At 41.2% G+C, this 123015-nt stretch overlaps 1 protein-coding gene and 1 long non-coding RNA gene across 3 annotated transcripts; one reads left to right on the top strand and one right to left on the bottom strand.

Moving 5' to 3' along the window:
* Window positions 1-8191: 8191 nt before the first annotated feature.
* Window positions 8192-18095, top strand: LOC306798141. The gene is made up of 3 exons (XR_013773285.1): window positions 8192-8614; window positions 16773-17021; window positions 17695-18095. It is a non-coding gene; the product is annotated as an uncharacterized lncRNA (long non-coding RNA).
* Window positions 18096-33329: 15234 nt separating this feature from the next.
* PLB1 (phospholipase B1) lies at window positions 33330-120786 on the bottom strand. Of its 2 annotated transcripts, XM_079297995.1 has the most exons (59): window positions 108781-108877; window positions 108591-108674; window positions 104777-104814; window positions 103613-103676; window positions 103083-103141; window positions 101633-101664; window positions 100730-100773; window positions 99695-99779; window positions 99148-99199; window positions 97920-98006; window positions 97356-97418; window positions 95979-96061; window positions 93555-93630; window positions 92817-92921; window positions 91273-91338; window positions 87495-87557; window positions 87012-87092; window positions 85537-85603; window positions 84779-84837; window positions 83665-83738; window positions 82141-82184; window positions 81194-81302; window positions 80250-80301; window positions 78251-78331; window positions 76685-76750; window positions 75909-76009; window positions 74478-74559; window positions 73758-73862; window positions 73028-73123; window positions 72497-72568; window positions 71844-71903; window positions 71375-71435; window positions 70592-70650; window positions 68787-68854; window positions 67769-67812; window positions 66454-66562; window positions 62690-62741; window positions 62470-62550; window positions 61308-61373; window positions 60793-60893; window positions 60022-60103; window positions 59502-59606; window positions 57756-57851; window positions 56580-56651; window positions 54945-55007; window positions 52692-52752; window positions 51940-51998; window positions 49407-49465; window positions 48160-48203; window positions 46840-46939; window positions 45392-45443; window positions 43547-43627; window positions 42461-42526; window positions 41809-41903; window positions 40574-40655; window positions 39143-39247; window positions 37959-38054; window positions 34445-34519; window positions 33330-33959 (listed from the first exon to the last, which is right to left on the bottom strand). In XM_079297995.1, the coding sequence occupies exons 1-59, from the start codon at window positions 108815-108817 to the stop codon at window positions 33738-33740; spliced, it is 4443 nt and encodes a 1480-aa protein (XP_079154121.1). In that variant the 5' UTR covers window positions 108818-108877; the 3' UTR covers window positions 33330-33737. The 2 variants fall into 2 exon arrangements, with proteins under 2 accessions (XP_079154121.1, XP_079154122.1); XM_079297996.1 differs by lacking the exons at window positions 103613-103676; window positions 108591-108674; window positions 108781-108877 and adding an exon at window positions 120561-120786.
* Window positions 120787-123015: the final 2229 nt, after the last annotated feature.

Below are 123015 nucleotides of genomic sequence, written 5' to 3'. Positions count from 1 at the left end.
TTCAGAAGAACGCAGCAAGGCTTAATGGAGGTTTGTAATATGTTTTGAACTCCTTACATGCAGTAGTGCAGAATTTAAGGTATTGCTGTTACAAGCGTGTTGCTAGTAGTGCTGTCTTCCTTTAATATCCCTGCAAACTCCCTGTCTTCCTACTTTTCTTTATCAGTGCTAGGCTTTGGTCTCATTGTGTTGCTTGGACACCTTCTAATTTAAATTTCATGTTTTGATTTCTGGGTGATAACTTCAAACACCAATTTTCTTCTGCTACGCTATGCAGCCTTTTGCTCATTTTAATGAAACCTAGCAACCATAATGTAAATTGGAACAGCCCATTAGACTATTGAAATCCCTGAAGATTTGAATTATTCACTATTAACAGAACTTGTATAATTATAGGTTAAGATATCACTTAGGCATTTAGCATACATCAGCTCCACTGTTAATTTTTAGCTCTTGATCTGTATTAGTAACCTCAGCTTGCTAAATTAAAGGATATGCCTCCAATTAGCCTAAATTTAACATTCAAGAACACATCTCTGGTGGGATGATGCTTATAAGTTTAGAACATCAGGCAATTTCAGCTGATCTACTAAGTCTCTATCACAAGTGGAAAACATTTTCTTACAAACACTTCCGTGACTTTCACAGAGGTAAAAGACAAAAGGACAAAGCTGCATTTCGTGTAAGTTCCAAAGCCAAAAGTGTGATAAGCATTGCAGTCCTCTACCCCTGCAGGCATCCCTAAAAACATTTGTACCTGGGACAGAGACAGTTGGGTCATTGAATGCACACCTTCAAAAACCAAAACACTTAGTCTGAGGCAACAAGAAAGCACTGAGATACATAGAAAAAAGGGAGAGTGCTGACATTGTTAGCAAAATAACCCCAAACCAACACAGTAAACAACAAACCAGGAAAAAGATGTTACTTTCCCCCAAGAATTTTGGCTGTGCTTAACACATCAGGGCTGGGTAGGACACTTGTGTTTGTGCCCTGGGCATGTTAGGTCTGTACTACGCTGCAGGCACTTGTGGCACCTGTGGAATCTGTGGTCCTCACAGAGTTTGGTGCTCTAAAAACAACACGCTGCACAAGCTGAGTGTCAGAGTTAAGCAGTGTAAATCCCTCATTCAAAGCTGAGCTCCTTTTTTGGCATTGTCCCCAGGAAGCTTGAGCATCTTCTTTACAATTAAATTACCAGAAAAGTTAGTGTGACAGAGTTAAAATCTCATGTACTCATCCATTAAAATAAGAGTGCTTTCTGATCAGAGTACACTGCAGTTGGTGGTTAGGTATCTTAGCTACCACTGATAGTTTTAACTCCTTCTTGAGGGTCAGAAACACAGCTGCAATATCTTCAGTAACACTCAACATTTTTTCTTTTTTCTCCAAGAGCAATGAGATGACTTTCTGTTTGCTAATGTATAAATTGGCTCTTCTGTTCCAACAGGAAGGAAAGATTCCTGGCAACCATCTGTGTATTTTTCATACCATTTGATACCTGCTTTAGATGATTTGCTTGCACTACATAGTCCTAGGTAATCACACTTCCACTTCTGGAAAGCCCTTTTGAAATATGCAGCTAGAAAATGGTTTAGGCTTCAAAGCAGATAATGAGTCTGTTCACATGTGCTGGTCAGAAGTTGGAATAGAATCTTATAGCTTTTTGCCAACACTGAGAAAAAATACAGCTTTTGACAGTGTCTTCTTATACCCATAAATTCAATAAAATAAATTTCAGTAAACATGAGTGATCCTGTTAATGAGGAGAAATGCAGTACACTTGGTAGCTGTATAATTGTGTCATAAGTATAATTCAAAAAATGGTTGCTAATATTGATGAGTGTCTCCATAGGAAAGCTCTAGGTGATAAATCCTCTTGCTAGGAAATCTGCTTATAAACTTATAATGGCAACCATTACAGAGAAGGGAGAAAGCACTAAACTGGAAAATGCTATTAAAGATGTAATAGGACTCAAATTATTCAAAGCTTAGTCATGACATTCATTCAGCAAAACTTGTTGCAAAGTGTGGATTTTATTGGAAACAATTGGAGTCTAAAGATTATACTACTAATACCTAACTTTGGTGTATCCAGAACAAATGAAAAAGAAAAGAGAACATTTTCAGCTCACAGCACACTGAGGATTTTTCCAAGGTTTTTTCTTTTCACTCAGGAAATTGGACCGTGTCATATAAAACCTTTTGTCATGTTAAGCAGTCACTGCAGTATGTGCATCTTTTTAGTTAGACCTCCTAAATTATGGGGGTGCCTCACTCCTTAGGCAGTTGCTTCTGGCCATGCTAAATTCCAAAATCATAATGCCCACAGTTGTCCTACCAGCCTCCAAATGAGGACTTTGGTTGGTGACTCTCATTTTTGTGACATGCTCCATGTGCTTGCAGTCCTGTTCCTGAGCAACCAGTGTGCTCCAAGCCCAGGCAGCCCTGGTACTCCAACACCCCCTGTTTCATGAGGCTCCTTGAACTCATCATTCTTTTGGCGGTATTGCTTGCCCCTGATTCCAGGATTATTTGTGTCCTGTGTAAAGTAGATGCCATCTAGTATAAAATCCATTAACAGCCCTGAGTTAGGACCAAAGCTGAGGTGCCTGACTGATTCAAGGCTGCTCACTGAGGAGCATGTGGGATTTTTCATCATCCTTTGGAGGCTGCTTATTCTACTCTGTGGTTGCTGGGAATGTCTGTATGCCTGACTTGAGTGCTTTGAATCACCCTACATGGAAAGGGACTGACTTCTCAGTCCTTGTAATGTCTCAGTAGAGCTGCCTAAGCAGTCTGGCCTCCTCCTCTGCCCCTCCTCGTGTGGGTTTATGCCTGAGCCCTTCCAGATTTCTCTTTAAAACTGTCAAATGTTTAAGGAGTTTGGATTTCTCTCATCTGCTCTGGAATTTTGGGTTTAATTACTTAGAACAAAGACTTTTCCCATTGCAATTAAACACCTTTTGCCTCAAGTGCAGACTATCTGTGCTTTTGCATGATCATTTAAGACTTTAAGGGTTTTTCACTTGCTTGCTCCAGATGGCTTGCCAGTGACAACATTCATGCATTTAGTTCTTCTCTCTCATTAAGCCTGTGGATTTTCAAAATATTTCTGGAAAGTGATCTTACAGTTTTCTATCTATTTCTCTCTTATTTTTTTCCTTTGTCCTTTTCAACCCAAATGCAAGAAAAAGTACAAAACAGGTGTTTCCATGTCTGACTTGATGTTGGGGTTTTTTGGATGGAGGGAAGAATGGAAAGGGTACAGCCAGAATTTACTAAATTAGTGATGTCAACAATCAGAAATACAACAGGCAGATACAGTTTGGCCCAGTTTCTGTAATACTTTAAATCTGACCTCCTGCCCAGCCTTCCTGGATACATGTGCTCTGTGGATTGGAAGAATGAGCCAAACTATCAACAACCTGAGCTAGTAAGGGTTCCTCACACAGCATCACAGCCACACCAGCCCATCACAGACAAGAAAAGAGTCTCCTGCAGCTGGTTATGGCAGCAGCTGTAAGGGGTGAGGGAGAACCTGTTCCATGCAGGACAGCCTGCCTAGTGTCCCAGAACATCTCTTAAGTCCCTTTTGTCCCAGCTGCACCTGTGCACTGATTAGTAAGGAAGTTAGAGCTGGCATGAGTTACACAGGTGGGTGAAAAGTCACATAAATGTGTAAGTAAGTAGGAGTAGGACGAGCAGGGCTAATTCTTTACATGCTTTTGTACTTCCCAGGGTTGCTTTTCTCATTATGCCACCCTCTGCTAGTGGGAGAATCCTATTAAAGCAGCCTTTCTCTGAAGGATCAAGCCTGATCCTCCATCTCAGGTGGGCTGGTGTCCTTCTGTTGACTTCTGAAGCAGGTAAGAGTCAGACCCACTGTGTGGCTGGGCAAGGGGAGGTTTTGGAAAACAAATTATACTTTGTTAAGTGATTAGAAGACACGCTGACTTAAATAAGCACTTAGCTCCAGTTTACACTTGAAAGTTTTGTCATGCTGGTAGAGTTCTGCCTGTAAACTCCTCCTACATAATTAGAGACTTTTTTCTATAAGATGCATTCCAGTCTGGCAAGCGATATAAGCTATAATATCAAAACCACCACTTCTATTTTCTTTTTGCATTTTTTCCCCCCCTGCTGTTATTGTGTCTATGCAAGGGTTTTTGTTGAAGTAGTTATGTCATAAAAATCACCCTAAAAAACACAAAGCCTTCAAGTGCAAACTAAAACCTTGTCTACCCAGATGTTACCTTGCTTTAAATACAGTTATGGAAAATCAAGGGAAATTTGTTAGAATGTCCTGACCACTGAACAGTCACCAGAGATGAATTAAGTCCCATTCAGCACTATATGAGCTAACCATATATCCAGAGTGGTATAATCTAATTTGACTTTTTCATGGCTGTGGTTGGACAGGGACTGTTCAACTTGCCTTAAACTGTATCAAATTTTAATAGGGTCAGAATGAAATCTGCTTTATTTCAGTTTATTTTTCACTAGCGTTATAACATATTTATTCTGACATCTGTTACTTTGGTTGTCATCTCAATTAAGTGTGTTAAGCATTCTTCCTTTTAGGCTTTCATATTCATTTGCCTTTTTTTTTTTCATATCACAAACTCTAGGCATATCTGTGATCCTAATGGGAAAGAAATGTCCATCACTTTGATACTCCACTAGATCTTTAAATGCAGACCCCCAAAATTGTTAATTGCCTAAGTTTAACTACTTCCAAGCATTAATATAGCAGATTATCAATACAAATGACAATATATCTTCTTAGCTGAATATCCATTTCTAAGGGATTTAATTAGGCACACTCAGCAGAGAGTAATTTGGTCATGCATTTCTAGTATCTACCATTTTAATTCTTTTTCTTTCACATGAATGTTGCTAGCTTTCCCCAACAATGCAAATGCTGCCCTTCAGAAAACAATTGCAAGGTTTTATAATTGGCAAGGAGAGGACCTGAAGAAACTTATTTATTAGGCCCCATAGAAAATCAATACTGTCTTACACATACAGTCCAAGTTTCACTCACTGATATCCAAGGTCCATCTGCTAATGAAGGACTGGAGCCAAATTTGCCCTGGAATCAGTCACAGTTTGTTACTGAATTCAGAGGAGGTAGATTTTAGGCCTATAGCAAATAAAAGAGAAACCTAATTTTTCTCTGAGGTGCAATTAATTCTGCAGTGTGGTGTGGACCAGTTCAATCAGCTCTGCTTACTTCCCAGACATGAGAATGCCCACGACCATGGTGTAAGTACCAGCTAACAGTGTGACAGATGAACACTTGGTTAAGCAGCAGTCAAAGCAGGAAATGCACAGTGCTATATCCCAGTGATACACCACTGCCAAATGTGACTGGACAGCATAAATAGCCAAGCTGGAATGAAACCAGGCACTGCATCTTTATTACAGAAAGCACTGGGGGTTTCCTACTTGCCACAGATAGGGTTTGAGCCTCACTCCAGGCAGGTATTGTGGCTCATGATGCAATTTACCACACCTGGCAGAGTCTGTTGGTCACTGTGACCTCTGCAAGACTTCACGTGACAATAATCCTTGAAGAGATCCCTGCCACCAGCACTTAAAGCTACAGAAAGGATAAACTGAAAGGCTGAGCCAGGACCCAGGAGTGCAGCACTGGCACGTGCTTTCTATCATGGGATACTAAATACACACAGTGACTGAGGTTTTCAGAGGACCATGGGAAAGTCAAACACTTGGATATATTTTTGTATTGTTTTTTGCCTGCAAAAACAGTGAAGGACTAGTTGCTGATATTCTACTTCAGGCCAGAGCCTAACGTTGAAATAATGAAATTCTTGCTTCACTACTCAAGCAAACAGACCCAAGAGCATTTTTTCTAAACACAAACAAAAGTGATGCAAATGCAATTTTGTTACTGGCACACAGCCTCCGTATTGCAACCATTACTTTTGCTTTGGTTGCAGGCTGAAAACAAAATATATATAAGCTTACACAGCTGTATAAGGTCAATCCTGCCAGGCTAACAGTAGGGTTTTCTCTGACCACCTATTTACCATCTATCATTTTCATCTCTATCACCACAGGAGAGTATCTGCTCTAAGTGTTTGCTGTTATCCTCTGCAGCACCAATTGATTTCCCAGTACAGATAATAATAAACACCCATAACAGTTACATAATCCACCCACAATTTTCCAAGAGAGGACATACAAAATTATGCCTGTGAAAAGCAGAAACTTTTGTCTTCAAAGAATACTGTAATTTTGCTAAATAGTCTTAAATGTATAATTCAAGTGTAGAAGGGGGAAATACACAATTCCAAAGATTCGTTAGTTGTTATGGATCTTTTAGCTCCAGGCCACTGAGTGAATCTGGACCAGGTGAGCAGTGACAGAAAGTTGTTATTGCCTGGCAGCCAAGGGGAGAAGAGGTGTGTTCCATCCCACTGAGGTTTTTCATGGGCTGCTGACCACAATACAAAGACCTTGGACTGAACAACGTGCACAGATTAATCACTTGACTCTGATCTGGGAATTATCCCTTTTGATCAGGGCAGATAAGCAGTTGCCCTGCATGTCAAGTAATCTTACCATTGCCCTTTCTGCATTTATTGTATGAAAAATGAGTACAGGCAGACCTGTAGCCATGCCAAATTGTCAGAGTTTGGGTCATTGATTCCAGAGTGATTACCATTGCTTATGATGCTGAGGAGCTGGCCCAACAGGGTTTACATACCTTGATGGAAGCCAGATTTTTTGTGAGCATTACAAATACATTTTATGTATGTCTACAGTGGATTAATTCTCCCATCTTTTAAAGTTATAAAATATATTTCTCAAATTACTTGCAATCAATAAATATCCAATGCAATGGATTCTTTTCCACCCTCTTGCTATACCAGATTTCATTAATTTTAGAGCACATTGGAGTAAAAAACATGGGTTTAGATTTTTGAGAGTGCCTTGTAATATTTTTGCTGGGAAACTACTTTCAAAGTTGGGTAAGGGTTTGTTTTTTTTCCTATTCTTCTGTGTATTCATTAATCCAGTCTCAATTTCTGATATTTCTGTCCTTTTCAAGCTTTGATAGATAAGACCAGGACATACCACAGTACATTCAGAATTCCTATTTCACTGCAAACTTTTAACTTGCCTCTATAAATCACATAACTCATTCTCTTGCTAGTAGAAGGTATGTGTCCCCAACAAATTATATACCAGGTATTAGTGCTGCTAAACTCTAAGAACTCTAAACTCTAACTTATAAAGAGTACACCTGTTATTACATATTTCAAGACATGGGCAGAGCACCTTTTTAAACATTCTTGAAGGAAGCAGCACAGGTGCAGCCTCATGCTTTAGAACTGCCATTTCTGCTTCTTCACATCACATGAACAGCAATAAACAGCTGGTGTGATTAATGAAATGAACTAAAACCTTCTCCAACCTGATCTGAGTATTTAGTTAGTCAAAGCAGTTGTTTACTTCCCATGTGACAAAGCAACGGCACTTCCTATAATTAATAAAAAGTAATAATAAATAAATTTGAGAATATGAGCTTTATGAATGTTTGCTGAATGTCTGAACAACAGATTATAAAAACCCCAAACTCCTCCAAACATGAATATATAACCCCATGTTTCCCTGCCCTGAGTTTCTGGATGCGAGCCCCAGTGGCTCAGCTCTGCTCTGGTGTGGACGAGAGGAGGGGACACAAAACCCACCTGAATGAGGCTGCTGGCCAAATTCCCTGTTTGTGGCACCCACAGAGGTGTGGCTGTGCTTTCAGTGCTGTAGGGCACCCAAAGACAAGCTGGGGAAAGAGCCTGGGCAAGTGGAAGGTTTGCATCTCCTCATGGAGAGTGTGGGGTGACCACAAACCCGACGTGGGGGTTGTGCCTCGTGGCTGGCTCGTGGTCTGCACTGCTATCAACCTGGGCTCCACAGGTCAGCCTGGCAAAACAGCACTATATTTACCCTTTGGTATTCCTAAATGAGATGTTCCCATGCCCCTTTTCCATCTCTGCAGCTGCCATTTCATATTTATGTGGTGCCACATGACTCCTCACCTGCCTTAATTCACAAAACATAAAATAAAACCCCAAAGCATCTCACCCCAGACACAGCAATACGCAGTTTTTCATCATTTACTTGGTTCTTTTTTCAGCAGAGAAATATTTCTTTCAGGGAGAGACACAGGGACCTACTGATCTACTGACTTCAACATCAAATTGCAGATCACACACAGCCTCCCCAAACTTCTGTTGCTGATTACCCCATTTTTCCAATGGCTCAGCAGCCTGACTTCCTGAAGGGGGATTTACTCATCTTGTCAATGAGCAATTCTATGACCATTAATGACTCTGGCTTCACAGTGGACCAAATAAATGTTTTGTGTACTTTAAGAAGATCTGGTGCATTTGACTGTAGCTGTAAATAAACTGGACTGAAACACAAAACCAACTTTGGCTTCAAGGAAGAAAGTTCAGTGAAGTAAAAGTTTGGTGATTGTACCAGAGGTTAAAATTATTTTACCTAGAGTGAATTTCAACTTGAAAGAAAGGCAAATTGAGAACATGCAAAGACTTGAAGAGTAATTCCATAAAGAAAAAAGGTACTTTATCAGATAAGCCTTCACATTAATTTTTATTCAATCTCCTTCAAGGAAGTTATTTTTTTCATTAATGATGATGTTTAGTTCTGAACTCCTAGAGAAAGTGGTTGGTTTCTGTTTCTGATCCATGTCTGAATCATCAATGTGAAGAGAACAAAAGAGAGGTTTTGTGGCAGAACAGCAGACAAATGCAGAGCCTACAATCCTGGGAGGGGAGAGATGGGGGCAGGCCTGAAGAGAGAAGAGGCAGAGGCATTACCATTTGCCTGTCAAGGAAAGTCTGAGGTGGGGGCAAGGCAAATCTTTCTTTTAGTGCAGACAGGAGAACCTTACACCCAGCTGGTCAAGTGCAGGGAGCTTCTCTTCCAGAAACAGGTAAGCTCCTAGCTATGGCCTTGCCATAGAGAATACATAAAAAATAATATAAGCAGTGTCCACCATACATAGGGATTAAAGGGGGACAGCTGTGACATAGTGCTGGTTAGCCCATTACTTTATTCTGTTTTTTGGCTTTGCTCTTCTTTTCCTGAAGTTCTCCACTGTTTTTATTTCTCCCTCTCTCATTCAAACTATATTTGAGAAATCATTCCTCTCCATGGATTACAGTGAGGTTTGGATCAAATCCTACAATACATTTGCAGCTTGTCAAATTACTAAATATACTCACTTCACAATCTTTGTGCTATATATTGCTTCATCAGATGAGACAATGATAAAATTTGATCATATGGTCCAATTCCAAGGAAGGCCAATACTCTACCCTAGTCAGAACTAGCATGCCAGCTCAGCTTTTTAGTCCTTTGGAAATCTGGGCTCCTCTAAGCACAGACTTTCACTGCTGGTAGGTGGCCAGATTTACAATACAATAAATTACTTGCTCCTGGAGAGAATTGTAATCAGACAAATACAGTGAATTCTTTATACTGGAGGCAGTTTCTGAAAAAAACCCCATTTCATACAGCCTGATGTGACTGAGTTATTTCATAGGGATACATACATTTTGCATGATGACTTAATGTTTATTTTTTCAGTAGTGTTCTCTACGTTACTGTCACTATTAATGCAGGTAAAGGAAACGTGACTCAGTCTCTAGCCCATATCAGTCCTCACTCCCAGTACATTGAAATCATGACTTGAGTCTAAATTTATGGCTCATCCAAGCCCACTAAGTATGGGAAAGGTTTTTTCTCTTCTGATTTAACCTAGTAAGTAACCATAAAGAAGCCAAGAAGGAAAAAAATGGTTGAGAACAGGTTTCTCTGCAATAAACACTCAAAGACTCTGGAAGAACTATGCCAGTATCACCACCAGAAGATAATGCTGGCATAAAGAAATAATAGATATTTCAATGTTGCCAACAGTGAGGTTAAAAAATTAATTAAAGAACCGTGTTCATATATAAAATATGGTGAGCTAGTCTAGTCTCAAACCCATAAGTGTGAAAAACATTTGGAGTTTAAAATGAGTGCCTCAACTGGTGCTTTGGCCAAAGACTTTTAACCAATAATTAAATTAGTAAAATCATAAATTCAGTTGTTTGGGGCTTTTGGGGGGTTTCTTCGAGTGTTTTGTTTTGGGGGTTTTTTTGGTTTTGTTTTGGTTTGGGTTTTTCTTTTTTTTTTTTTTTTTGTGGTGATTTTGGTTGGTTAGGTTTTTGTTAGTTTGCTTTAGGTTGTGGTGGGGTTTTTTGATTGACTGATTAGGGTTTATTTTTTTTTGTTTGTTTGTTTTGTTAAAGTGCTGGATTACTATCCCTGCCTTAAGACACCAAAACTGCCTCCATGTCTGAGAAACTAAGTGCCCAGAACCATAACATAACATAAAACATAAAATAACATAAGCTGCTTCTGTAGCTTTGTCAAGGAGACTTCACTGGCAGAGATAGGGAAGGCTCCAGCTCAGTGGTTCTCAAACTAGGATTGTAATAAATGCATGGAGACTTTGATACCTCTTTCTTGCTTTCCTTCCCCCTTCCTTTTCTTGTTAGCTGTGGTATCAAAGACCTTCACCCTGTAACACTTGTTACTTGGACTTCAGAATAAATGCATTCAGTCCCTATGAAATGAAAGGGAAGCACACTCAGTGACAAACAACTCTCCTGCCTGTAACAATTCCTCCTAACAGCATCTGCACATCTGTCATTCACCCCTCTCTCTTTGTATTTGCTAGCAGCTTTATGAATATCTAGGCCACTAAGCAGATTTTCTCTTCAAAACCTGTGGCCCAAATTCTTAAGAACACACACTATATCCCCTTAAAAGGACAGAGAGGAGTGCGTCTGTTTATTTACATTTGATTAGAAAGCATAATGAGCTAAATTATGATGCATTTGCTTAAGAAACCTGGAAATCTGCTTGATTAAGTGTTCCAATAGATTTCTGTTTACTGATCAGTACCTGCCCTGCATTCAGCTGGCCTTATGATGGTTAATGCTTTCAGAAATATAAATAGTACAAGCTAGGGGGTCAAGCCTAGAAGCCAGCAGCTGTGTCCCCTGCCTCTTCACATCCAAAATGCCTCGTGTTACAGACAACTGCAGCACAGCTACTTAGTTGTTCAGCCACCTAAAGGACAACAAAACCAGTAAAGCATTTCTGAGCCCTAGTCTTACATTGGCTGTCAGTCCTCTAAAGAGCATCTTTTCACCTTAGAACACAGTCCAGAACAGTGAGAGACCCCACAGTGAAGCCTCACATACAGGAGCACTTAATGGAACCAACACCCAATGGTTTAAGAAAATGTGTATTTAAATTTGATTTGAAATTATTGGAGTGGAAGAAGTTTTTTAATAGCACAGGCTGGGAGTGTGCTCACCTGGTTCTGTTCCCTGGACTTAGCTAAGAACTTGTAGCATCACCCTGGGCACACTAATTATGACCTGGTTACATTTAGTAAAATCCCATTCATAGCTTTCCAAAGCTGTTTGTTTTGTTTGTTTTTTTGGTTTTTTTTTTTTTTTTTTTTTGGTGGTTTGTTTGGCTATGGTTTTTTTTTCAGAATTCTTGATGAAATGAAGTGATTATATCAGGATTAATGGTGTTTCTAAAAATACATACTTGTGCAGTCACAGGTTGTTTGGTCCAATGCAGGAAAAAAGGTTAAATTATACAACATAAGCAGAAGTTCAGTATAGATGATCATAACAGTCCCTGCTGTACTTAATATCCATGAATTAATGTATGACAAGGGATAAATGCAGCAGGACATAATGTGATTACTTTCTCCAGCTCCTGCTCCTCTTCTATGGAGCAGCTCCCAAGCCCAGCAGTTTACAGCCCCCATTGCATCCCTGATGAAATACACCATCAATACCTGGCTGCTGGGGTACAGGGCACTGAAAAGCAACAGAAGAGCCTACAGAATCTTATTATGCAAGAATGCATGCATTTTGGTCACAAATGCAGGGAAAAGCAAATCTTCAAATTGGAAGCAGAAAATCAAAGGTCAGAACAGATTTTTTCTGTCCCTATTACACAAGTAACAAACGTTTGGGATCTCTTGTGTTATCTTTTTTTTTTTGCTTTTTAAAAACCTTTTTCCTTTCTTTTCTTTGAAGCCTCAGACACTGACTGTTATTCAAGTCTGAATCACAGAATGGTTTGGTTTTGGAGGGACCTTAAAGATCATTAAGTTCCAGACCCCCTGCCATGGGCAGGGACACTTTCACTGAGCCAAGTTGCTCAGAGCCTCATCCAACCTTACTTTGAACACTTCAGGGGTTGGGCATCCATAGCTTCTCTGGGCAACTTGTTCCAGTGCCTCCTCACCCTCACAGTAAATAGTTTCTTCCTAAAATCTAATCTAAATCTGCCCTCTTTCAGTTCAAAGCCATTCCCCCTGGTCCTCTCACTAAAACAATGAAAATCTTAACAGGTTAATGGCTTTATTATGCGAGGTAAACTTTTTTAGATATGGTAGATTGGAAGAGTTCTTTGTGAAAACCACACAGAGTAGCTGCCTTTGACAAAAGAATTTTTTTTCACTGTGAGCTTTTAGTTTTAACTGTTCTTCAAAAGTAGATCACCCAGTGCTGACTTAAGGCAGTGGTAAAGTTTCCACATGACTTCACTGACCTAACCCTTCGCCACAGCTCTTATTCCATCCACCCAGCACCATGAGTCAGCTGATTGCATTTAGGAATTTTCTGTACACCTGCAATTTATTGTGCTGTCATCTCAGAAAGCAGTTTTGTTGAGCAATGGCATAGTCTTTCCTTTGGAATTTATTGTCCCAATAAAATATTCACCCAACCTCCAGTTCCTAGAAAACTCCAAAGAGGAAATGAAATTCTAAAGAGGGTCCTTTCTTATTCAGTAACAACCAAGTAAAAAGTGAATAATTGCATGGGCCTTGACATGCAATGGCCTTGGAGTGGCAATCAGACTTTTGCAGTTCATGTTTCACAGAAAGCATTAAGCTGGGTAGCTGGAAAAGGTTGCCCTCACACTTTGAAACAGCTTTTGTTTTAATGTAGTTACCAGTTGTTTCAGGATGTAAGAAGGAGCCCACAGGGCAGCTGTGATTTGGGAAAGGAGATGTGCAGTCAGTGCCAGTGGCTGAGTCAGATGAGTGACAACACAGAAAATCCAACCCAGCCTTTGCTTTGAGTCTGGCACCTACTAAAGCCACCTCCCAAGCACATGTACATCACAACTCTGGCATGAATGGTGAGGGCTGTGAATGAACACAAAGCTGGTTTGCCCTAAGCCCTCCCACCCACGAGGCTCAGTGTAGAGGGGTTGGTTTGCCAGGACTGAGGAGGTCCATACTCCCCTTCCCATGCTGTTAGCACCTCTCAGCACAGCACACACACTGTGTGTGACTGCCCCCACTGCTCCATCTGGAATGGTGTGCTTTACAAACACTGATGTGCAAAGACACAGAACTCCTTCTGGTGTGCATCTACTACTGCATTCAAGAGTTAGCAAAGTTAGACATGAAAACTCAACAGCCTTAACATTCTTCCAGTGCCTCACAGTTAGTGTCAAAGAGTTATAATGAAAAAAAAAAAACAGTTCTAGAAACCTGAAATCTCACTGCCTATGAGATCCAAGTCCACACCAGTCCTCTTTTTTTTTTTTTTTTTAAGAGGGAAAACTCAAGATTATTCAGCTATTCAGCTGAATGAATAAGGAATGTAATTTTCCTAAGCCTTTAGAGGATATACAGAAATCAAGAGCACCGTCTAGATTTTGCCACTAATTTGCCATGGTTAGGTCACTTAAACTCTCCATTCTCCCTTATTCTTGCCCATAAAGTAAAGCCAATTCTAATGACTGCTCTTACTGCAGAAATATTGGAAGATTTAATGAGCTGATATTTTTCCAACAGGGGAAATATGTAAAGTACTCAACAAATGCTGAATGTTATCACTAGTGCTAGAATAGTGGTGGGTAGTAAGAGTGCCAACCCTTTTAGCTAAGGGAGAGATAGAAAAAATCTGTTTATTGAGATGGAACCAAAATTTAAATGGTTCAATTTTTACAAATTTTCATTGCATTTTCATAATTGCACATTCCAGAACTTGCTTAAAACCTCAGACATTATGAAATCACACAACTTATTTGCTGCTTTTTGAAATCAAGAGAGTGACCCTCATCTCTACAAACACATTTCAATCTTGCTTCTACTGCTTCTTCACATACAGCTTGCCATTACATATTTTAAAATCTCTATGCCAGGCAAAATGAATTAGTTCAAAAGTCTTATGAAAACAGATCTATAAACTTGTTTGATAAATGCTGTGTTTCAGCCTAGGATAGCTTTTCTTTGCAATTAGCAGATGAAAATTACCAGAAATTATGATAAAACACAGGGTAAGAAACTCAGGTAGTATAAAAGTACCCTTCAATTGGCTTAGGATGACTTATACTGTGAGGATCTGGACAGAAGCCAAGAGGAAGTTTGCCAACAGAGCTATTCCTCAGCAACTGTCTCTTAGAGAGGCCGTTGCAAACCCAAATAATTTCCTCTATAAAACCCCTGTTCCAGCTCAGGAGCTCCTTCCTTTTGCAGTGGCAATGGGAAAATGCAACCAACAGCATCAGACCCATCTGTACAAGTGGTTTAACTACACAGATTCATGATTACTATTTCAATTTGTGCACTGTGCTTACCAAGGAAGCTCGAGAGCCAGCTTCAATTCATAAGGAAACATATTTTTCAAAGCAATCTGAGCCGACATGTTCACAGAAGAACACTATCTGACTCACTGAAACCAAGATCCTCCTCAGCAATAAAAACCTGGGGAGAGAGGATTTGCATCTTGCCCAGGATGTCAACAGGATTTGCTCAATGACAAAAGACACACTGATCACTGGCAGCCTAAACCCAGCACAGCAGCCATCAGCAGTTAGTCCTGTCCTTGTAGATATCTTAGATGTGATCATAAATTCCCTCATTTCATCAATTTCATTAAGATGAGAATGTTCACATCAGTAAACATACACATTTGGTCAAATAAGCTTGTGTGATAAGATTACCCTCTGTGCTGGAGTGTCACTGCTCCCAGAACATGCAGCTCTGTGCCATCACCTGCCATTACTTTTGTTGTCAGTGCCCTTGTGTTAACACACAGGCCCCCAGTACATGGCAAGTGATGGCAACTAACTTGGGGAGGTGCCTGAGGCACAGATAGAAATGAGTGTTAGTGCTCCTCTGCTGCCAGAATACAGTCCAGGTCTGTGGTTTGGGTCACGGTCACTAAGGAGCTCAGCAGATTAATATTTTTCTTTACTTCTCCTTTCACTGTAGCATTTAATTTCTCTAGGTTTATAGCCTGCACAGAAAAATATACTGCTAAACATAGATGAGAAAAATATATATTACATACAGAAAACATATCCTGTAGGGACCTTTCAACATCATTTCCAGGTATCATATTTTTCTGGTTATAAAACAACTCCTCAATATCTTCAGCTGTGCATGGTGACATGATTTAAACCCAACACAGTCATATCAAGGAATTTATCTGTTTCCATCTTCTTTCCTGCCACCAGCTGTGCGAGATTCATTTACTTAAAAGCAACTTTGGAATACAAGTATTTTGACCTCAAGTATATCAAAACACCTCCAGGTAACCTCTATGCAGGATCAGCTGAGTACAGACACATTTCCACCATGACATGAGGAATAATGTCATTTGATCTCAGTCTTTTTATCTTTTCTAATGCTTTTGTCTCTTTTGCCTACTCCTCCTGTTACCTGGTGTGCAATATGCACCTTAAGAGATCCAGAGTACATTGTCTCAGAGAAATAGCAATTAATTATTAAACCTGTCTCTATAACAGCCTTCCAGGTGTTGAGACAATCTGTAAGCTAAGCACTGATGTTTATCTCTGTAACACAGCACTACTGCATGAAACCTGTCAGCCAAACTGCTGCACAAGCCTTTTCATTTTTATTCCTTTTCATTTTTTATGGAATTACCCAACAATGGAAAAATGCTTTTTTACAGGGAAAAAAAAAAAAAAAAAAAAAAAAAAAAAAAAAAAAAAAAAAAAAAAAGAGACAATCTGTTGTTAAATCCTCCCTTTTGCCCATTTCTGGACAGGCATGTGTCACCATACAAAACATCACACTGATTTCAGTACTGTCCTTACCACCTCTGCTGTGTAAGCAGTAAGGAGCTGGAAACCTGGAGCCAGGTTTAGATGCTGCACTTGCCATTTCCAAGCCAGCTCATTTCTTGTGGGATTACACATGTCTACATATCATCTGACTAATTTTAAGGTTGTCCATGGAAGGGGAATGGAGTGGGTGAGTGCTGAGAATCCCCTGCCAGCAAAAAACCCCCAAAATTATGGGGTGAGATTATGTGCCCTGCAGTTGCCAGATGAACCTTTGGGGATTAAATTGCCTTTGTCTGCCTTTATCAGTATGATTACAGTTAGTTTTTTTGTGATCTATAATAACACATTAAAAATCCCTTTCAGGGATCTAAAACTGTTGTCCCTATCACAGTACAAACAACCTAAAAGGAACTTAATAAACACCAGAAGAGTCCAGGTTTCTTCTGGGTTTGTCTCTCATGATTATTTGGAGGTACAAACTGAGGCACTTTTTTTGGTGCCTAACTACTATATCTCCCTTATGAACTTTTTGGTATCTACTATAATGAAATATATCTGCTACTTTTCTTTCTGGCTTGTGACTCCAGGGTTCCTCTCTGCTCCAGCTGGCTGCCTGCTTGCACAAAACCTGCAGGAATTCAATTAGCTTTGAGCCCACTCTCCAGCAGCCAAATTAAATCAATTGGTGTGTTCAACAGTTACCTGAGGATGTACAGAACATGATCTCCCTATTTCCTAAGGAAACCAGACTAGCAATTCCTGCTTCTGAGAGCTAATCACTTGCAATGGATGTATGAAAGGAATGGGAAAATGAGAAGATGGCAGAAAGGCCAAAGGTAGGTAATAAGAAGCTGAGCATTCTATTGTGCAAGAAAATGAACATTAGTCACAGTACAATGCTGACAGCTGGCACCAGCTTTGCAACCAGGCAAGGCATTTAAAGGAGGGATGGGCAGCCAGGAGGGAGGTGTTTTGTCCCAAATCATCTCATATATGCAAGGCAGCAAGGGGGAAACTCCACTTGAAGGGAGCTAGTGGGAGATGTATAAGCAAAAGTGGTTATACCAAATGAGCAGGGATGAGCTTTTTCACCCTGGATCCAAGTGAGATCCAGGGAGACTGATGTGCCTCCAGCTTTGCCCCATGACTTGCCATTCACCCAGCCTTGGCCTGGGGCTCATCTTCCAGCTGAGCATCTCATGGAAACACTCCTGCTGCCTCAAACCAAATGGAGCAAGAGGATGCTTATTTTGTAAATTCAGACACAAGCAGGTGGAGAGCTGCTGCTGTGGGAAGTCAGGAGACAGTAACTTTTTGCATTGTTTGCAAACAAAGGGGTGTCTGCCCACATTCTCCACAGGGCAGCTGGTCCTGGTGAGGGACTCTGTGTTTTCAGGCACCTTCTGTACAAAAGTGAAATGCTTGCACTTTTCAGTATGGGGAAGGGAAAGTGAATTAAAGTGTGTTGAGAGACATCTCAATGTGTTTCTGGCATTTTCTGTGTTACAGGAGAAGTCTGGGCTGTCACCTTTCTGCATGGGTGGGTACTGGAGGTTTGGATGGAAAGAAAACCCAAATTTAAAGAACTTCTGTAGCATGTTTTGGCTGAGTGAAGAGTAGCTGCAAACAGATGCTGGTGGCAGAATGGTAGGAAGTGTAGGCCACAATGACAGAGACAGGACAGAGTACAAGGTTTTGTGGAGCTAGGACTACTCACAGGTTTGATTGTTTCACACATCCATAAGGCAATGTCATGCTTTCCATTTGTCAAGTGAAGATGAGCCTGGAATAAATAAATATGAGAACTATTAGCTGAAACAGTAACAGATCAGACATGTATGCTTTGCTTCAAGAAAACCTGCTGCTCTTCCTCTACCTGCATCAAGAGCAGGAGCTGGCTCTTACCAGCTCTTTCCTGTCAGAGCTACCTTGTTCCAGGAGAGTTTTTTCCCAACTGGCTAAGCCTGATGCTTTAAGGCCTGTGAAGGCTTTAAAGCTGCTTACAGATTGCAAAGTGACCTTTTTTAGACTTCAGACTGAGATTGACTCATGTGAACTCATGAGTGCCTGAACACGGGGAGCAAATTGCCTTTCATATTTCTTAACTGTCAGATAATCATTAGTTATAAATAATAAATGTCACGTGGCTTGCAAAATACATATCCAGTCTATTTAAGAATTCTTAATGCTTGTGGTAAGTTTTTGATCTCCAGGTATTTTTATCTTAACTAGTGGTTTCTGCCACTGGCCTCAGAACCGCCTATAGGAAGGAAGGAGAAAGGTAAACATACATTATACTCTTAAAAGGTGAAGAAAAGAAAAGAAAAGGTGTAAGCCAAAGACAGAGCTTGGATGAGACCAGTAGGAGTGAGGATGGACTTGTGCACACATGAGCCATCATGGTTGCAGTGCCTTGAGGAAAGGCTGTGCTTTATGCCTGCTTGTTCCCAGCCATCAGGCAGGAAGGTTTTCTGCAGCCCCATCCTCAGCACGTGGTGCTGGGAAAGGCAGGGCAGGAGGAAGAGCAGGTCCCCACTCCTCCCAGCTGCACCCCAGGGCTGACTGCTGTGCCAGTCTGCAAGGCAGGTAGGGGATGCACATCTTGGCTGCACGTGAGCACAGCCTGATTCCTCTTTCCTCTCTCCAGCTCACTAAGCTCTCATTTCCTATGCCTCTGCTAGCACAGCTCAGGCTGAAAAATAGTCCTCGTAATGGCTAAGCTTGTTTGCTTTCTTGGGGGATGTTTATTTAATATCTCCTCACTAATGAGCCAGGTTTCTCCTATGATCCACAAGGCATCAATATTGCATGTGCTCAGAGACCTGAAGGCTAAGAAATACACGGATGCTAAGCACTGTGTATTTCAAATGGCAAGTGTTTTGTTAACAGCAGCAGCTAAACAAGCCAGGGAACAGCCTGAACTTCTGGAGTCAAAGCGAGACCAAAGCACATAAAGGTTAATGGGCAAAATGCCACAGGAGCCATTCTGCAGTGGGAATTTATGATTTACAAGCGTACTAGGAAAAGACTGCTTTAATCACTAGATTACTCTAAGCACTTGCCAATTTTAATACAGTAAACCGCTATTTTTTTCCCTCTTCAGCATCAAAAAAACTTCCCTTCTTAAATATAGAAACATGCAATCAGATTTTTATCAAATGCTTTCTCCCTCCTTCCCCAAGAAAAGCATTAATATTATTAATAGCACCATCAAGATTTGACCTCTTCCTCACTGTCCCTATCCTGTTTTGTGCCTCCCATGACTATCTGCTTGAAGGCACTTGTCCCATTTGCTTGTGCTACCCTCTGGGTTATTTTCTCCATGACTTGGAGTTGTCCTCTGAGCACAGAAATACCCTGATGGCCTCTCCAGTAGCCCTCAGTGAGCCTCAGTTGCCCAGCATGTTCCTTGGATAACAAGTTTGCCAAAACAAGGGGGGAGGGGATGCTGAGGAGCCCTCCAACCATATGACCCTGGTGCTGAGGACATGCCACCCCAGAGGGTCACCCCATAGCCAAGAGAAGCTGCTGCAGGAGCAAGGCAGCAACCCTGGCTCACCCCCTCCTGAAAATGGCATGTTAAAAATTCTATTGTGCACTTAAATGGTATTTATAGACACCATGAATCACAGAGGTCCTAAATGCATTAAATCAAAATTTGTTTAAAAACCAGTGTTCTTCAAGACTCCTAAAAACAGCTCAAAAAGATGGTATCATTATAGCCCTTTTCTAAATTTCATGGTTTCAAGTAGGTCTCTGATGCTCAGCAGGGCTTGGTTTACACTGAGGCTCAGTGTCTGACGCTGGTATCCATCAAAAAGGGAAACAGAGACAGCAGGAAGCAAACTCAGACTGACCCTTTCTGTTACAGGGAACAGAGCTCACAGTTCCCTTACCTTAATGAAACAAGGGCCAGTGGTGTACCATCAGTACAGAATTAGTGTAGAATAAGCTAGAAACAGTCTCAGAACCTCCAGGACTGGTAAAAGAAAAAAAAAAATAAAAATCAAAGGAGAGCACAAAACCAGAGCCCTATCTCCAAGCCAAAGCAAACAGCTGCCCTCTTGCTCTGTTTTTAAACTCCAACCTGCCCCTCCCTGTCTCTGAGCATAACTGGGCACAGCTGGGTGCCCACTGCTCACCTCCAGCCGGGGGGAAGGTTGAGGCAACAAACAGAAAACGTATGTGAACTACAGACCTTGCTAAATGAGCTGTATGCAGTATTTTTCGTTCTTGATGTGGTGGCATTTTAGGCAGTGTTGGAGTGCTCACAGGGGTGCAGTTTCTTTGGCTAAAGCTTACTTTTTGGTCATCTGAACCTAATTTAGGCAGCTGTAGCAGATGTCCCATAGCCAAGGACACAGGGACAGCAGCAGGCAGCACCTGTGTACCAGCAGTATGATAGGCACAGTCCCTCAGTTGTCGGTGGATATGTATATTGCTATCCTGAGTTTAACTCTTGGGTCTAAAATGAGTTACCCTCTTGAGTCTGGGTTTCCCTGGTGACTTATGTTTTTATTTATGTTTACCAAGTCATCAGTGCTGCTTGCAAAAATAATATAGCACTTACAAGCTGTTCTCAAGAGAAGAAGCATTCTACATTCTGAGTTTTACTGGAGCAATGGTACTAGAAGCAGAAGTCAGGCATAAGTTAGTGTGTCTCATTGCAGCAATGCTACTTATTCTCTGCATAACTAACCTACAAGGGCAGAGGAATATTAGGCATCATGTAGGCCATTGATTTTCTTATTCATGCAAAACCTACAGTGCAAGTTTAAGCAATGCCTGTACCTATCGTGCAACAGGGCAAGCTGTGATGCAGTTTGCTTTTTCTTCATTTATGTAATTTGTTCCTATGCCTTCCTCAACCCCTACTCTTTTTTTTTGTTTGTTGTTTTGTTTTGTTTTGGTGGTTGTTTTACTTTTTGTTTTGTTTTGTTTCTTTGTTAACTCTTCTGCAGAAAGTCAAACCACAGGCAGCTTTCTTCTACAAACAAATCAAATTAGTTATGATTGTGGATGGATTAAGATCTAAGACTCCACAGAGATGCCCGGATGGAAACCCTAGACATTAGCCAGTTTGTTATAAAAACAAACAAGGATGGAGGGCAGCACCACATTTATCTTGGGGACTGGTGGGTGGAAACCACCAGATAATTAAAGATCTCTCTTTATCACCCTTGGAAAGGGAGGGTCAGATAAACCAGGATACGGCTCATTCCCAGCAAGGACAGGTATGTAGGTCACTGTGTCACATGGAAAGAGCAGACAAGAACCCAAGCAGCAGCCTGCACACAGTGGCCCAGATCAAAGAAAAAACTGGGGACACCTTCAGAAAGAGCTCTGGATCAGGGAACAGCAGAACAAAAAAAACCCACAATACCCAGCTCTCTTTTCCCTCTGGAAAGACAAATTGTCATCTTGGCTGCTGTCAGGAGATAGCTGATGAATGAAAAAAACCTTTAATGAAGAATTCCTAGGATTTTTTCACGCTAGAAATAGGGAGAGCAAACAGGTGCAGGGAGTATGCAGACAGCTGCATGTACAGCACGAGTGACTTTTGCTTGATCCCACTCTTCCTGGAGCTCTTTCATCCAGAAAAACTGTCAAAGCGAGGAGAAGGGAACAAAGGTTTCTCTCCTAAGGCATGGAACACAAATGAGGCAGATGGCAGGGATGACACAAAGGTTTCAGACTTTCATGTTTTGGGGACAGGTTAGGAGAGATCTGAATCCAGTTCAGCAGAGTGAGCCATCAGCTAGTCTGCAGTTCTGGCTGAATAGCTGCTATAGCTCTTGGAAATAAATTTCCAGCATAAAGATGCCACTAAAGACCCCAGGATCAGCTAAAACCGATTGCATGAGAGAATCCTGGAGGACCAGCTGCCCAGCAGGAGTCACTGAGGGCAGAAGTGCTGGCAGTCCCTTCTCCACTGCTTTCTAGTGATGCCTATATGGATCCATGTGACTCAAGGAGGCACCGTGCTTGTCACCTGCTGGGCAGTTCCCTTGATTATACGGTGTTGCAGAGCAAGAGTATCTGACTGTTTCCCTGAATCAAGACCTGGGTATTTCAGGACACAGTATTCTAAATAACTGTTTATACAGTAACAGCTGGCTGCAATGAAGTCATCAAGTGTTTCTGAGGTTACTTAGTACTGCAGAAAAGGTGAACAAGAATCTGCCTGAGCTCCTTCACCATGGCCTGTGTCCCAAAGGGTGCCACAAACCCCATGAAAGTGGCAAGGGCTCAGCAGTGCAGCAGAAGCTGCTTTGGGTGCTAGCAACCCAAATTTTGGCAGCCTTTGATCTAAACAGCTTGAGTACTGGGGGAGAATCCTAACACTGCAAAAGCCTATTTTGTGATGAGGGTGATTAAACACTGGAGCAGGTTGCCTAGAGAAATGGCAGATGCCACACCCCTGGACACACCCGAGGCTGGCTTGGACAGGGCTCTGAACAGCCTGATCTGGATGAAGATGTTTCTGATCATTGCAAGGTGGTTGGACTAGATGACCTCTAAAGGTCCCATCCAGCCCAAATATTCTGAGATCTCAATTGCATCAGCTATTCTGCCCTCATCAGAAAGGTGCTGTTGCTGCTACTTCTGCTGCTACCACCTCTGAGCAGAATGCTGCCAGTTTATCAAGAATATCTGCCACCAACAGAGCTTATTAGAGGATAAAACTTGTCTTGTGTGAATGTTGAGATGGAAATGCATTTTCTTTTCACTTTGTAATTAATCTGAATGTTGCAACCCCCTGTAGCAACCCCCCTGGAAAATAATTGTTTAGGATCAATCATAATGGAGAAACAATTTTTTTAGAGTCTGCCCCTGGAGTTTTTGTGTCATTATGAAAACAAACATTTTATATGGATGAAGGAAATTTATTCTAAAAAGTCCCCAAAAGTGAAAGCAAGACACTTCACTACCATCCAAACTTTGCAAAACATGAATTTCTGTAGAACTGTGGTTTTTTGCTGCCCTGCAATAGCTGTAATTGGATATCGTTTTTCTGTCCAATTCTAATCAGTATAAAAATATCCAACAAGGTGTGCTGGAAAATTATATCACATTATATGGGCAAAAATGTACTTATAATGTATTTGTAATGACAAAAGAATGAGGTTGAGAAATGCAGTTTATTTCACTCCTGGGGTGTTGGTATGAGAGATCTGCAAAAGGCTGGTGGGACCCAGGTGAGCCTATGCTAAAAGAACTGCAGGAAGAGCTTTACCATCAAATCTCTTCTAGGGAGCACTAGGCATTATGAATATATTAGATTAGGGGCAGAGTGGTCATTTTGAGAAATTTTGCATTTTTAATTGGCCAGCAAGCAGAAGGTTGAGAGAGAGACCAGGAACACAAAACCTGGGCTCCAGTATTAGCAAAATTGTGAACTGACATCTGGAACATGGTGATGATTATGTCATGAATTTCACAATATTTGGTGCAGTTTCCTACAGTTCTTGCTCCTGCAACTCTGTCATTGCATGAAAATTCCTATTCCCATTTAAAAGTAAAAAATGTTTCCAGCCTTGAAAGTTTGGAAAGCACTAACCAAGCACTCTGAACAAAAAAATAAAGTAAATAAAAAGTCACATCAAACTAATTATTAAACTGCTCCAAACTCTCAGGGTTTTCCAGCAGACAGCTCATGCTGTGTGATGGTCTGAGTTGAGCTGATAGTGCTGGCTGCTCAACTGGAGAAAATTTGATTTTCTTGAGGGGAAGGTGGCTAAGAGGGAATATCTGTTTTTAAAGATAAGAGGCTAAAATACAGTGGCAGTGTGGTTGGTAGGAAACTGTAGTTTTCAAGTGGCTTTTTTTGTCTGTGTGAGAGATGGAGCTAGGAGAAAGACTAAAAGTGGATCCTAGCATTCATGACAATCTTTACTTGCTCCCTATCTCTTTAATACATTTCTTACATAGCACTACAAAAGTTTTTGGACACCTGGGAAATGCATCACTAACTGAGATGTATACACATATATATGTGTGTATATATTAATATATATCTGTATATGTGTATTTTAAATATCTGCAACCCTTTAGTCACCTTGGGCCTTAGAAGAAGCAAGAGCCACAACATGCAAGAGGTACCAAAATAAGAATGTAGCTGCCACAAATCCATCTTTAATCCTCCTTTAATTACAGGGGCCAGTGATGCCTTGACGCTGAGACAGCACCATGCTGCAGAGAGCTCCAGCAAGTGTAAAGGGAGCAGCAGCACCTGATGATGCAGGACCATACAGGACAGTGTGAAGGCTGTAATCAGGAAACCACTTAATTGTGAAGCAGGCAGCCCAATGAAAGCAGCTGATGAGACCAGCTGAACTGCATCTGTATTGACAATAGCCTGCTGGCATCATTAATGTCTGTCATTGTTTCCCTCCACCCCAGCACATATCTGAGTGCAAGGCACTTCCACACAGCTCTTCTTCAGCAGGCTTGAAATGCTCCTCACACACTTTAGTCAGTTCATCACTCCTGGCCCTACTGAGACCAGGTCAAAGTCTAATGACCCGTTGTCCTCTCAGGAAGACTGGGGCAAAGGGAGAGAGCAAGATGCTTCTGTGAGGCCTGACACATGAACAGAAAATGAGTCTGCTAACTTTCAGTGCTTAATTCTGAAAAATTCAGCTTATATACCTCAAAAAGACCTTTGGGGATCCCTGGCTGGTCTGTCCCTTGCATCTGGTACCCCATACCTTTTTCCCCCCTGAGGGTATTTTATGCAGTTTGGCTTGGAGAAGCTGACAGCTTCTCTGTGTATGTGATGGACTTGCCCCCTGCTTTTCAGCTTAGCTGTTAATGCAAGTGGAAATACACCCAGGAAGAAGCTTGCCCTTTTGCTGCCCTTGATGCACCTAGGCTGAGCCTACAGTATTTTGGCTCTCCAGAGCTCTGTCTAGCAGCTTGTGAAAACATTCTAAATTCACTACCCTTTTAACCAGCAAAGAAAATAAATCTTCCTTGCCATAAATGCTAATGTTGCTGCACTGAGAAATCCAAAGGGAGGCTGCAGAGGGAGAGAGAAACATTCCCCATGCGATGATTAAAGTGCCAGTTCATGAAAGCTGACGTCAGCGCGTGCTTTCAGGGTGGCAGAGCGCTGTGCATTTATCCTTTCCTTGTTTGTGCTCCATCTGGATGGGCTCCAGTGGAAAAAAAAAAAAAAAAAGAGGGAAAAGGAGAAGCTAATGCCTTTCTAATACACTTCTGAATTCCTTTGGTTTCACACAGGGAGCAGGCTCTGAAACATCCAGCTCCTTCTTGCCCAGTTCAGTGAGATAAAAGAAACCGAAGGCAGCTGGTGCTCAGGCCAAACTAAGTCATAATTAGATTGTCAGAGCAAACAGTCAGCTGGGGCAGCTCAAAGGAAGACCAAAGGAGAGCACATGGATAAATAACATCTTCTTGGGATTTGATAACTTGCAGGGACAACCCTGTTTCCCTTCAAGAAGATTCATCCCAACTTATGACTGCTTTCATATAAAGTTAGGAAATTTCAAAACTCAAGTAAGTTACAGATTTCTGCTAAATATGGTCTGGTGGGAAGACACCCAGAAGCAGATCCCCAACTTCATGGTTGGGGGAGAGGATAAGCACAGCCAGTACTAGGCTTCCTAATGAAGCAGATTTCCCTTCCCTGGGATAGAGCAGCAGGGAGTACCACATACTCCCTCTTTCAATAACTTTTTTTTTTTTATTTCTGAGCTGCTAGTGGAGTCAGTGGGAAAGGCTTACCCAGTCACTGTGGTCACACACATGCTGCAACTGCTCCAATAATTACACTGCAGGGTTTCTTGCTGAAGATGGCTACTGATAATTTGGTTTTAGAGCTACACACTGGTACTGTCAGGCAGCAGGGAAGATGCTTGTGCATGACAGTAGTTTGTGGTCACACTCATAGCTTGGAAAATTACTTGGTACAGGCAGCTCATGTTGATATATACAGGAGTTAGCTTGGCAGTGAAGCTGCCTCTTAAACTGAAATAACAGCTTTGCATTTACTGGAACAATTCAAAAGAAACAACTTTCCTTTCTCCTCAGACATGCTGATGATTCAATATTAGTTCCCATTCAAAAGTCAGGATGGCAATATAAAAAAATCAAAAGGTTCCAAAAGGGTAATATTTTTCAAGTATATGCTTTCATCTGAAAAGTCAAAAGGCAGACATCCTGCATTGCTAAATATTCTGAAGCTAAATAGCCTTTGAAATAACATTCTGAAATGTAAACTTTCACTTCAGGTCCACTTTCACCATTATTTTTCTTTCATCGAGTGATGAAAGCACAAAAAAATCTCCATTTCATCAACCTAATTTCTTCTCAATAAGATCCACTTCCATTACCAGGTAAACAGATCTGAGCTCAGATCCCTAAAAATCCCAACTCTTCCTACTCTATTCAATGTGCAAGGATCCCTTCAGAGCTCTGTGCAACCTGCAGCCTTGCAGGCTGGAGGTGGAACCTGGGGCTAATGACTGGGTGTGGGAATGCAAGTGGGAGCACAATGGGAAGGCAATGAATTTCCCTGTTGCCTACATTCCCCACCCCTGGGTATCCATCCATCCATCCATCCATCCATCCATCCATCCATCCATCCATCCATCCATCCATCCATCCATCCAAGTGCCTGCTGTCTGTGTGTGTAGATGGAGCATTGGGGCAGACCTGATCCTCTACTGCTCCCTACCCCTTTCTCCCCCAGTTTATAGGAACAAACTGCCAATATTTTGCCGTATTTGCATTCAATCTAAGATGAAAAATAGGCATTAATCTGGCACAGCCAGCAGTCTCTCTGTGTTAGTGATCGAGCTGATAAGTTGAACAGTGGTTACACAACTGGGCTGTGTCTGTGGAGCCAGGACTGCTGGGTTTAAATCTCCTGCTCAGCCACTGACTCATCACGTAGCCTGGAGAATATCATTTCACCCCTCTGCACATAAATTTCATCATCTTTAGTTCGGGTGGTAATCAGGCTGTCTCACAGGAATGTTAGGACACACAAATTGCCCTCATAAATATTTGTAAAATTCTCTGGCTGATGCTTCAACAAAGGCAATAAGTTTTTTGTTGTTGAATAAGTAGCAGCGAGGGAAATGTCCTAATTGTCAGGCTGGCTTATTTACTTACTTTGTACCAGAGATTCCTGGCAGCTGTGACAAAAGGATGTCTCAGGTTGAAGAGATTGTTTGACTGCTGCAGTAAGAGCAGCAGCAGGAAAAGGTCAGCTCAAGCCACAAAAACAAGTACGTGATAGATAAATGCTGTGTCAAAGGCTAAGTGGCATTTGTGGCATTTTCAGCTCAGATGCACAAGGAGCTTATGTAGATGACACAGTGATGCAATACGTATGTCTAATCCTGTTATCAATGTTCCACAAAGTGCCATGCTGTTTCTTCAGAGTACATGCTGAACTCTGGTTTTGGACTTTAAAGGCATTTAGGTACCTGAAGTTCTGCTGTTGTGCCTTCCCACAGGTGTTATTTTTCTTGCCTACAGTGAGGCTCTCGCTGCCTGTGCTCCACCTGAGGCTGTCTGGGAAGCTCAGCCCTGGTATGTCAGCGCCTCTGACCCCAGAGGGTCTGGGATGAATGCTCAGGGACACAATATGGTTCAGGCAGTCACTCAGGTTGTGGGATGTTTAGTTGTTGATGCAACTCAGGCCCTAGAGGCTGTACTTGCAGACAGGTGAGGTTTCTGAGGGTTCCAAAGTCTATGCTGAAGTAATATAAGATGGTTGCTGAGAGAGCTAAGGAGAGACACAACCTGGAAACTTTCAAAAGATTCACCCTTGATTTTTGTTGTCTAATCTAACCCAGCTGTGTCCTCCCAACTCACTCTTAACTCCTGTGTTTCACTTTAATCTGAAATCTGATTCAGAGGATACCTGTGGGCAACCTGGCAAGTGCAGGTAAATCCCTCGTGGGTGCAGAGCTGCTGAACCAGGCAATTCCTGTGTCTTTAACCAGTGCAAGAACACAGAAAGTATCTTTTGCCTCATCCACCCACTGTAAAGCCCTTACACAAGGCACAACTTCCCTGCTGTGGTTGAATTGAACCACTGCTTAGCAACCCTGGCTGCTGGTTCACTTTGGGGATTCTCTCCTATCACTACCTAAGCCCATTGGGGCTCTCAGGTGGTGCTTTCCATCACCTAAGCAACACAAAGGGTAGCTAAAGGGCTTCCCTCCATGGCCAGTTTTTAACACCAAAAGGAATTTTTATCAAATCTTTGATGGTTAGGATAGAGATTCTTTGAAGGTATCATGCCCCTTTTCTTCACAGCCATGATAATTTTATGCCAATAAGAAAGCACTCTGAGATGTCTGGGAGCAGCTGGTTTCTCCAGCTGAAATAACTCACTCCAGCGTCAGCCCTTGGATCAGTGGCAGGAATTCCTGACTGCCTCTCATGGAACCATGTCCCTGCAGCACCCCTAGTCCAAAGGGACTATTAAATCCTTCTTGTAGTGAAGCAGAAGGCCTGGAAAATACAAGTACCCTACCACAGAAACACATTAATGGATCCTATGCTTCATCCAACAGAGAACATTAGCACATTTTCATGCCCAATTTCTACAAATCCTGCTGAAGGCCTGCAATTAGGGAAAACCCATACAGTTCAGCAAATGATGTTTTCTCAGTAAACTTAGTGCAGTTATGACTTCATTATGAATGATAATTTCATGGATCACAGAAATGGAAAGACATAAGGAAACTTTCTATAGCCAGTGAGTAGTTCCAACCACCTTTTAAATAAGCTCACCTGTGTTTAATAGGATTTATTTTCTAAAACTGCTCAAGTAGTGTGCTTTTTCTGTCTTTCCCCTTGGGTACTATTCTCTCCAATGGTCAAAACCAGAAGAGTTTTTCATTTGTGTTAGAATGGTCATCAAAGTGAACAATTTTCAAAATGACTATGAGAAATCTACCATTCTCAGAAAGATGGTGAAACATCTAATATCCATCAAAGTTAAGTAAAAGCAAGGACACTTAAATGGAAGATACTCAGCATATGCTAAGTTAAAATGTGACAGTCTTTCTCTCTCCTTCTTCCTCCACCCCTTTTTCAATACAGACTCCTGGACTCCTGCTAGAGATGCTTCTCAGATCCCTCGTTGAGCAAACTGGCTATTTGGAACAGAATTAGTTTTAACTCAATAATTCAAAGGAGCATCCCTCCCTGTTGTGGTCAAAATCTATGGTAACCAGAACATTTAAGTAATATATGAACTATTTTATGGATAGATTCTTTTGTCCTGCTGGTCCCAAAATCCCAGATGCCTTCCTTCTAAAAACAAAAAGTGGGGGCGGCGGGGGGGGGGGGGGGGGGGAACAAGCATTGCAAACCTATGATCCTCCAAAAGCAAATTCTTTAAATATTCTGGGGAGTGTAAATCACAAAAATGAAGGACTGTAAAAATCCAGAGTTTTTCCTTTCTTTAGGTTGGGTTGTTTCACCTCAACCTTGTAGCAAAATATTCCTCAAAGTAGCAAATGTCCCAGATGTCCCAGGCTATCACATACTGCCTAGCTGTTAAAATAACATCACTTGTCCTTAGCACATCTCACCACCTAGAAGGTGGTGGGAGGAAACATTTAGCAATCTCCAAGGCTATGCAAAATTCTCTGCAGATGTTTTTTTGAACTTTCCCTCTCTTCCTTAAGTTCACTGAGCACCTAAACTGGATTTTGGGGCAAACTGACCCTAGACCTCACAAAGCAGAATACAGACACTGTACTGTGATGAGAGGAAGGTCCAACAGCAGTAAGAAAGAATTTAAACTCCAGAACTGCTGAAGCTGCAGGCAAATGTTTCCCAACACTTGTCAGGCTTCATCTCTTCCCTGTTTGAAGAACAGATTATTTCTCAGGACCAGGGAACAGTGTAATATTTACTCCCAATGTCCTTCTTGACAACCTGAGCTTTGGCCAGTACCCACAAAGGTCCTTTGGATAGTGACTACTCATGTGGGCTGAGCTGTGGCTTTTCTCCAGAGAAAGCATTCATAAAGCCCATTTCTCAGGGTGTTAGAAAATCACACAGAAGAGGTGCTTTTCAGTGGTGGGCAAAACCACCATTGGCCAAAGCAAAATCCTTGGCTAAAATGGCATCCAACTAAGCCATTTTTCCACATGGATTTGAAGTTCCTTCTAAGCCTCTCCTTCAGTAGACAATCTGTATATTCCACATCCACTGAGGCAAAACTCCATAAGGGCATTTGAAACCAAGGCCATATTATTATAGAAAATAAAGGACAAATGGACAACTGACAGGTAAGGTTATTTCCTGATTTAATGTGACACTGAATGTCAAGTATATAGACCTAATCAGTTGTCATTCATTCCAGATTCATGTTACCTTAATAAGCATGGGCAGAACATTCAGCAGTAACAACTTCATGAAAATTATTTTGCTTGTGGAACAGCTGCAAACTGCATGATTCTTGATTTACTTTTTTTAATGACAGTGCATTCCACCATGTACTTTAGTCTACAGAAGAAAGATGCCAGAAGATACTTCCATAGACTAAATAAAAACCCTCCAGTTCCTGCTACAGCTCCTACTGTATTTGTGCATTAAAGCTACACCAAAGCTACAGAAAGTAGGGGAAGACTGTTGCATTACCAGAACAGGGCCAATATAATTTAAGATTGAAGATTTCCTGGTTCCCAAAAGCATCAGTAAAGGCAGCATTCCTTACAGGGCTAAGTGCCACAGGGAACTGCAGTTCACCATTCAAAAGCAGAATCACCCAGGCTCCTGCACAAGAATTACTTCCACTCCAGAATCCTCCAAGATACTAAATGAGATAAGAGCCATCTTTCCTCTCACTTCCCAACTGGCTACACTTCTTATAATTTCAGTTTTAGAAGTTCAGAAATTTAGCTTCCTAAGTGAGAAAAGGAGATGTTTATTTATTCTAGCAGGAGGCACAAGCATGAAACCCAAGAGCACTTTTACCCAAGAGCAAGCCTGATGTGACACTGAAGCATTTTAAACTCTAACTCATGTTCCAGGTCTCCCACCCCACTTCCTGCACACACACTTGATTTGGAAAGGTAAATCACTACTGAACTACTGATCTTGAGTTTCCTTTGAAGTACTCAGTACTGATGAAAGGTTCTGTAGAGAACTACTATCTTTTTACATCTTCCCAAACCAAGAGTTGTATGAGCAGTGGTTATCAAAGTTCCCAGTAGGGAAGACAACTCACAAGAACAACCTTTAGGGATGAGAGGAGATAGCAACCTCTGGATACTTGCTCAGCTTCCTCACATATGAGGCTTATATTTTTCCAATGTGTCTGTGGCAAGGTGCTATGGAATACTCCGAAATCTTGTCTCTTGGTTGGAGGTTGTGTTCACTTCCATTTCCCAAAAATAAATATCAGGTAGATACTTAATGACCCACAGAGAGGACAGGGACAGGAACAGCAGCCTGTGCTGCCCTGGAACAAGACACAACTACTTCTGGTTTACATTCTAAATATATCCCCATGTTGTGCAGCATGTAGAGCTCACAGATACGCATCTGTGGATAAGATGCAGGTAAATTAAAGTCCTACTATTAACAGCCCTACTTTTGAGAGCTGATGAAAGAAGAGGTGAGTGCAACTACAGCCCCTGAAACCTGACTGTGTAAATGCTACTCTGCCCATCTCTTTTTACCTTAGCAAGGACACTGACAGAAATGAAATGTTAGAAGGAGGAGTCTGAATACCTTCTGTGTGCATAATAATAAATTTAGGAAACCCAGAATACTTTCTTCTGAGAAGCATTATAATCTTCTACTCATTTGCATTTCTGGAGTAGAAATGTAGTATACATCATTAAAAATTGCACCAGTGCAAATCCCACTTTGTCTTCAATAAAATTAAAAAATAAAGTAGATAACATAGGAAATAGGAAGGATATTGGGAGACAAGATCATGTGATCTTCTGAAGAACCTTTTGTACTGATAGATCATATGAATTGGCTTGCAGGTTTAAAACAAGGAAAGTCTAATTTCCAAAAAGGATGATCTCTGAACTCCTGATCAGAATTTACAAAACAAAGCAAAACAAAAAGTGAAGAACAACTTTTCAAGCTCTTCTATGGATAATGGCCATGGAGTCTCCATCCTGGGAGGCCTGAACACAACAGAGGTCCTATGAGAAGGGTTAAACCAAGCTAGCTTGCAGGTACAGTGTTTTTGTTTTGTTGGTACCTTACTACATGCTAGTGAACAAATAGAAGACTCATTCTGGAACCAGCTCCCATACAGGGGAGGGCAAGAGGATACAGGATTGTCCCTGGGTTATTTAGCCCTGGAGGAAAAGTCATGGATATGGCCCAGCTTCACAGATGGAGCTATCCCAGATGGAAGGAGCCTGGAGTCCAAGGCAGTGCAGAGTTATTCCATCTGTGCTGCCCAGCACTACACCAGGGATACCATGTTTATCCAAACTGCTCAGAAACCAGCTTAAAGCTGGCATTGTACTTGTCCATGTAGGATCACCTTAGCACCTTCAATGCAATGGTCTTGCTGGAATATAACATGTAAAATTGCAGCTGCTGTTTATCTCTCTCACACTTTACTATTGAGGAATAGCAGGTTGCAATCACTGACTTGTTTCTAACATTTTAAATAGAGGTTTATAAGAGAAAAGGACAGATGCACAATTAAGAAGCCAAGATGCACGGACAGGTGTTCCTTCTTTGTGCAATTGAGATCCCAAGTAATATTCATGAAACAGAGAATTGGTCCCCAGAATGAAAAAGCTTTTAACACTTTGTCCTGGTTTCAGCTGGGATAGAGTTAATATTTTTCATAATAGCTTGTTCAGTGCTGTGTTTAGGAATCAGTATGAGCATAATGTTGATAACGAATCACTATTTTAGTTGTTGCTAAGTAGTGCTTACTGTAAACCAAGGACTTTCCAGTTTCCCATGCTCTGCCAGCACAAAAAGCTGGGAGTGAACATGTTCAGGACAGTTGACCTGAGCTGGCCAAATAGATATTCCATGCCATAGTAACCATTCCATGCTTACTATATAGACTGGGGAAGAGGTCCAGGACGGGCTGATTGCTGTTCAAGGACAGGCTGGGTGTCAGTCAGAAGGCGACGAGCAATTTTAGTGTGCAGCACTTGTTCTTCTTGAGTTTTATTCCTCTCTCTTTTTTGTCACTTCCCATTTCATTACAATTATTATTATTACATATTACTTTATTTCAGTTATTAAAATCATTCCTCTCAGTCCATAGGTTTTACCTTTTCCAGTTCTCTTTCTCATCCCACTGAGGGGGACGGAGTGAGCAGGTGTGTGTTATTTAGCTGCCAGCTGCCATGAAACCACAACATACTTTGAACCTCATCCTCCACTTGACTGGTCCACAGAAGATAACTCTAAATACATTATTGATCAATGTTAACTGGCCCAAAAATCCCTGGGCAACCAAGAAGCTTCATTCATATCAAACAGTCTTTTTATTCTGCTACTTTCTTTGTCACAGCAGAGAGCAGTCTCATCAGAGAAAGATGTTTGTTCCACTAGTGCTACATAGAGGTAATTTTAATGTTGTTTTCTGTGTCAGCCTTACGTTGGTGCTTCTTGGTTCCTCTTCGAGACACAACCCAGCCAAGTAAGGAACCCACCAGGACTCCAGCTACTGCAGTCACAATGGCAGCCCAGTAGGGGACTGAAGATTCTGTGTTCTCCAAGCTGAGATCTGAATTTCCAAATCCACTATTTCTTCGCGTGGAAAGAAAAGGTTTCTCCTACAAAGGGAGAGCAAAGAATTTATTTACCAGTGAGCACTCAAGGGGCAGTATTCCTACAATGTGCCACTGCCCCTTCTCTGAGAGAAATGGTAGATCTTTAGACAATCACCTGGTTTTGCCTTCTCCCTATCTCAGCCCAAACACTCTCCTGTTATATTGCCTGAAAATTCTGAGAATACAAAACAGAAGCCACCTCAGAATCAGGAGTGGTGGCATCACTTCCTAATTTGCTTGCTGCAAACAAGCAAATGGGAATACATAGACCCATTAGAAGAAGCTTTAATGAGAGGCTTCCTACTGCAGTGAGTATAAAGCTTTTTGTCTTAAATCCTAAGTAGATTTCCCTGTCTATGACAAAACTGAAGTATATTCTAGCTATTTGAAACTTTCACAAATATATTCTTTTAAAGGGCTCTACCAGTGTGAAGAAAGGAGAAAAAACAGAGGTGATTAATGGAGAGAGCACCTTGACCTTTACTTACAGGGTTTGGACACTTGAGTTTTGATCTGTCTTGGGTAAAGTTGTTGTAAGACTGCTTTTCACCAACTGGCTCCAGCTAAAGAAGAGAAAAGTAATGTTAAACATAATGATGATTTTTTTCTTCTCAGACTCTCTTGATTCAGACAGCTACAACTTCTTATCCAATCTTTTGCTGCTTGCAGTAATGAAGAAGTGTGGTAGAAGGAGCAGAGGAAAGTTTGCAAACATTTTAACACTTGTGAACCGAAGACATTGAGAATCCAGTGTACTGGCTGCAGAATAACTCCCTCAGAAGCAAGGAATAGGATAAGTGTTTCTTCCTTTTGCATTGCTCTGAACACAATGTATTTTAAATGTTCAGCTAAAGCAAAGTGGTTCACTATTACACCCAGTTCTACCATGTACTCATCTCAAATGGCAGTGTAAACCACAAAGGAAAAAAAACACATGACAGATGTTACATATATTACTTAGCATATTACTTAAAGGAAGGTGTCTAGGTGGTATGGTGATAGGGGTTACTTCAGAAATGACAGAGTTACAGAGAGGGGATGGCAGACTTTTGCAGTCTTCACTCAGACAAGAAATTCCCTGGGAATTTCAGCTGAGGTTGCATTCACAATTTTGCACAAAGTGAGTTAAACAGAGCCTTTTATGTTATCAGTTGTCAGCTAAGTTGCAATAGCTGACCATAGGCTCACCCTGAGCCCATTTCCAACCCAACATAAAACATGCCCAGGCTAGCAGCAGGCAGTTGTGCTTGGCTAGGAGTGCACATACCACTGGTTGCCATAGCTAAACTAACAAGTAGAGGCTTGCTCAGTCATGTTAACTGAAGTGTTTACAACTGTTGTATGGACATGCCTGAAGTAATGACTTCAAGATTGGTCCATAGAGAACTGCAAAGTTGTCATCCAGCACTTCTGGGAATACAGCACAGAGGGCTGTTGCTTCTGCTATTGTCCATACAGGCATTTACTGTCCTCAAGGGATTAAAGTGTCAGCTACATGCTGAAGAGAAACAATACAGCATCAAGACCAACACAACATGGAAAAAAAAATTATCCATAAGATTCTCATATGGAAACACTGAGAATACTTTCTCTCTCTAGTTCATTTTTAATAAAAAATTTTAAAAACCAGAAGCTAGCAGAGACTGAAAAATAAAAATATACAAACCACAGAAAATATAGCAAGGGAATGGAAGAAAGCTAACAAGTGAAAAGAAGATGAGAAGCAAAACAGGATGCCAAGTTTTGCTGATTGTTGTGGAGTCCTGATGGACTCTTTTACGACTCCTAAGCACTTGGCCACCCACTAGCTAATGCAGTGAAGACTGAATTTGGTCATTTTGCAGCATCTTAAAGGGAACAGCTGTTATTTGCATGATGTGTGGCTCGTATCTCGCAGCTCCTTGCCTGCAGTGCAACTGGTTATTTGTAGATAATTGTAATTCTTCCCATGCCAGGGCACTTGGTAAGGATTCTGGCACAGAGCCCAGACAAAGTATGATAAAATGCAAAATTCTGTAACCACCCATGCTTACTTCATCTCTATGCAATCTGTCCTTCAGAAGCACTGGCTTCTGAGTTTGAAGATGACAGTATGTTCCCATCCCTGAACATATAGGACAAGTTCTGAAAGTACCCACAGCTCCTCTAGAGCATGTGGCCAGCATGGAGGAAGAGCACAAACCCAACACTGTCCATGTGCCTTCATCTCAGCCAAAGCACTGACAAGGTGGGTTTCTGACCAGTGGAAACCCCTTAAGACTACAGAGTCCTCTGACTTCAGAGAGCAGGAGCACACTTTGTTTTGCACAAAGCCAAAAGGGTGAAGAACATTATGCGAGGGAGAGACTCCATAAACCACCCCAGTCCCTGCATACCCACACAGTGGCCAGGCACAGTCTGGCCCTTTATGTGCACTGACAAGAATCTGTGTCATTTGGCCATAAGCCTGCAGCCTGCTGAGCTTTTCAGGGAACAGGGAAACAATTCAGCCTTACAGTAAGCTTGCACAGCTTTGCCGTACAAGGACTGCAAGGGAAAAGCAGGGATGTGTTACAAGAACTTGATTTAAATAGTAAACAGCAATATCTGCAGTTGGCATAGACCCACAGATCTCTATGGGAGGGAATAGTTGTGTTTGCATCAGTAAGAACCTGATCTCTGCCACCCCAGTAGAAAGCTTTGTGTCAATATCCTTATATGTGTAGGAAATGAGTGACAGTCTGGAAAAAAAAAAAAACTCTGGTGGCATAGAGAAAAAGACTGATAGTGATTCAGGAATGAGTAATGGCCAATAGGAATACCACATGGCAACAGAAACCCAATTTATGACTGCCATATGCCCAGGTACTGTCCATTCTTTTTTTCTTGAATCTCTCAACCATGCTCAATTTGAATTTTTCTACATTTGCCTGGGGTTCCTGGCCCACCATCAGCCCTGTTAAAGCTATGAAGCAGAGTGAAACCTACCAGCCTGCTGTCATCTGGAGTCCCAGACAGGGAAGCCTGATGGAAAACAGGCAGATTTGCTGTGCATGCACAAATCAATTACTCTGAGCATGTGCTTGCATTGTACATTCTATAATCCTGGACCTACAGCTCGTATGCTATACTGGGCAACTGCACAGATTCCTGCCCTGCATTTTCCAGTCCTTACTTTCAAGGTCATTCTGGGATATTCTGTAAGTTTCTCATCTTGCTCAAACTTTTACTTGGACAGAAAAGAAACTCTCCTCCATTTATGCTTGTTTCTTGTACAAACCAGGATGGAGGATTTCTGCTAGCACAATGTATTTTGCTACTGATGTTTACAAGACAAGGGGAGTAAATGTTGCTGTGGCATAAAAATACCATAGTCTTCCTGCCAATGTGGGGAAACGTTTCTGAAAGCAACCTTGGAGTTATCAAGTCTAGCATGTGCCTCTGACACCTTCTTCCAACACTATATGAAAGCTATCATTTCCCCCAAAATGACAGATGGAATGTGATTACAAGCATCATAAGTTTGATTTCAGCCCCCCAGTAGTTTTAGAGACATTACTAAAACTGCCTCAAATACAGGAGTGGGTGATACAACATGTCCACACTATTAATGGCAGCAAAAATTCAGTCACATATATGTTTTCCTAATAAGAAAATTCACTGAAGAAGGGAAAGCTCATTGAAGAGACATTTTCAGCAAACTTACAGAACTGAATGTTTAACAAGGCTCACTTTTTGTTTTTAATGCAAGTTATTTACCAAATCAGAAAGGAATTTTTCTTTACATTAAGACTCTTGGGAACTATCACTTTGAATGAGCAAAGACTTACACTGCAATATAATCACTTTAGATTACATTCCTAAGCAATGCAGAGTGAGAAGAACCTCAGAGCTGAGCAACCCCCTCTTGTTAGGATATTAGTTTCATGTCTTGCTTACTCTTCTGTTTCAGACACCTTTCTCATGATCTTTTGTAGCTACTGCCACCACAAACACACAGGCATCTAAGTTGTAGCCCCTTACCATATTATTCCAGAGAGCCATGGCCATCTCAGCATAGCCTCTTACACTGAAATGAAAGCAGTCTGCAGCAAAGAAACTCATATCTGGCTTGCCAGTCTGCAATAAAAGCAAAAAAATATTTCACAGCAAACTTCAGTCTTTGAGATCTGACATATTATATCTAATAGTGCACTGTACTTGATAGACCACAATTTTGGTATCTTCCTAAAGGCAATATGCTCATGTTTTCACACTGGAAATAAAATTAGGTGCTCCTAACTATGATCTGCAGTAGTTAACTGCACCTTGAGACCATCTGTGCAATGCAGCCTGCTGAACTTCACACAAAAATTTTCATGACAAAACTAAACTTATCATTAAGCCAACAGTCACAGCTGTTGCACAGACCCTGCCTTTGACCCCCATTCCATTTTGTACAGAACTGATAGAAAAGTGCTTATTTTTGCTTTTTAAACTTCTGTGACTCAGACTTACAGCCTTTCAAGTGTTGAAATTTCTGATGAATTTCAGATAACAATAAAAATGGTGGGATTATCCAGCTGTGGCAAATGTCTCTCTTAGGGGGAATTTGCCTCATCACTACCTGTATGGTGACCACTGGTCTATCTTGTTGGCTGACAGGAAAAAAAATGAGGATGGTATGAAAAAAGTATCAGTACTATGCAAAACTGGGTTGTTTTGACGAGGATTTGTGCTGGATATTTGTATCCTTAACTACACAGAATACATAGTGCTAAGGCTGGAGAAAAGAAGGAGAATCAGTGTTTGGTTTCAAAGGCTGCTTCCTGGTTTTATGCTTGGATGAGTCAGAGACTCAAGTGCTGGTCTCCATTTGAAGAAAACCTGAACACATTCCATAACCTAAATCGGGAAACTGTGGTGAATGCTAACCAACCTCCCCAACAAGGGAAGCAACATGCAGTTTAGGGGAAGTCAGAGGATGCCTAGTTTATGGGTGCATAACCTATTCCTAAAGCCATTTTGATTCACAGGCAGCACTGTGAATCTTCTTGCCTTCTTGTGAGACTTCCTGTCTTCTCCTCTCTGATTTCTTACCACAGATTCCACTCTGTGCCCCTAGGCTGTGCAAAGAGAAGACACAGTCCTTGTGGCAGGGATCTTACTGGCTTAAGAAAAATCAAGACACTGGCCCTTGCATAATGGGAAAGCAAAACAGCACTCACAATATCCAGGGGCACCAAGGTGTTCCGGAAAAAGGGCTGGATGACAACAGCAAAGTCCTCCCTCTGCTCATACCAGCCACTGTTGATCAGCTGCAAGGTTTCAGCCTGCACACAGTGTAATCAGTGAAAACAGAAGAGTTACTTGCAAGGCTCGTCTAACATTTGTCAGCTATCAGAAACATGCAGATTACACATCTTGCAGTGTAGGAAGCTGTAAATCGTTAGTGTAAATCCAGCTAAATGTTATAAAGCAAATCAAGAAAGTGGCTAAGAAAATAATTTGGTTTGTGAAGAGATTTTCATGAGGAAAACACACAGAAGCTGGATTATTTCAAACAAACAAAACAAGTAAAAAATATAAAGTTGCTTAATAAAAAAATTAATACAGAAAAATTAGTAGTTCAGACCTTACTTATAGAAACCAAAATTGTGCAATTACAATGAGATTAAAATTTGAAGAAAATTATAAAGAAAATGAACCAGGCCAACATTTTTAGAAGTGACAAATGAGTCCAGAATGCCAACTTGAGGCTGAAGCTCACTTGATTTTTCAGAAAGTGTGCTTGAATTAAAATTATATTTAAACATTGAAAAATTACCTGCCACTTTCAAAAATTATGGTCACAGACATTCATACAAATAAAAAAACCTACCTCATTGTAACTTGCCATCTTATGGGTATAAATGCTAATGCTCCTATCACATCTCAAAACATTCCCAATCCCTCTTCCTTAGTTAAGGAAAATGACCCCTTTGGTAGGCTTATAGAAGCATTACCCAGGGTGAATTTCTTGAGCTTTGTCAGATTCATTGGACAACAGCCACTGCCAGAGCCAGAATGGAGAACATAATGTGATCTGATACAGTGATTCCTGTATTCATAAGAACATTGATGGAAAAAGCTTCTGCTCCAATAGCTATTTATAGCCTCTGTTAATTTTGAGTGAATCTTATGCCTGAGGCTATGAAAAGTTACTCTCAGATAGCAAGCTGGACCATGGTTGGTTTAGTTAATTTCTTCTGCTAAGAGTAACCACAAAATAGCTGATCCAAGGTCATTTGTCACTCTTGCAGTGACATGTTAATTCATGTGAGCTGCTCATTGGACTCATAACAGACAAACACATATCAACAAAGCAGCCATCATTACTAAATTTTTTCCGGCTGTTGAAACAGCAGCTGGAAACAGAACTGGTCTGGTCTCCATCTGCATCCAACCCAGAACTGAGGTCAAGTCATAAGGCAATGTGGGAAACTTGCACTGCTGCTAACTGGTTAGCTGGGGAGGGTTTTGATTAGGCTGTAGCCAAATTGTTTTCTAGGTATCCCTCTCTGTATTGTATGCTGAGGATATGCATGAAAGGAAGGGCAGTGAGAGAAGCAATATAAAAAGACAAGTGAAGATGACCAGTTACAGAATCAGTGCATTACCTGAAAATCTCTGTTAACTCTCTTAATTTCTTGTAATTCAGAAGAATCTTCCTCTGGGTTTACGAAACATGGGCAAACTTTCCTTCAATGAAAGAAATATCAGAATTAAAAGCCAGTCTACAATATTCTATTCACAGTTCTTCAGCACTGTGTGTCTGCTTCAAAAAGCTCAGGATAGGCACTCAAAGCTCACATGCAGAAGGGAGAACCAACTCTGTGGCTTAGGAATGGACAGATACTTCAGAAAAGAAAAATCTCTACTGACTTACTTTTCAAAATGAAGACCTACCACAGGCAGAAAGAGCTGCAGATCTGCAACTCTTGACTTGAACACAAAAAAGTGTTTAGTATGCCACATATTGGCAGGAAATCACATGTGTTATAACAGCAAGAAAACTCACCCCATAAATGAGCTTACTGCTGAGTTTCAGACATCTGGGGGTTTAAAGTTATAAAAGACAAATTTTTCATATAGTCTGAGTCCTTGCACCACTCTGTTTTATTATGTTAACTTCATAACAAGAGGTAATAACTTGTGCTTCACTGAAATTCATCTTCTTAGATTGTGCTTGGAATGAATATGAAGACATTGAGTAACATCATAATTTCATTATTTTCCCTTCCAGTGTGTTCCTGTAGTTAATCACTTGTATTTTTAAAAATCTGTGCCTAACTTAATTTGAATTCATTTGGCATCACCTTCCAACTACCGGTCTTTGTTATACCTTTCTCTGCAAGGCTAAAGAGCCTTTTCATGTCCATTCTGATGCCTTTAAAGACACTGCTGCTTTCTAAAACAAGTCTCCCAATCTTCTTTGAGTTAAGATTTTTGTCTCCTTCATTAGGTGCGAGGAGCAATTCCTGGTTGTGCTCTGCTGCGTGCAGCCCAGCCTGCACCAGAGATAATGCAACACTGGATACAAAGAGAGGAATCAGGGTTGTCAGCCTGTGCTGCTGACCAGCAGATGGCTGGGCAAATAAGCCTTCAAAGTTCAGCAATTATACATTGACTTGTGCTGTGTTGTGCTGCCTTACAGCTGGGGAGTGAGAACTCTGCTATGTACAGTTGCACACTTTTTAGCTGAAGTATCACAAGAAGTAATAGAAATAGTGCACCAGGTAAAGGCAGCAATGCAAGTAGCTTGGAAAGCTCAGTGTGGATGTCTTCCTGTACAAATAGAGACTGAGCCAAAAAAATATCACTTCACAGGCAAAGAGCTGTTTTGCTCACTTACTTTGCTGCCAAAGCACACTCTGAAGAGCTTGCTGTGATTTGACGCAGTCCAGAGAACTCTAGTATCTCCACCACGTTGATAAAGACTCTTGGGAGCTGTGAGGATTATAATAACCAGACATAGAGACATGTTACAAATAACAGAATATGATACCACTACAAAGAGCAAGAAGTGCCATCCATAGGTCAGGGAGTCAGTGCAAACTGCACTGGCTGCAGCCAATGGCATGTGCAAGGATGATGCATAAAAGGAGGGGGAGGGAAACATACTGTGGATGTCAGCCAAAAAAATTCCAGCAGCTAGTACAAACTAGCTGAAATGATGCTTCCCTCTCAGGGACATTTCCATTTGCTCTAGGGTATATGAAACTGTTCATGGTTGGTTTAGACAAGAAAACTGGCTGTGGGGTCATAGTATGTTTGGTCCACAGCATAAATATTGTCAAACACATATTTTTTCTGAAACTGCAGCCCTCTTTCTCAGGGCATTAGCTAGTACAGTCATTGAAATGCAGCACTGAAGAACAGTCTGACTCCAGCTATTTGAAAGATGACCTTGTATGAAACATAATCACAAGCAGTCTATCAGAGGTGAGAAAAACATCAGTGTACTTGCCAGGAACATAGCTTGCTAGGGTATCTTAAAAGCTTACCTCCTTATAGAAAATATCCAGAGTGTCCTGAAGGTGCTTTACATACTTTTGCACTGAATAGGCTTCCTTTAAAAAAAAAAAAAAAGAAAAAAAAATTGAGTCAGTCTTTTTCAGGAACCAACAAGATCATATGTGAGAAGACATACCAACATGATCCTCCTTTTTTCTTTTGTTGGCAGATATATTTCCAGATCAAGAAGTTTACTGGCACATGTACAGAGGTTATATAGTGCTTGTGTTTTTATGCTATTAATATATTCCTCTAATCTGTGTAGAAAATACTGAGGTATCTTGGCAGAGCCTTTCCCTGATAATGACTACATTGATCACATTTTTGGATTTTGGGGTTGTCTTTTAGAAGACCCAGAGCAGACTGGTTTCCCTTATGAACAGAACAATATATTCTTTTTCTTTCAAACTGCCCATCTAGAGAAACTGATACAAAGGCAGTCAGATCCCACAAAGCCCATAAGCAAAATAACATAGTGACTGTAGTTACAGAGGTGTAACTGTGGGGACAAAGGCTCCAGGCAGCAGCCTGTAAAAGAAAGAGCAAAACAGAGAACAGTGCCTGGTCATTTCAACAAGCTGGGGCACAGACCCCCAGTCTGTGCCACATGAACAGCTTCAGAAGGGATGACCACTGACAGCTAGAGAGGAGACATGTTTTTCACTATGAACTGAATTTATTATTTTGGGTGTCATTCTGAAGCAAGAACTGGGCATCCTCAGTAATTATTGTGTGGAGATGTTTTCCAGAAGACTTCACTTGTGTCCCCTAACATGCCTGAGACAGCACACTGATTACTTTGTCCAGTTAAGCAGGGAGAGCTCTTCAGCTTAATCTTTGTGTTTTGTACAATATGAGCAGGATCCTAGTACTTAAATAAATCATTTCTCCAGAGCTGCAGTGCCCCTGTATCGAAAACTGTGCACTTGTTTCTGACACAATACAGATGAAAGGAGCAGGACTTCTCAGTGCTTTTTAAACAAAGAGGAACTTTGGTTCCCTGAGAAAGGCTATATTTCCAGGGCTGGTCACCTGCCAAATGCCTGGATGAGCATTCCTAATTCAGAGATACAAACCTTGTCCAAGCAGTACTGGCATAGGTCGCTGCCTCCAATAAGGATGGTAATCAGCTTCCAGTCTTCCTTGAAGTTAATATTCTAATGGCACATAAAATAAACATATTTCAGCATCCATTGCTTAGGCATGAGAGGCAACATTCACAAACGGGGCTAAATGGGGCACAGACAGTAGGGCAGAACAAAGCAGGTATGCGGAGTTAAGCTGGCAAAAGAAGAGCATCTCTCCAGGGGGTAAATCTGAGCTGTTTACTAGTCTACTGCAATTCACCTTGGCTTCTGTAAGGAAATTCCCTTTAGCAGACAAGCTCTGTCAGGGTAACCAAGCACGGAAATGTGTCTGTGGCAGCAAGCACCCCTAAGTGAGTGTCAGCTTCAGGACAGGGATGGACAGGAGAGATTTGCCAGCCATGGCTGCACACTGCAGGCAGCGTGGGGATAAAGCCCTGTGGGAGTGGAGGCTGGAGTGACTCATGGAGCTGTGGAACTGGAGCTGCTGGGGATCCCTGCCAGCTGGGCAAGAATTACCCCGTGGCCAGGAGGGGCAAGGGGTGCCCCAGGGAACAGACAGCTGGATTAAAATAGAAGAGTCCAGGAGGCTGGTGACTTCACTGAGCTCATATAAGGGCAGCTGCAGCATCCACGTCACCACAAGCTAACAATAGGCGCTGCTGAGAGCTGGATCTCATCAAAACATTTTGTAACATTCAGTACAAAGAAAGGAATCAAAGGCAACTATTTTTAGCGTTGTGAATTTACATAACAAACATCTGCAAAAGGATCCCACAAATAGAGGGAGGGCCTGGGAATCACCCACAGGTCTGAATTCTCCTCTTTAACCAGAGATTTGCTCAGAAAGACTTTCATGAGGAGACAATGTTATGGCAGGGACACACCCCTCTCTCCCTTTTTTAAAAAAATGCATAAAAAGCTGTGAATAAAACAAAGCATGACAGCCTCTCCTCTTCTATTCTATTGAAAAGCCATGCCAGCTCCCTTCACTGCCAAACAATTGGCAATGCAGGGTAACTGACAGTGGCGTGAGCATGCAGCATCCATCAAGAGTTCTGGCATGGAGAGCCACATGCTTTGACAAATCCTGCTTATTCAGTGCCTTCCTTTCCCATTCAGTCTGAGCCAAGGAGCACCAGGCACTCCCATTCCCTTAGAGGGAATGCTCTCCCTGAACCAACAGCTCACACCCAGACAGCCATCCACTCAAATTCAGCCAATATTCAAAACAGGGTAGCCTTGGATTTCTCAGATTTCTTCCCCTCCCTGCTCATGATGCTCTTTGTAGCCCTCAGTGGAGTTAGCACAGCAGACTGGTCCACAATACTAGATCCCATAAAATTCTCTAAAAGATTATGGTGTGGCAGAGATCCATCCATTCCTGAGGTTTCTGGTCACTGATTAATTATTTGCCTGCTCCAAACCAGACTTTGAGAGGCCTTTTTCTCCTACAAAGATTTCAGTAGTCCTTCTTCCCAGTATTGTGCATATTGTGACTCATGCTGGTCTGCAGGCACCTGCTTCAGCAATTTTACACTCAGCTTTTACGACCTTCACTTTGAAGGTTGCTGCTCAGTAAAGCAATCCTGTGATCTCACCAGAGCCTTCAGACTTCTCCTCTTCCTCACTACCTTCCTTACATCTCCTGGCTGCACTGCATCCTACATTAGGGGTAATTAATCTAAAACGTTCATCTTGGAAAGCACAGCAGAGACAAGGACTTTTCTTTCATCTTGAACAGTTAAGCACTGCTCATGACTCATTATCCCATTAATAACAGTTATCCCAGAGACCAGGGCAGCACCACCGAGGTGTGGCCCAAACCCCACTCACCGAGCTGCTTCTCATCAGCTCCACCAATGCACGTGCTTGGGCTGGCATATCACTAGGAGAGAGAACAGAAGATTTTAGATGTGTGCTCTAATAGCACATCACCTTCTCGATCCCCACCCCTCATTGCAGGGGATCTCAGGACCAGCAGAAATCAGTACAAGGAAAGTGATGCCTCAAAAGGCTGAGCAAACACTGAAGGACCAAGTTGCACAAGTGAATAATCTGATCTGAAAAGGCTTCACCTGGGATGGCTGCCAAGTGGCAGGCAACTGGTATGAGTTCTTCCTATCTCAGAGTTGGCCTCGGTGCATTTTGTTTGGGAAAAAGCACTAATGCCCAGATGCACAGAGACATTGAGTTGCATAACTCCCTTCAAAAATCCAGCGGGGGAGTTTGGTGCTTACACAGAAGCTGGGCACCTAACCAGCCTTCCTGATCCGGCCTTAAATTCCTATGGCTTGTCTTATGGCTGGAAAAGAGTGCTTACATTGTGGGGCTGCCAGGCTTGAGAGCCCCAGTCCAGCTCTGGACAGGATGTAACATCCACGGGCCAAAGTAGAAACCGTGCTGAGACACCAGCTGGAAATGAGCTCCTGATATACTAGAAAAAGACTGTGCTTGAGCTAATGAGCCCTGCCTCTCTCCAGCAGCTACACAAATGCAGTGACATTATTTGGATTCCTAGAACCATACTGATCACGCTGAGTCAGCTTTGCTCAGGGAACCTATGAAATATTTAGTAGCTACACAGGCTTTGATAGTTATCCTAAATCTCTCTTGCAGCAGATTTAACGGTTGTTAAAGGTTGTCACAAAAAGTTTTGCAAACAAATTCTGTGAGTATTCATGGAGCAAGCACAGTGTAAGCCATACAAATTCTCAGGTGTTTTGGTTGTTAACAAACTAGTAGATTTTTTTTCAGGAGGAGAAAGGAATTATTTCCCAGCTGCATTTTTTTATTTTTTTTTTCCCCTTGCGCTGCAAACAGGGATAATTTTTTACGCCATTAGAGCAGCAGTGGGCTTCTATTTGTTATTTTCAAGCACATGCTCTAGAAATCAAGAAATAAAAGAGATGGTCATGAATTTTTTCCTTATTATAGATATTGCCTGACAGTGAATATGGGACCTGTACACTGAAGACTGGGCAGAAAAAGGTACTGGTTTTATTAGAAGCATAACTATGGCATTGGCTCAAAAATTATGGGCAGAAATCAAATAAAGAAAGGAAGCTTGTGTCTAATTTTAAGAAGATAACAAATAAATCCCCCCCCCCCCCCAATACTGAATTGAATCAAACGAAATAAACCCCTGAAACTCACAATTAAAAACATTGTATCACAGAAACATGCTGAGTACCAGCAGGTCATCAGCATTACCTCAGTCCTGACATGCATCCCAAAGATAACCTGCCAATCCATCACTTTCTCTCAGTTGGGATAGTCCTTACCGTGCTGTGGCATTTCTCTCTGCAACGTTGAATCCAGCTGTTTCCTTAGAACTGCCAGTGGAAAAGCCGAAGAGGCTCGGATTGAATTTCCTCAAGATGTCTTAAAAAGAAAAAACACAGTGTTTAACCATTCACAGTACAACCAGCAGCGCTGCCTCCCTGCAGAAACAGGAGCCAATTGAGTGGTGAGAATACAGACCTGTTTTCACCTCATTCACTGTGACTTTACAGGAGCTAGAGATACATCTGCTTTGAAGACTTTAGTTACTGCCCAAATTTCATCACTGCAGTTACTTCTCTCCACGGGCCTGAGGAGACAGGGCCTGGTGGCCCAGGTGGATCTTGGGCAAATCAGTAGTCTTGAATTTAAGTGTCAGAATGTTTGTGGTTACTTTCTTTTGTGTTCCAGAAGCAGTTGCCCTGAATATGGCCCTCTGCCTCTCACTCCTCCAGCTAGATAATAATACTTGTGGCAGAGAAGTCAATCTTTTTAATTTTTCCAGATTTCACTGAAACTTTCAGTGGGGATGTATGAAGTCTGAAAACTGTTATTGTTACTGTGTCTGTAGTGCTGTCTGAAATCTCTTTAGAGAATCTCATTTATAATACATAACTGAATTGTGCCTTCTATTTTTCTTCAAATACAGTGATATGTCTGGTACAAGGCAAAGCACATCAGATTTTATTCCTAAGAATGCCAGGTATTGTCAAATTGCTCCACAGCATGGATCACATACAAATAGAGCAGCCATTGTAAACCAAGTGCCTTCCAATTTATTGTCACATTGACCACTTCATGGTTTCTATGGCAACTACAGGCCCCAATTACACAGAACACTAGGGCAAAAATTTATAGTACTTTCAGAGGTTTTTTTCCACTGCTATGTAGCAATTTAAAATAATCAGGAAGAACCATAGCTTTGCCAACAATCCTGGCTAGATGGACTGCTAATTGCATCATAACCCTTCATTTGTCCACAGACATTACAGCCAGCCACTAGAAACCACAAAACAAAACGAGGGAGGAGCAGATCTGCCATGAACTTCTGTCACTTTCAGCACATTTACTCCTAATTCTTTTGGTCAAAAGGACGATACAATCACATGCAGGTCCTGTGATGTGGAGGGGCTGAATCAACTTTACAGATAATCAGGTCAGCCTGGATTTCAGCTCTCACTCACATGAACTGCCCAGACCCACAACAGATGGACATTCCTGTCGTTTTGAAGGAAAGAATGACCATTTCCAGATGTTTCCTAGCGTCCACTTAGACGACTTTCAGTGTTAATACCCAACTTTTGCTTTCCTAGGATACTCACTGGGTAAAGTAGCCTGGATCTCCAGGGTCTCATCACCTCCAATACTACAAAGGGAAAGAACAAAATCACCCGGTAGGGTTAATCCAGCAGCCCATCTGTTTTATTGTCACCATATGTTGTTGTAGCAGCCCCAGAAGGAAAAAACACCACCACTCCACCCCCCCCAAAATACTTGCTTCAAACAGGACTAAGGAGATAAACCACAGGAATTCAGGGAAAGTAGGGAAAGGACAACTCACATTAAATAAAGCAGGGCAGCACTAAGACAGAAGCTATTGCCTTCAGGCTGGGAACAGACCATATTGGGAGAACCGAGTTTTCATATGGACATGCTGGGATACCAATCACAGAAAGGTGATATTTCCTCACTAAAGTTGCTCCACGTTACCTAGATGAAACTACACTTGCATGCAGTTATGCATAGGAGAGAGTGCATTAAATATTCATTAACTACCTATTTGCAATTCTGCAATGCTGATTACATAGAGCCTCTGCCTCTACCATTCAAAACTTATCTGTGTGCAGAGCCAATACACTGTTACACCACTTGTGACAGCCCCTCCTGAAAATATTCATGCCTGCAGACACATGCAAAGGGATGCAGGAAGAGCAAAGAGTAGACATGCACACAGTTATCAACCATACGTGTGCCCATAGGGACCAAGCAGTTTCCTTCCACTTTAGCATGGATATCATTGAGCTTCAAACCCTTGGATGTGCATTGCTTGCCCACTTTGCAGTAGCAAAGGTGTTTGGAACACCTTCACTGAGTTTATATGCAATGGTCTTCCCATGTTCATGCCAATCTGCACTCTAGACCTTCAAGCATTAGACACTGCAGTAGATAATCACAGAAACATTTTGAATAAGCTCCAGAGAGACTAGTGAAAGGCTAAGAGGTGCTGTGACACAGGATCATGCTCATAGCAGTCAGATCAGCTTAACATGCACAAACACACACACACCCACACCAAAAATAAAAAAAAAAAAAAAAAAAGAAGAAAGAAGCAAAAAAGAAGCAAGAAAAATCTCACTAAACAAACAGAACCCACCCACCCCACACCCTCACAGGAACCAGTCCTTTTCTCTTCAAGTCCTGATTCCTCCAATCCTTACCAAACAATACTTGCTGTCAGCATTTTTCACTTGAATTTACATATACAAGGATGTACCTGTACAAGCAGATGACCCACACTTTTAACTGTGTGGACAAAAGAAGAGGGAAAAAAATAAGCATTTTCACTCACCTCCAGGAAAGTCCCTTCCAGTCTGTTTCTAGGTCTGGTACTTTGCTTCCTACTCCAGTCTGGAAAAGATGGAAATAATAATTGATAAAATACTAAAAGAAAAACAAAAAATAAAGCTCTAAGAATTTAGGTAAGATATACATCATGTTTTGAAACATTACTTTGGTAACATCATTCTGCATCAGCCAATATCCCAATTGCAATTGCAATATCCCAATTCTAGCATAAGTGGTCCATGTCCTTATTCACCACTGGCCTGTGGGCAGCCCTGCATCTCCCATACTTAAATTTTCAATGCTTCTCCTCATATGCAAGAGGAACTCATCTAGATAGTGGACCACAGAGGATCAGAGGAGATATAGTGCAGACAGAGAACACCAGATTGTAAGGTCAAGGACATAAGACTTTAAAGCTGCTACTCATACTGTTTAAGCAGCCCAATGGGACCCAGATTAACATCAACAGCTTTGCATTTGTTTGGATTTTTTTCTGATGGAAAATGCTTCATCCTGGCATTTCCTGAAGAAAGATGATTTTGAGAGACTTAATAACCCAGGAAAAAAGCCCCAAACACTGATGAAAAATCCCCATCCAGTTTTAGCTGCACATAAATCAGAGAAGCTGCTTTTTAATCTGCCAAGAAAACAAATCTTTGGTGTACAATCCATTTTTCCTCTTCTGGATCCAGTCTGCTACTTACCACACGGACTTGATGAGGTGTAGACAGGATTTTTTTTTTTTGCCAGTATAGATAAGCATGTTGGTGTGTCTATTGATTTCACTGTGCATTGGTGCTAGAGAAGTCAGACAGATGAATTCTAACCAGTGACATGTTTCATTAATCTCCAACTGTACAGAGATCAAGACAGCCTTTCTTACTGCCCTGTGAACTTTCATATCCTTCAAAATTAAATAAATACATAAAGCCATCAGAACAAAGACATCTGTGCTGAATTTGAGTAGCTCACAGGATGGGAACAGACTCATAGCAAGGTCAGCACTCTGACTTGCATTCAGGGCAGCAAACATGAATTCTGCAACTTTACAGTTTTTTACCAGTCTCATTTAATTTTGTATTCTTCAAAGGCCATGGCACCAATTCAGCCATAAACACTGATCCAGGGGTCTTGTGAGGAGTACCAGGAGGACAATCCATGCTTTGGTGATTTTTGCTGCTGCAGTGCCCCTATGACAAGGATGGTTGCACCATACGAAGCACACGTGGCTGCTGTGGGAGGTGTGAGTATGCGTGTACATGTGGGAAATACTCAGCCAGATTTCTGGCCCCCCAAAATAAATCACTTAATGAAACCCCCAAACACACCTTGCTATAGCACTGACAACTGATAGAAACTGCATGAATAATAGCAGAGAACCTGCCTTGCTCAGCTTTTGAGACACAGACCTCAAGTAATATAATCTGGTCCCTATGACTAGGGCTTTCTGAGATATTTCATATATTAAAAGAACTTTACTTTTTTTAAAGTAAGAGATATGTGCTAGTGCACATAACTAGCATTTGATGTTGGGGAAAGAAAGAAATAAAGCAATTAATTTTAAGATACATAGCAAAGATAGGAGGGACATTTGTAGGGCTTTACTGATTTCTTCCCCGTTTGCAGCAGGGGCAAAGCCAGGATTACATCAGGTCAAGCAATATCAGTTTCAGAGCTAATGAGAAGGAGCATAATGAAGACATGCACACCTGCCTGTAAGATAAGCCTGATCATATAAGGCCTTCAGACCCTTCAAGTCCCTCTGAACTCAACAGGAACAGAAGCTGCTGGAATGAGCACTGGTTTAGTACAGGAGTTAGAATTCATGGGAACTGTTGACACAAATGTTTGCTTTCATCCCATGCCAGAACAATTCTGTAGGGCTGTGTAATTCCAGAACTTTTTCTCAGAAAACTTCAGTGCAGATCTGCAGCATTACCTGCTATTCTTCTCTGGGGCCTTTTTCCTTTTTTTTTTTTTTTTCCTTTGTGCCTACTTTTTGTTTTAAACCTCCATTTCTTAGTACTTGAAATACATCAGAGCTTTAACTGGAAGATATCTAACCCAGGAAGCAAAATCTGAAAGCAAAACTCTGAAATACAGAAGTATCAGAATTATCTTAAGTGGGAAGTATTTCATTTTGCAATCAATTACTTCCATGGGAGTTTTCAGAAAAGTGTTTTCTTGCATCAAAAATATCAACTGCTTTTACTTTTTTTTTTTTTCATGTCAGAAGAGACTACTCCTATAAGACAGACACTTCCCTTTTCAAAAACACTTGAATAAACTGTATGCAAGGGAGAATGGGATCCTATTTCTGTCCTGGTCTTAACTATTTATTACTGGATTATACAATTGCCAGTGTCACTCATATCCCTGCAGGCTATTTCTTTGCAAAGGGAACCAGGTAGATGAGTTTTGCTCTGCCAAGCCAAAGCAATTTGCTTTCTATCTGATGATGCCTGATGTGACAACATCTGGGTAGAAATCAACAACTGTTCTTCTCATTTCAAGTGTGGGAATACAACAGTACTCACAGTCATGGAATCTCCAAGAGCTCCTATGGCTTTGATGTCACCAGGCCGTAGCTCATGTACTGAAAAGCAGTAGGACAATAAAAGCAGGATTACTGACAACTGACAAAATACTGTCTAATAGAATAAACATGCAAGTGTTAGGTTCCAATCTAATGGCATTTTTGCAGACTTTTAAGGTAGAAGAAGCTTCAGGTTCTGTGTGTCAACTAGGCAAAATGTGAAACTTCTTGCCTTTGCTTACAACAGTGTATTACACTAACATGGAAAGGAGTGGAACTTAAAACAGCTTAGGTAAAAAAACAAAAACAGTCTAGGTATGTTTACAGATGCATACATTCAATCTTTTTTAATTGGCTCACAGGTTTGGGTCATAGATCATCATTTGCTATTAAAATGTCCCAGTAAAATCTTTACACTACTCACAGCACTTGCACTGCACTGCTTATCAGTGACTTGCTAAGTCACTAACCCTCCTGGGCAATTCTAATCTGCCACATTGCTGTATGATGAATGATGTATATGATACACACATATAATGAATGTGATCACACTTATCCACACAGACATACCTGCAGTCATGCAGAGCTTACTGTGAATGGCAACACAGACTTCTTCCCTTTGCTGCTAAATATATCAGCTTTTATTGTTTATTTTCCATCTAGGATGTGCAATTTCAACATCTTATTGTTTCTAGAAACAAAAGATGAATTTTTTTTCCTATGTGTGATTTCAGGTTAGGAGTTCTTTCTCACCTGATGTTGGGACACGACTAGATGGACTATGACCAGGACATGACAGTTCACTGCCCCAATTCTGAAATGAGAAGTTAAAAAATTCATTTCATCTTGTAGCTAAAAGACAATGTGGAATTCATACATGGTCTAGCTGTACAGTAAAGGGCAAAACCAAGTTAAAACATAGATCCCAGTCTGGTGCCTGTGTAGCTCAACAGTCTTACATCTCTCTGTGGAAAACTATCCAAACAATAATTACTTATGGTGACATTTTCTAGCCAAAGCATAAAACTTTTCCAAAGGCAAAACATTTCATCTTGAAATACTGCTTATGACTAAGTTCCATAAGGATGGTTATTTTTTTCCCTCTCCACTGCCTAGAAATTTTGTCCATGACCTACAATGTGAATTTTCTAGGTTTGAAGTCTTGCTCTGTCTCAAAAGATATCAGAGGTAAAAGCAAAGAAAAATCAACAATAAGATCCTCTGAAAAGTTATCATGCTATATTAATGTAGTATATTATTAATATATTATTATATTAGCTGGTGAAGGGTTTGAACATAAGCCCTATGAGGAGCAGCTGAGGTTGTTTAGTCTGGAGAAAGGAGGCTCAGGGGTGACCTTATCACTCTATCACTGCATGACAGGAGGTGTGACAGGACAAGAGTCTGTCTCTTCTCCCAGGCAACCAGTGAAGGAACATGGGGAAATGGACTCAAGTTGCACCAGGGAAGGTACAGGTTGGATATTAGAAAAAGCTTCACTGAAAGAGTGGTCAAGCATTGGAACAACCTTATATATCCTATTATTATATTGTTGTTTCCCATGTACCTTGCCAGGAACCTATTCTTTCCTAAAAAGTCTCAAAAATTGCTTACTTTTACTGAATATAAAATTTGAAAAAAATTCAAAGCTTTAAAAGTTCAGTAAAGAAAACTGTCAAGCTCTAAATAATTGTATTTTACCATACATTTTTAGGTGACATAATAGTTATTATGTATATTCCACCAATTCAGATATTGAATCAAACACACATTGCAGAACACCTTAGTTGGCCAGCAGAAAGAGCTGATGAATGTCTCCCACTGCTTTTTAGTAACCAGCAACCATATTGGCCAAGAAGGCAGCAAGGGAAAAACTAAAATTATTACAGTGGGCAGCCCTTGCAAGAGCAATGTGTCCACTGATCCAAGGGTCAGCCCTGCTAGAAGCAGGAGATCAGGCTAGGGATGTCCTGAGGTCTCTTCCAACCTCAGTTATTCTGTGACTGCAACATCCTACCAGAGTAAGACTACATGGAGCACTGGTCTTCAGAAAGCATGGTTGCTGATAAAAAACATCACGACAAATTCACCTGTTCTTGTAAAAAATGTTGCAATAGGCTCCACTGTTAACCACTAAAATCTGGTTACAGAGGCTAGAAAGGACAGACAGGCTTATTTTTAGATCAGAAAGTGTTGCTTTACCCTCTCTCCACTTCTTTGCCTTTATCACTTCAAAAGCTGATGCTGCTGAGATTCAGTGGAAGCCTAAGAGTTACCTAATAAAATATAAACCTAGCTCTACTGATAAAAATCCCATTTCAGTCTTGCAAAGTATGACTTGCTAAGACAACAACTGCTGTTCTTTGTGACCCTCATGGCACACAAAGATTTTGATAATTGGGTAACTCATGAGCATCCCCAGCATGCCAAACTAGCCCAGCCCATTGTGACTGCCAAGCAAATAACTGCTCCATCTCTTCAAGTCCTACACACAATGTCTGTTTCTGATGTTTATTTAATGTGACTCATGACAGTTGCTCAGTCATGGTGGAAATTAAGTTCCTTTGAAAATGGGATTCCTATCACCTTCCTATAGGGTGACACATCCAACATGTAAAGGTGACTGCCCTCTACAGGTTAAGTTACTTGAGTGTAAGGAAGAACAATGCTTTCAGAGCAGAATACTTAAACCTTCCTCAGGTTATCCGGGGGTCAGGATTCTAAAACAGCTTCTCCATACTGTGAGGAACTGCTATATAAATGAATTATGCATTCTAGGTTACTTACTTTGGTTACAGTTTTGATACAATTTCACCCATAATATAATTAATTTTGTTTGGTTCTTAGGAAAACATTTGTTTACACAGTGAAAAGTGCAATGCAAGACAGAATTCTCTTTCCAAAAACTGGTAACAGTTTATGTAATCTATAAACTCAGGATGTTTTAAGAGATATTATGCAGCTTGCATAGTTTGCCTAAAATGTAGCAGAAGGTGCAACAATTACCTCTATTGGCTCTCTAGGAGGTGTGTAGTTGCTATTCCTGTAAGTTCCCAGGAAGGGACTGTTCTGGAGAAAGAGGAAACAAAATAAGAGAAATAAGAGAAACTAGGCAATAAGTACACCACACAAACCAATAGCAAGTGATATCAAGGGATCATAAGATGAAGAAAACAATTGCCTAAACTACAAAATTGGAATCTGGACTTTGAAACTATGCTCCTTCCTTAAAATTAATAAAATTTGTGTGTAGCACCTCATGACAAAAACTACATATGCCAGATGTCAATTGCAGTTTAACATCTTCCTCTCCTAACATTCCAAATTTTAGTCCTTTCAAAAGGCACTGGTGCAGTATCTAGACAAACCTGGGCAGATCTTCCATGTCAGCAGCAGGGAGATGAAAGATTGCTTACTGAAAAGATCATTCTTCCCTCCAAGGGAGGCTGTAGAAATTTCAACATTATTTCTGTCCCCTACTAATGCAGAATGCATTTAGGGAGACATGCATACCATACAGGCTAAAGAAAAAAATCACCTGGAGGCTCATTTACCTCAATCAAGAGCAACTCCAGCATCTGCATAAGGAAGTCTTAAAAAACACTGAAATTAGAGGGCAGGCTTTTACTGTACCTAAGGTTGCCTCAAAACAAATAATTTTCCATGGCTACTGGCACTTTTATCAATGATCTTTTCACAGCACTTAGGCGTACTAAAGGTTTACCATTTCTGAAAAAAAATGGCCATACATGTTTTCAAGGGATATAAAACTTCTCTTTGCCTACTTGTGAAAAGCAACATCTTTGAATAAGAGTGAAGGAAGGGGAAGAAGTATAAAATCCACTTTTTTTGGCACTGAAGAAGTTGCTGAGTTCCTTTAAGCTGTTTGGAAAGAATTCTGGGCAAATTAAATAGGATCAATTTGAGCAAACCTGAGGACTTCTGAAATAGGCTGGTTAATAACTTCGAAGATTTTTCTTGTCTGACAGGATGGACACAATATGGACAAAGCCTCATGTATACTTGAATACCTGTTTTCAGAACTAAGAAAACTCAGCTCCCTGATCTGTTCAGTTCTTTGGTCTTCTTGTTGAAACTGCTGAAGAATGGAAACCAATTACTGCTGCCTGCAGCAGTCATTTCCACGTGCTGGTACCTAGCAACTGTCCTGCAAGTTCAGCAGCTTGTTTTGTAACTGCAAAAGCAGCTTCCAAAGAGTCTGAAGTATTCCTCTTATGGATCAGGCCAGGAAAACCAACTTGCCACTAATCCAAGAGACAACAGATTCTGGGTTTTCAAAGCTGCTGTGGGCCCAAACCTCATTGATTCTGATGGGAAGTTAACACAGGATATTCTGTTGTTTGCTGTTTCAGCTGCCTCTGTACTTCACAAACAACAAAAAAACAACCTCCGCTGCAACTGCAAACACACAAATCAGCACATTGTCAATCAGCATTCGTGGCACAGCAAAATGGCCATGGGACAGCAGTGCAGGTGTATGAGAACACCTGCTTGCTCAGAGGTAAACAGAACAAAGCTTTAAGCAAACTTATTCCAGATGTACCCAATCCCTGCTCTCTGCAGCAAGCACAAGCAGTACAGCCTCCTGATAGGCAGCTTCCAAAATGTGGGTATGTTTACCTGATTTGGACAGCCAAGGACGAGGTCAGCTGAGAAATCAAATGAGTCAGCTTTCTGGACTACAGGCTGTAACTAGAAACAAAGACAAAATAACCTATTTTTTAACCATGTCAGTTCATCTTAAATTTGTATAATAATTCTAATAAAAAAAAACTCCAATGTAAATATACCTTTCAAATCTATATGAAGATGCCTGTATTTACAGACCTAGCATTAGAGCCAAAGCTGAAATGCATCTACTTCTCAGAAAGAACATGGCAACCACAAAACAAAAGAGCAGCTCTAGAAAGAAGCTTAAAATGGGAAATGGAAAGCTACAGTGGATCAGTTTAAACTCCTGGAGGATTTTGGCAGGCACATGAAGTACCTTGGAATTTTTCCAGAAGGCAAGGTCATAAACTTTCGTCTCTTGCATAAAAGACGTTAAGAGTCCCTCAATTTTTTATCACTAAGATGCATGATGGCATCTCCAACAAAAGATTGTTTATGTGTAGAAGATAATACCAAATCTAATTAGAGGTACTGCTTAATGACTGCAAGTAATCATGTCAGCTGTTAAAATATTTCTCCAAAGTATATGGAAGTTACTGTTCAGGATCCAAGGCACTGCCTCTGACTGCTGAGTACTTCTGCACTGCAATGCTAAGGAAAATGGGTTTGCTTAAGCAATCTTTAGTGACTCATCTTTATTGAGCTTAATTCATTTCCAAAAGTAGTAAAACTGAACTGAATTAAAGCCACTTTAATTCCTAATGAGACATTAACAACACACAGATTTAAAACAAACTTCTAAGTAATCCATTTTAAATTGACAGATGCAGTTACAATTCTTTATTTGGTGGTTTCCCATAGCAGCCCATAGAAACATCATCCTTACTAAATGCTATCCTGCCTTGCATAAAACGGGTGAAGGAGACTTGAAGTTGCTCAGCTGAAGTCACAAAATGACTGTGATCATGCACTTGCAGCACCATTCTCCTTGCCACACACTTTAAGAATCAGGAGATTCTAGGCAGAGAGCAGTGCCAAAGCCAGAGGGTATTTAACTAGTTAAGGAGAGATAAACACAAGGTCCACCATTATTCAGGCCTTAACTGCAATGCTTATTACAGAGATATTTTCATGGCAGTCAGGTCTAGGTGAAGATCTCATTACATGCAGAGCCTGTCACCTTACCACAGCATTCCACAGAGCCTTGGCAAGCTGAGAATGGCCTTTCTGGCTTGGATGGAAGCAGTCAGGTGCAAAATAGGAGATATCTGGATTGCCATCCTACAAATAAAAGCATAAAGGACATGAGTGTGGAAAAATCCCCACACTTCCAATTTGGAGTTGCTGAGGCCAAATCAGAACCAGTAAATAGAGATTCATGTTACTTGCTCTTCCTGCTCCATTGCAGAAAGGCTCCTGATTATCTGGCAATACAAATTGTACTTCAGCAGACCTATGAACTACCAGAAACACTTAGCTAGAGATGATTATGTGCCTCCATGGGCAGATCCATCCAGAAGCAGCAAAACCACCTTTTTCAATTATGGGTACAATTCCTCATCAGGTTCTGCAATAAGGATGAGTTTCTCTCCCTGGTTCCAGTTGTCATTAGAACTGGAACCATAGGCAACATCATGCTCTGCAGTACCTTCTGCACAGCTGTGAGTTTTGAAATGATCAAGAACAAAGTAAGTGTTTGATGGAAGGCAGCCAGGCTGACCAAGCACACCAGAGCAGTCTCCTTTCTGAACAAAGCTGTACTTTAATACAGGGTTAATATAGGTACTGGAGGATCTGAAGGAGATGGAGTTTGGAAATTTAAGTATCTTGTCTGTCACCTGAATACTGAGATTAGGGTCACACATGACTGAAGCACCATTTTTTTTGGTCAGAGCAGTTCTTTCTCAAAACTTGAGCAGGTTTTGTTTCAGTGTGGTTGGGCTTTCTTTTTAGAGTACTAGTACCAAAATTTGCATAGTATCTTTTGCCATGTTTAAAGACAGAGTTTTCAGCTGAATGTTGTGTGAGATAAGAAATTAAAAGAGCATCCTGAACTTCTTAAAATTTGAACTAATGCTTGTGAGACTACAAAAAAGAAGTTTAAAAATATTTTGCTTCTTCTGTTTCTGCTTGTATTCCCTTAGTACCAAAATTCCTAGGGATAACTTTTCATGGGCACCAGCTTCATGCACAAACCAAACAAAAGGCCTGTGAAGCTTTCAGCCAGTTCTCCAAATTTGCCTGTAGCAACATCTTGACTTTTCAAACTTTCACCAGCTATTGGGAACATTTTCAGAATCAGTTCAGTTCAATTATGCCAGAGCAAGCCTTGCTCAGTATTTTACTCCATCTCCTCTTAGCTCCAGGTATATATGAAAATAGTTTCAGCTTTAGGGAAAGTCTGAGTCTTTTCCTAGATTTACAGCTTACTGGAACTTGCTATGCAAGGAACTGAAATACACATCAACATATACATATGAACTATATAAAACTACTTCCATGAGATCACAGGTAAACTTCCCTTTCTGTGAGCGACAGAAAAATGAGTTACATGGCACAAAGGGGAGCTGATGCCATAGTCTCCACTGAACATTGCACCTATTTTGATTCAAGAAATGTAACTTAATAACTTGGTCTTTTACTAATCATGTATTTTCAGGAAGAAAAATATTTATTACTTTAAAGAATATACACAAACAAACCTCTTAAATCAGGTTTTGACTAATTTTCCAAAACAGTAATGATATTGAAGAACAATACATAAAACTAAGAACTTCTCACTGTATGAAGAAATCTGTTGCACTACACCAAAAAGCAGCAATTTCTCATAAGAAAAGCACAGAACAAATTTAAACTATTTTGAATATATTCTCTATAGTTAAGATACGCACCCTTAGTCCTTTAAATGCAGAAATCACCTTCAGATCATACCTTATCAAGAGGAGTCCCCAGATTTTGGAGGAAAGGCTGGATGACCACTGTGAAATCTTCATGAGTGTCATATCTGCCAGACTCTACCAGTCTCTGAATGCCAAGCTGCAAGAAACAAACCACCAGCAATACTTCAACAACACCTGTGCATCATAAGTATTTTCTTTGCTTGGGTTTTCTGAAAGTGCTGGAATCAAAATTAAGTTTTACTTGTGAATTTAAATAGCCACAGACATTGGCAAAAGAGAGCTGAGGTGCTAAAAGGGACTGAGAAGCTGGAACACAATACTGAAACTGTTTGTCAGGGACAAGGTTTTGGTGACTAAACTACTGATTGACCTCCACTAGGAAACTTTTTCTGAAGATCTCTGCTGCTAGTTTTGGTCACATTATAGGTTTGTATGGCATCAAATGAGCTCCTGCTCAGTTCATAGTTTGGGTAAAATGTGGATATATGTTGCTTGGTAATCAAGAGCTCACCTCTACTGGAAATAAACTGCACCATTCTTAACAGTCATACCTGGTAAGCTTTGATGGCATCCCTCACCATTGTTAAATTTTCTGAGTTTTCTTCTCCTGTGAGAACACAGCTACACAGATAACTGTGGGGGAGATCAGAAGAGAAAACAGGAATAGATAGAGTTAAACATCTGATAATGCAGATGCCACCCTTTGTCATCCAATGCCCTCACAACATGGATGTAATGAGGGAATCTGTACAATCCCAGAAGGTAGTTTTTTTCATTCATTACACCCTGGCATCCAAAGATCCTGCAAACTGATAGAGGTGCACACCAGAGCCCCTGGGGAACTAGAAAACAGGTCTTTGAAATGTACTGTCTGTTTTACTTCTGAACAGATACCTTTCCAATCAAGAATTCCTTTTTCATTTTTAAGACAGAGAATTTGTTTCTGTCTACAAGGTCAGCAAAGAATGCAAATTGCATTAAAGCCTCTGAAACAGGGGAAACCTGTCTACTCTTCAAATACATCATGTTCCTGCAAAAAATAAGCCTGCAAATCTAAATGTTTGTGCACTTCAACTCCATCTTGAAGAACTCTGTTTCAGTAACTTTAACCTCAGCCTTTGAGGTGCACATTATGTACAGTTCTAGATACAGAAAACACTTAGGTCAAAGCCAAGAGAAGGAAATGCCATCAGACAGGCTGATGTCAGCACTGCATGGGAAGGAAGTCCACAGTGCTGCTACCTTTAAACATCAGTTCCAATTATGAGAGAAGCATGGAATAAGATCACAAACAGGACAAAAGGAAGTCAAAGAAGCCTTACTCTGCCAAGTAAGTGGGGCATGCAACTGGAGAGTCCACAAATAACTGTCTCAGAGGGAGGATGTCCACCACATCAACCAGACTCACTAGAGCTTTTGGAACCTGAAAGGTAAGTCAGACTTTGACTTAGAAGAAACTGGTTACACAGCCCACAGTGCATTTATTTACCCCAAAGTCCAGCCATTTGACATCCTTTCCCTTTCTCCACCATTGGAAGGATAAAAAAACAATTAAAATAATGAAAAAGCAACAAATCCTCCACCAAACTCCCCAACTCAGCTTTTGATTCTTTTCCCACACCATAGCTCAGTGTTATTATCTACCATTTCAGACTGCATCTCACTACTGCAGATAGACAAGACAAAAGAAAATATTTTTTTTTTGTAGAAGTCAACAGCATACGTTTGGTACCAGAATGCAAAAAAACCCCACAAAATCAAATAAACAAAAGAGCTAGAATCACTCAGTCATGTCTCAGTGGGAGCTAGAATGCTGGGAGAATTTCACAGTACTTGCCTCCTGGTGCAGAATATCAAGAGTTTCTTGAATTCTTTTGATGTAATTCTCAACTGAGTAGTGATCCTGATAGAAACAGAAGAGATTACTGTCAAATGGAGACACAAGGAATTTAGGTTGGGAGGCTGGAGAATTACATTAATTCACTTCCTTTTCTGCTCTCAGTGCTGTGGTCAGTAGAATATTCCTGTTTCTTTCTAAAGACTGAGGATTTTAAGCATAGTAATTAATGCAAAACATAGGGAGGATCGGTGAAATTTTGGATTTAAAATAAACTTTGTTGAGTAGCAGCCTATTTAACCCAAGTCCACAGGCCCCATCATGTAAAAATGCAGGAAGGAGCCCAATGTGAATGCATGCTGAACAGCATAAACCAAGCAGGCATATGCATGCTCATAGCCAGCTGATAAGCTCTCATAAAATTATGTGAAATCATTGCTAGTCAAGGTCATAGCTATAAATAAGGCTATAAAACTTGGCAGCAGCAGCAAAGATGCCTAGCAAGGCTCCTGCAGAAGAAGCACTTTTCTCAAGCACAAGGGGTTGCAGGAGGATTGAAAATGCTCATAAGAAGTGAGCATATTAAAGGCAGGAGAGTGAGAGCTGGCAGTGAAAGGTGGCCTCTCCCTGCCTCCAGCCCACTCAACTCCCATGATCTCCTGATGGCAGCCCTAAAGGCTTCTCCACAATGCAGAGAAGCATAACATTCAAATAAGACTGAGCACTGCAGCAATTCCCTCATGTGTACACCTCAGCAGTTCCTAGCACCTCCCTACACTGTGAGTTATGGCGTGATGACAATTGTAGGGTTGCACTGCTTTGAACTACTGTTGCCATTCCTGGATGCCTAAAGAGGCTAAGCTAGCAGCAGAGCAGTTACCACATCAGAGGAGTGAGGCATTTCTTCCCTTCCATTTTTTGCTTACAGCCAACAAACAGTAGCCAAAGCAGTGGTTCTTATCTCAGAGTAAGCCAGAAAAAACAAAACCATCTTACTCTGTTGCTGGTAACATTTTTTATGAGGGTATTGCCAGCAACAACCCTGTCAAAACATACAGCAGGCCATGCATAACTCATGTTATCTCTGTGAAGGCTTTATGATTTCTCTTGAGGTATTTCTATACTGACACCAGAGTTTCAGACAACAAGTTCCACTACTCACAGGGTCTTTGCAATAGTTGCACAGATCGTTGGCTCCAATATGCACTGTTATGAGCTTCCAGTCGGCACCGAAGTCAATTCTCTGTCCAATAAAGAAAATAACAAATCTGAATTTCTATGGCTGTGATATGCACATGGTATCATCGCAGGTGGATCTGTTGTGTGAAGCAACACCTATTTCTGTTTATGCTGTAAGTTTAAAGGAGTCCCAGACAACTTACTTGATCAGTTTTCATAAGACTCACAAGGCGTCTTGCTTGGGCTGGCAAGTGCCTGGAAAGAAGGAGAACTAGTGAGTGAAAGTAACATCCATATTGAGAGATCAACATTACCACACTTTAGACATCTTAAATCAAGTTAGATATCAGATATCAGAAAGGTTGAGTGAGAACACAGTACAATATTCCTGTTGATGTGATCAAATTACAGGTTCACATCTTGGTAATAAAATCAACATCAAATCAAATTTGAACATAGATTTTGTTCAAGTTCAGCAATTAATCTGGAACCATAAATTCAGCTCATATTACAGTGCTTAGCACCTAAAACAGCTGAAAAGCCAGATAGGGCAATAGTTACAAGCAGAGGGCCTATGTAGAGCTAGGCTGCTATCAACCTATTTCTTGTAGACTAAAACAAGGGAATCCCCAGTCCCAATATTTAGCTGACCTCCTGGGCAACACGTCCCTTAAAAACGTAGGTTTCAGAGCTCACTGCGCACACACCCTTCTCATTTTTGTAGCCTGAACCCAGAATCACTACAGCCCCGTGCACACAGTTTTCCAGGGTAATTAAAAATCCAAGAAACCTCCAAGATTACTCAAACAAATTAAGACGACAGCCTTGCAGTTTTCCAACAGCCAGGTGAGCACTCTCTTTCTCCTTTTTCTGTACATATACATATATATATATATACACACACACACATAAAGATATCTAAAGTGCAATGAGTTTTGAGTTACTTAGGCTGAATGCTTCAGCTTTGACTGTCCTGATAGGTTGGTCTTCAAATGGCAGGAAGGGGAGTGGAGAGAGGAGAGAGAGGAGAGAATGGGGTCAGGAAGTGTTGACCTTCCAGGCAGGCCTGTGGTTCAGAATGAGCTGCATCTCCCTCCAGACTACTGTTAAAGACACTGGCTGGCTGTCATTTCTGAGAGCCTATCAGCTGACATTAATAAGCATAACACTTGCTTTGTATGACAAACAGAATTTAGCTCCCCTTTGAGAGGTTTTGTTTGCTGTAGGAAAAAGAGAAGTCTCTCATAACCTTGTCCAGCTGAATACTCATCTAACACTGGCATGGGGGCATCTACTGGGGAATGAGCCCTGTCATACATCTACTTGTGACACAGACAGTGTCTGCATGTTGTAGTTCTTATCACCATTACCCTTGTCCAATGTCATAACCTATTTATTTATATCACAAAGCTATGACAAGCCACAAGTGGTCACAATTTCCTTCTGCTCTAACTGTGAAAACCCCTAAGCTAGGACATCATCTTCAATTTTGACACAGAGGAAAACACCACTTATTGATCTGACAGTCCACAACATACTTGATTTCTCATACAGTCAGTGAGGTGCTGATGCAACCTGAGCCAATGCAGTCAGCAAGATCCAATAGCATCTTGAATGAAGTACTGCCAGCAATCATGCATCCTTGAATTGTAGTTTCTACCAAATTTAGATCTTGACCAATAGAAACAGCTTGCTAATGGGAAATGCAGATATTCACAATTCCTGTCACCTGTTTTCTCCTCTTAAATTCTTAACCTTTTTTATTTTCCCACATAAAATCAGAGACCTCAGCCAGGCTCTGCTACAGCAACATTATTCAGATCTATCCTTAACTCTATCATGTACTTAAGCAGGTTGGCAATGAATGCAGATAGACTCAGGAACATTTTGCTGTATGAGACCTGCATTACTACATTTCCATCTAGTTCAATAAAGAGCTCTTCAAAGCAGCCATGGATTTAATTTTAAGAAAACTTTACACCTGGTTTCTATAAGCTGGTAAGGCTGCAAAATTATCTGATTTCAGAAATGTCTCCGCACCTCTGGAAAGCACTTCCCAGATTAGCACCATAATGCAAGACAGGCTAGGTAACAATTCTTAAATACCAGCATTAGCTGGTATTAACAGGTGGGCTTCTTTTTGTTCTGTGAATCACTGAAAAATCGATGGTTTTGGCTGACGAATAAAAGCTGGATTGTCTCCTCATTCCAGGGTCAAATACCTAATGCAGGAGAAACATTTCCTTATGTTGCAATACATTTCAGTACTCTGCTAGGATGAATTCATCTTCTCAGATACATCAAAAGCCAAAACATTAGAGAACAGAAACCCCCAAAAAAGTACCCCAGAGCTCAGGGATAGTATTTTACAGGACTTTACTTTTATACAACTTTCTGCAGAGAGTGATGAGACAGAGAAACAACAGAAGACAAGCAGAAGTCTGGATAATTGTTGTCTGTGTCTCCTTGCTGAATGTTTACAAAACATGGTTACAAAACAAAGATAGATCAATTTCATCATGTTTATCCAGTCCAGTCACTTGCAGGTGACGAGACAAAACTAATTGGTATAGATGAAGTAGGCAATTTTCATTAGACTAGCATCCATCAACTCATTCCAAACAGATAGCAAATAGCTATTTAATAGCAATGCCTCAGTTGCTGATACAAGCTGCCCTAAGTCATAATGGTGACTTAAGAGGTTGTGTATGCAGCTTCAAGTCCTCACACCAAACCAAAAAGCCTTTTTTAGGTTTTAGCTAATAAAGAATACAAGACAGGCTCTTCTCTCATTTTTTCATGCAACAAGCAAAAGCTGGAGATAATGTGGATATCTGCTGTATAAATAAATTATCATTGATGGCTGATGTACATTCCACTGACATACACCAGTTACATTTGGTCATCACCAGGTAAAAAACCTACTTTCAGTTCTGTGGGGGCTGTAGGATATAGAGGGGGATATAGAGGGGACCTAGCAGCCTATTTCTGTCAGGAAATCCAAGTATTTACTGAGATTACCAGAATGAGTCAGATTTTACCCAAGGCCTACAGGAGAGCAATAAAAAAATTTGATAAGTCCTAATAATCTTTGCTTAGATACAGCGCACACAAACACCTCTCTTGGCTTCTGAACTTCACTTCCAAGACTCCTTTGGGAAGCAAGATGAATTTTACTTTCAACAAACAAATTAAGGTCTGGGTAATAGCAATTCACAATGTCAAATCCAGGCATGGTCTGCCAGATTCTGTGCCCAAACTGTGACTGAATTCAAGCAGCCATCTGTTTTGTTAATTAAACAGCACTGACTTTGAATAAGTATCCAGGGATTTCTAGGATAAGCAATATAGCAAAGCTCAACTCATGCAGCTTCCCAGGTGTGACTAAAAGCAAAGAGCCAAATTCAGGTGACTGCAAGACATTGCAATCCCTATTATGTTGACAGAACTGGCTCCAACTGCACCAGGTCTGCAATGCACCAAAAACCCATGTACAACCATTTGTAATTCTCTTTTCCTAAGATTCCAGACTAGCTTTTTCCCCCATCTCTCTCCTGTCCTCTCCTGTTTGCTTATCCAGAAACTTGAGGCCAGAATTACATAAGATTTCATCCCGGTTTTTCTTTATCAATTCATTACATGTTCAATTTCTAAAAACATTCACATCCTCAGAGATTTATTGACCGATAAACAGATAAATGAATAGATGTTGAACAGGCAGAATAGAAACCACCAAACTGTTTCTGCCAGTTTCTTGTTTGTGGATTTCATAATGAGGACTGTTAGTTTCATTTGAAAGCTCAGCTATGAAATAAACCCATACGTTTAACGTTTTGAGCCAATTTCCACTCTAACTCAACTGGTTCTGCTTGCTCTTCAGAGCAAGTTGTGACAGCACATGAGACAGTTGAAAGGCAATTAAACAAAGCATCCATCACCTACAAATGTAAAACAAAAAGCTACATACTCAGCCTGTGCTCCAGGAACTGCCTGGTTAAGGAATGCATTGGAATCATTCTCACTCCCGGTACCAGTTGAGTAGCCCACGATGGCGACATTGAACTCTCTAAAGATGTCTGAAAAACAAAGTGGCAATGAAGCCAAAGACTCCAGCTGCTCCCTGCCCACAGAGACTAGAGCACACAGCACTGCCACAGTTGTGCTCTTTGACAGTGCAGGTGCTGCTGCTGGCCAACTAGATGGATTCACCACGCAGTGGGGAGAGGGGTCACCAGCTGCAGTGCCTCAGACAGCAGTGTGCTTACAGTGCACTGCACTGGCACCACCAGAGATGAGCAGACTTGAGGACTACTGTGTGCAGTTCTCTCTCATATTGTAGTGGTTAAGCCTATAATAAAATCCTCAGTCATATGATGTTGACTTTGTGAAGCGAGTGTGAAGGGTCCTTCAGCCCAGCTGGTTTTCAGCTAAAGCATCTGGGTCTGCTTCACTGCTGTGCAAAATCTCCAACTACTGACAAATATGAAGAACAAAGCCTCAGATGTGTGATTCTGATCAAGTTCCACCATGTTCTCCATAGCAGTTTCCAAAAGGAAGTTGACAGAGTAACTTTCAGCTGAGAACGAACATGGCCACATGGTGAACTATGAAATCTACTTCAATCTCAAAGACTGAGTTTAACCACATTTTAATGAGGGCTTTGACAAATATGATAGGACTCAATCAATCAATCAATTGCTTATTCTAATTATATTCCTGTTACATTTTGCTTGAAATAATTGTCAGCACACAAAAGAATAGTTTACTGGCCCTCTTCAAATGGAAGTTTATTATTACAGTTAAAACGAACTGGAACTCAAGTGGTTTTACATTAACAATAGACTGAGCTATGTAAAATTGCAGGTTTCAGTGAAGAGAAAGTTAAAATTATTCCCTTCAGGTTATATGTATGAGTAGGCAGCTTTATTTACCAAAGAGGCCTACTCTATGCAAATATTTCTGTTGGAAAAATTGTGATGGAATATTTATTAAAAGCAAATGTTAAATACATCATGAGCATGGACACAGCAAGGTTATTTAGAAATTTAAATAATACTCAAAGAGTTGAAAAAGGAGAAGGAAAAGAAAGTAAGGGAATTTCTATCTGTTCTCAGCTTCACTGATGAAGGCAAGTTTTTACTTTTTAATCATAGGATACTGTTTCCTTTAAAGATAGCTGTTGTCTAAAGCAGCTTTGAGATACTTAAGAGCTCTCTATAAATCAGAAATGAGTCCACTGCATCTCAATCCTGCCATTTATATCTAGCAAAGCATTTACTTACTAGGTAGAGTTGTAACGTTCTCCAATGACTCATCGCCTCCAATACTAAAATGAGAAAGAAAAATCCCAGTCACTCCTCTTTTCTGGACACAGACAATAAACAAAGTGAAAACCTGCCACACATCATGGGGAAAAGCAAAGAGTTATTAATTTGGTAACTATTATTCTATAAGAGTCCATGGAGAGGACAGAAGTAGAAGGGATTTTGGGGAGAACAGTGAGGTTTCAGGGGTGAAGATGCTTGTCAGAAAGATTTCATATTCTTGCAGATGTACAAGGGTATTATCAATCATTTATCAAGTGGGAGAAAAATGCCTGACAGAGCTTCATACTCAAATCAAGGCTTAAGTACTGCAGATTAGAAGGTCAACTTTGAGGCCCATTCCAGCCTCATGAAGCCCCTCTAAGGCAACACCAAACACAGACAGCCCTTGACTGACAAGAGAACTTCAACAGTAGCTCCTCACTCCTCCTGCTTTCTGCACAGGGATATATATATCTCCAGCTTTTGTGTTCACAGAACATACTGAGCCCAGACTCCTGCTTACAGAGAGGTATTAGTACAGCACAGAACTGCTTCAGTCAATATCAATAGAGCTACAGCACAACAGCAAACCAATTTAGTCTTTTATGACTGTCTGCTGCTATACGTGGCAAAAGTTCTCTGGGCAAACAAACTATTTTCCATGACACTACAAAAAGTTCCAAAATAGAAAACTTTGAGAAGAAGTTCTAAAACCAACCAGTTCTGACTTGTTTTGTAGATTTCCAACCTGACATCCCAACATAAAAATACAAACTGCTGCAGGCAGCCAAAAATGAAAGCATGAGAAAGATCAAAAAACTTGCTTAAAATGAATTGCTGAAAATGCTTTCTCTCAAGCTACCCTTATGACAAATTCTGGATCTGGATAAGTCTTTAAGAAATGCTAGCCTGAGAAGTAACCTTTTTTTTTTCAGCTTTCTGACAGCTGAAAGACCCAAAACATATCTCTTCATCACCTTGGCTGAAGACTTACCTCCAAGACAGTCCACGGTACTGAGTGGTCACATCCTCAAGGGTATCTGAGGCAATTCCTGAACCAGCCTGGACATTAAATTCATTTGGTTAATGAAAAATAAAGCACAATTACTAATGCAGAAGTAACTTTTAATACAAATACATAAACAAATAGAATTTACTAATTTAAATAGAATAACATAGTTGTTTTATTTACTTTTTAATTTGGTGCATGTTTTCCAAAGCTTTAAAAGGCATCGGATTTTTCCCAAACCTTTCTCCTGAAGAGCACAGCAATACCTTTCATAATTATTTACAAGTACATAATATAGATGTACATGCACACAAAATGTATGATGGAGCTGTGGAACAAAGATGTGGGTCTAAAGGAGCTAAATAACTCTTCTATAGCTGCATTACTGAACAGTGATGAAAACACTTCAATCAAACACACAGCTAATGATATCAAACACTACATGAACTCAGCAGAGGCAATAAGCATGTATCAGAAAGAAGCACCATAATTCATATATACCAGTTTGAAAACCCTTGTACTAAATTGAAAGACTTCTTGCAGAACTGGAGCAAGGAGGAAGCATTCTCTCCACTTACCCTGAATAAAGAGGCAAGCTGGCAGCACACCCCTCCTAAAACACCTCCAGAATTCAGAAGAAGAGTTCCTGACAGCTGTGATTTTATAGTTTCATTCTAAGTCTTGGTGCAGGTTAGTACTTCACTACAGTACAAGACCAGGCAGCCTATTTGCTGCTGCCTTAGATTAAGCCACAATACTACATTTTCTTCTATGTATAAACTTTACTGAAATAGCAGAAGACTGGTGTTCAGAATAACTATGCACAGGCCAAGTGCAGTTCTGAAACAGCAATATACCACTGCATCTTCTATGAAAGCAGATTTTATTCCCAGTTCCTGAAAACTATACTTAGAAGCAGAAACACCTGCAGGGCCCTAGATATTATGATACAGCAACCACAACCATTAACAGAATATCTTTGCAGGTTTACATCAAAATGTTCATATTTATTTCAGTAGTCCTCTGTGTGTAGGAGTTGTAGCAACATGTCTGCCAGAGAGTTGTAGAGTTCATGGTTTGTACACACACTATGTTTGTTGTTAAGGCTCAGATTAAGAGAAACCTATGCTCCATTTACATTTTCTGTCCAGTGTTTCCTTTGACCTCCCTGAAGAATTTCAATCTTTGACTAGTATGAAAACATAAGACAGAAAGCCATAATTTGAACACAGGACGTCTGGATTTTGAAATATATTCCTTCCAGTCTGCCAAAGATAATCAGCAGCAGCAAGAACTGTATCATGATCAAGAAATCAGTTAAAACAGGCACAATAAAATGACTGTTTAAAACAGGTACAATAAAATATCTTCGGAATGGCACTGAGTCCAAGGGCTCTCACCTCATACTTCCTTATCTCATTAATGCTTAAATGATTAAAATGCTATTATCCAACACCACTTGGTTGTATTCTGTTCCTGAAAGAACTGAGGCTGAAAAACAGGCTCATTAGTCCATTCCTATTCAGAAAAAAACTTGGAAAAACTACCTAGGCACCTCTTTAAAGGATTTCCCTGTGTTTTTGCCTGAGTTCAAAAGCATGTGAATATGTAGTGGTGGGGGAACAGAGTGCTGGAAGACTGACACCTTCTTTCTTAATCCAGCTGCTAGATCTGTTATCACCCATGAATGAATAGATATTTGCTTCTGGGTACAATTGCTATTTCCCCTCCACTGGAGAGGACACGTTTGTAGTTTTACCAAGAGAAGAGTAAAAACACCATCTTCTTACCGTCAAAGAATCCCCAAGGGCTGCTACAATTTTCACATCAGCTGGCTTTAGGGAATGCACTGCAAAGGAAAGAGATACAGTTGAACCTGGTTAGGAAATAGCTACTTTTTTTCTCTACTGTGTATGCCAAATATGCCATTGTGCATTTCGATGCTCTGTCACATTGTTTTTATAATACCCAAGTGATAAATGAGAAGTTCTTTCCAGCTCATCTCTTGTGATTGTAGCACCAACATATGCATATTACCCAGTATTTCAACGGTTAAGATCGCTACCGAAAAGAGAGAAGAGCAAGTAGCAAAAAACAAAAAATGGCAAACAATATCCAGCACCAAAGTGAAAGAAAAACAATGTAGAATTACACAAAGCAGGAACAGCACATTAAAGACTTAAAAAGACTATGGAAAAAGGCAATGTGAATTATTTGAAAAAACGAATTGTGCTAAATTCCATACTAACATGAATGAAGCTGTATTTCCAGTTTCTTTCCATGATATTTTGGTGCAGTGGCTTATAAGCTATGTCAGCATTCAAATTCGGATTTTATCACAAGTTATTTTGAAGTTGTCCACTGGCAGAGAGTTTAGTGAAGCTATTTAGTCAGAATGCTGCCTCGCGTGACAGTGTGGCAATTGTGTCTGTTAAGCATCTGCTGAAAATCATTACATCCTATCTGAGCAATGCTCTTCACAGTTCAGCAACCATTTCAGTAAAAAATTCACATTCATCTTGAAGGACAGCTGAAGGTAATTCAACCTCTTAACATAAAGCAGACAAGATTACCTGAAGTTGCAGGAGGGGAGGATGGAGACCTGTCCTCACATAGCAGCTGGCTTCCATAATTCTAAAGAGAAAAAGAAAGCTGAACAGCATTTGGCTGGCAAATGCATTCAGTAGTAACTGAGATCTTTCCAGCAGAGGCCAGGTGGATAAATCAGAGCCTCTTTAGCATATAATTAACCAAACAGGTCTTGGCAGCACAATTCAATAGTCATATTCAGTATTGTTCAGAAGAGTGCAGTGTCCTGTGCTGATAACAGTGCTCAGTGTTTGAGCACATGCTCTTACAGGTGTTTTCTGGTGCTTTTTGTCTAACTCAGGGAGTGCTTCCCTGCTCTGTGCCATGCATTCAGACTCCCAAGCCCCTTTGCCAAAGACTGATTTTCCATGTGCTGCAGAACACAACTCATTTGGTTACCATACAGGAACAGATGCAGCAGAGTAACAGTGGGATGGTGATGTTGACACTTACTGGAGTTTGGTTAGGGTATGTGTAATTACTGTTCTTGTATGTCCTCAGGAATGGCTCAGCCTACAAAACAAGGCAATCTGAATCAATGCAAAGCCTCAGAGGAGCACATGGAGATTTCAATTCCACAAAAGTCAGTTCTCACACATCTGTAGATGATTAGCAGCCTGATTCAAATAAACCCCGGCGATTAAAGATAAATAAATTAATAAATGGCCCTTTTAAAATCTGTGCAATAATAGTGTAAATCTGGGTTATATTTTTAAAACAGAAGTTAAAGAATACCCTCAGGACCCTGCTGTGTGTGGTTCAAAAGCAGCTTGTGGCCCTGCTGCAAGGTATTCCCAGTGAATTCTGCAGAGTTATGCTGACTGGTACCATCATTGCTGTTTCTCCCAGAAGCTCTGCCATTCAGTGTGGATACTTGATGATCTTGGCTAGGTAGGCCAAGCACCCTTGCCTTGTGTTTTGGCCAGCTGTGATGTGTGACCATGAGGAAGCTTCCATCATCTCCTGGGTGAGGGCTCATCTGCTCTTGGTGGCAGTGGCACAAACTGTGTATGGAGGAGCAGACCATGCCCACAGAGACAGAGCTCCAGGCACTGGGTAAAGGCTCACACAGACCCCCAGCATCTCCAGACACCCTTGTAACTCACCTCAGATGGACACCCCAGGACAATCTCATTTTCCATGTTCTGACTATCTGTCTTCTCCCCTACAGGCTCCAGCTGGGGGAAAAAGGGGATGCAGAGAGGAAAAGCAGATGAGTACCAGAGAGCAATGGTTGATGCTGTGCTGCCAGTCACTGGAAACCACCTCTGCAGCACAGCAAGACAACTGCAGGGCACTGCAGCAATGCTGGCAGCTGCCCCCATGCACTGTTTCTTTGTGTGCTGAGGAGGCTGATTCCCATGCACCTGGAATATGGCCTGCTGATCAATGTATCTGGCAGGCATCATCTTCCTGAGAGACAGAGCCTTGACATGCCCAGCTTGAATATACCCCGAGATTTACTGATAAGACTGGTTTAACAATTCAGGTAACCTTTCTTCATATGATCACCCTTGTCCTTTGTAAACACAATTCAGAAGAGATATGGCTACCTAGTAGATCTTTGGGGGCTTTTTGCTGCCAAGGGTAGGATGAAGTCAACAAGGAGAGACCAACACAGCCTTTAAAAATCTTACCATGTTATTCCACAAAGCACGTGCAGCCTGAGAATGAGCCTTTTGGCTGAAGTGGAAACAATCTGGGGCAAAATATGAAGCATCTGGCAACCCCTCCTAGAAAATAAGATAGGTGCTATCACAGAGGTAACAAATATGCAACAAGATGTGCATTCTGTCTTCTCTCTTCCAGTGAGATAACCCAGCTGACTTACAAACAAAGTATCTGGAAAGGCCTCTAAGCCAAACAGAATTAAACCAGATCAGTGAAAGTGACTCAGAACTAAGAAGTCTTTAAACTCTCTTTAATATACCATTCCCAAAGAAATAAGGAATACAAATACAGAATACCTGGGCACAGATATCAATTGCGGTTTTTATTTCCCTTGAGATTTACACATTACAATACTTTGAAACATATGGGGTTTCATACCAAAGGTCACTTACCAAAGTACTGTAAAGGACTTGATGTACAGTGAATGTAGGGCAAATTCTTCCTGATGAAGATTTTGAACTAAAATATCTACTTCATGGCTGTCCAATTGCAGTGCCCCAAATCAAGGTCTGCATTCCTGTTGCCCACTATATCATATTCCATAAACATTTTATACAATTTTGGATTGCAACTGAATATAATAATTAATTACAATGCCAGGGAACTCGTAGCTACATTTACAGCTAAAACAATTTTGACAAGTCAGTGGCATTGCTCCAGGATTTAATGTAGGTGTGGTTTTCTTGTTAGTTTTACCTGTGTTTTTGGCATTTCCAAATTTGTCATAAATGGCTGCATAACCACTGTGAAATCATCCTTCGTGTCATACCTTCCACTCTCCACTAACTGGCGGGTTCTCTCCTAAAGAGTCAAAGAAAAGTTGTCATTGTTCCTTCTGTGCTTGGCTCATCAAGCTGTTCCATCCATTTACACATGACCCAGGGGCTGCCCCTCCCTCCTGCAGAAGCTCAGACATGACCATGGTTTTCAGCTTGTGCCAGGCAGCCAAGGCTGCCACCTTTTTGAGACACTCATCCTGGACTTCTTTGCAGAGAGGTAATCTGGGGATGACTGTCTGACTAGGACTGGCAGCCTGCTCAGGGATTAGGTTTTCTGTCAAGAAGATATCCTTCCAGAGCCACCAAAGTGTTTCTGGTTTGGCTGACATGCTGTGTCTGAAAACTTATTCCTGAGTTACCATATTGTTTGATTTTCAATAACATAACTGATCAAAAAACTGCTGGCTCTCTGACACATTCTATTTTCTATGTCTCTGTAACTATTATTCTTCTCATTTGTTTTGTTGGTTTAGTGAAACAGAATTGTAAAAATCCTGATCCTACTTTTTTTTAATCACAACTACAAATACATTATTAGCATGAGTGGAAACTGTCCCCCACTTTCAAATTAGCACACCTGGGATCCCTTGATCAACAGAAGGATCTTTAAACTTCTAACAAATGCAATGTGCCTTACCTGATACCTCCTGTTAAAGTAGACCAACTGCTTTAACTCATTGGAATTGTCCTTAGGTCTTATGACACAAGGGCACAGCATGCTGTGGGATAAGAGCACGGAACTGAGATTTGCTCTTTTTCTTCCCCCCTTGTTTCCCATCTGACAAACTTCAGGATTAAAAGCTGAGAGCTTAAAGAAGACCAATTAACAAAAGCCTTTACTTCCACAGTACATCTATATGAGAACAATACAAATCTAAATTTTGTTTTCAGAAGTTTCAGAAACATGGTAGGCAACATTAGTAGATACATCTTCTCTAAAGTTGTTTGCTACAGTCAGAAAAAAAAACAACTTTCAAGATCAAAATCCTCCTTTAGATTATTCTTCTACTCAGTAGAATGGCATTTATTATCCCACACAGGGTCTGTTTATCACCCTATAAACTTGGCATGCTGCCTGAGAGGCAAATGTTAAATTAATTGTGGTACCTGAAATGATGGGGAGAGATTGTGAGATCTCTTAAACTTAAAAGCTTTGCTAGCTATCCTTTGTCCAATGATTAGGGTCTTGAGATACCTGTGTACTCTAGCCAGTAACCTTTGTTAAAAATAAATAAATAAATAAATAAATTTTAAGAAAGAACTACAACTGGCTATTGGGAGCACCAGCACCCTGAGTTTCAAAATCAATTTTCCAGTGACATCCACGAGGAAGTGCTTAAATCACGGCAAGAGGGTTGCATCTCTGTCCCTCCTGGAAAACCCATGGCTGCCTACATTCATAGGACAAAGCTATTCACCCCATCTGTCCAGAAAAGCAGAGACTTTCTTTTCTGAAAACAAGCAAGTCCTGCCAGAAGCAACCCCAGGAGATAATGCTGAACCCTGTCTGAGTCACCAAAAGTCCACTCAGGCTGCAGACCTGACACCTCAGTAGTGGACTAACACTGATCTGGAAAGGATTGTTGAGCCATAAAGCATCAGGCGGCAAAATTAAGCGTCCAAAAACATCTGCTTGAGACACTAAATAGAGACAAAACTAATAATCAGCAATGAGATTACAGAGACTGAAAATTGCAGATGCAAGAGGGAGAGTTTTAAGTGCAGAAGAGTAAATCTGTAAATACAGCTAGGACACCTTGTGTCTTCTCTATTTTCACCAAAGAGTGCCCAGCTGAGCTTTCTCTGCTCTGGCTTGAATTCACTTCCAGGGTAAGTGCAGAGTCAAAAGTGGCACCTTCATAAGAAGCAATAACAACAGGATTCAGATACAGAGACAGCTTATTCTAAAGGCTGAAATCAAAATGTAGGTACATGCACATGAACAGAGAAAGATGCTTGGTAGCCTGAAATACTAGATCCTTTTCCCTTTAAGAAAAAAATGTCCCAAGAAGACATTGCAGCCTACTGTGAACAACAATGAGAGCTGTAACATAGATCATCTGCAAACCTCATAAGCAGTTTGATGCAGCCACTGTTTTTCAATGCATACAGCTCCCGAAGTCTTGTTATGGGAAGTATGGTCACCAGGTTCACATATGCCCGTGGAACCTGCCAAGAGAGCAAACAAATCTATAGCAAACTCCTGGAGCACAGAGGGCTGGTTTTGTCCCTGCACAGCCACAGCAGACCTAGGTAGCAGCCTGCTGATTCAAGCATCATGTATTATTTATAACACAGGTGTTCAAAGTACTTCCTCAATAATTAATTCCCCACACAAGCAGTACTAAATTACAGCCCCTGCCTGCACTACCTAATTCTGTTCTAAATGCTGACAGCTGGTCACTTGAAAATTGTGGCTTCAGAAAGGTCCAAACAAGTTGTTATAAGTGTCAGCAAGACCCAGACATCTGCTGAGTTTTCAAGTGTTCTCATCATTCTTTATGTGGAATATCAGAATCTCTCTCTCAATGACTTCAAAAATATACTTATTTGCAATTTAAAGAACAAGCAAATCATTTTCTGGTCAATTAATAATGTTTGTTCCACTTTGTTATAATATTTTTTTAATATTATTTGTCCACAGCACATCATCCTACTCCTTTGGAAAAAGACTTTTCCAGCCCTTTTTGCCTTTCACAAAGATTTTCCTGTGAACAAACACCTCTGAATACAGTAGTACTCTGCAGATGAAAGAAAGGAAATAAATTCTTAATTGATAATCAGTGACTGCCTTGCAAACAGAACAAAATCTCTGCTCCCACATACCAGAAAAGTTTGATTTACCTCTTTGTGAAGTAAGTCCAAAGCTATTTGTATATTGTAGGTGTAGTTTTCAGGAGAACGGTGTACCTGTTAAAGCAAGAGGGTTGAATTTTATTAGTTTACCCAGACAGGGACAAGAATGACTAGCTGGAGTCTCTCACAACAGTGCTTATGTTTATAACTCTTGGGTCAAAAGTAACAGTCATAGACAAAATGGTCCTGTCTCTGCTTTTCTTCCTTCTCATCACAGTTCTCTCACAGGCAAGAAAAGATCTAGCAGCCACTGGGTATCAGTGAGAAAATTCACAGAGTGTTATCAGACATCACAACAACCTCAATTCCCAGGCTTGTTTGGACTGGTCTTAAAAGCACAGCTAACATTACAGGGGCCATATATGGGAGAGAATAGTTTGTGGAAAAGTAAGTTTATTTCTGTTGTATGGAATATTAGAACATGTCTCCCAGATGCTCATTGCCTGCCACAAATAACTGGCAAAACTAATGTGTTTAGCTGGGAATTAAATGGCTTCATATAGTTGTCTTTCAGTGCTAAAATTTCCTTGTCCCATTTTAATGGTTTAAACACTCTAATTTTGTTGTCTGAAGTGATCCAACATTTATTTTTTCACTTGTGGGACTACAACAGTCACATAAACTTTCTTATGAGAAGTGCCTGTCTTATTTTCAGCCTTTTTCCTCTCTCATTTAATTTCAAGTAGAAGTTCATTGAGACCCCCCACCTGTCTACTCTATAGAAGCAGACAGCTCAGATCTCTTATTCATTTCCTAACTCACAGCTCACCAAGACTGCTGTGGTTGGCACTATTTGTACTTGTGCCACACGAAGATCACTGTGATCCTTGGATGCATGCATTCTCTCTTCTTTCCACCCACCCCAGTCATGTGAACAGGCACTTTGTGTTTGGGTTGACAGCAGGAGGTGGGAATGGTTGATTTGCTCCTTCCTTGTTCTATAACCAACTTATTGTGCTGCTTTGCTGTTCTTTCTGATCCAAAATTAATCATGAAGGATGAGTATGTGCCCAACTGCCTGTGAGTGGGTAACCCTCATCACTAAGAGAGGAGTCTGCCACAGCCTTTCACCCCCTTTACAACCACACATACCAAGGGCTAGATACTGAATGTAGGTTATATATATATATAATATATACTATATTACATGTAATTGAATTAGCATGAGCTGTGCTTACAACTTCTCCCATGGCACCGAAAGTATTATGAGAGTACCAAGTGAGACTTAGGAGTGCGACAAGGCAGAGAGGAATAAAAACACTTGGCATTTTATCTACAGGAGGTAAAGTGACTGTGCAACAAAAAGTTAACTTAGTTAGCAGCAAAACAAAGTCGCAACAATTATGTAATTTACAGGTGTTCTAAAGGTATCTCTAACATTATCAAAACATTATGCTGAGCACCCTGAAGGTCCCAGTACAGTTACATTCCAGAGCTGCACAATTAAGACCCACACTACTTCTGCCTCACCCACCGAGCTCCTCCCTCCTACCCCCTGCAATGCATGAAGACCCTGTGGCTCGACTGGCCCAGTTCATGCTGCAAGGAACTTACTGGATCCTCGCAGAAGTCACAGAGATCATTTCCTCCTATGAAAAGCGTTATGAGCTTCCAGTCATTCTGGAAATCTATTCTCTGCACAGAGAAGGAGATGGAACAGAAGTTTATCATTAAAAAAAAAGAAAAGGAGGGAGATGCCAGCAACATACTAAATACAGATTTTTCGGAGTACATGGCTATCATTCCTCAGGCATCCACAACAAAAACAAGTTTGTAGTCATGACTGAAGATGCAGAAACTGCTATGATCTAAATCAGATCTACAGTAACAATGGCATCATGGAAAACTATTTGCTTCAAAAAACTATTGCTCAAAATCAATATGTATGTTTTTCCTAGTAATACCTTGTGCATACAGAGTGACTCTTTCTACAGTCCTAGAAATACAACTTCATAACAAAAATTATGGTATGTGCTTTACTGTGTAATAAATAATGCAGCTATTCTGCTGGTAAACCCTGAGGGACAAAATATTTCAGAATTCTTGTGAGACAAACTGCAAGGAACATTGGGGCAATATTAACTCTAACAAGAATGGTAAGATATTACAGCACTTTTTGTTTTTGCAAGGATTTTGTAAAGGGATAGCTAAATCAAGGTAATTATGCTACAGTAAATAAACACCTTCTTAGCTGTGAGGAAAGGTTCAGATATGCTGAGAAGCATGTTGAGGATGTTATTCTCAATATTTTAATGCTTTAATTTTAGTGCAAAACACCAGTAAGAAAAGAACCAATAGTGCATCAGCCTCCAGTGGTTTAAAAACATCTTTATTCAAAGACAGGAGGCAACATATCCCCGCTAGTAAACATGCTGTTTAGTAGTTTGGTCTCAAAATGTTAAAAAATGAAAAAGAAGAGAAACTTCCTCCTGCACTCAACAAGTGTTTTAAAAAAACAGGGGTCAAAAGGATCTCTTTAATCAAAGACATATCATCTCTACTATAAGCATGATTTCTAGTTAGAAGGAACTTCACTAGTTATATAAAAACATTTATTACCTAAATAAAAGTTATTTCCATTAATTTCTGTTAACATTCTCAGGCAAATAAATTTGGCATAGTAGTGCTTAGAAGCTTTGAATGAAAACCATCCAACCCTTCACTGTTAGTTGCTGCTCCTTTTAATCTCATTCCAGATGCATCCATCAGATGGGAACCTTGTTTACAAGAAAGCGAACCAAGAAGGAAGGTACTGCAATATTTTTGCCAATATGTACACACCAGAGTATTTACACTAAACATGCACACAGATATCCTGAAGGCTTTTTGGCTGCTTTCCAGCTGCACAATTGGAAAGCCAAACTATTATAATGTAACTTAGGTCACTGATTGCATAGCACATTCCTCAAATTACAAATAGCAAGCATTCAAAGCACGAGCTGAGGTGAGAAATATGCAAGCAATCCTCAACCTAATGCATATTTTACAGACCATTAATCAAATAATTCCTAACAATAAACGTGTAAGTCAAAAATCAGCTGATGACCAGATGAAAGATGGGACTAATTTGTTTTTATAGAATACAAGTCCCTTCCTCACTTCACATGTTCCACCAATTTGCTACTTGAAAAGCTTGCCCTCAACATCCTAGCACATATAATTTTTGCTGGAAAAACCATGTGCTTATAATTATTAGTGCCACAGCAAAATCCTCATGGAGAAAAGGTTCTGTTATCTTACAGGGTTACACAGGTCAGAAGCAGAAGCAACAGAACTGCATTTACAGCTGCTTGCAGTAAAAATGATTATGAAAACGTTACAATTATCTAGGCTTGATAGTAACTATCACATGCTAGTACATATTAACATAAAACTAAGCTATAGATTATTTTGTGCTGACTCACAATCTGCACTGGGAAGCATTATGCTGTAGCCAGCTGTACCTACAGCTCTAAAGTTTGACATTCACTGCTGAGATCTGCTCTTGGTCTGTTAGAAACTAGTGATGCCATGTCACTTCACTCTAAAGACATTCATAACATGTTGAACTCACAGTATCATTCTTCATGAGGTCCACCAGTTTCCTAGCCTGCTCAGGAACACCCCTAAAAATAAAAAAAAATAAGATCATTAAGTAAATTAATAAAAATTTAAAGAAAGAATCCTTCACAGATAACAAGGCAAAGGAGGAAAGCTGACAAATGGACAAAAAAAACCCAAAAACCCCAGAGAAAGTCCAATATTCATTGAATGGAATATATGACATATCTAATAAAAGTTTTATTTTGAGACAGTGATGGAAAAAGAAAAAAAAAAGAGAAAATAATTAGCATCCAACAGGCATTGGGCTACTTGGCAAATGTTGCATAGTTACTCTTACAAACTGTATAGAAAATGCACTTTTCTCTTCCCACTATCAGACAGATGCTATCAACAGCCATAGCTCTGAAGTGTCTGTGCTCATACCAATGTTATTATATGGCCTCAAGGCACTAAAGTAGGTCTTATAAGAACTGTTACCAGTGGGAAAAAAATAGGATATGAATTGCACTGAAGATGGTGCATAGTGGTCTTTAGTTAACTCCCAGCTCTGGCAGATCAGGAATTAAACAATCCACAGTTTTCTCAGTCTCTACAAGAATTCTTGGTCCTGATGACAAGAGGGTTTGAATATACCTCCTATAAAGTGGACATATCTTCTGTCTGACTCACAACAGGACAGCTTTCTGAGTAGTGCTTGTAAAATGCTGTGGCTTTCTTGGCTGAAAATGCCACAGAAAGTATCACTTTTGTTGCATATTTATTTGACATAGAAATACTGCAAAGTCCTCATCACATTTCTTGGCTTTCATGCTGTAGTTAGGATAAAAAAAAAAACTTTGCCTATTGTACTTACTGTGCTCCTGCCAAAGTCAAAGGTTTGGGTCTTTTTTAGTCACAAGGAATTTTATAGAACAAAAATAAAATTTCTATTAAAATTAAAAGTTTTCCTCTTACTCTGAACGAGCCCCAGCCACAGCTTGGTTGAATGCAGCATTGGTGGAATCCTGTCTTCCAGTGCCAATGGAAAATCCTACCAAGAATGGGTTGAACTCACGAAGAATATCTGCAGAAAAGAGACAGAACCTTGAAATATGGCTTCCTGCAGCAGGTAATAAATGAGGCAATAAAGGTTAGACTTTAGTAGAAGACCATTGAAAAGCTTTAGGAGATAGCTATCAAAAAAAAAAAAAAAAAAATCATCCTTTCAGTATAATAAACATGGAGATTCATCACCATACAATCATTTCCCTGCCTTAAAGATTTCTGCATTTCATTAATTCAGATATCTCATGACCTAACACAACCATCTTGGCTAGCAATGCCATTTTTTGCCTGGCAAGCAAGGCTGGGTAACCATATACTCAGGCAGGAGAACCTCATGCCATCATGCTCTAACTGCAGACAGGTTGGAATCAAATCCTTTAGCCTGATGGCCCCAGATGTATTAACCCCAAAGACCCCAGATTCCCTTTTGGATCTTAGGTTACAAACCAGCCTTACAAACACCTCAGATCTAAAATGTCCTGACCTTTAAAAAGCATGTAAAATCTGATCTTGTAATGTGATTCTGCCCCTGTCTAAAACAACTTTCCCATACAGTCAAAATAGTTTCTTTAGGCTATGAGCTAAGATCACAAATTTTATACAGAACTATTACCAACAGAAGAACACTGAAACGACCAAAAACTAAAAATTACAAAATATATAATTAAGTCATGCACAGCCTATTACAGCCTGGTTGTTATGCAACATTTACTCAGCAGTGGACATTAAACACAAAGGGATTGCTTGAGTCTTGCTACAAATTTTAACCCTTTCCTCCTGTCTCCTTTAATAATAGCAGGTATTTGAATAATAAACATCACCACATATTTATCAAATTTACAGAAAATGTCACTTACTTGGTAGTGTCGTGACGGTGCTTATGTTTTCATTTCCACCACCACTGTCAAAAAGAAAGAACAGGAATAAAGTGCTATAAGGCAATGGACAAGGTAGGAGAGTGCCCCCTTTTGGGGTTACCACACATGTACAGAGTACATCGGTGGCTGTCCTGAGCCCACCCAGGCTCTGGGTGCCTGTCCTCCGGGGTCATCACATCACAGACACTCTCTGCTCCAGCAGAACAATCATATTAGAAGCCCTCTACAGCAGCTGTCCTTTCAGCTCTTTCATGTGTTTTGGCATCTGTTCAAACCCAGCTGAAAGAAATTAGATTTTTTTTCAAGGCTGTCACTTTTGCTACAATTGTACCCATTAAAATATTTATAGCTTCAATTTTTAGTTAAAAAAAAAAACAAACAACCAAAACAAAAAGTTCTAATAGAATATCTTTCAGAGTGATAAGTAAAATCAATACCTTTGGCCTTCCCCAATTAACATTTCATTCATCTGGAAGAATACTACTAGACTGGTGAAATTCACCATTATGTCTGTATTCTCTTTATTCTCCTTCATGCTGAAAAAAATACTAGTATAGTCATCAGGAAAATATGTCAATAGATTACTATTATAGATCAAAATATAAAATGTTTTACTTAGAATACCACTATAGTGTTCCTTTAATCTGGAACAGATTTTGAAGGGCACTAATACCATTTCTGGAAGTGCTTGAGGCCAAGCTGGATGGTGCTCTGAGCAGCCTGGTCTAGTGAAAAGTGTCCCTGCTCATGGCATGGGGTTGGAACCTGATGATCTTCAAGGTGCCTTCCAACCCAGGCCGTTCTATCATTCTGTGAACATCTTTAAACTTCTTCTAAAGTTGCAGTGACTTTAATTGGTAAAAAAATTATGAACAGAAGATTAGCCTGACAAGTTTGGTGTTAAATTATACAGGTGCAGATTAACAAGTGAGCATGATTGCCTTTCTCCAGAGTCTTTTTGAAGTGTCTAACACCGTGTCACATATGGAAAAATCTGTATTGACTTATAAATATTGATAAACTATTCTGTGTGATGTAAGCAATACTGAGAAAGGTTCAAGGAAAGAGATGCTGTATATGAAACAGCAGGAAAGATTTTTCTGTAGACCACCAATTTTAAATGAGACAAATGGGTGATGTGGTCCATACTGGGCAAGAGCAGGGGCAGAAATGCAGAATGAGCAAGTGATGCAATTGTGATGGAATTTAGAAAACTATGTTCCAGGGTCTCCTACAACTGTGAAATTGAAAACTACCTCCTTAACAAGGATCCCATTTTTCTGTGTAACCAGGTCTGTTCCAGCCATGCTACATTGTATTCCAGATAACCACTAGTTTGAGTATTTTCTTTATCATGAGTAACAGTACAGCCATGTGCCATCATGCAAAATGTGACATTGAATCCAGTTTCTACAAGCCTTCATTTGTTTAAAAAACAACTATATCAATCAAAACTGAAGAAAATGGATTCTTTCCCACTGGGGAAAAATTTCTGGGACTCACCTCCAAGAAAGACCTCGGTACTGAGTCAGGACATCCACAACATCATAGGGTCTGGATCCTGCCCCATTACCTGCCTGGAAGAAGAGTTCACCTTCAGAAAATAAACATTGCTACAGTAACTAGTTCTCTGACTAAGCCTAGAGAGAATAATTTAAAAAGACTATTAATGAAGGAAGCTATGTCATCTTCACAAAACAGAACAGATCCCTGTTCTCAAGAAGATCAAAGGCTGAAGGTATTTTAACTCCATTAATTACCCTCTTCTATCAACTTCATGATCAGATCAAGTGGGGGAAAATTACTTGAGAATGTTCAAAATACTCATACAAATTCTAAATTTACATAAGGAATAAGTAAGATAACAGTGGCCCTGAATTAATAATTTATTATAATGTTCCTCACATTAAAAAGTTGTACAGTGATTTTATATCTTTCCCAGTTGCCCTGAGGAAAAAGACTACATGATTTAATGTGATAATTAGCACAGAACATGTAGGAAACATGAATTATTATATGAGCAGTAAAGCAGTCACCACTGATTGGAAAACCACAACCAGTCTAGGGGTAATGAGCTTACATAGTACCAGATATAGTGTTAAAGAAATTCTCAAGGCAAGTTACACTCAACACATCTGACGTTCTATTGCAATTTTAATTATAGTTTATTTACTTAGTATGAATTACTATGGTTTTATAGGCTTTGGTATTATCATACACATACTTATCATATTATATAGACACACAGATATACATAATCAGCTGCAGAACTTTCTCTTCACTCTGCTTACTAATAGCTTGGGAGCTGCCAAAAGTCAGTAAAGAAAAGCAATTGTTGCAAGTCCACTCCAGCAGAATAGCTTTGCTGCTGCACAACCTAATCTTACATTCCTTCCTTGCATGGCACTCTCGTGGACTTTAAATGGGAACTGTGCCTTCAGATTAGACTCATGATCTGATAACCAATCAGCCAAGCTGGAGTACGGGAAAAAAATGTGGAAAACGTGTTTGGCTCACGTTTGGCCGTATGTTATTTCCCAGGTCAAAAAATGAGAAATTTCATTGCAAGTTTTTCATTGCTAGCTTTATCAATGGCTATCCAGTGATCTTTACTTACTGTGAGTGAATCTCCCAGGGCAGCAATCACCTGAATATCTGCTGGTTTCAAATTATGAACTGAAAAAAAATAATAAAAGTAGTATAAGGGAAAGAAAGAAAACTATAAATTTTGATGGTTATTAGAAGTTTTCCTCAGAATAAGCATAAGACAGTATTTTTAATATCTATGACAGCATCAGTTCAGGTTGACACAGACTGATAGGCACTAAATCAGAAATGATTCTTGGTACCATAGCTGGGCAGTAGCTACAGTGGCAAAGGAGGCAGCAAGATTCCAGTCTTGTATTTGTTCTTCCTCAAATTTCTTCAGCTGGCGAAAATGACAGAAAAGCAGGCACAGCTCTGGTGCCAGCACAGAAAGGATATTCAGAATCATTACAGATTCTGAGGAAAGACAAAACCTACCCAAGAAACTCTATATGGGTTTTTGCACTCCAGACTGCATTAACAAGAGCCCTCTACAGTTTTTTCATCCTGGAAATGAAGGACCTGACTGCCTCCTGTCTTTTCCACTGTCACTTCTTTGTTTGTACATGGAAGATGCAGCTGCATAAACTTTGATCACCCTTGAGGTAGTGATATATAGCACATCTTGCTGTACAACCACTCACATTGTTCTAAAAAGGCTGCTAAAAACCACAGTCAACAAACTTCACTTCTGCAAAGAAGAGAGTACCTCTCCAGAGTAAATCCAGTTCTATTCTCCTTCTGCCATCAAATGAAGTAGCAATATGACAAAAAGGCACAGTACTATACCTGAAACAGGAACTGTATCAGAGGGAGCCCGGTCAGGACAGGGAATATTTGTTCCATAACTCCTCTCCTGCAAAGACAGACAGGGCAAGACTTGACACCAGTCTCACTATACCAGAGAGTCACTATAAACCATTTACATCTCAGATTAATGAAATCCCCATGTACTTTGTATACAGCTGCCCAGCTCAGCCTGCCCTCAGCCCATGCCTTTTGAAGGCAGACACAAACTCAGCCTGCTCAGAAGTCCAGTCTTGTGCAGTCTTACAAGTACAAAACTCTCACCTACAGTGAGGCCAGTTGTTTTAAGACTCTGAGCCATGTTGTGCTCAGCTATGCAACACTTGGCATGCCCATAACCTTAACATGTTTTGCAAGAAACTGTTTGCACATCCCTGAAATATCCCAGCACAAAACCATATCTCTGTTAGCAGGACACGAACCTGCCTTCTCCATATACACTCCTGTATGTGCAACCAGGAATTTGCCCTCCTGGCTCTTTTGAGTTGCAGCCTACTGGCAGAAATGCCCCCAAAGTCCACTGTTAATGAAGGGCTGACCATCAATATACCAGAGCAAACAAGTCTCAAAGATGTGCTTTGGCTCCAAATCTCTCTGGAGAATTCCTTTAGTAGGCTAACTTGCTAAGGAAAAGATACTTGCATGTACATTGTTTTTTTAATTTTTAATTTAGCAAAACAATCACAAACATAACACGCTATCACTCCTTACGTCCCTAACACCTCCTACACTACAGCTATTTTCAAAAAACAAGAGTGGTAGGTACCACTGCCCCATGGTGAGGTCTGTAACCCCAAGTAACCAACATGTGATCTGAAATGCATATTTCAACTCCAGTAATGAACAGGCCATTTTATCTAGATGTGGTCTAGGCATTGTGTTCTAGGGCATGAAAATGAATATTATCAATTCACTCTGTTCCTGCTTGAGAACACCAAGTTCTGCTCAAAATCAGAGTACTCTGACTTAAACACAATCATGGGTCTTTTTCTCCACACATCTAATCTGAAACTATCTCACAAAAAAAAAAAAAAAAAAAAAAAATCCATATTCTTCAGTTTTACGATAGTGTAAACAAAACAAAATCAGGCCCACACAGCAGGTGGATCTAATCTAGTTTCTTCCATGGTAGGATTAAACAGCCCCATTTTCACTATCTTCTTATCCCAGGGAAAATAACATGTTTATCCAGATGTTTAACATAGGCTCTTACCAGTGAAGACAAGACTCATTTTAGGCTAGCTAAACACATCTACCTTACACTCTGCAGAACCCACCAAGGAGAGAATGTACTATTAAACACCTGACTATTTAGTCAAGCATGGAAGTAAAAAGCTGGACTTTTGCATTTAATTTTCCCAGGTAGTATTGTTTATTTAGGCTACAACACAACCTTACCCACCTGCCCCACTCCCTGGAATACACCCAATGCATTGATGCAAACAGTCCTACTATACCTGAGATGTTTCTTTGGTGTTTGATGTCCTCAGGGAAGATAAGTAGTTACTATTTCTATATGTAAACAAATACGGATTTTCCTGCAGAGAGAAGAGAGTATGTGTACCAGCACTAGTGGAAACACAGTCAGCTGACATTAAAGCCTTCTGGCTACATTTTCCAAGAGAAAATAATCTTTACAGTATTACTTTTTGACTGAACACTGCATTAGTGAAGTAAATCAGGTTAGACTTAAAAGTTAAGCTCTGGTCTGAAGCCCTGTCCTAGGTATGCTCTAGGCACAGCACCACTTCCTGCCTTAAATCTAACATCAAACAAAAAATAAAATTCTATTTCTTTGATATTTTAATTGCTGTTCAGAAGCTTTTGGATGCCAGTAACATTTTATCACTATCAAATTATTAAAGTCAGAGCTTAACTGCAAAAGCATATAAGATCCTGTTCTTAAATAAAATTACAGAATAACAAGGAAGCCCTTTTACCTGAGATGGACACTGGACAGTTTTTGTGACACCATAAGGCTGCTTCTGTCCAACTGGCTGCATCTGGAAAGGGAGAGAACAGAGGAATTGTACACATGCTGTGTGTGGGAAGGAAGGGAGAGCAGCAGCAATGCAAAGGCTCTAGTGCCTGAAGTTTTCCATCAGGGTCATATACATATATCTAAAGATATATATTTAAAAATTTATTTTGCTTATGATAAATATTTATCCATGCATAATATACCATATGTATACCTACAAAAGCAAGGAACTGAAAACAAGTCCTCTCACATGAGCAGACTGCCTTCCCATCATGACTACAACTTCCATCCAAACATTAACTTGGCTTTTGGGAATCCTGACTCTGTGTGTTGATTGTTTATCCTACCTTTCAGAACTGTTTCATTATCTACACTCTCACATGTTAGGCAACACCAAAAGGTGCTTTCCTACTCCATACAGAGGCTTAACAACATTTATGTTTGTTGGCTGGAGAGAGGATAATTGTAATGAAAAATTACAGAATTATTCGGAAAATAGGGGCAAATACCAAAAATAATCACTTCACCTGTACAGGCAGCTTGCTGAGTGCTAATTAAATTGCAATCACACACAGAGGAATTGGCTGAGGGTTTAGATCCCTCAGTGCATGTCTGCTCAGCTTGGCACCAGCAGCTGCCAGGACCAGCAGCCTACACAAGAAACAGGATGCAAGGGACTGAAAAATACAACAGCAGCAGGCTTGATGTCACCAATACACTCTGGGCAGGAATGCTATGTTCTATTTTGATTGTTCCATCAATGAAAACAACAGGACAATTCAGAGAAAAAGAGAAGAGGCTTACAGCGTTTATATTCTTTGAGAGAAACATTGGAAGAAACAGTCTGCTTTTTTGAGTGGGGGGATAGGAAGGAATAAAACAAATTTCCCCAAAATATGCACAATAATGAAGCTCAGAGGAAAGATATATTGGGAGACTTTCCCATTCTCCTATGATGAAACACAGGATAGGGTTGTGTTTTGTTTCTGTAATGCAAAAGAGTGCCAAAAGACAAGAAGCTCTTACTCTTATGAAGTTCTTTAAATACATGAATGGAGCTTTACCCTCAGATATATGTCCAGAGGAAAAATTGATTAATTTTAGCAAAAGCCTACGATCAGGCTCTCTGTGGTAAACATCAAAGCTGCCCAAGTTCACAGCCAGCCTCCCTCAGCTTTTCCAATGTCATTTATCTGACTGTTCTCTGGTGTGCTTAGCATATCAATTGCATGTCCAAGTCCTAGAGACTTAGAACTGTTTTGGTCACATATCCAGACCTGCCTAGGGCAAGTGCTTAGGACATGATGGCTCAGCTCCTTCTCAGTCAGGCTGAAGTGCAGCCCTAAGGCAAATTGCCACTAGATTTTCAAGGTTTTGCCCTTTGGCCAATAAACAGGTAATTATTTCAGGACAGAGGCTGATACCAAGCCTCTAAACAAGGTCAGGACAGGCTGGCAGAGAGCATGAGACGGTAAACCTGTGAATACAGTTTCGTTCTGCTATGTTTCCTGGTCCACAAGTCACAATCTTGATTTCCTATCAGCTCCTAACACTGGATTATGGGTTCTCTTTTAAATTTTAAAACAGTCAGCATAAACTGTTGACTGGATTTCCCAGCAGAACTGGAGAGACCTTTATCAGGTGAGGACATCTGCTAGTGCTTTTTATGCTGAATGCATCTTTCATATCTTCTTTTACATGATGATAGAATACAGGCAGGCAAGGCAATCACAGGCAGACAAAGAAGCAACCCCAAAAGGCCCCTTTCTGATGATTGCTAGCTGTACTCTGAAAAGTCCTCTTAATCAAGGAGAAGTCAGGAAAAAAAGATGGCAAAATGACTTGAGGGATATTCCTACAGTTTTCCTTCAAACCTGTGGTTTGACACATTTTGCTCCTCCTCCAGCTCACCTAGGCTGTTCCCTCACTAAAGGAATCACCTCACACTGAGAAAAAATACTGAAACAAAGAAAAGAAGTATTTGTCTCCTTTATGACTGTGTTTTGGCTCTGGTGGCTCCACAGCATGCTCACCACCCAAGTCTGGGTAACTGGCCCTGATATAGCCAGCTTTACAAGCACAGTTTTGTTTTGCTTATGGATTTTCATCTATGCAATTTCCACAAAATGCTCCTGGGCAATCAGTGACAGGAAGAGAGTAACATGCCTTAGAATGGGTTGCTCAAGGAGCAACAGAGCACAGGAGGACAAATAAAGTCTTTGCAGAAAAGGCTTAGAGACAGAAGAATGAAATGGAGGGCATCTATTTTATGATGGAAAAACTGATGTCATGTCATCACAAGGAATATCACAGATAACAACAAAGGAGATAAATGGACCCAGCATGGTTGATCCAAGGTTACCACTGCAACAGTCCATCAATTTTTAACTCATTGGCTCCTACTAACTAACTAAAGTCACATTAACTTTAACTAAAAGATAACATATTTTCTTAAAGTCATTGTACTATTCTTCTAGATATATTGTCTAGTGGAATAGAAGCCTCTTTCTGCAAATTCTGTTTCTTTAAATGATCACAGGTATAACAGCATTACTACTGCTTGAACTAGCATGTAAGAAAATAAGAACATATCAATATGTATGAATTAATTTTTAAACGGGGTTTATGAAAAGGTTGTTACAGTACAGACTTTTTTTCCTTCATGCTTAGGATAATTTGGACAGACACAGGAATAGTAGATACTCTCCAAAGAAAATCTTATTAACACATGGACTGAAAACAAGAAAAAAGTATTTTATATTTTATCTAACTTAATTGGCCATTGAACATTCTTTTTTATTAAAAAAGAGATTGTATGTGTTACTAGAAAAAGAAACAGGAAATGTTGAAAACTTCTAAAAAGAAACAGTAAAACCAACATTTTACCTAGAACAATGCATGTAAGAGCATATCCAAACAGTAGCACCCTGCTTAGCTCTGTTGAGTCCAAACCCACATACCTGCTTTTTTTGCCTCATTCATATTGAAAAGCAACTCACATTTCTTCACTTGCCCCTAAAATCAATTTTAAACTGCAAACTTCTCCAGTTGTACATGCCTCCACTCAGTCTCACTCACAAATGTTCTGTGTCAGCAGCTCAAGCCTGCAGCAGGAAACAGCTCCCTACAGAACTGGTCATGGTGTTCAAGGTCAAGTGGGTCATCAAGTTCCACTCTCCCACTTTCCTTAGCTGGGTAGGACATCCAACTCTAAAGGACATAACAAGAGCTCTTCAAGGCTGTCTATCATCTTTTCACGTGAGAAACAGCAGCACAAAGATGATGGTCAAGGAGGAGACAGTGCTATAAGATTCATTAGTAAAGAATGGTGGGGGATGCAGGATAGAGGACAGAGTAGGCAGGAGTGTAATTGCTAATCTCAGGTTAGGACAAACCTCAGTCATCCTGTGCTGCACTGTCAAAGAGGTAAGATTAGCAAAAGCAGGATCTGTCACAGCTCATTTACTCCAGGAGGCTTCCCAAAGGGCTACTCTGAAAACCTTTCTAAAAAGTTCTTAGTAGAAAGCAGCAGCAGAGTGAGATTTGTCTTGAAAGTGTAGGGCATTTAACATTATTCAAGAGCAGCCTCCCTGCACAGCTGAGGATAGCAGTCCTGGGATAATTCTTGTATTCTTCCTTCCCCTGCTTCTTTGTTACTCAAAGCCTGGCTTGTGCAGCGTGGCTACCAGGTGACCAGGCCAAGTTCAGCAAGAAACAATCTTTGTGGTACTGCTTACCATGTTGTTCCATAGGCCCACAGCCATGAAAATATAATCCTCTACTTGTGTCTTTGATGTGGTGCCCTGAAAGAGAAAATACTTTGAGCATCATAAAATAATTAAGAGTATGGAAAGATTAGATATTCAGTCACAAAAGTTCTCAATCTATAAAATTATATTCATACCCACAAGAAAATCAATCTTTGGTATTCTCATTAAGCCACCTGCCAGTGACCCCAGTTACTACTGGTGTGTCAAGATAGAAAGATGCTGGTTTTGTAAATGATTGTTGCACATCAACAGGACAAGAAGAGCAGAGCAACAGCACAGCATGATCACAATAGTGACATACAGCAGAGCAGGAAGACATAGATGTGAACACATGAATCATTTGGAATAAACAACAGTTCTTCTAGTGTACACATGCATTTAAAGAGTAGAAACGTGCAGAATTTGTCTTAAGAGGGCATGCTGAATTTTAAATTGAATGTAACTGTTGGAAGAGTTTGGAAGGTTACACATTGTGGCCTGCAGGCATACCACAAATCAGTAGAAATAAAGAATCTGCCCATGACACATGATGGTATTTAAAGAAATAATAGATCAAATTATTGGCAGAAGAAGTAATGCCATGAAAGTTAGAAGTCTGCTATTTCCATATGGACCAGCCATCTACAAAAAAAAGCTTGGCAAAAGATAACCCTAGCAGCATCAAGAAGATTTTGCAATGTAGCAAACCTTTACTTTTCCGAAAGAAAAATTTCTTCTCCCAGTTCTCTTTGTTCTGATACTGAGCTGAGGGGAGCAATGGAATTACCTCCAATTCATGGAGCTATCATGATGCTCAAAAACCCAGGCATGAGTCACTACCAACCTATTTTATAAAACAACCATCTCACATGATAGATTTTGATACCTCACTCCAAACGAGCCATTCTCTAGAAAGTAATGTTCTCCCTCTTCATTGCCAGATCTTAGATAACCTTGACCTTTCAACTTCCCTTTATAGATCACTTATGTCAAAACCATGCCTAACATCCTAGGCAATCCCATCTTCATTCCCTACTGCCTACACCAGAAAAAATGTCTGAATTCCCAGACCCATAGCAGGGAAATAGCTGTACTTTCCAACATAGTTTACATACACCTTTATCCTTTGTTCCTCTAATCCTTTTAAATGCTTCACATTACCCACTTTTTGCCTTTGTAGTCAAACACATGAGCATAATCACAGATGAATGTTGTGATAACTACAAAGATATGGAAAAAGCAGCAGCACTGGCAGCTTCCAAACACTTGTGACTTTATGTGCAGAGGGGCCATAGCTTGATTTATCCTGGAGCATAGCATTCAAAAAACACAGGAGCTCTGACTGGTGCTGTTTAAATCAAGTTCCACTCTCAGAATTTCTGTATCTGATCCTGAGGTGTGTTCTTCCTGTGCCTGAGCACCCTTGTCTTCCAGGATTACACAGCCTAGGATGGGAAAGCCTGCTTTTGAATATTGCAGTTGGTCTCAGCAGACACAAACAAGAAAGAATGGAGCAGCTTGAGTTAACTCACCAATCTGAGCAGGAAATTTCTTCCTTGGAGGGAAGGCTGAAGAACAACAGTGAAGTCATTCTTTTGATCAAACCTCTCAGACTCCAGTAGTTTTTCCAAAGCATCCTAAATAGACAACCATTTAATGAGATAAGTATTATTAGGCAGAGAGTGTAATGTATGTGTAATTCATCAGGACTTGAAGTAAATTTAAATTATCCCTATCCCTAATAAAGAACAGAAATAAAATTGTGTAATCCAGAACAAAGACAGTAATTTAAGGAAATCTTGTTACACAACAACTGGAAAATCCTTGAAGCTATGAGAAAGATGGTTTACTATAATTTTATTTGAAAAGGCAGCAAGATTAGCAAGGCAATGAAATGTCATGTTTATTGCCACCCTGGCATATTTAAAAGAAACTCTAGCACAACTGTCCTTGTCTTAACAGAAAATTTCCCTCTTCTAAATCATGTGGCATTTTACTGGACAAGATGGATCATTTCTCTGATGGGATATGAAAAAAATTATATAGACATTTAAAACTTCAAGAGATACTAAGATCATGGAGATATAGAGACAACTTATTGTCAATATTCCTGAGGTTAGAAATGGGATTGCTATGGATACATGATAGAAAGGCTGTTACACAACTCCCTCACTGCTATTCCTCCCTTAACTCCTTGCTTCAGGGCATTATGGAAAATGAATAGACATGTTTAGCAACATGAGAGCCAAACAGCACAAAAGATGGCATACCTGATAGGACCACCTCAGTATGTTATCATGTAATGTGGAGTGTTCAACATAATTGCACTGACTCCTGCCCAGATTGCTGCTGCTGCAGAAAATAATTAAAAACATGAAAGACATTATGAACTTGTGATAACAAGGTGGATAGCATGAATTCTTTTAAGACACTGACGAGCACATATTAAACACATTGTTGTATGTGTAGAAAAGGCTACATGGAACATGCTAATTTTTTAATATAAACAGAGAATTGTATATATTCTCATATCCAGAGCTTTGTATCTCTTTTTGGTTTGAAAGCCTAGTCAGCTGACAAGTATGCCAGACTTAGATTAGCACAGGATCTCACAACCTAGCAAAATGCTCAGGTTTAAAATAGCAGCTGCACTGGTTTTCAAACATTTCCTGCTCTGTAGTCACACAAGAAAGTTGAAGAAACTCAAAGTACTTCCACAGGAATTTTTTCTTCAGTGTTTGGTACAAAGACCTGCATTTAGAAACATGGATGGAAGCTGCAGAAGGTTATACATGCTGAAGGATGACTGACACTCTCAGATTTCTGACCTGCAAGGTGAGATGGGTATACTGCATGTTTTTGAAGCTAGCTAGAGAATTCTGAGAGTTGCCAAAGGTGTAGATGGGAACAATACACATAAGGTTAGTCAGGTTCCAGCAAAGATATACTCCCTTGAAATTTGCTGGATGGACTGCAATCTGAGAAAGTTTCTGGGGAGTTTGCAGATCTAAGCAATAAGTATGTGTCAGGATCCTTTCCACAGAGCTCTAGCTAAATCCACAAAATGAGAGTTTTCTGATAGAGTGTTATTATCACTGCTGACGAGTGAAAGAAATATGAACTCAGGACCAGAATCTTACCCAAGCCTAACAGAAGAACCTCATAAAATACATGCCTTAAATAGGGTTCATGTACTACTTTTAGTGCAGATGCTTCTAGTAAGTAAGAAATTAGTAAAGGAGGGAACTTTAAACCCCATTATGTCCCAAACTACAATGTCTAAAGTTAAAGCACAGGACTGAAAGTGTCAACCACTATTATCCTCCTTGACATTTCACATTTTGGTATGGATTTATATTTTACTGTCAAAGCACAGTTCACAATAACAACTTAGCAACCAAATTCTGAAGGTTCTTATCTGGAAGAGGATCTGGGACTGAGGCCATCTAACAAACTTATGGGAACTCTGTTTATCAACCAGATAAACACAGCTATGACACCATGATGACAATAAGAATGCAAATTGCCTTAAGTACAAAAGGAAATGTAAAAATTCCTCAGAGAAAAAATATTAGATCTATTTAAATTTATTTTTAAGTCCTTCAATACATGGTAGGGCCCATATTCTAAAACACATCTTTTCCACATTTCTCACATTTTCCTCCTTCATGTGCAGGAGAAATAAACTAGAGTGTCTCATGCAATTGCTTTGGACAAGGCAAGGTTCTTCTCTTTTTGTATTTGTTAAGTACATGGTTACACAGCATCCAGACCACTTCCCCCATTCCATCAAAACATCTTTGAGGTTGTACACTTGCAAAGCTTGTGAAACACTTCAGGATTACTATATTAGTACACATAGAGTCCTATGCCACGAGCACAGGGGAAAAAAATGACAGTGGAGTAAGATGAAGTGTAATCCCACCAGCTGTAAACTACTCCATCATAACTGCTCATGTGCACACTCCTACTCCATACTAAATTGGGACAAAAACTACTCACACTTTTGTTACAAAGAACTGAGAAAGATAAATAGATGCAGTTACCATAAGGAGCTGACAACTTGGATGTTCTCTACCCTAGCACACCCTAAGCCCAAGTAGAATCTTTCCAACAGCCCAATAATGTCCTTTAAAATCATTGGTCATTTTGTGAACATCGATATGTCAAAACTTAAACTTTTGAAGCACGCACAGAGCTTCTGGCTTGAGAGTTGCAGAACAAAATATCACTGAATTAAAAACTGGGGGTACTAAATGGTGCAGTTTTGTGACCATAATCTAAGTGCTAGGTCTGGCTGGGATGCAGTTAACTTTCCCCATAGCAGCCCATATTTTGCTGTGTTTTGGATTCGTGGTTAAAACTGCTGATAGCAAACTAATGCTTTGGTTCTTTGTGAATAGTGATTGTAGAGCATCAAGGCTTTCTCTTTTTCCTTAACTCTGACCCAATATTTAAATATACTGTACAATTTGATAGGATTAAAAAAGTACTAGCTTCGTAGGAAAAATGTATCTTTCAGAGAGAGTATATCAGAAACAAAGTGAAGACTTAAAATCTTTTACATACTTTTGTATTAAGGGCAGAAAAACAGTTCAGCAGACTGTATCTCAGTCATAAAGTCAGTGCATATACATAGCTATTTGTTGAGCACCAGCAGGAGACAGAGACAAGAAGTTAAACAAACCTGTTACCTGGCATTACTGTAATCTTGGCATGCAAGAGAGGCAGTTGTGAGCTCAGTGGAATCCACGAGATTTACAAAGGCCTTGGGAACCTGCAGTATTAAAGTAAAAATAATTCATGCTAGATTTGCAATTAAAGATCAGCAAGCAGCAATTAGGGTAAATTATGTCTACAGTCTCACATGTATTACCTCTGGCCTGGGATCTGCCTACATAAGATAAATTATCTAAGTCTTTGCCAATTCCATCCTGAACCCTGCTCCTATGCCTGCTATCTAGGATTATCATTTATGAAGTACTTGTGACCATGTTTTTGTGACTGAGACACAGCAATTCATTTTACATAATCAAAATGGCCACCAGCCAACTAAATTGAACTCAAATGAACTTGGGACTACCATTTTTGTGGCAACATAGCAATGCAAAGCTGGGGACAAAACATCCTGTATAACAGCACAAGCACTCATGCAACCCATCACACCTCTCCCCCATGCAGAAAGCAGCTTTTCATTTACATAATGATATTTCACTTTTACAAGTGCACATAAACAGATTCTGGAAATACTAGTGGAGAGAATCTGAAGAGAATGTGTGGGTGTAATTTCCCCCATACACAACATTTGTCGAAGTCAGCTGGAGAAAAACGAGTGGTTGTGGTCTGATGCAACCAGAATATAGCAGGTTTAGAATATGCTGTAGGCCTTCAATGCAGCAAAACAAAATTACTGGAAGATGCTATTGAAATAATTCAGTTAAACAGTTTATAGTCTGTTTTAGTAGTAATCTATCCTCATTTAGGCTACTATCATTAGTAGACCAAGACACAAGGCAGAATGCTTCCCAGAAACCATTCTAAGTAAGCAGATAATTCTTAGCTTACCTTGCTAGAAAACCTTTAGAAAGGTTGAGCTTTTAAAATGAACACAAAATGGGGAAAAAAGGGCTATTATATGTATTTTAATGAATGTTTTCCCTGGTCTGTAAAAGTCATCACCAGGTAGTTAGCAGATTGTATATTTCCCAGGTGCCCCACATCAATAACTAGATATTTTTACCAACAGCCCTGTTAATCATAACTTTCAGACCTAGACAGATGTACTCTCCAATTTTCACAGAAATAATTTTAAAAATATCCAAAGATTGAGTGGTACATTAGCTTGTTTTGCAAAACAGAGCAGTTACCCATCCATCCTTTCTGTTTGCATGTGTCAGCTTTTTAGAAATAGGAGTAAAACACTTAGTGAAAACAAATGGAGCCAGTGGGTTGAACACAGTGAGACTGGTGATGTAAGTCATGTGAAGAGTGGTGCAAGTCCTAGTCTAGTAGGGGAGATTGAAAAAATACACAAAGGATTCAGCCAGTCAGGGTTGATGAATATATCTTACCTTCTCATACAAAAAGTCTAAGACAACTGTAAGGTTTTCCAGGCTTTCTGATATGCACTCCTTCTGTAAATGAGATAAGAAAGGGCCATCAAAACTAGAAAGTAGAAAAACAGTTATAGATTCCTTAAAAGTCACAAACTCTGAGTATTGAGCTGTGTACTAAAGGGTTATTAAGAACCACTCTATTCTAAATTCAGCCTTAGCCAGCAACAAGTAAATAACTTGGGAACTAGTTTTGTAATTTAATTGCCTATAAATAGACAACTTGACAAAGTAAAAAAAAAAAAAAAAAAAAAAAAAGACAGGGATAGGGAAGAAAAGTATTTTTATACTCAAAGATGGAAAACAGTTGTTCTAAGAAATCTCAGACTAGGGATGGCAAATTAAGCACAGATGTTTATAAATATAAAACACATCATGTGCCAGAAGGTTACATCATTGGATAGAGGCATCCCAACATCCCAGGCCTAACTACTCCTTTGGCTCCCTGCAGCAGAAAGCAGAGTATGGGAAAGTGTCTTAACTACCTGCCTTGACTGCTAAGCCATCCCACAAAGTGCTTACCAGTTGTGTGGAAGCATAGGAGGAACATGAGGTCTCAGCACTAAAAAATACTGTGATCAATTTCCAGTCATTTTGGAAGTCCATCATCTGGGAGAAAAAAAATAAAGGAATAGGATAACAGGTGATCTATTTGCTATTTTCCTTCCTCATATACAATTTGCTGTGGGTTCAAAACCAGTGAGACCAAGCAGAAGCCCAACCCTGGCCATCTTGGTCTCTTCCATTTGACAAGCCATCCAGCTTTTCCTTAGGGGACACAGCAGACAGATGGTCAGGCACCAAGTGCTGCAATTAATGATGAACACATACCTACAAAAAGCTCAGGACAGAGCCTAAAATGCTGCTGCTGAAATTGTAGGTGACTCTATTGGAAAAGATGGGCATGGACAGCTCAGCACAGAACTTGATGTTGTCCCTTTTCATCACTGTTACAGCTTGCCAACAGGATTACTGTACGTGAAATGCTGAGAAGGGGCCACAGTAGTGAGACAAAGACTGGAATACAAAATCTGGGGGCTAGAGCCCTGCTCTGCTGTACTGTGTCTATTAGGCAATGTTGTACTGTCCTGAAGAGCCTTGGTTAGAACCACACAGTTCCACAATGCATGCTAAATTCCTGTAGAGCAAAGAGGCAACAGCAGAATTGTCTTGGCAATTACTTTTTCCCATTGTTTCAAGACTATTTTACAAAATAACATCATGGCTAAGAACAAAGGAGAAATGAATGCTTAAAGCTCCAGGATGGGACCTAAAAAGCACTCAGCCAAGAGCAATAATTCAAGCTCTCACCAGCATCAGCCAAAGCATATCTAGGTCTTTATTGTCCTTTTTGAAAATATGTTCCTAAAAGACCAAAAAGGAACTGAAGAGACAAATACTGAGAATTATTATTTTGGGTTGGCTTCTCAGAAACACTGGCACAGTTACAGAGTATAGCTAGCAGAAGTCTCACATCTTCAGCCAACAGAAAGCAAACATATTGGCTTCCCTACCAAGCTCTTCAGCTGCTTTGACAAAAGTACAAAAGGTGGGATACTTTCAGAACAAAACTCTGCACTTGAAAGGCACAGAACTGATTCTTATTTGCAACAGGTTATTTCTTAACCTCAAGAAATGGCATTTTCTGTTTTGAAACAATTTTTGAGGGTTGTTGAAGTATTAAATCACTTTTCTGCCTTTTTCTGCTTCAACACTATGCTTTCTGAATTGTCTTGTCCTTTAAACAAACCTGATCTGCTTTCATGAGCTCCACTATTTCTTCAGCTTGATGCAGGAGGTCTCTGAAAAGCAGAAAGGAAGAGAGAAATTATGAAGGTATCAGTAAGGTTAAAGCTTTGGCTGATTTTTACCATTGAATCAAAAAACATTTGAGGATTCAGGCTGGATTAATCTTTTCTCTCCTAAATGTGTTAGATTTGACAATTGACTGTGTTACCTAGAAAGCTGTGGGTGATTAGCTCATATTCAGCTATCTGACTTTCAGATATATGCACTTAGATAAAAACAGCAGCTTAGTAGGCACTGCTCAACTTTTATTTGAGCCAAAAATCTGTTCTGCAGCTATAAAGAGACCTGATGTTAACTCAGGTGATACAGACCCCAAAGCAGGCCTTTGCTCCTCCTGATTCTGACAGGTGCCAACTGAGCCACAATGACAGACTGTGCCAGTACTGCACATATTTTGTGCCCAATGAAGCACTCCAGCATCAAAGATTTCCATCTTTCCCCTTACCACCTGTACATCAACTGCCCAGCCAAAAGCCCCTCAGACTCACCTGGTTTGGCTGTCTGGTGTCTCTCCCACTGTGCCAGGTGGAGGGGACAAGTGTAGAACCGAGGGGTTGAAGGCGCTGATGAGAGCTGAATCACACACACAGGTTAGGTGATTTCTGAATCCAACAGACTGCTACTCTGCTGATTCATTAAACACAACAGAACTAAACCAGCACCAGAACATGTAAAGTCTGAGGATCTCTGGCATGCCCAAGCCTGTCTGCAGCTGTTTTTCTTGGTTTTGTTCCTCACCTTCTGAAGAGAAGGCTTGATGTCTGAGTTTGCCTTGAAATCAGGTCAGAAACCTCCATCCCCATCTCACGCCAGCCACAAGTATTGTAGGTGGGCTTAAACAGAGGCAGCTGTAGAAATGAAACTGCTGGGAAAGGCTACCCAGGAAGACTCATAAAACACCAAAGAGTTGCCATGTTTTGAACCCCTTTTACAGGGAAATGGAGGTCACACCAAGGAGTTAAGATACTAGGAAAACTATTTGGAGGGCAGGACCCTGGAGCTATATATTGCACAACATTTCAGTGGGCATGAAAGTTTTACTTGCAATATCCTTGAAGCAAGTAAAGGCTGCCTTCAGAGACAGCCAATAGGCAACAAATTCCCAGATGTGGCACATCTATGGCAGTCCCAGAGTAAATCCTAAGCACGTGGCAGTTCTGGGCAGGCAAACCCACAGAAGATTTCACCAGGCCAGCATGAGCCACAAGCACACACCAGCAGAGACTGTGTAGTGGGTAGAAAAGAGGCCAAAAAGACCTGTTGGGCATACAAGAATCTTGCAGCAGTCTGTCACACCCCTTATTCACTAGTGTTTGTCTACCCAGACAGTCTCTTTAAAGCCACCATGGACAAACCAAGCTGGCTGCACTCATGTCCCTAGGTACACCATTCCTCAGGCTTCCCTTACACCCCTGCAGTGTGCCTGTGCTGCACCTGCTCTGCAGACCAGCACAGCCCTGGAGCTCCTGCCAGCAAGCTGTTAAATCAATCTGCTGAAGTTTTAGTGTGACAGCAAGACGCACCTGCTAAAGTTGCCACGCTTAGTTCAAGGAAGTCCTTTCTTGTGCTATAGAAAGGGAAGAGAAAACAGGAAGTTCCTGTTATTCCATTTCTCAAAGAAAAATTATATTTTCTTATTAGTTATGCTGCATCTCAAAGTGAAATTCATGGCAGCTGCTGCAAGTGAAAATGGGGCCTTTCTTTCCCCAAAACTGTCATGTCATCAGCTACTGCTGAGTAAGAACATAGTCTCAGATGTCAATTTTTTTTGTCTCTGTACCCTCTGCATGTTGCAGTACTTGTGCTTGCTTTTACATAAGTGTAAGGGATGCAGGGGCCTCTCTGAGTACACCCACATACAAGTGGACACAGATGTTTATGCAACCATAAAAAAACCTTACTATTTTAAAGTTTATCTGTTCAGTGCTAAATCCTCATCTGGAATGCTGTGATTGAAAAGATATGCACAGTCCTGCAACTACAAGGTTTAGACATATGTTCACTCACTGATTCAGATCTGCTAAAAGGACATGGAAAAGGAAATGAGGTAAAGCTTGTCCATGAAGAACTGGGAATCAGCCAAGCAGAGGACAGGTAATCTGGACTACTGAGTTCTTCCTCAGCTCTGATAAATCCCTGCTTTCTAATCTCTATACTAGTGATTATGATATTTACTGCCTAGGATTTATCACACAGCGATGATTCTTAATCAAGAATAACCAAAGGTAAGTCTATATCTGGCATAAATACAAAAAGTTTGTTACCAAAGGACAGAGGAAGTTTCAGTGTCTCAAAATCTTTTCTATTTTACATTGGCTTTCTCCTCCTCACTATAAAACAATAACAAAATTGGGCCTAACTCCTGCACTGTGATACTATAGGGATTAGGACAACAAAACTTAAAAAAGCTAACTATTAATTGTTACCTTTGAAGTGAATCTTCACCAGATCCTGGTGTCTGTGAACAAAGAAGCAATAAGAATAATATTAAGCAAAGTGTAAACTAGACCTACATATGCTGTTCCCCTACTGTATTTCAGTTCTGTTAAAGACAGTATTGTTTTCTATATAGTCTTCTCCATCGTGTTGTAATCACTCACAGATTTAGATTATTTTCCAGAACTTCCCTATTACAGTGCATTTTCATAATCTGATAATCCTCTCTTAGTTACTGCTTTCATTAATGGCTTTTTTAGACACATTTTAAAATAGAATTTGATCAGTTGAAATCAAATTTCCTAAAATAAAATGCTGTTCTAAACCAAATTTCGCTGGATCTACTCCTACTCCTTTTCAACAAGGGACATAACCTGAAGTCACTTAGATAATTTACATAGATGACACTCAGATAGAAGGGTGTCTGTTAAAAAGAACATTGATAGAGGAACCCCACTGATTTCAGAGAGTTTGACGAGGAGAAGGTGACAGAGACGTTTGCTCTAGGAAAGCCAGCATACCATAAAAGAAGATCATTTAGATGTTTTTCTATTACACACCCACAAGCAACAAAGACACCAGCACAAAGAAGACTTGCTCCAAAGGGCCATGCATCTGATATGGGTGAAGCACCTTTGCATTCAGGACAATGATATTTTCCAAAAGAAAGAGGTACTCATAAGGATTCCAGAGTGCTGATTTTCTAAAGGAAAAGTATGATATATTGATGGGTACCATCTCAAATGTGAAAGTTGTTTTGTAATACGGGAGACTCTCTCTCATTTTCTCTCCAATAGCTAAAAATTTTTGTTCTACAGGTATTTCTACACTTCCTCAAAGCTTGAGAATTGTGGTTAAATGCTTTTAATTGGGCCTCAAATCTGTTTCAGATATCCACTTCCATCTATTAATACAAATAGGGATCATCCAAATCTCACAATATTATTACAGGCAGGAGAACTTTACCCACTGAACTATAAATCAGAAATATATCTTTATGATTCTTGTAGACCTTCTGCCTTCTAGGTAGGAAACCAGTTTCTAGAGAAAATGCTTGATGAGGTGGAAAATCTACTGCATTTCTCAACAATTTGTATTTGTTCCAGTTTGAATTTTCCCAGCATCTTCTTCCAGTTATTCAATCTGTTATGCACACTGTTAGGAAAACCCATGCACTCTAATCAAATATCATGGTTCTCTGCAAGAGCACTGTGATCACATTTCCTCCTGCACGAAGTCAGCTGGCTATTTTTAGACTCAGGGTATGTTGGAACACTGAACAGCAGGTATTTCCAGTGGTTTTTTCACCAGAAGTCTTTGATGCTTGTGGAAAGATTGAAGTCTTGAACACCCTGAGACCCCAAATGATGTCATCAGCCGACTTCATCATCACAACAGAGGAAATGGGTCATGTTCAGCACATTTCCCACTTGTACTTACTCTTGGCAAACTTCCTATTGCAGTGACTGCTTTAATGTCAGCTGGCCTTAGAGCATGAACTGCAGAAAAGCAAAAGACTTCAGGTTAAAAAAAACCCAAAACAGTTGTCCTAAAGGAAAATTATATTCACCAGTATATTAAAACATAAAGTTGGCTAAAATACTAACAAATCTATACTGATCACTTTGATTGGAGGTTTTAAACTAGTCAGAAAGCATGAGAAACTTCACTCAGGTGTTCAGTAAATACTTTGGGTGCTTAGAGGCACTGAAATGCTCAACCATCAAGCAAGAAAACATTAAAAAAATACTGCTGGAATGATTGAAGTAATAGAGGCATCCCCAATCACCAGCTGAAGAAATAAAGGTAGAAAAGTAATCTCAAGTGGAACAAAGAACTAAGGAGTTTAGAGAGCCTAGCTTCACTTCAGTCAATCTCATACATAGGCATCCCAGGTGATTTCTGCCCCAGTCCATTCTCAAATAATTTTGTGAGGGAAAGCTTCTGCAGAGACAATATCAGACACAAACCTGAAGTTGAAGGGGTCTCAGGGAACATCGCCTGCTCACATGAAAACTGCAAACTTCTAAGAGCCTTTGACATAAACAAATAAATGTGGTTGATTGCTTTGATCTAACAAGGAAATTTGTGGAATGGGGGGTCCAATTCTCACACAGAACCAAGATTTTATTCATGTAAATTATTTCAAAGAACAATTATACCTCTGTTAGAAATATATGGGAACATAGATCTGGACAGCTGCATTTTCAGTTAGCTCTTCTAGAACATGACATTTTGATCAGTTTTCTTACTGATTGCCACAGCACTGGGCCTGAGCAAACAATGAAATGTCCTGAACTGTCACATGAACATCCTGTCACATCCATTTCTGCAGTGACTGCTTAATCTGCAAGAGGTAGTGTAGACAGCTACTGCAGGCATCTCTGTGTCCACGGGCACCCAACTGACACAACAAAATGTTACATCTCCAATATGCAACAGGAAAAGCAGAATGAACCAATTCTAGGTCCTTAACAACACCTAGCCAGGTGAGCAGAAAAGGCAAAGATGTGAGTGATGTTATTCACTCAGTGTGAGACAGCTCAGTACCAGTAGGAACATTATTTAATGCCATCCTATATCCTTATGGTAGGCACAGCCCAACACCAAGTGCTTTAAAGGGACATGAAAGGCAATCCTTGCCTCCCCAGGTGACCTGGCAGGAAGTTCCCATGTCACAATGACCATGAGTGGCTGTCTGACCATCACCAATACTTAAAGGTGAAATCTGTATAGTGACAAGGGCCACCAGGGTCCCCACACACTCCCTAGTGCCCAGCTGGAGGACTTAAATGATGCAGACACTTTGCACTGTTATACAGCAAAAAAGTGTTTAAACCTGTGTTTCCAAAAGAGCAACAGAGCATCTAGGAACAAGTGCTAACCACAAACGACCTACATACAGGATATAACCTAATAACAAACATTGCTCGGAGAAAACCTCATTTCCTGAATGTGTTCTATAATCCTGCAGCTGCACTATCACATTGCTGACTCACTGGCTTTGCATTTCTTCTTTGCAGAAGCAGTTTAGAGCAACAAGCTGTATTCTTTATTCTCCTGCCTGCCTCAGAGGAAGCAACAGCTTGACAGGTATTGGGGAAAAAAAAATAGAAGTTATACTCATACTTTACCTCTAGTTTCTCATATTCCTCCTGATCATCTGCATTACCTTAAAAACATTAAAGAAAGAGTTATGCTATATTTTTTTACCTTAGAATAAAAAAGCTTCATACCTTACCTTAGAATAAAAAAGACTTAACACACCTAGAAGTACAGAATTCAGAGAGGAGGCACTTTTCTCATCTGCCCTACTTTCCAAAGATGAGGGTCATCCCAACAACTAAACATATTTTCTTTGCTTTTGCTGTACTAGAAAAAGTTTTAGTTATTATAAGCATGTGACATCTCTCAAAATTAGTGGAATGCAATGAATTTATAGCAACAGGTGATGAACTGCTTGTGGATCCCCTCAAAAAAACCCATCCTCCACAGGCCTTGTCTACTTGTTTTCCTCTTTAGTACATTTCATACAGCTGTAGTCTTAGTCTGTCCAAATTTAGAGTAGTTTGAACATGTACAAGGTGAAACTCCTTAGAAAGGAGCAATTTACATTAATCTACATCTTCCACAGTCAGGGAGCAGCATGACACTGTTGTGAGTTTGCCATAGTGATACAGAAACAGCTGCAATTTCTTCTCTTAGTAGAGTTTTGGCAGACAAAATAGCCTGTGGAGCCAGGAGTCAGGCCTGTAGATGCTTCAGTAAACATTATTCTCTTTTCTTTGAGCATACACTTGGATTTATACAAATAGATTTTGGTTTATTCTAAAATTTCCACAAAGATAGTCACAAAGCCTGGGTCAGCTGAACTTCAAAGTATGTTCTCAGCTGTTCTTGCTTGCCCCACTGAAGCCATCAGCATTCAGCAAGCCTTATACAGAATTAGAATAATGCTCCTTTAATAGTCAGGAGCTATTTTTGGAATATTTAGCCCTGCTGAGTACTTCTGGCTTGTACACCTTTCTTTCCATGCCAGTGACAGAGTAATGAGCCAGCTTGGTGCAGCAGGTGAGACATCCTTGTGTGCAGGGCAGCCAGCAGTGCTCACACTGCAAGGAGATGTGCCTGGCATGGGCACGGGGCTCTGGGCAGCCCCTGGGGACATGGGTACCTGTGCACACAGGGCAGTGCAGTGACAAAGCCACCACTGCTTCCCAGTCTGTCACCTGTGCCACACTACATGACCATATTGAATAAATGGCAATAATTTCTTTACATGGTTTTTACCCCCTAGCTGAGTTTCAGCCTTGACCTATTTGCAATTTTTTATTATTTTTACGGTACTTTGTAGAAGGTTGAGATGGTTTCCTGGCTGTTGTGTGACATTTTTTTAACATTTCTGCCTGTTCAATCTGTGGTTTTTGATTATGCTTTACTCAGGGCAATAATCAGAATCCCAACTCTGTTTGGGATACTGAAGGCAAAAGCAATGAATGACTTGTCTGCATCACACAAATCTACTTCAGGAACTGAGTATTTGAGAATTTTAACACTAACTTCAACTATATTTGAGAGCAGTTCCTTAGGTTACATTGAGAGAATAAGAGGATCCAGACCCAGTTTCCAGGACTCAGAGAGTTGGAGGAACAGTTTTAATGTGTCAGACTGAAAGTCTATCTAGTCTGTGATTTTGCCTCTGACAATATCCAAACACAGATGCTTAGGCAAAAATAAGGAAAATAAAGTTATGCTTCCATTTTCTATGCTCCCAACTATCTGTACTACTGTGCTCCCCAAGCAAGCAATTACTTAATGTTGAAGAACTCTCTGTCATAATTCTTCCACAGATTTCTCTCTTTGTTTTTCTAATACTTTCATACTTTAGGCTTACCCCAAGACCTGTGACAAAAGATGCTTCATCACTCAATTACATGTTGAAAAAAGTACTTCTCATTTGTTAAAAATCTGATTGCTTCCTTGTTGCTCTTGTAAAGAGTAGTCACCCCCTTGTTTCTGCAAAATTTGCCATTTTGGATGTGCCTGTCTTTATCATATACCTATCCCTTCTTTTCCAGGCTGAAGAGTCAGTTTCTTTGATCTCATGTTGAAATTTTTTCCTAAGTCTGACTACTCTCCCCCTTTATCCTCCTCCTAGGTTTTACCACATCATTTTTGAGATGAAAAATCCGGAACACTGTCAAGATGCAGGTGAACCATGGCCCTGTACACACCAGCAGCAATTTGGTTTTTATGCTGGTCTCTCACTAACTCTTGAAATAATTTCTCTCTGTCACTAGCACTGATGTCTTCAGACAGTTGTGCTCTGGGGTCAAGTAGTATCTATTCAGAGTTCACCATAGCATACACATGGATAAGAGTAATATATAACGGGAAAATTTAGTCTAAATTTTCATTCTGGACATCCTGAAAAGCTTTGCATCAGCAAGCTAGAATTCACCCTTACCCAGATCACTTCTGAACATGCACAGAGCCCACATCCCAACACATATCAATATGAGCATCACAGTTAATAAAATGAACATGTTCACATTTCTGCTTGGCTCACTCCCTAGGGTGGATATCATCTAGTCCTGGCAGTTCTTTTACTATTTGTCATGAGTTTGTTCAAGGATTTGGTCGTTATTTCTCTTGTCCCCTGTGCTGAAAGGCTTGCAGTGCAAGGCCTTCTTTCAGCTGTTATGCAAGCACACCAAAGAAAAAAAGAATTTGTCAGGCTTCAGCCTTCTTTTATACATCAGTCAGTCCTACAGACTCCATGTTTCAGAAGAATTTGAAAAAGGATTTATTGGTTTTCATTCCTTCAACAATGATTCATCGTTTATCTTCAGATTAATTTTCTGCTTGGCTGATTGAAGTTTAACCTCTTCAATTTTCTTTGTTTTGAATTTACACTTTCTGTAGGATGACTTTTTAAACTCCTGCTGTTCCCAGTATTATAGTTCCTCTCCTACTCTACCATTGAATAATTCTAACTTGTATTTTCAATTTTCTTGACATTAAAAAGGAATATTTTTTAGATAATTCTAACAACATTTGGGAGAAAGATGCTAACTCCTTCCTCCCTTGCTCTTACAATTAATCTGTTTCAACAAACAATTCTTACAGGCTGCTGTCAGTCAACATCTTTTTTCCTGGATAAAGTTTTCTGAGGAGCTGCAGGCACAGTACATATTTACCTCTAAATTAAAAAGCTCCAATGTGATAACTTCTTCTGATTACATCAGGAACCAAAACCTCCTAACAGTTTATTATTTATCAGAGCACCTTATAATCCTCTGAAGAAAAGTGATCATCACAGGCTACTGCTAAGGCAAAGCACTATGTCTAGTTATCATTACTTTCTTACAGGCAAAACCTGAAGCACAGAGCCAATAAAGCCAAAGCATACACAGCATTTTCAGTCTTGAGCACCCACAAAAATGTCACTGGCACCAAACATGGACTTTAGACACCCAGTCTGGGGAACAAGGGCTCCCCCCTAACCTGAATATTACAGAAATCTGAACAATGCCTGGAATGCCAGGATGCTGACTAACCATTCACAGATTCAGAAGATTACTTCTATCACTGAAAAGATTATCATAGTTAGGAGTTCAGAGAAAACCTCAATTCCTTGCTTGAATTTCTGCACTGTTTTGGCACAGATCTCACTGCTAGTCTAATTATTTGGTGATGTTTCTCTCACCAAAATGCTTCAGTGCCTAAGACACAGTCTGTCCCTAGAATAGTGCAAACCAATGCATACATCTTCATCAAAAAATTATCAAACATACCCAAAACTGCATTTAAGATCACAGCTTTACTCACAGATTTTCTTCATCCTGCTTGTAAAACTCCTGCTATACACCCACCTTGCAACAACTAAAAATAGAGGTTCCCAAATAGTGTGCAATGCAAATTTTCAAAGGGCCTTCCAAAACTTACCTTCTGAGGAGAGCAACCAAAGGAACAGCACACCTAACAATAGCTTCATGGTAACCACCTCTATGAACTGATAATCCTGGAGTGCTGCGGGCTAGATGTTAAGGCTGAAAAGAAAGAAATTCTCTTCCTTTTTCTCCTTTATATCTTAAAAGTTGATAACTCAGCAGCCATAAAACTCATTAGCTTCTACCTTTGGAAAGCAAAGTGATGATGATATCTCCTTTCATTGCCCATCCAAGGGTCAAAAGAAAGGGCACAGCTTCTCTCACTTGTTCAGAGCCATTTTTCAGGAGAATTCTCAGCAAATCTAAGGGACCCAGATCACATGAGTCAGCTTCCAGCAGGGTCAAGGCTCCTCCAGGCAATACATAACACATTAGTTTGGCACTAGCCTGCCTCTGCCAGGCAGGGAAGGAGCCTCTGCTCCTGAGGTAACTGAACCCTATGTAGCAGCCACACCCATCCGAAGAGGAAGGTTGTGCTCTTCCTTTTGTCTCCTGCTCTTCTGTTGCTCCTTTCTTGCCTTCAATCAGACTCATGCTGTGCCTGTTTCCTCTTCCACTAGTTCCTCTTCTGGCAGATTTTCCTCCAAGCCCCTTGCTGGGACACTATTACAGTACATTTCTGCAGAGTCAAAGTGCAGAAATGCCAGCTAGACTGTGATCCAACACTTCCCAATGAGACTACCAGTATGCCTCAACTACACAGTCAGGGTCAAACCTCTGAAGAGCAGCCTGCTGTTCTCACACAAAACAGCAGAGTGACCTTTGGCCTCCTCCGAGACCACGGACATCCAGAGAGAGCTCCTACATGAATAATGGGAGTCTGCTTGAGTAAAGAGCTGTAAATGCTCAAACAAGCCACTAACACACCCTACTCAGGCAGTCTAACCCATCCTTCAAAGGGATTTTTGTTTATTTTGGCTTTCTGTTGTTTCACGACAGAAACATGACATTCTTTGAAGGAACACATTGGAGGTAGATCTTGTGCTCATTTCACTTTTCAAAAATTAGGAATGCTATATTAATTCTGAACATGAACAGCTATTGTTCAGAGCAACATGCAAGGAGGAATGTATATAGGCAGGGAAAAGCATTCCTCCATCCTCTGAATCTCCATCCTCAAGTCATCAAAAACATACCAGCACAAGGGTCTGCTCACCTCAGACAGAGCTGGATGCTCCAACCTGAGAGGGATGAGCTCATTCTGCTTGGGGGTCTCCCAAGTTTGATCGGGACACCCAAGCTCCTTTAACCAGTAAGGTAAGGAAAAGTTAGTCTTACTTATTGTCAGTGTGCAGCACCACACCAGCAATCCCTGCTTGGGCTGAACTGCAGTGGAATTCCCAAGCACCAGGTCAGAATGAGGGAGGTCAGGTGAGGACCAGTATCACCTCTCAGGCAAGGTGGCATTGCAGTCTCAGCACGGATGGAAGTTACTTTTGGTGGGTTTTGTCACTGCATACAAGGGTTTGTGGCTGCTTCGCTCTTCAAAGGAAAGCTCTCACTATCAAAAGTCTGAGAAAGAGACTTCTTGAAGATCTGAAAGTGTTTAAAATCCCAGAAAGCCTCTTCTTCATTGTACACCAAGCAAAACATGAGAAGGAAGGTAGCGTTAATGCATTCATTTGCCATAAAACACAGATCCAAGAGTAAATTTAGCCTTTAAGCACTCTGACGTGCTCCAGAAACAAAACAGCATTAATATCAAGGCTTGTAAATCTCTTGTAAACACTCCTTCTCACCACCAAAGCATCAAAATAGCTCCTAGACTGAATAGCAAATAACAAGTGGCAGCAAAGATCAAAAAAGTTCGCAAAAGGGAGAAGAGAGAATTTTCTATTAGATGAAGATGGTGTCAGAGACAAATTAAAGCCTTTACATTACTGCAAGAGCAAAGCTAGATGCAACTACAGAAAGCAAGGAGAGTTCCAGACCATAAACCAGCCCTCAACTGATAGAATACCCCAGGGAACTGCAGCCATGTAACTGATTACCTAATGATCAACACAGAAGAGCTTGTGTCTTCCCTAAAGTGCCTGCTGCAGCTCATGGGGGGGTGAGCAGCTAGCTAAACCTGGTAGTTAATCCTGCCTGAATCGTGTGAGTCTTCTTGTCACTTGCCCTGGATGGAGAGGGCTCATAACACAACTGACACAGAAGAGCTTTGCATGAGATCTGGTGGTGAAAAGCAGAAGTTTTGTGCCTTGGCATGTTCTCGAGCACAGGACCTGTTTCACAGGTCAACACCCAACAGTGCAAAATATCATAAAAAAAAAGGTCAAGTCCCAGTTACAGATTTAAAGCCAGCAACACCCAAACAGATACTCAAACAAAGGTGTTAAAGCATATTAGTCAAACTCTTTGATTCATTGCTGTATTTTTAGGTGGCTTATAATATACCTAAAGTTTCACCTTTCATACCTGGTATGGGAGCCATAGCTGGGAAAGTCATGGGATTTTTTTTTAGCTTGTCTTTAAGTGTTTTCCTTAACTTCTCTGTTAAACAGAGCCTTTCCTGGCATTTATTTTATTCATAAAGAATACCAAAACCCAAAAACTCTTTCAGCCTAAGTCCTCACCTATAAAACCACTATTTTAAAATACAAATAATGAAGGTATGGCTGCATGCTAAAAGAAGAAAAACTAACAATAAAAGCAGACAAAAAAAACTCCATAGCACTCAACCACTCATAATTAAACCCAAGATGTTTGTACTGGTACTGAGTAAGTTAGGGAGGTAGCTTACTCAGTTACTAATAATCAGAGGCCATATATCAGTGCATAGTGTAATTGCATCCACAAAACTATCCCATTACACTGGCAGAGCAAAGGACTTCTTGTGGAAATACAAAGCAGACTGAGTGTCCATTTCATTTGAAGACAGAGCCTACCTGTGACCTGTTGCTGCTTCAGCTAATCCTACTGCCTTGACAAGGCATTAGATCTTGAATTTTTGTACTTAGGAAGCATATCTCTGAATTGGATGAGGATCCCTGAATCTATGAGGAGGCACCCATCTTTGATGGTACATGACAGTGCTACAAAAATTGCTCTAGGTTAGGAATAAATCATATACAACAGCAAGACATGTCATGTGTCCTTGTGATGTTGTGCTGCTGCCTCCTCTTGCTGTGACTCACACTGCTGGTAAATTTAGTGCATGCTCTGGACCTAAACAGGAGATCTTCCTCCACAGGGAAGTTCAGACATGCAGCAGAGGGTGAGGAGATCAAGTGAGGCCAAGGGCAGCCAGGGACATGAATCATCAGGCAGAGCTGCACAGCCTGAAGGAGGCTGCTACCACCTGCTGGAGGGAGTGCAAATCCTCCAGGGAAAGGAAGAACACAAAAGTCAATGCAGAACTGGAAAGCACCAGTCTGAATATGGTCAGATTACTGAAACTGGGCAAAAGGCTTGTAATGCTTCGTGCACTCAATTAAAAAATTCGGATATAAATTGTCATATAAAATGATATAAATTATTTATAAAATGGCTTTTTAAAAAATCTTGTTAAAAAATAATGCAACAACAAGGCTTCAAACAGATTTCCCTAAATTTTTTCTAAGCTCAGCACATGGTTGGACTTTTGACTTTTATAGATAGAATCTACATAGCTGCTATAGAGACCTAAGCTGTGGCAGTAAGTACGTAAATAAGCAAGGTCACCACTGCAATTATACCCATTTTGGATGAGCCATGAAGCAGTGCTCTGCTGCAAGCACTTGCCAGTAGCTGAAGGCAGCAACATAACTCAGCAACAGAAACTCTGATCCTATGTTAATAATTGAATGAAACTTGAAATTTCTTCCTTGTGCCTTAAGTAGAGCACAACCTCTCACACAGATTGTTTGATTGCTTGCTGAGGGCTCAAGCCCTTTAGCCACTCATCTGTGGCTGGCACCAAAGTACAGCCTAAAGTCCATCTCCTCAGACTGCTCAGTGCTGCTGAGAGGCTGGTGGTGTCCAGTCTGCCTTTGCAGCTTTTGTATCTGCCACAGGTCATTCAATCCCCATTGCCTGTCACAAAAACACTGTGTGCCCTTTGCAGCAAAAGCTGGAACTGCTCCTCACTGCCTATTCTAGCTTCTGGGCCTTTGGTACAAGCAAACTGCAGATCATACCACAGGCTGAAATCCTCCCAGCTCCTTGGGGCAGGAGCCCCTGAAGCCTGATGATAGCTGAAGGCTGCTGAGGACTCTGAACAGCAGAGAACAGCAGAAGCCAAGACTTAAAGACCCTCTGTTGAAGACTCCTTCTACTGACTTTTCTGTATTGTGAGGATTTGTTCGTCTGTAAGCAGCAAGAAGCTGGGGACCAGATACTTCCTGTGGCCTCCTCAGTTGGCCCCTTGGTTATCAAATCAGGAGATAAAGCTCACTTCTGGGGAGCCCTGTTTACAGCCACAGACTTGAAAGGGTTCACCAGCACTACCACAGCCTTGAGAAAGCAGTGCTGGCAGGAAGGCAGATAGAAAAGGGAAGCAGGCTGCCTGCCTCTGATAGACAGTGATGGCATTCAGTGACAGGCACCAGAAAATACGTGCTCCCTTCCTGTGTCTCTGGGTGAGGTCCTTGATGCTCACATGCAAAGTATCTAATTCTCAAAGATTTGCATGGAAATCAGGCACCTAAATAAACACCACTGTGAATTGAAGAAGTCTCAAAGTGCTGTGGTTCTCTGTAAAAGGAAAACATGGGTATTCCCTTTCTCCCATTCTTTTCCATTAAGCTATTAAATTCCCAAAGCAGTGCCAGCTTTTAGCTGTTTGTATTCACACCACAAAGGGGCTCTGTTTTCAGCCAGAGCTGTAATTGCAGCAGCCAGTGGGAAGTTCCTGACTCTCCTGTGTTCTCTGAAGCTCTTCCCACAGGAAGGTGCAACACCACAGACTCTGTGGGGTCAGTCTTTCTGGATGCCACGGTGTCCCAGAGTTGCTAGTCCCTCTATGCACATCCTAAAAATCCTCTGTTTACCAGACTCCCTTGCAGAAGTTTGTTTCTCAGCCTGTCTTTACACATCAAAAACCATATTCCTTTGACCTTAGTGAGCCAGCAGTGTGCTATATTCTTTTTCCATCATTAATACTCTTGCTGCCCTTGCAAAAGAGAAGACTATCAAGCAGCAGCATAGTGATTGAGAGGGGGAGAGGAAGTAAGGCTGTTTTTCCTCATATGGGATGCAATTGTTTGACTTTTCTGGCTGCATTTGCACCAAACTCTTAGAGACTTTTACACTCCACAGCCCTCAGAATTGCTCAGTTTTTGTCCATTAGCAGCAGAAGTGCCTGGAGCAGGAGGATATGGCTTGGTGTGCTCCCTTCACATACTTCACACAACACAAATTGTGGCAAACACATCCTCCCATCGTAGTGTTCACCACCTATGCAATGCTCTGATCTGCCCTCACCTGCTCTGTGGCTGAAAGAGCCAAACATGGGCTCTCCAGGTGCTCTGTGTCTTCGTGTTCAGCAGTTCTTCCACCCAGTGAGTGGAGCTGCATTGAGCCAAGCCTGTGGGTAACAGATCCAGTGCTTAGAGAATTGGGCTGGAAGGCCTTTGGACACAGACACATTAATTTTACTAAGGGACTGTGCAAGGGCAAGAAGCTGAAGCCTTCTGTAACACTGAAGAGGTGCTTAAAGAAACTAAATTCCCTTTTGTGAGGCAAAGAAATCACAGGAGAACAGCAAGCAAACACCATCAAGTCAATCTTAAACCCAAAGTCACACAGAGCTCAGAGCTCCAGAAAGGGAAGCAAGTAAATGGGCATAAAATAAATAGGAGGGATGAGCATACAGAATCTACGGAAGCAAGAATGGAATAGAAATATTTACAGTGCAGGGCAGAAAGGAGTATCAGTGCAGTATCAGACTGGAGCACCTGGCCAGTTGTCCCGAGCGACAAACTGCGTGTCGAGAGTCACGCCTGCTTTAGCCAGCTGCAGCTCTCGCAGCTGCCACCAGAGGACACCAAGATCCTGTATTTTCACTCCTGAACGAGTATCCTGACCCTTCGGCTGAGACTGGGGGGGGATTGTCATGGCCGTGGAGCTGTACCTCCAGTCGTTAGGATGAGAAGTCCAGGGCAGGGAATTTTTGATGTGACCTGCGCTTGTCCAGGTATAGCATCACATCCTCCCTTCCAGTCAGAAGCCAATTCCAAGCTTGCATATTTTCAGTGACTGCTTGAAGACCAGAAATAATACAGAAAATAACAGTGATTCAAACCAACGCTAGATGATTGGAGACCAAAAGCCACTGCCAGCTGAACAGATGCTCTTATCCCATATTTCCATTGAAAGAGCCTTCCAAAATCCACAGCTCTGCCAGGCTTCATCCTGACATTTCAGCAGAATATTGCAAGAATGCCATCAAGTGCTAGAGGCCTTTGTTTTTAAGATGGAAAGGCTGGGCTCTGGAACCAGCTATGGGTGCAGGCATGGGCCTGTCCATAGGATTTTCTGAACAATTATTGTGTACGTTATTATTTTAAGTGATCTCAATAAATTGCAAAAACTGCTCAGAATCAACTGGATAAAATTCAATAAAAACACAGCAAAGTACTATGATTGGGAAGGAGAAATAAAGTGCACAAATGGATGACTTGGAATAATTGGTTAATCGGTAGTACTACACCAAAGGATCTGAAGGAATTAGAGTGGATCATATAATGAGTCAACAGTATACTGCAGTTGCAACAAAAACATTTCTTATGGGATATACTAATGGGGTGTCATAAGTATGCCACAGAAAGTCATAATTCTGTTTTTCTCCAAAACAGTGCTCACTAATGCTAAGCTTTGTGCTAAATTTGGGGCACTAGCAGTTTCAGAAACGTGGAGTTAGAGCAGACCAGCCAGCCCAACAGAGAGCTTAAGAAACCTTAAGGAAAGCTGGATGGGCTGAGGGAGGTTTTCTTGGGAGAGAAAGAGAAGAGTGAGGATGGTTGCTCTGATCTCAGGGGGCTGTGTTCTAGCCAGCAGCAATTACCTGTTTTGTAATCAATTATCTGTTTTCCCTGGCAGCTCAGGAGAAAGATAGGCAGAGGGGTCCCAGATCAGTATGGAAAAAAGGCAGACACCAAACCCGGGACAAGTTTGGGTTTCATCTCAACAGGCATCTCTGTTTTTATTACATAAGAGGGAAGGTATGCAGGTGGGGGATGGGAGGCGTCACGAGTTTTGATGTGACTGTCAGTGACAACCTGGAACCTTGCTTTCAGGTGAGGAATGGTCCTTTTAACACAACAAAGCGGCACACCCACGAGTGCATACACAGACCACACCTACTGGAGCCTGCTCCCACAGGGTTGTTTGTACTGCAAGCAAAGGAGAAAATAAAGACAATAAAGATTGGAGACTGGAGATGGAGATTGCTTTTTGCTCATTCCTCCCCCAGGTCAACCTGTCCCTATAGTATAGCAAGGCTGTTCACGTATTACTGCTTTCTGTGGCTCCTGGGGACCTTCGATGTCCTGCTAATATCACTACTGTAAGATTCCCACCCCTTAGAGCTGGTTTCAATCAGGCACCTAAGTAAATTTGGGCATGTCCTATTCAGCAAAGGCCTTAAGCTTGCACCTACATTTAAGCACAAACTTCAGAGCATGTGTGTTCCATGGCTTCTGCAAACAAGGCCTTTATATTAAAAACATAGATAAAACAACTTTTCATTTAGTTAAGCTCAACCACTTCCCTCAAACTCCTTGAATCTACCTCCTCTCTGACACTGAAAGAGATGCCTTGCATAAGAAGACTCCTTTGCTTCCTCTCTGCTGTAATTCATCAGCTCTTCCCTGCTCCAGGGCACGTACCTCTAGGGACAGATGAAATCTGTTCCTGTTTGTTACCGTGCAAAGCTAGATCTCAACAGCAGTGATAAAGGCCCTTGCACATCCTAGCTTGCTTTCTGATACTTCCCTTTTCTCTGGAATTCATGCTCCTCACCCGCCCTTGCTCCCTTCCCCCTTCCCTGTTTGCTCATACTTCTGGAAAGATGACTGAAGGCTAACCAATGAGTAAGACACTGCTGCACGTCATTGCCTGTCTGCTGCAAGAAGGGGTGAACAAGTTCGTTTGTCCACAGGTTAAAGTGAGGTTGCCATCCTAACAAGGAGCATGTAATTGAGAGACCAAGCAGTGGGAAACCTGCCCTCTCTTCTCTCTCGTCTGGAGCTTTTAATTTCTCTTGTTTTCTTCATTGCGTACAGCATTTTGTGCCTGCACAGCATCTTTCAAGTGAGGATCTCAAAGGGCTTCACAGACCTTAATTAAACCTCATAAATCCCTAATTGATAGATGAAAATTCTGAGTCACAAAAAGGTGAAGGGATGTGAAACAGTGAGTCAGTTGCAGAGCTTGGAGCAGGGCTATGGCGATCCCAGTCCAGTGCTCAGCATCTTCCTCACCTGCCAGGCTTCACAGAAGCCTTGGAGTCCGAGTCCAACAGCTGCCTGAGCAGCTGCCAGAGGCAGTCAGCCACTGTGGGGAACGACCATGGGCAGTGCCATTGCAATTGGCCACGGACCCACAGGGACACTGTGCAGTGTGCGCCCGGGGAGCCAGGCGGGCACCCAGCCAACTCCTGGCTGTCAGCTGGCCTCGGGCAAGTCCCTTCTCTTTCCTCTGTTTCCCTCCCAGGCCTTTGTTTCCCACCCAGAGCATGCGGGCTCGGCAGGGCCGGACGCTCCCGGCTGGGATTCGCAGGGAGCGGCCTGCCCGAGCCGGGCCCTGCCGCCCATCCCTCCGCGGTGCCGGGGCGCCGGTCCCTCCGGGTGGACATCGGCCCAGTCTGCTTTCCAATTATAGCATTGCACGGCTGCGACTGTGTTTAATTGTCTGCGTTTTATAAACACTAAACGGCCTTGGCTGACGCCCGAGTTAATGATCCCCTGCAGAAGCGACTTTGGCCGGCCGGCTCCCAGCTGGGCCCTCACCACGCCCACCAGAAAGGGTCAATTAAAAAAAAAAAAAAAAAGATGGGAGAGGATAAAAACACAGAATCACGACTTAAAAGATGATGATGCACCTGGGGAAGTGACACATCTCCCCCGTCTGCCAGCGAGCTGTGATGCCGCTGTTGATCTGGGCTTTCCTGAAGGCACCGAGCAGTGCCCCTGCCTCCCAAACCCACCTGCCCACAGCTCAGCATCCCTCTAAACACCCCACTGCCCGCAGCTCAGCATCCCTCCTCAACACCCCACTGACCACAGCTCAGCATCCCTCCTCAACACCCCACTGCCCGCAGCTCAGCATCCCTCCTCAACACCCCACTGCCCGCAGCTCAGCATCCCTCCTCAACACCCCCCTGCCCACAGCTCAGCATCCCTCCTCAACACCCCACTGCCCGCAGCTCAGCATCCCTCCTCAACACCCCACTGCCCGCAGCTCAGCATCCCTCCTCAACACCCCACTGACCACAGCTCAGCATCCCTCCTCAACACCCCCCTGCCCACAGCTCAGCATCCCTCCTCAACACCCCACTGCCCGCCTCAGCCAGGGTCCGACACTGCCAGAAGCCCTGTAGCAGTTCCGTGCCAAACCTACAGCTCTTTCCTCCAGCTGTCTCCCTAACTTAATATTAGCAAAGGGAAAAAAAAAAAAAAAACACCAACACAACTCACCTCAAAAATGCAAGCAGAATGAAAACCCCTAGAGTAAATAGCCAAGGTTTTTATATTAATGCAAGAGTCACTGACAGCATCAAAACAAAGGGAAAATCTCAGGGTCAAATTTGCAAATGATGGAAATAAGCCTATGAGTTTCAGCGAGGGGCACAGACTGCCATACAGAATGTATATAGGTATATGTGTTCCCATCATTCCCGTCCACATCACATCCCAAATCAGTGGCACGGTGGACACTGAAAGGGGAACAGATGACAGGCACTTGAGCAGGATTTGTACATATCACTGCTAAAGCTCAGCATTTCTATTTTAAAAGGAAAGAAAGAAAAAAAAAACAATGAAAAACCCAAACAGGGCGAGTGCACAGCTGCAAGGCGGCTTGGGTAATTGTGCAATGCTGGGAACTCTTAGGTAGTTAATAATTATACTCAACCTTCGGTCTAGTTCCTAACAACACCCCTAGGCGTGTCGCTCTTACAGAATAAGGGCACACGCCCTGCTGTGTCTCCTTGCTTAACAGGAACACAAAGTACAGTAGTAGGAGGTGTTTCCTTGAACTCTGAACAATTGGACATTTAAGGATTAATTACTGTTAAGGAGCTTTGGACTGGCAAACACACTAACTCAGCTCTTGGCTGCGTCTCCCAGCCAAGTTCTCTCAGTCATCCTAATTAGACATTCTGATACCATCTTTAATTATATGATCTCACATGCTATTTTTTTTTTCTTCTTCTTTTTTTTTTTTTTTTTTCCTTCTTCTTCCCCTGAACCCCTGTCTCCTGCAGCACGCCGAGAGGGCAGAGCACGCAGGGGTGAATTGGCGGTGAGGAAGGCGCCGGGCAGGGAGTCGCTCCCCTCCAATTCTCCCGGTGCAGCAGCAAGACCACGCACTGCTGGCACCCGAGGCACCGGGACCCAAGCTCCCCACGCTGCTGAAAACACCCCAGGTCTTTCCCAAGAGGGAGGAAAGCACTGAGCCTGCCACAGCTCCCTCAGTGCTGTGGGCAAGACGGGACCTATACTGTATTTGTCAGTATTGACTGCAGCCTGGCAGGGATAATCCCGCGCCAGGCGCAGCGAGCGCGGGTATATACACACATTTGCTCTCCTGTACACACCTTGATCTTATTGAAACAACAGGAGGAGCACCTTGCACGTTATTAATGTTTTTCACCTTTGTAAACATTGCATTGCTGGGGCGCTGCTCCTGCGCCCCGACATGCAGCACCCAGTGGCGCTATGAGCCTGGCACCCTCCCATCCTCCTCGACCCAGGGCCTGCCAAAAGCTGCTGAAGCTGCTTCGCATTCAAGCTGATCCCGTCGGACGGCAACATCCTTCCTAGGAAGGGATCTGGTACATCCGAGAGTCAGAAACCGACATCACCTTTTTTTTTTTTTTTTTTTTTCTCTGCGCTGTCATTAGCTGCCCGTGCTCCAGCAGCCCCCCTTTCCCCGATGCAGGGAGGGAAGTTTTGGGCTGCGAGCTTTCGGCTGAAACGCCGCTCTGCTGAGCTGGAAACTCGGTATACCCTGGGGTCAGCCGAGGTTCACTATACTGGGGCACTCCTTAAATGGTATAGTCTGAAAAGCCCTCGCCCTTTGTTTTCGCAAGCAGCACGGGGAGAGATGGGCGACCCTTCCCTAAATCCTGGATTCCCAGCCTTGTCTGAATGTGGGGGCAAAGAGGCAGCTGCTCCCTGCTTTTCCCAGCACCAGCCTGTTCCCTGGAAATGGCTCCAAGATCCACCCCTGCCTCTACCCGCCAGAAGGACTGGTTGGGCTCAGCGGGGAGCTGCCGTGCTCGCCCCGCGCTCCTGGGCTGGCGAGCCCGGCACACATCCTGGCAGGGTCTCTGTCCTGCCCCTCCTGCTCTAGGGCCTGGGCATAAGCAGCCACTGAGCACTTCATCACCTTTTCCAAAATCAGCGGGGAGGAAAGGAGGCCCTGGCTGTCCCACAGGTACCCCACAGTACCCCACACAGGGAGGAGCCCTCTTCTCCCGGCTCCTAGGCGTTCCTTGCTGATTCAGAGTCAACATAATGGGGCTGAGATGGCGCCATTGATCCTGCTGGGCAGGCGGAGCCGCTATATGGTAGGGATTAGTAATGACTTTCTTCCCCATGGCACTGGGTCACAGGATTTAGCCCTTTGTACAGCCCCACAGAAGGAACAGTCTGCCTCCCTCCCTCCCTGCCACCAGAAACGTGCCTACGGAGCTGCCACTGGTCCTGGTGAACAGAGAAATGGCAACAGCTGCACAAAAAAATTTAAGAGTTGTAGCCTCGTGACAAAAGAAAACCAGAATTGGGACCAGATGTTCACCAGGGGTGGAGGACAGACCTACCCTACTAAGGCAGCCAGCCATACTGCCAGGAGGTCCTTCCTTCAGTCCTCTAGGACAGGCAGCCCTATGCAATCAGGGACCTCCTCCAGCCAGGTGCATCTTGGAGGACCTTGAGCAGGTACACTGTACAGCTCCTGCTCTGTGCCACCACAGGACAGCCTTGCTCCTTGTAGCTGCCTGGCCCCAGCTCCAACAAACTCCTCATCTCCACCAGGGTAACAAGAGCAGAGGGAGGACCCATCCCAGCTGCAGGTGCTGCCAGAAGAGGACACACAAGGTCAAGGGAAGCACCTGAAGCTGATATTTTTAAGGCATCACTCTCCTTTCCTATTCCCTCCCTTTTACCACAGGCAATGTCACAGGCAGATCTTCATTTCCTCAGCTGCCAGAAGCAGAGAATGTAATTAGATACCAGTATGGCCTCAGAACACTGCTCAGAGCAGAGATTTAATCACAGTCCTTGTGGCTCACAAGCACGGTGTTCAATTGGAGGCTACAAAAGGCAGCCAACATCTCCCATCACCCCTGTGACCTGTAGCAGCCAGGGAGGAGTGAAGGGTTGCAGCCTTTAAAGTCAACATCAGCCTAGAACAAAGGCTGTGGCAGCCAGTTCCTGAGGCATGAGGCTGTGGTGCTGCTCACTGCTGGTCCTGATGGCCTGCCCAAAGCTCTGCCTTTGAGGGGCAGAGCAGGGCTGTGCCTCACTAGACCACCTCCAATCTTAGATGTGGAGGGCTCATGAGCTCACCTTTTCCTTAGATTATTCATGAGCCTCTGGCATGTGGGCCTTTAAAGCCCACAGGCTGGTGTCTGTTGCTCTACCCTCAATAACATGAAACAGACAGTTTCAAAACTGAATCAAAGTACATTTCAGAGCACTAATGTGATGTAAGCACCTCAAACAGGAATTCGTGAATTAGAGCGTCCAGTACTTGAATAGCTTGGGTTACCCAAGGAAAAGAACTGACCTATTTCCTCCCTTTACCCAAACTCAGCATCTCCTGCTGTGGTGGTTCACATCAGTAATCATCAGGAGGAGTGTGTGGTGTCATCATTAGGAGCTGCTGATGAATTTGCCTGAGTCTGGGGGCCCAAGCAGGATTACAGAAATGAGATGGGGGTCCAGAGGGAACTCTTTGCTCAGTTAATGGATTATGCCTGACCCATGAGCTCACCTAGGATCATCAGCTGTAGATTCTTATTTACCTTTCCAGGGAACTTGAAAAATTCCTTTTGTTTGAGAGGGGAGAAACTGTAGGAGAGCCTGCAAAAGGCAAATAGGCAGCAATTCCTGGCACTGCCTGTGGACTTGCAGAGAGTCATTTGTGGGATGCAGGATCTAGATCTAGCCATGTAAGGCCTGTCTCACTCTCTTCCTCTACACTAGTCTGTGGAATGGAGCATGCAAAATTAAAAAGGAAATCTGAGACTCACACTACAAGCTGAACAGTTTACATTCTTGTCTGCCATGATAGCCTCCTCCCAGCTTAGTCCTTATCTGTTTGACCTTGCATAGCCAGCATCAAAAGGCTGATATTTAGTGCAGAGGAATTCTGGGGCTCAGATGAGATAGCACTGTGAGGGGGAAAGAAATACACTCACAATATGTTCCTTCAGGACTATGTGGAATTAAAAGCAGAAACACAGAATGGTTGAGGTTGGAAGGCATCACAGGAGAGTGTCCAGTCCACCCTTTTGCTCAAGCACAGTCAATTAGAGCAGATTGCTGAGAGCCATGTCCAGTCTAGTTTGGAATGTCTCCAAGGATGGAAACTCCACAAACTTCCCTGGTCAACCTATGTCAGGGTTTGATCACCTTCACAGTGAAAAAGTTACTTTCATGTTCTCTGTTACAAATTGTGACCACTGCCTCTCATCCTGTCACTTGGTACTACAGGGAAGAGTATGATTGCATCTCCTTTGCTCTCTACCCCTATCAGGTCTTGACATGCTTTGGTAAGATCCTCCTTTAGCCTTCTTTTCTCATAGCCAAATATTCCCAACTGTCTTGGCCTCTCCTCCCAGCCTTGTCCTGTCTTCATCAATGAATATCTTACTGAGGTATACTGGATCTCACTACACTGGAACACACATGAAAAACTTTAATTTAAACTTCAGCCCTATGAGAGGGTGCCAGCAACTTCCACCCTTCTGATAATCCACCTGCACTGCTGATTGTCCTGACACTGGCCAGGCACTGCTGAATGGGGGCCTCACTAGTGCCAGGTGAGACTGAGCAGAAAGCACTTGCTATGATGATATGAAATTTCAGGACATAGAAACATCAGTAGAATAGGACCATCTAGTGTCATGGTTTTGTTTTGTTTTTTTTTTTAATACGTCTATTTTTCCACTTTGGGGTATCTGATGCAATAACCATGTCACTGTTTTTCTCTGTCACATCCTTCCCACATGGCAGTGGAAACATCACTTCAAACCAGTATTCTGGATGCCC

This window comes from Erithacus rubecula (genome assembly GCF_903797595.1).
Source record: "Erithacus rubecula genome assembly, chromosome: 2".
NCBI lineage: Eukaryota > Metazoa > Chordata > Aves > Passeriformes > Muscicapidae > Erithacus > Erithacus rubecula.
The sequence above is the reverse complement of the archived record's forward strand: the minus strand, read 5'-3'. Positions and strand labels throughout refer to the sequence as shown.

Excerpts from the sequence above, each read along its gene's own strand:
- PLB1 (XM_079297995.1), bottom strand. The coding sequence starts at position 108,817 with ATGAAAGGAGATATCATCATCACTTTGCTTTCCAAAG. Across the intron at positions 103,677-104,776 it reads AGGAATATGAGAAACTAGAG|GCTCTTAGAAGTTTGCAGTT; the intron begins GTAAAGTATGAG and ends TTTATGTCAAAG. Across the intron at positions 100,774-101,632 it reads GGTGAAGATTCACTTCAAAG|CACAAGAAAGGACTTCCTTG; the intron begins GTAACAATTAAT and ends CCCTTTCTATAG.